This window comes from Jaculus jaculus, chromosome X (genome assembly GCF_020740685.1).
Source record: "Jaculus jaculus isolate mJacJac1 chromosome X, mJacJac1.mat.Y.cur, whole genome shotgun sequence".
NCBI lineage: Eukaryota > Metazoa > Chordata > Mammalia > Rodentia > Dipodidae > Jaculus > Jaculus jaculus.
The window spans coordinates 9,182,607-9,326,785 of record NC_059125.1 but is presented as its reverse complement, the minus strand read 5'-3'; the positions used below and the strand labels follow the sequence as shown (position 1 = coordinate 9,326,785).

Genomic DNA, 144,179 nt, shown 5'->3' with positions numbered 1-144,179 from the left:
CATCTCTGGGATAAAGCCTACTTGGTCAGGGTGAATGATCTTTTTGATATACTCTTGTATTCTGTTTGCCAATATTTTGTTGAGAATTTTTGCATCTATGTTCATGAGGGAGATTGGTCTGTAATTTTCTTTTTTTGTTCTATCTTTGCCTGGTTTTGGTATCAGGATGATGCTGGCCTCATAGAAGGAATTTGGTAGGATTCCTTCTTTTTCTATTTCCTGGAAAAGCTTAAGAAGCAATGGTGTTAGCTCTTCCTTAAAAGTCTGGTAAAATTCAGCAGTGAATCCATCCGGGCCTGGGCTTTTTTTAGTTGGGAGATTATTGATAACTGCTCGGATCTCCATGTTTGTTATAGGTCTATTTAAGTGATTAATCTCATTTTGATTTAATTTAGGTAGGTCATATAGATCAAGGAAATCATCCATTTCTTTCAGATTTTCATACTTTGTGGAGTATATGCTTTTATAGTATGTCCCTATAATTTTTTGAATTTCTCTGGAATCTGTTGTGATGTTACCTTGTTCATCTCTGATTTTATTAATTTGTGTCTCTTCTCTCTTTCTTTTGGTCAGATTTGCTAAGGGTTTATCAATCTTGTTTATCCTTTCAAAGAACCAACTCTTTGTTTCATTAATTCTTTGGATTGTTCTTTTTGTTTCTATTTCATTAATTTCTGCCCTAATCTTTATTATTTCTTCCCGTCTACTACTTTTTGGTTTGCCTTGTTCTTCTTTTTCCAAGGCTTTAAGGCGAAGCATTAGGTCATTTACTTGCGACCTTTCTAATTTCTTAATATAGGCACTTAAGGCTATAAATTTACCTCTTAGAACTGCCTTCATTGTGTCCCAGAGATTTTGGTATGTTGTGTTCTCATTATCATTTGACTCTATAAATTTTTTGATTTCCTTTTTGATTTCTTCATTGACCCACTCATCATTTAGTAGTGTATTGTTTAGTTTCCATGATTTTGTGTATGCTCTATAGCCTTTCTTGCTACTGATTTGTAGTTTAATTCCATTGTGGTCAGATAGAATGCAAGGAATTATTTCAATTTTCCTGAATTTGTTAAGATTTGCTTTGTGTCCTAATATATGGTCTATTTTAGAGAATGTTCCATGTGCTGCTGAAAAGAATGTATATTCTGCAGCCTTTGGATGAAATATCCTGTATATATCTGTTAGGTCCATTCCTTCTATGACCTCATTTAGTCCAGATGCCTCTCTGTTTATTCTTTCCCTGGATGACCTGTCAATTGATGAGAGTGGGGTGTTAAAGTCACCCACCACCACCGTGTTTGGTGTTATCTGTGACCTTAGTTCTAATAGTGTTTGTTTGACGAATTTGGGAGCCCCCATATTAGGTGCATATATGTTTAGGATTGTAATGTCCTCCTGTTGTAGTGTGCCCTTAATCAATATAAAGTGACCTTCCTTATCTTTTTTGACTAACTTCGGACTAAAGTCCACCCTGTCTGATATTAGGATAGCAACCCCTGCTTGTTTTCTAGGCCCATTTGCTTGAAACACCGTCTTCCAACCTTTCACCCTAAGATAATGTCTATCCTTTGTAGAAAGGTGAGTTTCTTGAAGACAACAAATTGTAGGATCCTGCTTTTTAACCCAGTCTGCAAATCTATGTCTTTTCGTTGGGGCATTGAGACCGTTGATATTAAGAGATATTATTGAAAGGTGTGTATTTATGTTTGCCATTTGTGTGTGTGTGTGTGTGTTACTTGTTCTACCTGTGCTCTCTTCTGTTAACTGGTATTTGAGTATGGCTGGTTTTTTCTAGGTTCCTTATATGTGTGCTTTTCCTTTTGTTCAGCATGGAGGATTCTATCAAGTATTTTCTGTAGAGCTGGTTTTGTCTTCAGATATTCCTTTAACCTGCTTTTGTCATGGAATGTCTTTATTTCTCCATCTATTTGGATGGATAACTTTGCAGGATAAAGTAACCTTGGTTGACAGTTGTTATCTTTCAGAACTTGGAATATATCACTCCAGGCCCTTCTGGCTTTAAAAGTTTGTGTTGAATAATCTGCTGTAATCCTGATGGGCTTGCTTTTGTAGGTAACTTGATTTTTCTCTCTAACTGCTTTCAATATTTTTTCTTTGGTTTGTGTGTTTGGAAGTTTGAGTATAATGTGGCGAGGAGAGTTTCTTTCTGGGTTTTGTCTGGCTGGGGTTCTAAAGGCTTCCTGTATCTGTATTGGCACCTCTTTCCCAATTTGGGGAAAATTTTCCTCTATGATTTTGTTGAAGATGCCTACTATGCCTCTGGAGTGGAATTCTTCTCCTTCTACTATGCCCTGAATTCTTATATTGGATCTTTTCATAGTGTCCCGAATATCTTGAAATTCCCACTCATACTTTTCTATAAGTTTGTCTTTCTCTTTGTTGGACTGCATTAGGTCTGCCACCTGATCTTCTAGCTTAGATATTCTGTCCTCTCCCTCATCCATCCTACTGGTGAGATTTTCTACAGAGTTTTTTATTTCATTAACTGTGTTCTTCATTGCTAGTAATTCTGACTGGTTTTTCTTTATTATTTCTATTTCTCTATTTATGTCTTGTATTGCCTTCTTTATTTCATTAAATTGGTGTCCTGCCTCTTCTTTGATTCCTTTGATTTCCTCTTTGATTTCCTCTTTGATTTCTTCTTTGATTGTTTTCATGTGTTCTTTGACCTCTTTGAACATATTTATAATTATTCTTTTGAACTCTTTCTCAGGCATTTCCTCTAACTCTTTCTCACTGGAGGACATTTCTGATGCATTAATACTTTTAGGTGGATTTATATCATCTTGCTTTTTAGTGTTTCTTGTGTTATAATGTATATATTTTTGCATCTTGGATTAAGTTAATGCTTGGATTTTCTAGCTAGCTGTGTATTCTTAGCTGTATCAATTGATTTGATGTAATATATTTTCAGGGTAGGACCTTAAGGTATTAGGTGTGGCTCTTAAGACTCTCAGAGTATCTACAAAGATGTTCTTAGGGGTTGAGTTTCCCTGCTATAGGAGTATTCAAGCAGGCTGAGTGGAATAATATACTGGTAGATTCTAAAATTTAACTAAACACTGTACCCATTCCATCAAAAACAGCCCCGAGTATGTATGCAAGAGTAGTTATTATAATGACCAGATCCTCTATCAACAAAGAGGCTTAGATTTCTGGTCTATTGAGGTATCCAAGTCAGTTTGTGACCAAGTGAGACCCTTCCCTGGTGCAATCCCAGTTACCTTGGGTGATTGTGGTCTCAGTCAAGTTGCTGCCTGGGTCGTCGGGCAGCTGTTCTGATTTCTGGAGCTGGACACTTGCTTTTCCTACGGGGCAAACTGAGTCGCTGCTGCCGCCTCTGCAGCTGTTATAGCTGCCTCCCCCGGAGCCCCCACCGCTGCTGAAGCTGCCGTTGTCGTGTCCACCGCTGCTGCTCACCCCGAAGTCGCTCCTGGGTCCGCTGTTGCTGGGGCCACTGGTACCGGTGCTGGAGCCGCTGCAGTTGCTGCCGAATTCTGCTCCTGCTTGGGTCCCGCCGTCAGCCCAAGTTGGCGTGGCCGGGTCCCGGGCCGCTGCTGTGTTCGCTGGAGCTGGGTTCAGGCGGCAGGGGAGGGGAGGGAGCCGCGGCTGCCCTGGTTGTATCGCTGTTCCACGCGTGCTTTTACCTCGCGGTCTGCTCCCCCCTCCGTTGCTCGCTGCCGCTGTCCCCTCACGTTTCCCGAGTTGCGGAGAGCGCGGTGTGAGGGGAAAATCCCGCACCTGGCTTGTCCTGCGGCTCGAGCCGAGAGTCCGGCGGTTTTCTGCCGCTCCGCGGTTGCGGCGGGTAGCCGAGCCTCCCGGAGCCGCTGTTCCCGGCTGTGCAGGCTCTGGATGCTCTATAACTCTTCCACTTCTCCGCTGCCGCCTCAACTTCCTATACACCTCACTTTTTAGTAAAAGTGTGTATTTTGCTGAGTTTTTTTTGGTCTTTCCCCCCCCAGGTTGCTTTGGCGTGGTACCTATGCCGCCATCTTAACCGGAAGAGGATCTCTCTTTACAAGTCAGATGCAATGAAGGTTTTGCCCATAGAAGGTTTTCCAGCTATGAAGAAGTATGCTCAGCAATGAGCTCTGAGGGTGATAGTGATCAACCTTGGTGTGACCTGCACTGCAGATATGATCGTGTCAAAGGTGGGGGTAAGAAGAGAGTATTTATTCTTTAATGACTTGAATACCTTTAATGAATTACACTTTGTATTTTCTTTTTTTTAATTTTCTTTTAAAAAAATTTTTTTTATTTATTTGAGAGTGACAGACACAGAGAGAAAGACAGATAGAGGGAGAGAGAGAGAATGGGCGCGCCAGGGCTTCCAGCCTCTGCAAACGAACTCCAGACCCATGCGCCCCCTTGTGCATCTGGCTAACGTGGGACCTGGGGAACCGATTCTCGAACCGGGGTCCTTAGGCTTCACAGGCAAGCGCTTAACCGCTAAGCCATCTCTCCAGCCCTGTATTTTCAATTTAGGTAAATTTTGTACAATTCTTTGTACATCTCAGTATCTTTAAGGTTTCTGAAATATTCAAGAAAAAGCTTTCTGTAATATTAAAAAAAAAGCTTTCTGCAATATTCATAGAATAAAGGAACAAGCAGAGAAAAAAAGCAAATAGGAAACATTCATCTCTTTCTTCTTCCTCACTCCTGATCTAGGATGTGACCCCCATCTTTCTGTTCCCACTCTGCTTTCCCTGTCATCATGGATCTTATCCTCTGGAACTGTGTGTCTTCCTCAGAAAGTTGATTCCAATCCTTTTATCTTTATTTATTTATTTATTTTTGAAGAAGGGTCTCACTCTAGCCAGGCTGACCTGGAACTTACTCAGGCTGTCCTCCTCCAACTCACAGCAATCCTCCTACCTCTGTCTCCCAAGTGCTGACATTAAGGTGTGCACCACTACACCTAGCATTTTGCCATTTTTTTATTTTTTAATTTTTATTAACATTTTCCATGATTATAAAATATATCCCATGGTAATTCCCTTCCTCCCCACCCCCACACTTTCTCATTTGACATTTTGCCATTTTTTAATCAGGTCATTTGGTTTTTGTTTGTTTTAGCTTTCTTTTTTCTTTTCTTTTTTTTTTTTTTCTTTTGAGTTGTAAGAGTTCTTTATATAGCCTGATAGTAACTTCTTTTTTTCTTTTTTGAGGCATGGTCTCACTCTAGCTCAGGCTGACCTGGAAATCACTGTAGTCTCAGGGTGGCCTCAAACTCATGGTAATCCTACCTCTGCCTCCCGAGTGCTGGGATTAAAGGCGTGCACCACCACACCGGGCTCCTGATAGTAACTTTTTATTAGATAAATGTTATGCAAATATTTCCTCCTATTCAATGATATGCTTTTTCATTCTGTCGATTATCTTTGGTGCACAGAAATTAAATTTTGATGGTCATCCGATAAATGTACTGGAATTTTTAAAAATAAATTTTATTTTCAGAATAAAACAATGACTGGTGGTATGGTGGTGCATTCCTTTAAATCCAGCACTCAGGAGGCAGAGGTTGAAGGATCACTGTGAGGTCTAGGTCACCCCAGGACTACAGAATGAATTACAGGTCAGACTGGGCTAGGATGAGACCCTCGCTCTAAAATCAAACAAAAAAAAAAAAAAAGGAGGAGGAGAGAAAAAAATAAAGTAGGGATGGGGAAGGAGCTCAACAAATATTCTTGCCTAGCATGGTTTGATCCCCTACATCACATAAACTGGGTATAGTGGCATACACACCTAAAATTCCATTACTCGGGAGGTGAGGGCAGTAGGATCAGATGGTTGAGGTCATTCTCAGCTACATAGTGAGTTCAAGGACAGCCTGGGATAGAGGGGACAGTGACTAGGAAAAAATAAATAGGGACTGGGGAGATGGCTCAGTAGGAACAGCATTTGCCATGCAAGCATGTGGGCCTGAGAGGTCAGGAGTTCAATCCCCATAACCAGTGCAAAAGCTAAGCATAGCCATGCATGCCTGTAACCCCAGTCCTATGGGTAGGGTGAAGACAGCAGGATTCCTGGAGCTCCATGATAAGCCAGTCTGGTAAAAAAAAAAAAAAAAAAAGGCTAATCCAGGCCCAGTGATGGGAAGACTCCATCTCAAAGAAACAACACGGAAGAGCAATAGAGAGCACCTGACATTATTTTCTGGCACTCACATGCATGAGTACAGAGTATGCAAATCTGCACACACAAGCACACAACAAGATAGATTATAAAAATATATATACGGGCTGGAGAGATGGCTTAGTGGTTAAGTGCTTGCCTGTGAAGCCTAAGGACCCCGGTTTGAAGCTCGATTCCCCAGATCCCACTTTAGCGCACGTGTCTGGAGTTCGCTTGCAGTGGCCGGAAGCCCTGGTGCGCCCATTCTCTCTCTTTCTCCCTCTATCTGTCTTTCGCGCTGTGTCTGTCACTCTCAAATAAATAAATAAAAAATGGACAAAAAATATTAAAATATATATATATATATGTACGTGTGTGTGTGTGTGTGTGTGTATATATATATGTATATATATATATATATATATATAGAGAGAGAGAGAGAGAGAGAGAGAGATGGATGGATGGATAAAAACAACCCATATGTAAGAATATTGTACCCATCCTGGAAAGAGTTAATTCTACTGTGTCAGTTTCCTGGATCTACTGTAACAAATATCACACACTGATTGGCTTAGCCAACAGATGTTTATTTTCTCATACTTCTGGAAGTTGAAAGCGAGTCTTGCTGTACTTTCTCCCTCGTATGTGGGTATCCTCTCTGACTTCACTTATGATCTAACCCTGTGCACATCTGTATCCTAACATCAGCTGTATTGGATTGTATCCCACTTTGAGGACCACAATTCACCTTAATTGATTCTTTGAAGACTCCATGTCCAGATCCAGTCAAGGTCCAAGATTCTGGATCTTTGAAAGGCAGAAGATTTACAAATGACCCAGAGGCCAAGCTACTGGTGACTTCCATTCATCCACCATGCTCAAAAGAGGCACCCTGTCTGAGAAGAGATTTTGAACCTTCTCTTGACTTATGTGGTTCTTTGTCCCTCAGGAGAAGCCTGTTCATCTAAAGGTACAGCCTCCTTTATAGCAGTGCGTGTAGAATCAAGCCCAGTACTTGAATTGCATCTTAAACACATCCTGCTTCATTGAGCAGTCCTCATTACTCATCCCCCTGGCAGCAGTGTTGTTGGTCTCATAAGGTCTGGCAGCATGATCAGCACGTCCCTCCATCCAGGGCATGTTGCCAAGAGCCAACTCCCCTTGCTTCAAACATCCCCTCCCCATGCAGGCTCCCTGTTATTACCACCTCAGCATCAATGGCTGCTCAACAGAGACACCTTCCCTTGACCACCTACCAAAGAAGCCTCGCCACTGCATATCATTGTCAATGTTATTTTCCCTTGTAGCACATTCTTACCTCTATTGGTCTACTGGGACCATGAAGAGCATTCCTTAAGGACACTTACAGTAGACAGTGATGTGTTTATTCTACTTGTGATTTGGAAAATTTTGTGTACCAAAGGCCTGACATTTATGTCACTGTGACCAATATAGTTGTTGCTACATTGTTTTTTTCAAGGTAGGGTCTCACTCTAGCCCAGGCTGAAACTCACTCTAGTCACAGACTGGCTTTGAATTCATGACGATCCTCCTACCTCTGCCTCCCAAGTGCTGGGTTTAAAGGCGTGCACCAACATGCCAAGTTTCTTGCTACTTTTTTATGAAACTTCACACAAGTGAAGAGAATGGTGACCCCAAGGCATGGTTTTCAAGTCTTTAGCCCATGATAACTTCCACCAGCACCTCTTTCTCATAGCCACTCTATTTAAATATAAGATCTCAGTAAGAAGGTAGTGTGCTATCAAACTATAATTTCAGACTCGAGAGGCAGAGGTAAGAGGATCATTGTGAGTCAAGGCCACCCTGAGTCTACATAGTGAATTCCAGGTCAACCTGGGCTAGTGTAAGATCCTGCCTTAAAAAAAAAAAAAAGTACTCAACTGAGACCAGCTAAGTCACCACCAAAAAATATAGCTGTGTTTCTCCCTCCATTGTCTACAGTGGTGTCTTCTAGCACTTTGGTATTAGGTATATTTTTTATCTGAGCTGGTTGCTTATGTCTAGATACTCTAACTTGTTTACATAAAATTGTTTATAGTACTTTGTAATAAAGCTGTTTTCTCTTAAAAAAAAACAAAAACGTAATTTCAACATACCTTCCCACTCATAAATAAAGAAAATCAGAAGCCTCCACAGTCTCTGATAGGCATTCTCAATGACCAGTAGAAACCAGAAGGAATGGCTCATATGTCACTAATGATAATTTTGCTGAGGTGGATATTTTAAATATTAGCATATATTCATCATGCAAAATGATAGGTTTCAATAGGGGATTTTTATTTACTTATATTTTGTTTTTATTTATTTATTTGAGAGAGAAAGAGAGAGAGAAAACGAGAAAGTGTGAGAGAGAGAGAGAATGGGCACACTAGGGTGTCCAGCCTCTACAAACGAACTCCAGACGCAGGTGACCCCTTGTGCATCTGGCTAGCGTGGGTCCTGGGGAATCGAACCTGGGTCCTTCGGCTTTGCAGGCAAACACCTTAACCATTAAGCCATCCCAAAATCTCCTTTAACCTCTGAGCCATCTCTCCAGCCCTAGGTTGTTGTTTTCTTTTAATTATTATTTGTTTAGTTTTGGATTTATTTATTTATTTTAGAGAGAGAGAAAAAGAGGCAGAGACAAAGAGAGAATGGGCATGCCAGGGCCTCTAGCCACTGCAAACGAACTCCAGACACATGCACCACCTTGTGCATCTGGCTTACATGGGTCCTGGGGAATCGAACCTGGATTCTTTGGCTTTGTAAGCAAGTATCTTAACCATTAAGCCATCTCTCCAACCCTGGCTTTGGTTCTTGGAAACAGGGTTTCATTATGTAGCCCAGGCTGGCCTTGAACTCATAGTGATCCTCCTGCTTCAGTCTCCCTATTATTGGGATAACAGACATGTGCAATGATATCCAGCTTAGCATTTTCTTTCCAAACTTATCAATCATAGGCTCCAATTTCCAGCCTCAATATGTTTGCAGAGTTGAACAAATAATGAGTCCAAAGGCTTGCAAGTAAACAACATAAAATTGTTCATCTGTTTTTAAATTTCAGGGCTATGCTCCTTCCTGGCTGTCAGAGTTCAGCATAAATAACAGTCACGGGGGAGGGAAGGCTACAGTGTTCTGTCAGGGTTGAAAACACAAAGAAAACAAAAAAATGCAACCTCCACTTGAAGCTGTTTTAGCCATTCTGTAGCTGGGATTAGGATATCAGACAAACAAATGAAGGACCATCTACAAGGTTTAGTAACTAACATGTATTTTATGTGCTAATACTTTCATTGCAGTGGCCCATCTCCTGATTATTTATGGAAATCTACAGGTGGGTTTTTTTCCAAACTCTACCTCAAAAGAATGCGTCCTCTGCTGGCATATGAGAATCTTCCCCCAACACATTCTGTTCTGGCTAAAAAAAAAAAGTGTCATCTCTGGAGGTTTTGCTTCTCATTAACTTTCTACCTTTTAGGGCGAAACTGCCTGGTTCATAGATAGACTATGATATTTGAGAAAAAAAGAAAGTCACCCCTTTTTGTCCCTGGTGAGGAAAAATTGTACCTCCGAGAATGTCCTCACCTGAATCTCACATTAGCAGGGAAATATCCCAAGAAGATAGCTTCCGCTTTAAACAAAGGGGGTGCTAGGGTCTTCTGTTTGGTTTTATTTTTGAAACAGGCTCTTCCTCTGTAGCCCCAGGTTGACCTGGAATTTACAGTGTAGCCCAAATTGGCCTCGACCTCACCATAATCCTGCTGCCTCAGCAGCTTGAGTTCTGGGATTACAGGTGTGGGCCACCATGCCAGGCTGATGGAGATAGTTTTGCTTAGCCCAAGGGTGGCATTTGTCTAAAATCAACAATAATGGGCTGGAGGAATGGCTTAGTGATTAAGGCGCTTTCCTGCAAAGCCAAAGGACCCAGGTTCAACTCCCCACTACTCACGTAAGGCAGATGCACAAAGGGGCCCATGCATCTGGAATTTGTTTGCAGTAGTTAGAAGCCCTGGCAAGCCCATTCTCTTTCTGTCTATCTCCTCCCTTATCTCTCTCTCTCTGCTTGCAAATAAATAAATAAAATAAAAATTTTTAAAACAAAATCAACATTAATGATCTGGAGCCACGTTGCCTAATAGAACATTCTGTGATGGTGATGACAGTGCTGTGCTGACAGTGTTATCAGTGCAAACCCACTATGATGGCCACTGCTCGTAGCTGACTATTGAACAGGTGTTAAAATCATTGGCAGCAGTGGCCTGAGTGGAGTGCCTATACCTTTCCCTCCTTGGCTTTCACTGGGACTCTCACAACCATACTGAAGTACACTGAGGCTCTGCTCCTCATAGGTCACAACTGAGAATATAGCCAAGCCCAGGGATGCTCTGTAGATTAAGATAGTGAAGTAAAAGACTTCCCTAGTGGGCATCCCACTAGCAATACTGCAGCAGCCCCCTGGGGTCCATGCCAGAGCTTTCCTCTCTCCTCTGCTGCTTCTTCAGGAATTCAGTCCCCAAATTTCCTCCTTCCTGTTAAATCCTGAAAGGAAAGATTATACTGGAGGACCATGGTGTTAAATAGGGAGTTTAGCCAGGCGTGGGACACACACCTTTAATCCCAGCAGAGGTAGGAGGATTGCTGTGAGTTTGAGGTCAGCCTGGGACTACAGAGTGAGTTGCAGGTCAGTCTTGAAGGGGGAGGGGGAAGGACGTTTAAATTTAGGCAGATGTCTTAACCACTGAGTCATCTCCTTAGCCCAAAGTTTAGGGTTTTTTGTTTGTTTGTTTGTTTTTGGAGGTAGGGCCTTGCTGTAGCCCAGGCTGGCCTGGAATTCACTATGTAGTCTCAGGGTGGCCTCAAACTGGGAATGATTCTCTTACTTCTGCCCTCTGAGTGCTGGAATTAAAGGTGCATGCCACCACGCCCAGCTAAAGTTTAGTTTTTTTTTTTAAACTATTTTTATTTATTTATTAGCAAGAGAGAAAGAGGCAGAGAGAGAATGGGCATGCCAGGGCCTCCAGCCACTGCAAACAAACTCCAGACGCACGCGCCACCTTGTGCATCTGGCTTACGTGGATCCTGGGGAATCGAACTGAGGTCCTTTGGCTTTGCAGGCAAATGCCTTAACAACTAAGCCATTTCTCCAGCCCCAAGTTTAGGTTTTTAAAGCTACCAACAGTGACATATCTGCAGCACTTTGAGAGATCCATCATTTCCCCCTCCTAGTAAGGGTGGGATGTTATTGGAGATGGCCCAGTTCTTCTAGCCAAATCCACCCAAGGAAGCCTTGTCTTGTCTTTTCCCCGCTCATTCCAGGGATACTGAGTCAGGAAGAGCTGTTTCAGTGGAAGAGACAGCCAAGTCAGCCAGTCATTGTAGCTGCGTCACTGATAGGTACAATGGAAATTTCCCCAAAGAGAGAGCTTGCTCAACTACTGCCACCCTGAAACCGGAAATCAGATGAAGTTATTTAGGGAAGGAAAAGTTGGTACACATAGAGACTTAAAGTGTCTTGTTTACATACAAAGCTGTGGTAGAGACACAGACATGTTACAGCTTTTATTTTTATTTTTATTTTTATTTATTTATTTATGAGAGAGAGAGGGAGAGAAAGAGAAAATGGCCATGCCAGGGCCCCTAGCCACTGCAAACAAATTCTAGATGCATGTACCACCTTATGCATCTAGCTTACGTGGGTCCTGCGGAATTAAACCTGGGTCCTTTGGCTTTGCAGGCAAGTTCCTTAACCATTAAGCCATCCCTTCAGCCCTACAGCTTTTAAATAATGTTTCTTAGCTGGGCTTGGTGGCTTATGCCTATAATCCCAGCACTTGAGGCAGGAGAACAAGGCCAGCCTGGGCTATATAGCTAGTAGGAGGCCAGTTGGGGCTACATGATACCCTCAAAAATATAAATAAATAAACCAGGATAAAGCATCACATTTCTTTTGTATCATTTGCTAGAACGAATAATAATATTATTAATATTCTACATCCTAATTAATTTTCCCCTCATTTCTATTATATCTTTGGTGCAAATTTAAACTGGGGAGTCTATAAGTATGCAAAAAGTAAGATTTTTGTTTGTTTGTTTTAGAGGTAGGATCTCACTCTAATTCAGGTTGACCTGGGATTCACTATGTATTCCCAGGCTGGTTTGAACTCATGATGATCCTCTGCCTCCCAAGTACTGGGGTTAAAGGCCTGTGTCACCACACCTGGAAAGACTGTGTGTGTGTGTGTGTGTGTGTGTGTGTGTGTGTGTGTGTGTGTGATGTGTGTGTGCATGATGCACATGTGGAGGTCTGAGGACAACCTTGGACATTTGTCCATTCTTCCCACTTTACTGAAAAGAGGTTGTTTTGTTTTTGGTGCTTCACTTAATGTGTGCCAGTATAGCTGGCCCATGAGCTTCAGGATTCTCTTGGCTCTGCCTCCCAAGTATGTGGGGTCAGTGGGATCACAGATGCATGCACCATTGTAATAACTAAATCTTAATTGATGTTTCATTGTAAAGCTAAACATTTTTGTGTGTTGAGTGGTCATGGTAACTTTTTGGTTTTGGTTTTTCAAGGTAGGGTCTCTTTCTAGCCCAGGTTGACCTGAAATTCGCTATGTGGTTTCAGGCTGGCCTCAAACTTAAGCGATCCTCCTACCTTGGCTTCGTGAGAGCTGGGATTAAAGGTCTGAGCCACCCTTCCCTGCTAACTTTTTTTTTGTAAGTTATTATTTTATCATTTTCCTGTTTATTTTTCTGAAACGATTGCTGTTCTCATTTTTGCATAAATTTATGTGTGCATACACAATATTTGCCAGTTATTACTTCACTTTTCAAATTGCTATATGATCATTTTCTTGCATTTTTCCAGAAACAGTCCTATAAATTTGTATTATCTCCATATATACTTTAAAATTTCAGGCTGTACATGGTGGCACACTCCTTTAATCCCAGCCCTCACAAGGCCAAGATAGGAGGATCACTGTGAGTTTGAGGCCAGCTTGAGACTACATAGTGAATTTCAGGTCAGCCTGGGCTACAGTGAGATCCTATCTCAAAAAAACAAAAAATAAAATAAAATAATAAATTTGAGGCTAGGGAGATGCCTTGGTGATTGCTTGCAAAGCAGGATTGCCCATGTTTGATTTCCCTGTATCCACATAAATCCAGACACACAAAGTACTATAGGTGTCTGGAGTTTGTTTGCAACAGCATGAAGCCCTGGTTCACCCATAATTTCTTTCTCTTTCTCTCTCTCTGTTAGCAAATACAGCATTTAATTAAATTTTTACAAAATAAAATAAAATAAAGAATTTTTCCTTGCCTGGGCTAAAGCGCTACCCTACCTCAAAAAACCAAGAAAAAAAAAACAAAAAAAAAATCTCTTTAGCACCAATAATTCCTGGTCACTGATGCTTTTGTTGTTATTTTTGTTTTTGTTTTTCTGTTAGGAAGTTGTTTTGAGGCAAGATCTTACTAAGCCTGAGCTGATTTGGAACTAACTCTGTAGCTGGACTTGACCTCACAGTTATCCTACTATTTCAGCCTCCCAAGTGCTGGGATTACTGTGAACCTCCATGCCTAGTTCTTTTTTTTTTTTTTCCCCTGGAATTCACTATGTAGTCTTAGGCTGGCCTCAAGCTCACAGTGATCCTCCTACTTCTGCATCCTGAATGCTAGGATTCAAGGCATATGCCACCATGCCTGGCCAATTTTATATATATATATATATATATATATATATATATATATATATATATATATATATATATATATATATATATATACACACACACACACACACATACACCTATAGTACTTTGTGTGTCTGGATTTATGTGGATCCAGGGAAATCAAACATGGGCAATCCTGCTTTGCAAGCAATCACCAAGCCATCTCTCTAGCCTCAAATACATACATACATACATACATATCCTTTAAAAAAATTTTAGAGAGGGTAAGACAGAGAGAGAATTGGTACAGCAGGACCTCAGCCACTGCAATAAAACTCCAGATGCTTGTGTCACCTAGTGGTCATGTGTGACCTTGAGCTTCACAGGCAAGTGCTTAACTGCTAAACCATCTCTCCAGCCCCTGAACATCTGGCTTATGTGGGTACTGAAGAATTGAACCCAGGTTGGCAGGCTTTGCAAGCAAGCACCCTTAGCTGCTGAGCCATATCCTCAGCTAACAAAGAAGTGGGTTTCCACAAGGCTGTTTTACAATGTCTTCAGTTTTGGTTAACCCTCTCCCCACCTCCCACTTTTTAAAATTTTGAGATATGATCTCACTCTGTAGTCCCAGATGGTCTTCTTAAACTTGTGATCCTCCTGCCTCATCATCCTGTGTAGCTGGGATTAAAGGTCTGCACCACCAGGCTTGGCTAATGTTGGTTTCTATGTAGAAGTTTTAAGGTGTGTAAGCAACTTCCAGAGGATCCTTATCTGTTTACCTTGTTTCATAAACTGTTCATTTCAGCAATTTTACACATAAGGGCTCTATAACTTAGTAGTAACCATGGAGATGCTGACAAATAAAGCAATTTTAATCATTCTGAAAATGTTTTCCTTCCGAATGTTCAGAGTTGAGAAAGTATAAATTTAAAAAATGTTTCCTTTGCTTTCTCCATGAACAACACATAAAAGTACCCAGCATGCCTAGACAAGCAGTAGAGATTGATTTCTCCATATGTATATTTTTAATTTTTTTGGTTTTTCGAGGTAGGGTTTCACTCTAACCCAGGCTGACCTGGAATTCACTATGTAGTTTTAGTGTGACCTCGAACTCACAATGACTCTCCTACTTCTGCCTCCCGAGTGCTGGGATAAAAGGCATGCACCACCATGCCCGGGAATTTCCCCATGTTTTTATAGTCCATAACATTATTGCAAAGCAGTATCTGAGCATATAACTACTGAGTAATTGCTCTGAGGCAAATAGATATAAAATCATGTGCAACAAAATGAAAATCAGGTGATGTTCTTTCTCTTAAAGCTCTCCAGAGCTGGAAAAATGTGTGTGGATACTAGTTACCTTCAGGTAAGCAAGAAGTAGAGAAAACCAATGTACCTTTAACATTTTTTTTTTTTTTTGGTATGTGTATGTGGAGTACGTATATGTGTGCATGTCCATATGCATGTATGTGTACCAGGCTAGAGGTCAATATTATGTGTTTTCCTCTATTGCTTCTCCATCTTATATTTAATGGAACAGGGTCTCTCAGCGAACTCACAACTCACTGATTGGGCTAGACAAGCTGGTTAACAAATCCCAGGGATATCTTGTCTCTGCATCACTAATTCTGGAATTGCAGGTACATGTCACCATCACTGGCATGTTACAGGGTTCCAGGGATCAAATTCAGGTCCTCATGCTTTCACACTAAGCCCTGTACCTACTGAGTCATCGCCTCAGCCTCCAATCTGCCTTCTAAACTTGATCCTGACTCATTCATTTTATTGTCACAAAAGAAGAATTTATTACTCCTGCTGGGCATGGTGGCACACACTTTTAATGCCAGCACTCGAGATGCAGAGGCAGGAGGATGGCTGTGAGTTCAAGGCCAGCCCAAGACTACATAGTGAATTTCAGGTTAGTCTGGATTATAGTGAGACCCTACCTCAAAAACAACAACAGGGCTGGAGAGATTAAAGGGATTAAAGGCAAGGTGCTTGCCTGCAAAGCCTAAGGACCCATGTTCTACTTTCCAGATCCCATGTAAACCAGTTGCACAAGGTGATGCAAGTGTACAAGGGAGCACAAAATGGCACACGTGTCTGGATTTCCATTGCAGTGACTGGAGGCCATGGTGTGCCAATTTCCACCCCCCCTCATAAAACAACAACAACAACAAAAGAATTTATTACTCCCATAGCACATAAATATGCAGCAAACCATTGAAGTCATTTGAAATTAGTTTTATTTTGTTGCTATTGTTGTTTACTTTTTGGTTTATTGAGGTAGGCTCTCACTCTATCTCAGGTGGACCTAGAATTCACCATGTAGACTCAGGGTGGCATTGAACTCACAGTGATCCTCTTACCTCTGCCTCCCGAATGCTGGGATTAAAGGCATGTGCCACCATGCCTGGCTCAAATTAGTTTTATCTCATATGTTTTTATTGTGTGTTGGGAAGTGTATCCTGATGTTAAAAAAATCAAATGAAACTTTTATCAACTAAATATGAAAGCGTTTAAGATTGGAAACCTGAATTTGTCTTTAAGAAAGGGTCTTGCTATATAATCTAAGCTGGCTTTCAACTTGGACCTTCTGCCTTAGCCTCCTGAGTGCTGGGATCATCTGTGTTTACAACTATGCCAGTTTTGAAACCTTACATTTTATTTGTTATTTATTTATATATTTTGGGTTTTGGAGGTAGGGTTTCACTCTAGTCCAGACTGAATCAGAGTGGCCTCGAACTCATGGTGATCCTCCTACCTCTGCCTCCCAAGTGTGAAGATTAAAGGCATGCGCTACCACACCCAGTTTTAAGAACTATCTTCTAAATTATTCAGTGCCACTCAGTAATTTCATTTTTTTTACTTAATGTGTTTTTAATGCATATTACCTATGCAAAATAGTGAGTTTCCTTGTGACTTTTTTCACATATTCATATAATGTACTTTGATCATATTCATTTCCCATAAATCTTTTTTATTTAAATTTTTATTTGTGTGCACATGTGTGTATGTGTGAGTGTATGTGTATGTTCATGTGTGTGAGTGCTGATGTATGCAAGCCATGTGTCAATCCTTGCCTTTCCTCCTCATTTGAAGCAGGAACTCTCTGTTTTCTCACTCTGCTGCTGTTGTTCTTTCCTGTGCTTGCCAGTGCTTCTGGAAAATTCTTCTATTTCTGCCTTTCATTCTCACCCTCTGCACACAGGGCTTACCAAAGCCTATCATGGAAGTTAGATTTTTAAAATTTAAATTTTTTTTTGAGAAAAAGTTTATTTTGGCTTATAGGAGAAAGGGGAAGTGCCATCATGACAGGAGAAAAGGATGGCATGAGCAGAGGGTGGGCATCCTGGTAAACATAAGGTGGACAATAGCAACAAGGGAGTATGCCAAACACTGGCAAGGGGACACTGGCTATAATAACCATAAGACTGCCCCCAACAATATACTGCCTCCAGGAGGCATTAATTCCCAAAGTTCCATCAGCTGGGAACCTGACATTCCGAACACCCAAGTTTATGGAGGACAGCTGAAACAAACCACCACATTCCGCCTCTGTCCCCCATAAACTGATAACCATCCATGATGTAAAAAGCAATGCATTCATTACAATTTTAAAAGTCTCCATATTTTTTATCAATCCTTAATGATGTTCAAACATCCCCATGATCCAAGACCTTTTAATTGAGCCATAATACAAAAAAAAAAATCCCCCCAAACTCATAATTACACAGAATAAACATTCATACTACAAAAGATAACACTGGGCATAGCAAAGAAATATTCAACCAATACAGGATTTAAACAAGGCAAACATACTCTGTAACTCCATGTCTGATCATTCTAACCAGCAACAAGTCTCTGGAGTTCCAATTCCATGCCTCCAACAAGACTACTCACAATCCTGGAAAGCTTCATCTGGGGCTGGCAGCTATCCTTGGCAGCCATCTCCTGGTCCTGGCATCTTCATTGGGTCTCCACTGCAATCCACGGTTCATCTTCATGGCTCCATCAGGTCTCCATGCAGGCATCCAGCAAACCTGCTTCACACTGCCCATGGCCATTTCCAAAACATAAGACTGTGTTGCAAAGCCAATGACCCTCTCTTTCCTGCATTTCTTATACTCCACAATACCAGGTAGAGTGCCAATTTGTTAATCCAGGGGGGTAAAAAGCAGACTTTGAAGAACAGGACACTCCTTGAGCACTCAGGCCCTTTCAAGAGTCTACATTCTTCCTGTTGCCCCAGTGCAGGTCAGCTGGTCAATCTCAAAGGTTGTAATTGCTCAAATAATTGCAGCTGAATAGACAGAAACCTCAGCCCAAAGATTTGACAAGTTCTCAGGACATGGGCATAACAATAAGCCTCTCACACAAACTGCTTGTAGCTCAGTCCAGGCAAAGCTCTTTCTCACCCTCATAAGCCAAACCTCACAGTCCATAGTTCTTACTACATTCAGGTCTTTCAACTATGTCCAAAAAACAGTCTATCAAACTATACTTATAGCACTGCAAGGCATCTCTTAGGCCAAGGTTTCAAATCCTTCTACACTCGTCTTGAAAATCAGCTCCAAAAGGCCAAAGCCACACAGTCAGGTGTCTAACAGCAACCCCACTCCTTGGTACCACTTTAGTGTTGCAGTCAGGTTCGCATTGCTGACAGAAATCACCTGACCAAGAGCAGCTTTTGGGGGGAGTGGGGGGAAGGTTTATTTTGGCTTATAGGCTTGAAGGGAAGCTCCACCATGACAGGGGAAAGTGATGGCATGAGCAGAGGGTGGACATCACCCCCTTGGCCAACATAAGGCGGACAATAGCAACAGGGGTTGTGCCAAACTCTGATAAGGGGGGGCACGAGCTATAATACCCATAAGCCCATCCCCAACAATACCATGCCTCCAGGTGGCATTAATTCCCAAATCTCTATCAGCTGGGAACCTAGTATTCAGAACATCTAAGTTTATGGGGGACACCTGAATCAAACCACCACACCATATTGTGGAAATATAATTTCTATAGCTCAGATTTTCAAAATTATACTGAGTTTTAAATTAACTTTATGATCACAAATATACTCAATCAGGGCTTCCGGTCAAGATGGCGACCGCCTAGCTGCACTACAAACAACGAGGGGAAAAAAGATAGATGCAGATCCTAAGAAGAGAGCTGCCCCAACATACCTCAGAAGGGGCCCAACTGAAACTAAGGACAACTGGCGAAATAAGCAAGGGTGATGTTTTCCTGTGAACTGGATACCAGCACAAAGGGGAAGGAGATCAATGCAGAGAAAAATCAACTCCTACCAAATCAGAGAGCCAGAGCCTCAGAGGCCCCCAACACCTCAGCACTGAAGCAGACCAAAAATGAACCCAACATGGCTCAGGGAAATCTTGCGGAAGAGGGGGCGGAAAGAATGTCAGAGTTACATGTTGGGTCATGATTTTCAGAGACATTTATCATACTAATAACTGGGGGCTAACTCCACAATGCACAACCCATTTTCAATAACAAGGAGGGTCTAATGGGAGGGGGTAGATCACAGATGAGCCTAAATAATGGTACCAAACTGCCTGTATTTACTGAAAAGAAAACTAATAAATTAAATTAAAAAAAAAGAAAAAAATATATACTCAATCAGTACTTCCTAAGTAGAACATTAAAGTTAAAATATCTTTCAACTTACTGAAAAGAGAAATATTAATTTCTCAATAGCCATATGAGGTCTTATGATTATATTTACTCAGTACATTCCTAAAAGCTTCAGCACAGCTTTGTACCTTCTTTAATTGCATGCTGAAAATAATAATGTACTCCAGACCTATAATATAAATTACCAATTTTTGTAAATTACAAATAGTTATAAATAACTTTTCTTGACTTTGTTACTCCTTTCTTTGGTGTGATTTTTTTTTAATTTTTTTTTTTTTTTTTTGGTTTTTTGAGGTAGGGTCTCGCTCTGGGTCCAGGCTGACCTGGAATTAACTCTGTAGTTTCAGGGTGGCCTTGAACTCATGGCGATCCTCCTACCTCTGCCTCCCAATTGCTGGGATTAAAGGCGTGCGCCACCACGCCCGGCCTGGTGTGATATTTTTAAGAGAACTATCTTTCTTCGGGTCTGATGCAGCTCCAGTTGATTTAGAATGCCCTGATTTCTTGGCCTGCAGTATAGGTAGTACTACCATCATTTTCTGTGAAGGCTTCATTGAAGGTGGAATTTCCTGTGAAGGCTTCATCTTGCAAGTGGAAGACTCTGTTTTTCTCATATTCTTTGCACTAGAAGCAATTATTTCCTGGAATTCACAATGGAGTCTCAGGTGCCTCAAACTCATGGTGATCCTCCCACCTCTGCCTCCAAAGTCCTGGGATTGAAGGTGTGTGCCACCACGCCCGGCTCAGATACTTTTTTGTTGTTGTTTGTAAAAAAAATTAAATTTTTTATTTTTAATTTATTTTTAATTTGTTTGTTTGTTTGTTTGTTTGTTTGAGAGCGACAGAGAGAAGGAGGGAGAAAGAGAGAGAGAGTGAGAGAGAGAATGGACGAACTCCAGATGCGTGCGCCCCCTTGTGCATCTAGCTAACATGGGTCCTGGGGAATGGAGCCTTGAACCGGGGTCCTTAGGCTTCTCAGGCAAATGCTTTACCACTAAGCCATCTCTCAGCTCTATTTTTAATTTTTTAATTAATTTATTTGAAAGAGACAAAGAGGGACTGAGAGAGAAAGGATGGGGAGAGGGAGAGAAAGGGTGCTACAAGGCCTCCAGCCGCTACAAAGGAACTCCAGACCACCACCTTGTACATTTGGCTCACAAGGGTCCTGGGGAATTGAACCTGTGTCCTTTGGCTTTGCAGGTAAGTCCCTTAACTGCTAAGTTGTCTCTCCAGCCTGGATCTTGGCTTTTAAATGTGGAGTCTGAAATGGATCAAATTTGGGTACTCAGACTTGAGTGGCACAAACCTTATCCACTGAGTCATCTCCCTAGCTGTTCTCTCTCTGCCTCTGTGAAAAGATATTAGTAAACATATATTTAATAAAGGTCTCTCTCTGTGAAAAGATATTAGTTAACATGTATTTAATAAAAAAGTTATTTCTATCCCTGTATTTTATGCTTGTTTAAAAATGGAAAAAAAAATATATGAAACTGGCAAAGCATTCATCAAAACCTTTGCGTGGTGATCCATGTCTGCCATGCCAACATTTTGGAAGTGAAAACAAGAGGATTGGGAGTTCAAAGCCTGCCTCAGCTAGTGAATTTGAAGGCAGTCTACACTACATAAGATCTTGCTTCAAAACAAATGGGAAAGTCTCATAAAAATTTTGTAGGTTAATAGTATAACCATTATGAACTTTGATTTTTCCCACAGATTAACATCTTTTTTTTTAACTTCAGGGAAAGTTAATCTCTACTGCTTAGAAATAAAAATTAACATCTTTTTTTTTAACTTCAGGGAAAGTTAATCTCTACTGCTTAGAAATAAAAATTAACTCAGACAAACTTGAGTGTCATTTTGCAAACATTATATTCTTAAAGTGGGAATTTAGGCTGGGCCAATGGCTCAGCAGTTAAAGGTGCTTGCTTACAAAGCCTGATGGCTTGGGTTCAATTCCTCAGTACCCACATAAAGCCAGATGCACAAAGTGGTGCATGCATCTGGAGTTCATTTGCAGTGGCAAGAGGCCCTGACATGTCCATCCATCCTCCCTCCCTCTCTTTCTAATAAATAAATAAATAAAATATACAAAAGAAAAAGTATATTTTAAACAAGGCTTGGTGGTGCATGCCTTTAATTCCAGCACTCGGGAGGCAGAGGTAAGAGGATCACCATGATTTTGAAACCAGCCTGAGACTACATAGTAGATTCCAGGTCAGCCTGAGCTAGAGTGAAACTCTACCTCAAAAAACAAAAACAAACAAAAAATTAAAAGTGGGAATTAGGGCTGGAGAGATGGCTTAGCGGTTAAGCGCTTGCCTGTGAAGCCTAAGGACCCCAGTTCGAGGCTCGGTTCCCCAGGTCCCACGTTAGCCAGATGCACAAGGGGGCGCATGCGTCTGGAGTTCGTTTGCAGAGGCTGGAAGCCCTGGCGCGCCCATTCTCTCTCTCTCCCTCTATCTGTCTTTCTCTCTGTGTCTGTCGCTCTCAAATAAATAAATAAAATTAAAAAAATAAATAAATAAAAAATAAAAGTGGGAAATAAAATAATTTATTTACTTATTTCAAGAAAGACTGTTTAACTATGCCTATTTCTTTTCTCCCCCACCCCACTTCTTCATCTATTTAAAACTATGGGTCAGGGCTGGAGAGATAGCTCAGCTGTTAAGCACTTGCCTGTGAAACCTAAGGACCCCGGTTCGAGGCTCGATTCCCCAGGACCCACGTTAGCCAGATGCACAAGAGGGCGCACGCATCTGGAGTTCGCTTACAGTGCACCCATTCTCTCCCTCTCCCTCTTTCTCCCTCTCTCTCTCTCCCTCCCTCCCTCCCTGCTTCTCTCTGTCTGTTGCTCCCAAATAAATAAATTTAAAAAGTTAAAAAAATAAGTACAGGTCATGTTATTGCACTAAAGACAGACCTGGGGTCATCTTCATCTACTCTTATCATCAGTGCACGTTTATTAATCTCTTTTCTCCAGGTTCTATAAAAATGTTTTACTGGCAACTTCCATACATATAGACAGTATCCATGATACCAGGATGGCCTTGAACTCATTGTGTAGGCAGGGATTACTTTGAACTTCTGATCCTCTTGCCTCCACCTCCTGAGTGCTTGGCATTATAGGTGCATGCTAACACCATATCTGGCTTATGCTATGCTGGGGGGCTTCTTGCAACTGATCTACATCCCCAGCCCCTCTGTTTTTTATTTTATTTTATTTATTTATTTATTTATTTATTTTTCTAAGTAGGGTCTCACTCTAGCTCAGGCTGACCTGGAATTCACTATGTAGTCTCAGGGTGACCTTGAACTCAAGGCGATCCTTCTACCTCTGCCTTCCAAGTGCTGGGCTTAAAGGTGTGCTCCACCATGCCTAGCTCATCCCCTCTGTGCTTTTTGACAGTGCTATATGCTCTCTCAAAACCTGTATTTTCCCACAGCCCTCCACGTGCTCCCACAATGGTTGTTTTTACTAACCACAGTTCTTTCTACCCTCCCACAAACTTCAGTGTTCTCCTAGAATTCTCCATGCTCTCCCATAATTCCATATCCCTCTGAGAATGCTGTTGTCTTTCACAATTCTGTGTCTCCAGAAATTCTCTGGGCCGTGCTTTTAGGAATGGTGTCTATTAAGATATGTAGGCATCACAGCCTAGGCCATAGTGGTAAAGTTGTGACATGATGGATTAGAAGGCTCACCATGCTACAATAAGAGGGCAAAGATGGCCTAGGTAGAATGTTAGATGCTCTCCTAGGCTGCAGTGGTATTGCCAACGTGGAGCACAAGAATTGGCTAGGTAAAGAAGGAACATGGCAGGGAGGGAAATGGAAGAGTATATGGGATGAAGATCTGTTGGCCAAGCAGAGGAGAGATCTAATCCCAAAGGGATAAGAGTGGCCACGAAGGAACACACAGGCAGCCAGTTTGAGTGGCCTGCACATGAGAGGAGCAAAATGACTGAGTTCTTGTGGTATATCTGAGGCAAACATGGCTAGTTTTTGGTCCATTGTGTGATAGATTGTACATAGAGAAATGAGAAGAGGAGGAGAGGAAGGGAGGGGTGGGGAAGATGAATTGAGTTATAGAATTGTGCAGACTTGGTAAATCCAAAATCTTCAAAATAGGCCTCAGTGAGCTGGAGACCCAGTAAAGAGTTACACTTAAGTTCAAAGGCAGCTGGCTCACAGAATGTATTCTTCAGGAGAGATCAATCTTTTAGTAAAGCCTTCATCTGATAGATAAAATCCACTCACATTATGGGGAATAATCTTTTATTCCACTAGCATAAGTATTCAGTTTAAAAAAAAAAATCTTTGGGGTGGAGAAATGCCTTAGTGTATCAGGAGCTTGCTTGTAAAGCCAAAGGACCCAGATTTCCTTCCCCAGTACCCATGTAAATCAGATGCATAAGGTGGTACATGTGTCTGGAGTTTGTTTGCAGTGACTGAAGGCCCTGGTGCACCTATTCTCTCTTTCTATCTGTCTCCCTCTCTCTCAAATAAATAAATAAAAAAATATAAACAAATATTCAGGCCTGGAGAATGGCTTAGCGGTTAAGGTGATTTCCTGTGAAACCTAAGAACTCATGTTTGAATCTCCAGGTATCACATAAGCCAGATGCACATTGACACAAGCATGCAATGTCGCACATGTGCACAAGGAGTTCATTTGCAGCAGCTGAAGGCCCTAGAATGCCCATTCTCTCTGTCTCTCTCTCTCTTTCGCTTTCTTTCTTCCTTCCTTCCTTTCTTTATCTCTCTCTCTCTCTTGCTTGCTTTCAAAAAACAAATAAGTTGCAGGGCTGGAGAGATGGCTTAGCAGTTAAGACACTTAACGGCAAAGCCAAAGGACCCAGGTTCAATTCCACAGGACCCACATAAGCCAGATGCAGACGGTGGCACATGCATCTGGAGTTCATTTACAGTAACTGGAGGCCCTGGTGTACCCATTCTATATCTACCTCTCTCTGTCTCTTTTTTATCTCTCTTCCAAATAAATAAATAAAATTTTTAGAAAAGATGCAAAGAAAAATATTTTATTCAATTTGGTGTTTAGTGATATAGTAGATTTACATTCTTGTTTATGGTTCTTATGACCAGTAATTCATGAGCTGACACCTGAGTGGAATTCCTGTAAAGAGAGAGAGAGAGAGAGAATGGACTTAATGGAGAACAGTATCTGCTGCAGTCAGCTTTGCATTGCTGGCAGAATTCACCTAACTAAGAGCAGTTTGTGAGAGAAAAAGGTTTATTTTGGCTTACAGACTAGAGGGGAAGCTCCACAATGGCAGGGAAAATGATGACATGAGAAGAGGGTGGACATCACCCCCTTACCAACATGAGATGGACAACAGGAACAGGTGAGTGTGCCAAACACTGGCAAGGGGACACTGGCTCTAATACCCATAAGCCTGTCTCCAACAATACACTGCCTCCAGGAGGTGTTAATTCTCAAATCTCCATCAACTGGGAACCTAGCATTCAGAACACCTCAGTTTATGGGGGGACACCTGAATCAAACCACAACATTCCACCCCTGGCTCCCATAAACTGTTAACCATCCATGATGTAAAATCCAATGCATTCAGTACAACTTTCAAAGTCCTCACATTTTTTTTTATCAGTCCTAATGATGTTCAAACATTCCCATATTCAGAGATCTTTGAACTGAGTCATAATACTAAAAAAATCCCCCCCCCCAAAAAACCTATAATGGCACAGAATAAACATTGACACTGCAAAAGATAGCATTGGGCATAGCAAAGAAATATTCAACCAATACAAGATTTAAAACAACCAGAGCAAAAAAAAAAAAAAAAAAAAACACAAAAAAACAAAAACAAAACAAAACAAAAAAAAAAAACAACCAGGGCAAACATCAAACTCTGTAGTTCCAAGACCAACAACTCTAGCCAGTGACAAATCTCTAAGTCTGGTACTCCTAACCAGCAACAAGTCTCTAATTCTGCCCCTCAAGCTAGGCTACTTACAGTCCTGGAAAACTTCATATAGGGCCAGCAGCTTTCCTTAGCAGCCACCTCGTGGCATCTCCACTGGGTCTCCACTGTAATCCATGGCTCATCCTCATGGTTCCATTGGGTCTCCATGCAGGCATCCAGAAAACCTGCTACATACTGCCCATGGCCATTTCCAAAACACAAGACTGCATTGCAAACTCAATAACTCTCTCTTTCCTGCATTTCTTATACTCCATAATACCAGGTAGGGTGCCAATTTGATAACGGGGGGAGGAGTAAAGCAGACTTTGAAGAACAAGACATTTCTTCAGCATTCAGGCCCCTTCAAAAGACTACATTCTTTCTGTTTCCCAATGCAGGTCAGCTGGCCCAATCTCAATGGTTATAATCTCCCAATTGCAGATGAACAGGCAGTAGTTTCAGCCTAAAGATTTCTTTCTGTGCCATAATCTTCTGCTCACACCAGTCCATTTCTACACAATGCAACCCTGCACAAATTCTCAGGACACAAGCATAACAGCAAGCCTCTCACAAAAACTATTTCTAGCCCAGTTCAGGAAAAGCTCTTTCTCACCCTCATAAGCTATAGCTGATAGTCCATATTCTTACTGCATTCAGGTCTTTTAACTCTGACCAGAATATTCTATCAAGCTGTACTTATAGCACTGCAAGGCATCTCTTAGGCCAAGGTTTCAAGTCCTTCCATATTTCTCTTGAAAGTCAGCTCCAAAAGGCCAAAGCCAGTCAGGTGTCTAGCAGCAAATAACCCTACTCCTCGGTACCAACATTACTGCTGCAGTCAGGTTCACATTGTTGGCAGAAATCATCTGACCAGGAGGAGCTTGTGGGAAAAAAGGGTTTATTTAGGCTTACAGACTCAAGGGTAAGATCCACAATGGCAGGGAAAATGACGACATGACCAGAAGGTGGACATCACCCCCTCGCCAATATCAGGTGGACAACAGGAACAGGAGAGTGTGCCAAATACTGGCAATGGGATACTGACTATAATACTCATAAGCCCACCCTCAACAATACACTGCCTCCAGGAGACATTAATTCCCAAATCTCCATCAGCTGGGAACCTAGCATTCAGAATACCTGTTTATGGGGGACACCCGAATCAAACCACCATAGCATCTTTTATTCAACATTTACAGAACATCTGCTAATGTGACAGGTACTGTGTTATGTGTTAGGAATACTAAGCTAGATAAACTGACAAAAGTTTCTACTTGGGTGTAATTTATAATTTAGCAAATAAGTTCTTCAATAAAGTAACAAATAAATTACTTTTAAAAATATTTTATTTTTATTTATTGATTTGAGAGAAGGAAAGAGGCAGAGTGAGAGAGAGGGAATGGGTATGCTAGGGCTTCCAACCACTGCAAACAAACTCCACATGCATGCACCACCTTGTGCATCTGGCTTACATGGGTACTGAGGAATCGAACTGAGGTCCTTTTGCTTTGCAGGAAAGTGCCTTAACTGCTAAGCCATCTTTCCAGCCCTAATAAATTAAGTTTTTAATTTTTACTCTTTGGTTTTTCCAGGTGAGTTCTTGCTCTAGCCCAGGTTGACCTGGAATTCACTATGCCATCTCATGCTGGCTTCAAACTCTCAGCAATCCTCCTACCTTTGTCTCCCAGGTGCTGGGACTAAAGGCATGTGCACCATACCCAACAAAATAAATAATTTTAAAATGTGAAAAAATCATTGCAGTAGTTTGGATGGATGCTCCAGAATAGATACAGGAGCTTATCAATGCTTGTAATTTAGATAACCAGCTTCTTGGCTGGAGGAGGTATCACTAGGTGGATCCTGGGTTTCAGCTATAAGATGTATAAGATGGTGGTGGTTCATTTTTCAGGAAAAAGGATATGCAGAGTGCTGGAGTTCTGTCATTCTGGAGTTCCTAGAGTGTGCTTGCTTATGGTGTGGTGGTGATTTTTCTCTATGTGGAACTGTGAAAGTGGGCTAACTTCTTCTGCCATTATGGAACTTCCCCTCCATCTGTAAACTTCAATAAATCCCTTCCTTCATAACTTGTGCCTGTTTTTGAAGTTCATCTCAGCAATGCAAAGCTGACTGCAACAATCATGAAGAAAGGGGTACAGTGAGAAACAGCTACTGGGAGTTCTTTTGTAGGATGTCAGGTTAGCATCTTTGGGAGCTTGCTAGAAATGTAGCTCTTATAGGCAGCTCTACAATACTGGGATGAACATTCAAAGCAGACACAGTTTTATGGGAGGAAGTTTACAGATTCAAGGGAAGTTCCATCAGTGGCTGAATAAGCTGGTCTCTTTCACAGATCCAAGCAGAGACAAACCATCACCAGCCAGCAAACACCAAAAAGCAGCAAGAATGGACCCTATCAGAGCTCAGTCTTATCTTCACACCTTTGGTCTGGAATCAGATCCACCCCCGAACACACTTTAGACTGGATGCTAGGACCAGCCCCCAGTGACACCTCCCCCAGCCAGGTAGCTAGAGACTCAACTTATAAGCTTAATAAAATACCTAATTCTATGAGGGACATACATTCACATTCAAACCACAACATGCTGCTCCTGATACCCATAGACTCATAATCATCTCACATTGTAATTTGTATTCAGTCCAACTTCAAAGGTTCCCATAGTCTTTACAATCTTTAAGACTATCCCTTAACTGTGAGTTCTGCAAAATCAAAACAAGTTACATACTTTGAACATATAATGGCACCAAGTAAATATTTATATCACTATAAGGCATAACAAGGAGAGACTAGACCAATACAAAATAAGTAACCATCAGGTAAACATCAAATATCTGCAGTTCAATCCCTCATCCATAACCAGTGACAACTCTCTGGATTTACAATTTCCATCCCTCCAGCTGGGCTGAGTAGGCAGGGAAAACTTCCATCCTGAACTAACAGAGCCCCATAGTAACCTTTGCATAGTCCTGGTATATCCAAAACGTCTTTGGTTCTCCATTGCAAACCACAGTCCACCTTACAATGGTCTCACTGGCCTCCATAGGGGACATCTCCCTGCTTCCCATGCCTCTATTCAGCAGAAGCTCTTGGCATTCTCAGTCTGTTTCCTGACCAACAGGTTTTTTTGTTTTTTGTTTTTTTTTTATTTTAAGTAGGGTTTCACTCTAGACCAGGCTAACCTGGAATTCACTATGTAGTCTCAGACTGGCCTTTAACTCATGGTGATCCTCCTACCTCTGCCTCCTGAGTGCAGGGATTAAAGGTGTGCACCACCATGCCCAGCATAGCAGCAGCTCTTGCAACCTTGTGCACTTCATGATGCATTTCCATGCTTCCAAAATCAATATCAGTGTGCACTGACACAGCCATTTGTTAATACAGGGAGGAAATAAATTGTGGCCTTGAAGAGCAGGTTTCTTCTTTTCAGTTATCTCCTTTCAAAACAGTTTGCATTCCTAGTCGTTTAGTCTTTCCTGGGTGGAAATAATTTCAAACATCTTTCTGTTTCAATATAAGCACCTTAATGGTAGTAATCTGCTTGACAATAGTAGCTTCCATAACCTAAAACCTGTCTCTGTGCCAGTAATTTTAAACTTCCTTGAATTTTTCCAACCTTAAATTGTACATCTTTCTGTTCTATATTTTCCACCAAGTACACCAGTTCATTATTTTCAAATTAAAGCTTGATGAAACTCTCTAGGCATAGGCAGAAAGATTCAGCCAGTCTTTAAGCCAGTAGCTCAGTTCCAAAAAAGTTCTCTGTTGTATTTCCTTCCCCTTTGAAAGGTCATAAACCAACAGAATTCTCTCTGCACTTAGAATTTTTAAACTCTTACCAGAATAGCCCATAAAATTTGGCTTACTCACTCTAAGTCTTCTTCAGTCTAAAGTAACAAATCTAATCATATTCCTTGAGCACAAAAGTTCTAAAAAACCAAAATCCCATGGTCAGATTCATCACATCAAGACCTTACTCCTAGTGCCAAATTTCTGTAGTAGACAGTTCCAATGTTTCTGGGATGAACGTCCAAAGAAGACTCAGATTTATACAAGGAAGGGATTTATTTCAAGCTTACAGATCCAGGGGAAATTCCATCAGTGATGGAAGAAGATGGCTCCTTTTCACAGATCCAAGCAGAGGCAAACCACCACCAGCCAGTAATCACCAAAAAGTAGCAAGCATAAACTGCCAGAGCTCAGACTACTCTCCATACCTTTGGAATGGAATCAGATCTGCCCACATACACACCTTTGGACTGGACCTCAGGATCCACTCCCAGTGACACCTTCTCCAGCCAGGTGGCTGGAGACCCAAGTTAAAAGCTTAATAAAACAGCTGAGACTATGGGATACATACATTCATATCACCATAGTATCCTTCCAGCCACACCCTAGGACTACTGGGTCAGATTCTACTTTATACTGTGATCCCCAGATGATCTCTTTACATATGCAGACAAAGAGGCTCTGGGAAAACTTCAGCTGTTTGTCAGGAAACATCTCTAAAGCAGTGACAATTTAGCTGAGAACTGAAAGGTGAGAAAAACCCAGCCATATGAAAGTATGGACAAACAGTGGCCCAAACAATGGAAGCCACAAAGGAAAATGAAAGGGGAAGATCATTTTGAGTATGAAAGAGATCTTAAGCCCTCAAATGTCTGATTTTTGTCAAAAAAAAAAAAAAAACTCCCAGTACCAGCATGTGGCTATCATCCACAATGAGCTTTTGATCAGAGAGACCTACAAGGTTTCCTAAAAGAAAAACAGATTTCTGTCAGAGTACTTGATGACCCACCAAAGGTTAGTGATAAGACCGTACTGCAAAAGACACCTTAGGCAGTTGACACGTAAAATGGAATGGCATAGCTGGAAGCTGGAAGAGAGTCAGTCCCCAGACAGCATGTCTAGTGCCAGAAGGTGCTACATGGGCCACTGGGGGAAAATGACCAATATCTGTCCAAGCAACTCATGGTCTAAAATACTTAGCAGAAAATAACCTGTTGTGTTGCCCACACAAGTGCAATAGTGGTGCACAGCCATGGTGGGAAACCAACTACTCTTGATTTGGCTAACTGATCCACTCAGTGGTACGGGACCCATAGCTGGAGCTGGGAAACAAGTCAGAACCATATCCAAACATAAGCCCACTCTCCAATATCAAGCTACCACCAACCATGGGCTACAAGAGGGCCTACACCTATTAAATTCTCTATAAAAAAAGGTAAGGGTTATCTCATTTGTCTGGTACTAACTTACTCTCTGTTGGAGAATCTGCTTCTCTTTTTCAGATAGATGTAGATCCCCATCATACCTCAAAAGGGCCCCGGCTGAAACTAAGAACAATTAGCAAAACAAGCAAGGGTGCTGTTTTCTTGGTGAACCGGGCACCAGCACAAGGGTGAAGGAGATCAACACAGAAGAAAAATCAACTCCTGCCAAATCAGATATCCAGAGACCAGAGTCCCCCAACACTTCATCACTGAAGCAGACCAAAAATGAACCCAACATGGCTCAGGGAAATTTTGCAGAAGAGGGGGTGGAAAGGTCAGAGCCACATGTTGGGTCATGATATGCAGAGACATTTAACCTACCCATAACTGTGAGCTAACTCCAGAATGCATGACCCATATACCTCAACAAGGAGGGGCCAGGGGGAAGAGGTAGGACTTGGATGAGCCTAACAATGGTACCAAAGTGACTGTATTCACTGAGTACAAAACTAATTAATGAAACAAATTCCTATAGTGAAGATTATCAATTTGGAGTGACTACATAAAAGACTGGCATTCAAGACCTCTATTTCTGCAAAGCAACCTTACCAAATAGATTTCTGCTTGCACCCCTTACCTATCTTGTACCCAAAACATTGCTAATTGGTCACAGAAATTTTCTTCTTCTGAGCCTGGACAAAGATATCCTATAATTTCTCAATAAGCATAAATAAATCAGAGTTGACCTTTGAGTTGGGAAGCCTATTTGCCATCCTGGGAAAAGATACTCTAAATTCTATTGAGAGGGTCTGGCTCTAACTCTATAACACATACTTATTGCATCAACTTTATGAAGAAATAGAATTTCCTAGGGCTGGAGGGATTGCTTAGCAGATAATGCATTTGCCTGCAAAGCCAAAGAACTCAGGTTGGATTTCCCCAGAACCCACATTAGCCAGATGCACAAGGTGTGCATGCATCTGGAGTTCGTCTGCAGTGTCTGGAGGCCCTGGCATGCCCATTTTCTCTCTTTCTCTCTCTCCCTTCCTTTCTCTGTCAAATAAATAAATAAATAAAATAAAAAAAGAGATAGGATTTCCTATAGGTATAAATTTCAAGAAAAACTGTGGCTCTGTATTAACAAAATTCATAAATAATCCCATAAACCTTTATCTAATGAACATTGGAAACCTTAAAATGATAGCTATCTCTTATTTTCTATGCTTAGGGTCAAATTTCTGTCCTCCCTTTAACAACTGTTCTGGATCCTATGGAAAACACATTTAATATTGACTTTTCCATTGCCCTTTCCTTGATTCCTTTCTTCACCAATTTCTCTCATCTAGTACTGTCTGCTTTAGGAAGGTAGAAGTACCTGTATAAAAAAATCAATTCAGCAATTTGTACAGGCTTTCCTTGACTCAATTTTTGTTATTATTTTTTAATATTTATTTGAGAGAGTGAGAGAGGGAAAGAGGGAGAGGGGGAGAGAGAGAGAGAGAGAGAGAGAGAGAGAGAGAGAGAGAGAGAGAAATGGGGGGGAGAATGGGCACACAAGGGCCTTTAGTCACTGCAAACAAACTCCAGATGCGTGTGCTCCCTTGTGTATATGGCTTACCTCAGTACTGGGGAATCGAACCAAGGTCTTTTGGCTTTGCAGACAAACGCCTTAACCACTAAGCCATCTCTCCAGTCCCTGTAAGTTATATTTTTTCCAGGCCAAAAAACCCCCAATTACTGACAGTTGAAACATTTCATAAATGAGGCAGTGTTCTCAGGGTAGGGTGAACTTAATCAAATGTTCTGTTGAAATTTGTCCTTTTATTCTATGTTCCTTCAAGGGGAACATTTTGATTAATTTCTGCTTTCAAGCCAGAAATGGAAAGTAGGGAGGGAATAAAAAAAGAATTAATAGGGCTGGAGGGATGGCTTAGGGTATAAGGCGCTTGCCTGCAAAGCCAAAGGACCCAGGTTAAATTCCCCAGGACCCATGTAAGCCAGATGCAAAAGGTGGCCCATGCCTCTGGAATTCGTTTGCAGCAGGTGAATACCCTGGCACGCCCATTGTCTCTATCTATCTTCCTCTCTTTCTCTCTAATAAATAAAATTAAAAAGAATTAATATGTAATGATAAAATATTTTTGTTGGCAGATGAAATGTAGACAGATATAGATAGCACATCATATGGCTGTGAAGGGAGAAACGATCTTTCTATACTTATGAGAAAGATATTCAATGAAGATCTACTGAAAATTTGTTATATGAAGTAATAGATTAAATATTATTTTTAAAAAAGTCTTCCTGGGAGTTGGAGAGATGGCTTGGCGGTTAAGGTGCATACCTGCGAAGCCTAAGGACCCAAGTTCGATCCTCCAGGTCCCACATAAGCCAGATACACATGGTGGTGCATGTGTCTAGTGTTTGTTTGAGGTGGCTGGAGGCCCTGAAGCGCCCATTCTCTCTCTGTGTCTCTCTCTCCCTCCCTCTCTGTCTCTCTCTTTTTTGTTTTTTTGGTTTTTCAAGGTAGGGTCTCACTATAGCTCAGGCTGACCTGGAATTCAGTATGTAGTCTCAGGGTGGCCTCAAACTCAGGGCGATCCTCCTACCTCTGCCTCCCGAGTGCTGGGATTAAAGGCGTGCACCACCACGCCCAGCTTCACCTCTCTCTCTTTAATAAATAAATACATAAATAAATAAATAAATAAATAAATAAATAAATAAACAAACTTTAAAAAATCTGGAAACTTGGGCTGGAGAGATGGCTTAGCGGTTAAGAGCTTGCCTGTGAAGCCTATGGACCCTGGTTCGAGGCTCGGTTCCCCAGGTCCCACGTTAGCCAGATACACAAGGGGGCGCACGCGTCTGGAGTTCGTTTGCAGAGGCTGGAGGCCCTGGCACGCCCATTCTCTCTCTCTCTGTACCTGCCTCTTCCTCTCTCTATCTGTTGCTCTCCAATAAATAAATAAAAATAAAGTGAAAAAAAATTTTAAAAAAAATCTGGAAACCAAAATAAACCTTAAAAAAAAAGGCTTCCTGGGCTAAGGAGTTAGCTTAGTCTTTTTTTTTTTTAAAAATTTTTATTTATTTGAGAGCGACAGACACAGAGAGAAAGACAGATAGAGAGAGAGAATGGGCGCGCCAGGGCTTCCAGCCTCTGCAAACGAACTCCAGATGCGTGCGCCCCCTTGTGCATCTGGCTAACGTGGGACCTGGGGAACCGAGCCTCGAACCGGGGTCCTTAGGCTTCACAGGCAAGCGCTTAACCGCTAAGCCATCTCTCCAGCCCAAGTTAGCTTAGTCTTTAATAGCGCTTGACACATAATCATGAGAGCCTCTCTGACAGGAAACCACCAAGTTCAAATTCCCAGCACCACATACAAAGCTGGATATGACCATGCACATCTGTAATTGCAGTATATGGATGGGCAGAGGCTGGAGGATCGCTGGGTTCACTGATTTCAGATTGAGAAACTCCCTTCTCAAAAAATATGCTCACATTCTTCTCTGGCGTCTACAGGCACATACATGGGGAGCACAAATTCACACACACATGTTCATATGACATACAACACTGCATACACATACTGTACACATACACATGGAAAAAATACTTCGTATTCTTGCTGAAAGGATCAAAAAAAAAAAAAAAAACCTAATGACACCTTGCTATATCTTCATTTTCTCATTCTTTGTTACATCCCAATAAAAGTTGAGCCAACTTCCAACTGTAAACTCCTTGAGGTTTTATTTGTCAGAGAAGCATGGACTTGGTAAGTGGCTAAGTGTGATTTGAAAGAATGAGAACAAGGGAATTTGAAAGCTTGTCATAACTTCTTCACATCTTTCCTCCACCCAGAGTTGTAAAATGAGGGAGCAAGCATAACAGAGCACTCAGAGCTGCAACCAGAGTTCCAGTTAAGGGGAATGAAGTCAAGACTAGACAGCAAGAGGGCCGTGGATACTGAGGAAAAGTCATTGGGAAGAGACAACAGGAAACGGAGGAGTGTGCTTAGCATTTAAGATGGCACGAGGCCAAAGAGCTAGAAGAAACACGAAGCCACAGTTCTGGTTCAGCAGATATGAAAACTCAGACCCACAATTGAAGTTCTGAAACGTGGTTAAGTAGGAGTGAAAAACTAGCTGGAAAGGATGTGTTATGTGTTCCCCTAGTGAATCGCTTATTCTTTCAGCATGTCAAATCATGGTATTCGGACGTGGAAGAAACCTGAAGAAAGTGACTTCTTGTCTTAGAAATAAGCTGAATTTCATAAAGATTGCAACATCACTTTTTCAACGACGTTTTTAGGCCAGCACAAACGTCGCCCCGCCAGACCGCAAAGAGGCAAAGAGAGGGAGGTGAGGTTCGTGGAGCGGGCAGGCGGGGCGAAGGCGGGGCCGGGGCGGGGCTTAGGCGGGAGGGGTGTGGTCAAGGCCCACGGCTTAGGCCTGCGCGGGCTGGTGGGGCGCGGCCGGGGCGGTCCGAATGGAAATAGCGGAGCTGGACGGCCGTGGGAGGCGTGGTCACTCGGGGGCGTGGCCTGGCGCCAAGGGGGCGAGGCTTCGATGGCCGCGCTCAAGTGTTGGGTCCCCAGGAAGCTAACCTGCGAGCGGGGAGCTCAGTCCCGCGAAGAGGAACCGGTCAGGTGTGTCAGGTGAGGATGGGCGGCCGTGTGGAGTGGGAGCCTCGGGGAGGACGGACAGACCCTGAGGTGGCCCTGACTCTCCCCGCGACCCTGGACCCCACCAGTCCGGGGCTCGGATCCCGACTGCTGTTTGGTCTTGGAAGTATGGCCAGCGTTCCCGCGGGCACCCGGGACCGAGAGGCCCTCCCTGGGCGGCGGCGTTCTCACCCCAGCCCGCTTGAACACTGTGGGGCTCAGCACACTGCGGCATCTCCTTCATGGGGCTTTGCACTCGACGACGGGACAGCTGCTGTCCCGAAGAACTTGTGCGGGACGGAGGACAGGTCCTCAGGAAGGCTTGTTGCCAGAAATGGTTGAAACTAAGTTAGAAAGTCCAGCCGGCTTTGAGCTCCAAGGCTACCCATCTGTGGCTGCACTTCCAGCAACCCAGGAGCAGTAAGCTGGAGCTCACCTCCGTTGGCAGCGTGTTTCTTCTTCACCCCACCCCCACTGTGCCAGGAGTTGGGCACAGGCTCACAGGCACCCCCAGGGTTTGGAGGCATTGTTACAGTCAGTGGAGAAATCTGTGCCTTCTGCACTCTGCAGTTCTCTCTCTTGTGGCCTTTTTGTTTTGTGCCCCTTTCCCACCTAGAGTAGTACCTCCAAAATACAGAATTGTTGGTGGCTGACATTCTCTGTGGCATTCATTGTTAAATCGTTCTGCCCTCAGGCTAGTGGCAACTCGTTAATATTAATGTCAATGCCTTTCCTTTCTGTGCTTTTTTTTTTTTTTTTCTGGGAAACTTTGAGAAGTCTTAGGAGTGGAAGGGCACGCCTTAGTTTGGATAAAACTTGTTCTTTCTCTGCCACTGAAACGCGCATTGCTTTCTGCTTCTTCGTTTACTGATAACCTGACTTTTATCCACGCTGCTGTTCAAACCTGGGTTGGAAGATGGAGAGACGAGGGAGAACCATTTTTTCCTGTGAGAGAAGCTGCCTACCTCTGAACTTTCGCTGCATATTCCTCAGAAGGGCCAATGTTTGCAAATCTGTTGGAAATGAAAAGCCTTATGGCCTTTTAGGATTTTCTTCCTTGATTCGGATCTTTTAAAATCAGTACCTAGGCTAGAATTCCCTGAAAGGCCAGAAGCGGCAAGGGTAGGTACCATTCTCTGTGCCCTGTTTTCTTTAAAGACAATTTGTGATCATGCTCCCAGGGAAGAAGTGGGTGAGAGGAGGAAGCTCAGCTTTCTCCATCAAGATATGGCAACATAATCTCTAATTCAGATTTCAGGGAATTGCAAAAGGCCTGCTTCCTTTTGAAATCAGGAGGCAAGAAAATGACCAATCTGATGAGAAACAAGGAATTTCTTTCAATGCGATTGTAACCTTTAGTCAGAGTACATTTTCTTTTTGCTGTTTTGCATAGATACAGTTTAATCAGGCAGAGTTCAAACTAGTTGCCTTATAATAAATGTGCAACTTATGAACTATTCCTTAAGGGCTTTCAGACCTCTTCTTTCTTTCCTGTACATTCTTAAGCTTGCAAAACAGCAGATAAGGGCTGGAGAGATGGCTTAGCGGTTAAGCGCTTGTCTGTGAAGCCTAAGGACCCCGGTTCGAGGCTCGGTTCCCCAGGTCCCACGTTAGCCAGATGCACAAGGGGGCGCTCGCGTCTGGAGTTCGTTTGCAGAGGCTGGAAGCCCTGGCGCGCCCATTCTCTCTCTCTCCCTCTACCTGTCTTTCTCTCTGTGTCTGTCGCTCTCAAATAAATAAATAAATAATTAAAAAAAAAAAAACAGCAGATAAAGGACATGTCAGGAAAACCCAAGAAAACAGTAAACATCGAAACTTTAGCTTCCCTGTGGCTCCTTGAGCCCATTGGTACATCTTTTTATAAAAAAAAGGTTTATTTTATTTTATTTATTTGAGGGTGACAGATAGAGAAAGAGGCAGAGAAAGAGAGAATGGGTGCACCAGGGCCTCCAGCCAGTGCAAACGAACTCCAGACACTTGCACCACCTTGTGCATCTGGCTAACGTAGGTCCTGGAGAATTTAGCTTCAAACCAGGGTCCTTAGGCTTCACAGGCAAGTGCTTAACTGCTAAGCCATCTCCAGCCCACCATTGGTACATCTTTATGGACAAACTTAAACACAGACATATTTTTTCATGAAATAGGTAATGTTGGTAGTAGTCTATTGGAATGTGCTGTTTGATGGTTAAACATTGTTTACTGCTTCACAAGCTTGGACATCATGGAGTTTGGTAAATAATTTATGAATAACCAATGTCAAAGAAATGATTACACTTAATTTATCAAAAGGAAATGGGCTTAGGCCTGAGCATTAAAGACGTCGAATATTATTATCGGTAGCCTAGTGTTAGCTAAGTTGTGTTTCTATTTTTATGGATTTTCCTGGGACCTTCCATTTCATTCTTGATTCATTGTCCTTTCTCAGTCTGTTGCACCCTTAATTGTTCCTTTTTGTCAGTCTTCCTCAGTATGACTGTACATCTTGGAAAGAAGAGATTTTCCTGTGAAATCTAACTTTATAACCACTTATAAATTCCAGAGCTGCGTTGCTGACCCTCTCCTAGACCTTTTCTCTTGGCAGTCCCGTTGGCATCTGAAAACCAGTTTGATTGATGGTGAGAGCACTGTGCTTCTCTTCTCTTTCCATGTTCAGGGATTCTTATTCTACCAGCATGCCAACAGCTTTAGAATCATGAGGTCCTCTACCTCTTCACTGAGTGCAAACCCTACTCTCTTTCTTTTTGAATCAAAATGGTTACCTCTTGAACACAAAGTACCTTGTTCATCTCTACCGCCCCCTCCGAGTTCAGTGGTTCGTACTTGCTCTATTGAACTATTGAAATTTCATTTCAAACTCTGTATACCCAAGCCTGACCTACTGATTTCCTGTCTAAGACCATCACTGTGTTTTCTATCTGTGCCTGTGGCAACTGCATCCTAGTTGCTTAGGCCAAGAATATTCCAGTAATTCTTAACTCCTTTCTTTTAAATGATATAGGCTCCATCTCTAAGATATATGCAAAATCCAACCACTTGTACTATGACTTCCTTAGGTCAACTCCTAGATTAACCTAAATAATCTTCCTTCTTACCTATCTCTTCTAAGATACTCTTCAAATGAGTTTTTCTTGCTCTTTAATTTTTTCCTGCTTGGCTAGAGATTGAATCCAAGCTCTCACACATGCTAGGCAAGCACTATACTACTGACTACACCCCTAGCCCTCCCAAGGCCATTTTTTGTTTGTTTGCTTGTGTAGTTTGATTTTGTAGCCAAAGCTGGCTTCGAACTCATGGAAATCCTCCTGTCTCAGTCTTCTCAGTGCTGAGACTACAGATATGTACCACCACACCTGGCTTCAAAGTGTGTGTTTTGTTTGTTTGTGGGTTTCTTTTTTCTTTTTTTCTTTTTTTTTTTTTTTTTTGGTTTTTCCAGGTAGGGTCTCACTCTGGCTCAGGCTGACCTAGAATTCACTAAGCTGTCTCAGGGTGGCCTCGAACTCTCGGCAATCCTCCTACCTCTGCCTCCTGAGTGCTGGGATTAAAGGCATGTGCCACCACGCCCGGCTGTAGTTTTTTTTTTCTTTCTTTTTTTTTTTGAGGTACGGTCTCACTTTAGCCCAAGCTGACCTGGAATTCACTCTGTAGTCTCAGGGTGGCCTTGAACTCACAGCAGTCTTCCTACCTCTGCCTCCTGAGTACTGGGATTAAAGGTGTGCACCACCATGCCCAGATAATTGTGTGTTTTGTTTTGCATGTGTGTTTGCATGTTCATATGTGCATATGGGTATATGTGGAAAGCAGACACTGACATTGAGTATGCTCCTCACTCATTCTCCACCTTATTTTTTGCATAAATATCTTCTCTTGCCTCTCTGTCTTGTTCAGTTCTTAGTTCAAATGTTACCTTCTGAATGAGGCCAAATATAACATTCCCATTCCCCTTATTTTGCTGTACATTTTAGTATTTGAATCATCTCTACATCTGGCTTATTTATTACACTAGCTGTTTATTATGTGTCCCTCCCTTCACGTGAGTAGGGTTGCCTTCTTATTTCCCTGGATCCTAAAACAGTTTTGTGGCATTTCATAAATGTCCAACTGATATCTTGAAGATAGGAAAAAAGAGGCATCGATTGAATGAAAGATGATGAACAAAATCCCTTCCTTGGCTTGTCGGGCTGTACTCTGCTCATTCCCACCCATCCTGTATCCTGCTGCCAAAGCCATTAGAAACAATCCATGCTTCCTCCTGTGCTCGTGGAATGATATCTGACAGCCTTCCTTCCAGGTTTTTTGGAAATCTGTGTTCTCCCAAATCCATTTCAGATCCTCATCTAACTCCACCTTTTACTGCATCTGCTAGGCCAATACAATGGCAGATATTAAAGCAGTCTTGGCATGATAAGAAGGAAAATAAGACATCCTTTCCTCTTGTTTCAAAAAAAAATAAAACAGGTTTACGGGACTGGAGAGATTGCTTAGTGGTTAAAGCACTAACCTTCAGAGACTAAGGACCTAGGTTCAATTCCCCAATACCCACGTAAGCCAGATGCATAAAGTGGCACATGTGTCTGGAATTCATTTGTAGTGACGGGTGTGCCCATTCTTCCTCTTTCTCTTTCTCTCTCCACCCCCAATAAAATAAATTTAAAAATAGGTTTAAGATTCTTTTTTCAATATTGTGTGTTGCTGGAGTGAGCACGGGGTTTGTTGTTTTGATTTTTCTATTGGGCACAGAAGAAAGTCTGAAGAGTAGGGAGGTCAGCAGCATTCTTGGGGACAGTTAGAAGTTCAGACTTCTAGGTCTTTATGGGCCTTTGGATAGTCACTTTGTGGAAAGTGACAGGCAGTGAGGGTGGCATGAGATTCTCTATAGCCTTTCATATCCTTAGTCCTTAAAAGCCAACCTAAAGATCCAAAAGGAGGGACTATTTCTGGGCCAGGTGTCATGGACCACCAGTCTCAGCATTGTTATGAGACAGTGTGACTGTCAAGTGTGAGGCATTTCTCAGGCATGGCCGCGTAATGCCCTCCTTAGTCATGTATTCATCCTCAGCTGGCCTCACCTCAGTGCTTTCCTGACTAGTGGGTGAGGAGTGAGGCCAAAGTGCAAACAAATTTAAGATACCCATAAGCAGGACCCTGTTCTCTGGCTGTATGTGTAGCCATTCATCTGTATAGTTCTTGTGGCCAACAGGCATGCTCTTGGGCTTGTCTTATCACAACCTTCCCTTTGAAGGTTGAACTAGCATATAAGTTCTGCTGAGTACACATTGTATCTGGTATTATTTCTTGAAAGTTGTTACCAAGTCTCACTTGCCAAGTAGACTGTAAGCAAGAAAGGAGTCTCGTTCTTCGTTTGTTCATATCTCCTGACACTGGCATAAATCAAAGTTTTGCCTATTTCAAACTCAACTGTCCTTTCTAGCCTTAGTGCCTGGTTACCCTCCTCATGTTATCATCACACCTCAAGTTTCCCCTGTCCGTCCCTGTACCCTTCTCCTTCCTGTTGAATCATGCCAAATGCATTTACCTTCAAACTTAGAGCCTCTGCCCTCTGTGTTCTCAATGCACTAAACTGTGGCTGCCATTGTATCTAGCTTTGATTTAGAGTTACCTATTTGGGCTGGGCTTGGTGATGCATGCCTGTAATCCCAGCACTTGGGAGGCAGAGTTAGGAGGATCGCCATGAGTTCAAGGCCACTCTGAGACTGCATAGTGAATTCCAGGTCAGCCTGGGCTAGAGTGAGACCCTACCCCCCAAAACCAAAAAGGAGTTGTCTATTTGGGAATGAGGAGATGGCTCAATGGGTAAGAGTTCTTGCTGTGTAAACATGAGGACCCAACTTCAGCCCAAGAACCCACATAAAAATGCTGGCCATGGTGGCATATACCTCTAGTCCTAGTTCTGGAAATATAAAAGAGGATCCTTGGAATCACTGGTAGTCAGTCTTGCCTACTTGGTGGTCAATAAGAAACCCTGTCTCTAAAAGAGGTGATACCTGAAGTTGTTCTCTGGCCTCCTTATGCATGTACACACATTCACATGCACCCACAAGCATGAAAACACACACACACACACACACACACACACACACACACACACACACACAGATACCTGCTCAATTATGGTAAGTAAAATACGCCATCTTCAGAGGGACAAATAATGCGGTTCAACTAAAACCAAGTTCCTGGAATAGGCAAATACACAGAGACAGTAGAATAGAGGGTAGGAAGGGATGAGAGTGAGGAGGAGTTATGACATAATGAATACAGAGTTTACATTGGAGATGATGAACAAGGTTGGTGAATAGATGGAGGTGATGGTGATACAAGATTATTAATATATTTAATGCTGCTAAATTTATAAAATTACAATTGGTGAAAATGATAAATATTTTACCACAAGTTTTTAAAGGGTAGAAAAACACCAGAAGTATTGGGTTTTACTTGTAGATTACAGGCTCTGGAGGATAGGAAAGGGCATGGTCTTTTCATTTTTACCCCAGGACACTACTTTCCATAAGACAGTCATTCATAACCATTTCGGTTTGGGGATGAGAGTCGATGCAAAGTAAGTAGAGTCAAGGCCAGTTTTTTTTTTTTTTTTTTCACATCACTTAGAAATTTTTTTTTCAAGGTAGGGTTTCACTCTAGCCCAGACTAACCTGGAATTCACTTTATAGTCTCATGATGGCCTCGAATTCATGTTGATCCTTCTACCTCTGTCTCCCAAGTGCTGGGATTAGAGGCGTGCACCACTACACCTGGCACAAGTTTTTGAAATTTTATTTTAGTGTCAAATCAGTTTTATCAGGAGAAATTTCAGATGCTTGCAATTATTTGATGCTATTGGTTTTGAAAATTATATCTAGTTCTGCGAAGGGAGCTCAGTTTGAGGCCAGTCTGGGATACATCTCAAAACCCTATCTCAAAAAAAAATTGATATTAAAATTGATCCAGCCAGGCGTGGTGGCACAAGCCTTTAATCCCAGCACTCAGGAGGCAGAGGTAGGAGAATCACTGTGAGTTTGAGGCCACCCTGAGACTACATGGTGAATTCCAGGTCAGCTTGGGCTAGAGCAAGACCCTACCTCAAAAACAGTGATCCTAAGTTTCTATTTTCTTAGTTTTTGCCTTCATACCATGGGTAGCATTGTGGTATTGAGTGATAGTAACTATTATAGCATTTGTATGATACCAGCTTGTTCAGAGACTTCCTTCATAGCTTCCACTATTTAAACTCACAGAGCCAACTTCTTGTACAGTGTTGTATATTTTTCCTGCTCCTCTGGTTCTAGACTCTTGCATAAGTTTAAAAGTGCACATTATAAGCCTTGAGCTTCAACACTTCAGTTCATATAATCCTTTTATTCCACCAAACTGCAGCTATACATTATGCAGTCATGCTAAACATGGCCTCCAAATAAGACTGTAATAAAGTTATTTTTTATATTTTATTTATTTATTTGAGAGAGAGAAAGTGGCTATGCCAGGGCCTCTGGCGGCTGCACATGAACTTCCGATGCCATTGTGTGCAGCTGGCTTTACGTGGGTATTGGGGAATCAAATATGGACCACCAGGTTTTTCAAGCAAGCACCTTTAACCACTGAGCCAACTCTCCAGCCCAACTATAAAGTTCTGTTATTTTTAAAAATAAGAATATATTATTCAAGGCTGGATAGATGGGTTAGTGGTTAAGGTGGTTGCCTGTGAAGACTAAGGATCCAGGATTGATTACCCAGTACCCACGTAAGCCAGTTACACGAGGTGGTGCATGCATCTGGAGTTCATTTGCAGTGGACAGAGACCCTGGTATGACCATTCATATTTTCTCTGTCTAATAAATAAAATATTAAAAAATTAAAAATATTATTCAGGGCTGGAGAGATGGCTTAGCTGTTAAGCGCTTGTCTGCAAAGCTTAAGTACCCTGGTTCGAGGCTCAATTCCCCAGGACCCACGTTAGCCAGATGTACAAGGGGGTGCATGCATCTGGAGTTCATTTTCAGTGGCTGGAGGCCCTGGCATGCCCATTCTCTCTCTCTCTGCCTCTTTCTCTGTCTGTTGCTCTCAAATAAATAAATAAAAAGAACCAAAAAAATTTAAAAGCTTATTAACTTTAAAAAGAATATTATTCAAACTCAGTGCTGGGGAGATGGCTCGGCAGTTAAAGGCACTTGAAAAGCCTGCCAGCCCAGGCTGGATTTCCCAATATCCATGTAAAGCAGTATGCACAAAGTGGAGCATGTGTCTGGAGTGCATTTTCAGGGGTAAAAGGCCCTGGCACACTCATAATCTCTCTCTCTTACTTACTCTTTCTCTCACATACACACACAAATAAATAAAAATATTTAGGGCTGAAGAGATAGATGGCTTAGTAGTTAAGGCCTGCAAAGTCTAAGGACCCAGGTTCAATTCCCCAGGTCCCATGTAAATCAGATGCACAAGGTAGCACATGTGTCTGGAGTTTGTCTGCAATGGCTGGAGGCCCTGGCATGACCATTCTATCTCCACATCTTCCTCTTTCTCTCTCTCTCTCTCAAATAAATAAATATTAAAAATATTTTAAAGTATTCCAACTGAAAATAAATGATACATGTTCAGTACAGATGTAATTCTTTTTGAATAGTTTTTATGTTTGTTTGTTTTTGTTTTTCGAGGAAGAGTCTCACTTTGGCCCAGGCTGACCTGGAATTCACTATGTAGTCTCAGGGTGGCCTCGAACTCATGGCAATTCTTTTACCTCTGCCTCCCGAGTGCTGGGATTAAAGGCGTGCGCCACCACACCCAGCTTTTGAATAGTTTTGATCCAGGTTGGCTGAATCCACAGATGCCAACACAGGGTGTTCACTGTATAAATTTGAAGTTTTCCATAATAAAAACTTGTGAAAAATAAAGTAGAATCAGATGCTAAATTGACGTGGTTATGAAACCCTGTAAGGCTTCTCAGTTAATTCAGTTAAAGAAGGTATGTGAAAACAAGGTGTTATTATCTCAAGATAGTATGAAGATAGTCTTTAAAAAGTTTCCTATCAGGGTGCTGGAGAGATAGCTTAGTGGTTAAGCACTTGCCTATGAAGCCTAAGGACCCCAGTTCGAGGCTCGACTCCCCAGGACCCACATAAGCCAGGTGCACAAGGGGGGCATGTGTCTGGAGTTCATTTTCAGTAGCTGTAGGCCCTCGCACACCCATTCTCTCTCTATCTGCCTGTTTTTCTGTCTGTCGCTCTCAAATAAATAAATAAAAATGAACAAAAAATTATTTAAAAAAGTTTCCTATCAGACTGTGCTTGAAATCTTTAGTCAAACTTTTGTGTGTCTTAAATAAGGCATATTTTGGCACACGTGCTCCCTCCAAAAAGGTATATACACAAACATGCAGGTACAACAATAAACAAGTGTGGCTTTAAGCTTGGTTTGAGAATTTCAAGCATCTTTTGGGCAATATAGACACACTTTTATTTTTTTTGTAAACATTAATAGGTCTTCATTCAATGTAAGCTGAACTGTACAAGGATTTGCATTTACTGAAGTATCTCAAGTTACTACAACAGTGACTTGGCACATATTAGGTACACCTTAAGTAACTGATTGGTAAATATAAAACATTTTGCTTAATTTATGAGCATGAGATGATTAGTTTTAAATAAAAATACAGGCAGTGGATTCCATTAAAATATTTGAAGAATAAAATTGCATATTTATCCAATTGTGGTGGCATACACCTTTAATCTCAACACTCGAGAGACTGAAGTAGGAGGATCACCATGAATTTGAGGCCAACATGGGCTACAAAAAAATATCCAGGTCAGCCTGGACAAGCATGAGACCTACCTAAAAAAATTTCTTATGTTCTGAAAATTGACAACTTTCTAAAAATCATTATTCCTTAAAATGTTATAACTGAGCTGGAGAGATAGCTCATTGGTTAAGGCGCTTGCTTGCAAAGCCTAACTACCTAGGTTCAATTCTCCAATACCTAGGTAAATCCAGATGCACAAAGAGGTGCATGCATCTGGAGTTTATTTGCAGTGGCTGGAGGCCCTGGCACACCCATTCTCTCTGTCTCTCTTTGCTTGCAAATAAATAAAAAACTTTAAATACTATAACTATTTACATTGTATTAGGAGACTGCTGTGGTGGTGCACATCTATAATCCCAGCTAGCACTAGGGAGATGGAGGCAGAACACCAGGAGTTCAAGGCCTACTTAAGTAACTTATGGTTTGAGGCCAGCCTGGTCTACTTGAAACTTTGTCTCAAAAACAAACAAACAAACAAACAACAAACGTGTATTAGGTAGTATTCTGAGCTCATATAAAATACTATGCCAGTTTATACCTTGAACATGTGGATATTCTAGTATTCGTGTGTGTGTGTGTTTGTGTGTGTTGAAGAGCAAGAGAACGAGCGAGTGAGCTCAAAACAGAGAGAGGACACCAATCCCCTGTATGTAACAAGAGATGACTGTATGTTTAATATTCAGAAAAAGTTTTTGTTCTGTGGCTCCAGGGATCACACACTTTTAGAAGAATAAAGATGAAAAAATAGTAACTGAATATGCTGCACCGAACTAACAATACAGAAATGGAAAGAAAGTTTGGCCTGGCAGCATGTACCTGTAAATTCCAGCACTTCAGAGGCTGAGATAAGAGGATCATTGAAAGTTCAAGGGCAGCCTGTGCTACATCATGAAACTCTCTCAAAAAATAAAGTGCAGGGGCTGGAGAGATGGCTTAGTGGTTAAGGCACATGCCTGTGAAGCCTAAGGGCCCCGGTTCGATTCTCCAGGTCCCATGTAAGCCAGGTGCACATGATGGCGCGTGCACCTGGAATTCATTTGCAGTGCCTAGAGGCCTGACGTGTCCATTCTCACACACTCTCTCTCTTCCTCTCTCTGTCTCTAATTAATAAATAAAAATAAAATCTTTAAAAAAAAAGAAAAGAAAAGAAAAGAAAGTGCAGGGCTGGAGAGATGACTTAGCGGTTAAGTGCTTGCCTGTGAAGCCTAACGACCCCAGTTTGAGGCTCGGTTCCCGAGGTCCCACGTTAGCCAGATGCACAAGGGGGCGCATGCATCTGGAGTTCGTTTGCAGAGGCTGGAAGCCCTGGTGCGCCCATTCTCTCTCTCTCCCTTTATCTGTCTTTCTCTCTGTGTCTGTCACTCTCAAATAAATAAATAAAAAAGGAACCAAAAAAAAATAAAAAAAAAGAAAGTGCAAAGGTATATAGACAATATTTTTATTGGTATATATTTTCATACATTAATAGTTATATATATATTGGTTTTTCAAGGTAGAGTCTCACTCTGGCCCAATCTGTCCTGGAATTCACTCTGTAGTCTCAGGGTGGCCTTGAGCTCATGGTGATCTTCCTACCTTGGTTTCCCAAGTGCTGGAATTAAAGGTGTGAGCCACCACACCCAGCCTAATTTTTTTTTTCTTTTCACTCCCTGTCTCCTGTTTAAACAGAATCTAATGTAGCCCAGGCTGGCCTTGAACTTGCTAAGCAGCTGAAGTGGACCTTGAAGTTGTATGTATGTATGTGTGCATGTATATATGTATGGATGTATGTACATATGTGTGTATGTATGTATATATGTCTATGCATACGCCAGGTGTCAACACACTTTAGAAATCACTGGTCTAAAAACTGCAGATAGATAGGCCAGGAGTTGAGGAACTGCTCTGAGGCCAGTGTGGGCATTGCCAAAGCGATGCATACAATGTGCATGTGATTGGGTGAAGGACTGGTGAGATGGTTTGCTGGGACCAGAGCCCTGGATTGTATCCCGGAGAGTAGTGACAGGAAGCAACTCTTCTTCCTGTTTACATTGGACTCAGCTTGTTGAGTGCAATTTTTCTTGACTTTCATTTGAGGGCAGCTTTCCTTCTCCCCTCTTATTGGAAGGGAGCAATATCAAAGTGTGCAGTAGAGAGGAAAGGAACATGACCACTTGAAAGCAGGATGAACTTGAAGAGAGAGGAGGACAAAATCAGTGTTTACTTCCTTGCTAGTCATGGCTGTGATTCATGGTATGGGTTTATTTTATTTTATATATATATACACACACATAGTTTTTTTGTTTTTTGTTTTTTGTTTTTTTTTTGAGGCAGGGTTTCACTCTAGTCCAGGCTGACTTGGAATTCACTATGTATTCTCAGGGTGCCCTCATGACGGTGGTCCTCCTACCTCTGCTTCCTGAGTGCTGGGACTAAAGACATGTGCCACCATGCCTGACTGGTTTTATTTTTTCATTTTGTTCTTAATTATTATTATTTTTATTAGAGGATGGAGAGATAGCTAAAGGTGCTTGTTCAACGCATGCAGGTCTTGAGTTTGTTTAGTACCTACGTAAAGCTAGGTGCACAAAGTGGTACATGTATCTGGAGTTTGTTTGCAGTGGCAAGAGGCCATGGCATACCTATATTCTGTCTTTCTCTCTCTCAACGTATTTATTTATTTGTGTGTGAGTGTGTATATGCATGCATGTGTGTATGGGCATGACAAAGTCTCTTGCCATTGCAATTGAATGCTTGTCTGGCTTTATGAAGGTGGCTGGGGAATTGAACCTAGAATGTCAGCCTTTGTAAGCAAGTATCTTTAACCACTGAGCAATCTCCCAGCCTTTTATTTTTAGATTTTTTTTTTTTGGCTTTTCGAGATAAGGGTCTCATTCTAGCTCAGGCGGACCTGGAATTCACTATGCTGTCTCAGAGTGGCCTTGAACTCATGGCATTCCTCCTACCTCTGCCTCCCGAGTGCTGGGATTAAAGATGTGCACCACCGCCCCCAGCCAGCTTTAGTAGTTTTTGAGGTAGGCTCTCACTCTAACACAGGCTGACCTGGAACTCATTATAGCACAGGTGTGCCTCAAACTCACAGTGATCCTTCTACCATAGCAGCCCAAGTGGAGTGCTGGTATTTATAGGTATGAGTTGCCAGACCTAGTGTTTCTTTCTTTTTTTTTTTTTTTTGACTAATTAAATTTTTTTTTTTCAATCTTACACTTTTCTTTGGAAGAATTCAAATCAGTAAGTGAGATGTTTCTGTAGCATCCCCTTAATTTTCTTTTTGTGTCTTTGTTCCCCAGATAGGGGCAAGCTACTGAGACTCTTCCTTTTGACAGGAGAAGGCAGAATCTGTGGAGTCACACACTCTGCTGCACACGGGTTTGTCTGCATCTTTCTCTGGTTTTTGATTTTTATAAAATATAAACATTGTTGGGCTGGGGAGATGGCTTAGCAGTTAAGGCGCTTGCCTGTGAAGCCTAAGGACCCAGGTTCGATTCCCCAGTACTCGATGCACAAGGTGGCACATGCGTCTGGAGTTTGTTTGCAGTAGCTGGAGGCCCTGGTATACCTATTTTTTCTCTCTCTCAAATTAATTAATTAAAAAAGGGAAACACTATTGCTGTTTCCCTTTTCATTTATGCCTAGCAACCACCATACTGCTTCCTGTCTGTGTAGATTTTCCCAGTCTAAGTACTACATGTGCTTGTATTTTTTTTCTCAAAACAATGCATTTTACTTTACAATAGACAACGAGCTTCCACAGTTTGTTTCACTTGGGTCATGTAGACAATATTAGATTGCTTTTTGGTGGTCATTGATGCTGACCAAAATTTTTAAAAAAATATTTTATTTTTATTTATTTGACAGAGAAAGAGGGAGAGAGAGAATGAGCATGACAGGGCCTCTAGCCACTGCAAACGAACTCCAGACACGTGCTCCCTCTTGTGCATCTGGCTAACATGGGTGTCCTGGGGAATCGAACCTGGGTCATTTGGCTTTGCAGGCAAATGCCTTAGCCCCTAAGTCATCCCTCTAGCCCTGACCAAGATTTTTAAAAAATTGTTTTATTTGAGACAAAGAGGCAGATAGAGAGAAGGAGTGCACCAGTGCTTTCAGCTGCAGCAAATGCATTCCAGATGCATGTGCCATCTTGTGCGTCTGGCTTAAGTGGGTCCTGAGGAATCGTTACCTGGGTCCTTTGGCTTTGTACTCAAGTGCCTTAACTGCTCAGACATCTCTCCAGCCCAGAGCAAAATTTTAGTTATCTTTGTTCTTGAGATAGTGTCTCATGTAGCCCAGGTTGGCCTCAAACTCCCTATGTAGCTAAGGCTGGCCTTAAACTCCTGATCTTCCTGCCACTGTCTCTCAAGTACTATGATTAGACATACAGTACTGAACTGACTTTGAGCAAGACTTTTTTTTTAAATAATTTTATTTATTTATTTGAGAGTGACAGACACAGAGAGAAAGACAGATAGAAGGAGAGAGAGAATGGGCGCGCCAGGGCTACCAGCCTCTGTAAACAAACTCCAGACGCGTGCGCCCCCTTGTGCATCTGGCTAACGTGGGACCTGGGGAACCGAGCCTCGAACCGGGGTCCTTAGGCTTCACAGGCAAGCGCTTAACCGCTAAGCCATCTGTCCAGCCCTGAGCAAGACTTTTTAAAAATGTTTGGGGTGAGGCCTGGAGAGATGGCTTAGTGGTTGAGGCATTGGCCTGTGAAGCGTAGGGACTCAGGTTTGATTCCCCAGTACCTAAGTAAGCCAGATGCATATGGTAGCACATGTGTCTGGAGTTCATTTGCAGTGGCTAGAGGCCCTGACACATCCATTCATTCTCTTTCTCTCTCTCTCTCTCTCTCTCTCTCTCTCAAATAAAGAAATAAAAATAAAACTAATTTTTGAGAAAAGCCCAACACACTGGCCTTTTAAAAATAATATTTTTCTTTTTTTAAAAAAAATTTTTCGAGGTAGGGTCTCACTCTAGCCCAAAATGACCTGGAATTCACTATGTAGTCTCAGGGTGGCCTCAAACTCATGGCGATCCTCCTACCTTTGTCTTCCAAGTCCTGGGATTAAAGTATTGCACCACCACACCTGGATAATAATATTTTTAAATATTTATTTACTTTATTTATGTGAGAAAGAGAAAGAGGAAGGGAGAGAGGGAGGGAGGGAGGGAGAGAGAGAGAGAGAATATAGGTGTGCCAGGACCTTCAGCCACTGTAAACGAACTCTAGACACGTGCCACCTTGTGCCTCTAGTTTACATGGGTCGTAGAGAATCAGACCTGGGTCCTTTGGATTTAAGGCAAACCCCTTAACTGCTAAGCCATCTCTCCAGCCCAACTGGCCCCCTTTTTTATGAAATAGAGAGAAAATTGGTGTGTCAGGGCTTCCAGCCTCCGTAATTGAATTCCAGATGTGTGCATGTGCACCTTGCGCTCTTGTGTCACCTTGTGTGTCCAGCTTATGTGGGATCTAGAGAGTTGAACCTGGGTCCTTAGGCTTCACAGGCAAGTGCCTTAACTGCTAAACCATCTCTACAGCCCCCAAATAAGATATTTAAAAAAATATTTGGGGGATGGAGAGATGGCTTAGCAGTTAAAGTGCTTGCCTGCAAAGCCTAAGGACCCAGATTCAATTCCCCAGTATCCACATAACTCAGATGCACATGATGGTGCATGCAACTGGCCAGAAGCCCTGGCACACACTTTCTCTCTCTCTCTCTCCTTCTTTCTCTCTTGCAAATAAATAAAAATAAAATATTTAAAAAATATTTTGGAGGGCTAGAGAGATGGCTCAGCAGTTAAGGCGCTTGTCTGAAAATCCTAATGACCTAGGTTCAGTTCACCAGTACCCATATAAAGCCAGATGCACAAACAGGCACATGCATGTGGAGCTCATTTGTGTGATTAGAAGCTCAGGTGCATTCATTCATTCTCTCTCTCTCTCTCTCTCTCTTTCTTGCAAATAAATGAATAAAATATGTTTAAAATATTTGGGGGGCTGGGGAGATGGCTTGGCAGTTAAAGGCATTTGCTTGCAAAGCCTAATGCCCAGGTTAAATCCTCCACTACCCACATAAAGCCACCTGCACAAACTGGTGCATGTGTCTGGAGTTCCTTTGCCATGTCAAGACACTTTACGCACTCATTCTCTCTCTGTATCCCTCTTTCTCCCCCCCCCAACAAATAAATAAAAATAGTTAAAAATATTTTTATTTATTTACGTGTATATGTTGGTTTTGTTTATGGGTATAACAAGGTCTCTTGCTGCTGCAACAGACACTTGCACCACTTTGTGTAGTCTGGCTTCACATGGGTGCTAGGGAGTTGAACCCAGGCTAGCAGGCTTTGCAAGTAAGCACTTTTAACTGCTGAGCCATCTCCTCACACCCTAGTTTTTGTTGTATGTGTAATAGGGTGTGTGTGTTCTGTAGTATGTGTGTTTGGTGTGCATATATGCATGCATCCTATGCCACATGTATGCAGAGGCCAGAGGAAACGTTAGGTATCCTCCTCTCTAGCTCTTCTGCTGATTTCCTTGAGACAGAGTCTCTCACTGAATCTTAAGATCGCTGTGTTTTGGTCAGACTGGCTGACCAGTGAGAGCCAGTAATCCTCCTGTCACACCCCACCCCGAGTACTGATGTGACAGGCATATGCAGCCATACCTGGATTTTTATGTGGATCTGGGAAATCCAACTAAGGTCTTGATGCTTGCATAGCAGGCACTCTTACCCAACTAGCCATCTCCCTAGCTCTAAGCAAGAGTTTTTATATTCATAAAACTCAGGACTCAACAGAGATTTTACATGTCGCATTGGTCCACAAGTCCAAATGTCTTCCATTTTGGCATAGAATGCCTTTGAGGTAGAAGGGAAGAGACAAAGCCATTTACTTATGCAACAAAAGCACATAATAATAGCATATTCACTCAATCTTGTTTAAATAGTAATTGTATTGGTGGCAGAAACTAATGTTTGACTTTGTGTGTTGGGTTCTTTCCCTCAAGCAATATCTCATTATAGCACGTATCAGGATTTCATTCTCTTTTATAACCTTGGTCCTTTAGAATCACAAGATTGCTTTGTACAAAGGTCTCTTTTAGATCAAGCAAGACATTGTTGGTCCTTTAGGTTCTGAGATGCTTTTTATAAATTTTTTAAAATTTGATTGATTTATTTATTTGAGAGCAACAGACACACAGAGAGAGGCAGAGAGAGAGATAGAGAGAGAGCGAGAATGGGCGCGCCAGGGCTTCCAGCCACTGCAAACAAACTCCAGACGCATGCGCCCCCTTGTACATCTGGCTAACGTGGGTCCTGGGGAATCAAGCCTCGAACCGGGGTCCTTAGGCTTCAGAGGCAAGTGCTTAACTGCCAAGCCATCTCTCCAGCCCCTGAGATGCTTTTGACAAAATAGTTTATTTATTTACTTATTTGAGAATTGTGTGAGAGAGAAAGAGGGAGGGAGAGAAAAAGAGGGAGAGAATGGGCATGCCAGGGCCTCTAGGTACTGCAAATGAACTCCATATGCATATGCCATTTTGTGTATCTGCATTTATTTGGGTACTGGGGAATCGAACTGGGTCCTTAGGTTTTGCAGGCAAGCATCTTAAACACTGAGCCATCTCTCCAGCCTTGAAATACTCTTTTTAACATGTGTATGTGTTCATGTGTTTGTGGGTATGTGTGGAGGCCAAGGAACATGGTCAACCTCCTTTGAGGCAACCTTTTTTTTTTTTTTTTTTTTTTGAGGCACAGTCTTATGGCTGACCTGGAATTCACTCAAGGACCCCAGGCTGGCCTCGAACTCATGGTGATCCTCCTACTTCAGCTTCCTGAGTGCTAGGACAGAAGGAATGCACCACCAGAGCTAACTTTTCCACCTTGTTTGAGACAGGGTTTCTCGTTGGCTTGGACCTCACCAATTATACTATAGTAGCTGGCCAGTGAGCTCCAGAAATGCTCATATCTCTGCCTCCACATTCCTGGGATTACAGCAACATGTCACCATACTTGGCTTTTTGTTTGTTTATTTGAGGTAGGGTCTTGCTGTAGCCCAGGCTGACCTGGAATTCACTATGTTATCTCAGGCTGGCCTCAAACTCACAACAATCCTCCTACATCTGCCTCCCCAGTACTGGGATTAAAGGTGTGTGCCATTATGCCTGGTGGCATTTTTTATTGTCAATTTTCATACATGTACATAATGTATTTTGATCATCATCCCCTCCTATTACCTACATTTGTCCCTCTTCCCCCATTCCCTTCTACTGAACCCCTTCTTCTTTCCAATTGATTTCTATTCTACTTTGATGTCTTTATTTTTCCCTCCTCCATCATGCATGATGGAATGTTGATGGACCCAATATTGTGCCGGTCTTGTGTAAATGACACCTGCTATGAGGTTGTGGATGCAATCGCCACTTCATATCTGTTCCCCTTCCTCTGGCTCTTATGTTCTTTGCACTTCCTCTTCTGCATGGATGAGGTAATATAGATATCTCTTTTAAAAATGTGTGTGAGGGTGTATTCATGTGCGTGCAGCTGTGTATGGAGGCCAGAGCACACTTTGGGGTGTCATCTTCAGTAACACTGTCTACCTTCTTGGAGACAGGGTCTCTCATTGGACTGGTACTTACCCACTAGACTAGACTGGCTGTCCAGTGATCTCCAGGGATGATCTCCCTGTGCTTCCTCAGTGCTGGGATTATAGGCATATGCTGCTATGCTCAACACTTTTTACATGGGTTCTGAGGATTGAACTCAGATCCTCATGATTTCCATACTGAGCCATTTTCCCAGCAATGAGATGCTCCTCTTAAAGTGTGTATCAAAAATATAAGCAGGGCTGGAGAGATGGCTTAGTGGTTAAGGTGCTTGCCTGCAAAGCTTAAGAACTCATGGGCTGGAGAGATGGCTTAGCAGTTAAGCACTTGCCTGTGAAGCCTAAGGACCCCGGTTCAAGGCTTGATTCCCCAGGACCCACGTTAGCCAGATGCACAAGGGGGCGCACGCGTCTGGAGTTCATTTGCAGTGGCTGGAGGACCTGGTGCGCCCATTCTCTCTCTCTCTCTCTTTTTTTTTTTTTTTTGATTTTTTGAGGTAGGGTCTCATTCTAGCCCAGGCTGACCTGGAATTCACTATGTAGTCTCAGGGTGGCCCCGAACTCACAGCGATCCTCCTACCTCTGCCTTCCAAGTGCTGGGATTAAAGGCGTGTGCCACCACGCCCGGCCCCATTCTCTCTCTTTATCTGCCTCTTTATTTCTCTGTCTGTCACTCTCAAATTGATAAATAAAAATAAACAAAAAAATTTTAAAAAAGCTTAAGAACTCATGTTTGAATCTCCAGGTCCCAGACGTACACTGTAAGCCAGACACACACTGATACAAATGCACAATGCCTCACATGCACACAAGGGACACACACATCTGGAGTTCATTTGCAGCGGCTGAAGGCCCTGGCATGCTCATTCTCTCTCTCTCTGCCTCTCTCACTAATAAATTAATAAAAAACCCAAAATATAAGCAAAATATGTGCATTGGGTGTATACTGGTCTAGCATACCCTGGTAATGGCAATGTTCATGAAAAGTTACCCTTAATACTCTTCTAGAACATGGTGGCAGTCATGTCACAAAAATATTTATTTATTAGAGAAAGGGCAATGACAATGGGCACATCAGGGTTTCCAGCCTCTGCAGATGAACTCCACACGTATGTGCCACTCTATACATCTGGCTTTACATGGGTACTGGGGAATTGAACCTGGGCCATTCAGCTTTACAAACAAGTGCCCTTAACTGCTGAGCCCTCTCTCCAGCCGCCCAATGTCACTGTTCTTTGTTTTTGAAATTAGGGTCAATGTCTTTATCATCAATAAATCCTCCTCAGGGATGGCTGCACACCTTTAATCCTTGCACTTGGGGGGCAGAGGTAGGGGATCACTGTGAGTTTGAAGAGAGCCTGCAGCTACAGAGTGAATTCCAGGTCAGCCTGGGCTAGAATAAGACCCTAACTTAGGGTTGGGGGGAACCGTGCTCAAGTCACTCAACTAATACTCCTCAAACACGCATCTTGTGCAAGGTACTTCCCCTAAGAGATACAGTGGAGACTGAAACACAGTCCTTTCCATCATGGGGCATAGGTGCTACTACATAGGATGGGGTTATAAACTCCATTCCTGATAAGGTGCTGAAATGATCTGTGATAAGCCCTGTGACTAACAAGAGGGTGACAGGCTAGGCCAGTGAGTGCATAGCTGGTCAGGATAAGCTCTAAGGGTAAATGGTGGGCAAGATGGAAGAACTGGCTGGAGGGTGCAGCAGGAACGCAAATGGACACAGGGCTTCGGCCTCAGGGCCAGGGCACCTTACTTTGCAGTTACATCACCATCATGCTTGCTCAAGTAGTGTCACAAACAGCTATCTGCATCTATCTGCATGCAACTCAAGCGATCACACGAGACATTTCGGCAACTGCAATGGAATGAACATGGAAGTTTTTTTTTTTTTTTTTTTTTTTTTTAAATTTCAGAACATGCTTGTTCACTTAGCTCAGGAATAGGCATGTTCAGGAAAAGTGGATGAAGTAGTATCAGAGTCCAGGTGAGGGGTTGATTGGAAGAGAAATTTTCAAAGTTAATAGTACTGGAGAACTCTGTAGCGAATACCTTGGAAAGCATTACCTTCTGAGACTTGCAACTGCAAAAGTGTGAGTCATAAAGACAGTTTCCGGATAACATTGTCCATTTGCCCATAGTGTTACACTCGAAACTGGCAGAGTCACAGATTATATTTAAGCCAAGATTTCCAAACCACCCAGGACTATTTTGGCAGGGAATATCTTGGATTTTTTTTTTAAAGCAAGCCAAAAGCAGATGTTTGGTTTTATTCAGACTGCCTGGAAGGAGCTGTAATCATTAGATTCTTCCTACAAGTAAATGTCATGCTGGATAATCAATGAGGATTTCAGGAAGCAAAATTTTCATTTCAGTTTTAAAGAACAATATACTATAAAGTCTTTTATTCAGTGGATGAAGGGAATCTTTTTTTGTGGGCCTCTAATAGTTGCCAATCCTGAGGGAAAGGCAAAACACATGAGTCAGTCCTCTGAACCCTGCCTGTCACTGAGGGACCAATGAGCTTGAAGAACAAGAATGAATAATAAACTATTAACTCTCATTTGCCCTCCTCCCACCTTAGGGTGTGAACTACCAGTCTAAATGTTGTTGCCTTAGAGGTTTCCTCATGATTGTCACTCTCTGTTGTTCATAGCTTTTCTTCTCCATCATCCTCTAGGTTTTTAGGCTCCTGTCAGGTATTTGGCATCTGATTGAAATGAACATGGTGGTGATGAATCATCTGAGGGTGATTCTTCAAGCACCTCCATACAGATCACCGTGGAGAAGGTTCCAGGTTCCGAGGTCCATGCCAGTGAGGCCCTGCAGTCTCTATACCTGCACTTACAGAACCCGGAACCGAGCCTGTGAGTACTCCTTCTTTTCCAAAGAGAGGGAAGAGGCTTCTTGGGATTATGTCAATTATGTATGTTAGACATGTGTAGATATGGTGACACTGACACTCCAATGTGGGATTATACACATGTGAGCATGGCTGTAAATGTAACAGCTATGGAGTCTTTTCTTGACCAGTTTTAGTGTGACAAAATGATATCATGCCAAAATTAGACAAAAATATGAGAAATTATGAATATTCTGCAGTCTCATATCTTTATGGTTTCTTGTTGAAAATTGTCTTTTTACTGATACCGATTCAGAAGCTGCAAACTATTTCCATGAATCTTACATTTGTAGAAGTTGCATATTAATTTTTATACACAGATCAGTGCCTTCATGCTTCAGAATATTCCATCCTGAGGTACAAATCCCAGAATTCATTCGCGCTTGCAAGTGTGTGCTCTGCTGTGAACAAAGAAGATCGGGTGAGGTAGCAAATGATCTCTCTTCCTCCCTTGTAGATGCAAGTTGCTGACCTTGTCATGAGGCTGCAGAGATAATCCATCTTGACATTGACTTTGGGGTCGTTCTGTGCTGTGGGGGATGTCCCAAGCATGTAGAGTACGTAGCAGCATCCCAGATATTTGCCCACTAGATGCCAGCTGCATGTCCAATTATAAGAACCAAAAATATCTGAAAACATTTGCCCAAGTTCTAGGGAAGACAAATTGCCCCCTGGCTAAGAACCATTGAAATGATAGGAAGTGATAACGTGTGCATTTGTGGTTATGCTTATGGAAAGATTAAGTGGCTAACTATAGCATTAGAAAGTGTTTTTCTTTTTTCCCACTATTTGAAAGAAGTTTGCAAAGAATTTTCAAATATTACCCTGCACTGAGATCTAGTAATGCTAATCTTAATCCAAGACTCTGAAACTGCTCCATAAATATGTTTTAGCTGTAAGTTTATTTACTTTCCTTCAATTCTGAGTGTATTTGTATTAAAATAAAGTGCTCTGAGTCATAATAAATTTCTGGTTGTTGGGTGTGGCTTCCTCTGAGAATGCCCACATCCCATCCAGACTGGCTGATTCTGAACTTTAGTACTTTGTGGTCTAAGGCCAAAAATGGAAAGAATTAGTCATGTTAACTAGCTACTAAAGTTTTCCTCTTTTATTTTATAACAGAAAACTGAAGGTTAAACTTCTAAAACCCAGCCTGCTTGTATTTTGAGAACATTTTTCCACTTTTATTGCAAACATTAGTGACCTGAGAAGGCAGGCTTCAAGTGGTTAATCTCCTACATGTAAAATGTCTTCTTGTCTCTACATTGGTAGGAAAAAACAGGGCTTATGTACCATTTATTTGACTTTTGGCATGTTACCCTGTCCAGACCTGTTTTCACTCAGAAGAATGTTATGATACTTGCTGCCCCACTGATCATATTTCCTCTTCCAATACCCCATACCTTCCCTGTTTGGTTGCAAAGACAACACCCATTGTTTCTCTCAGGCCAGTAGCCCGATTGAAAGCCCAGAGCACACTGCTGACCAAGAAGGACCCTAGATTGTTGAGGGTTAGATGTTGAGTTTGGGCACCTATTTTTAGTATTACAATTGCTCTTAATGCATCATCTTTATTATCATCTCAGGTTCAGTACCTGTCTCATGGTGCTCATATCTGAAGATTTTGTTTGTTTGAGACACGATCACATGTAGCTCAGACTGGCCTTGAATTCACTATGTAGCTGGCACTGAACTCTCAATCTTTCTGCTATGATTTTAAATATGATGACAGAGAGGAGGATAATATTATAAGAGAATAGTCAGAAAATTTTGCTAAGGAGGGCGACAGTTAAGCCCAAGTCTAAATGTAATGGGAGTCAGGCTTGAGCTGAACAAGGGGAAGTTACTTTTTGTGGAAAAGCAAAGACAAGAAATGAGCTTTCCATATTGTAAAAGCTGAAAGGGGGATACTCCTAACAAACTGAATGTGTATACCCCCTAAAATTCATGTTACCACAAAATGATATTGTTAGTAGGTGGCGATTAAGTAATGAGGGCTCTCAGAAGTGATCTTTTATTATTTATTTATTATTACTATTATTATTATTTTGGTTTTTCGAGGTAGGGTCTCACTCTAGCCCAAGCTGACCTGGAATTCATTATGTAATCTCATGGTGGCTTCGAACTCATGGTGATCCACCTACCTCTGCCTCCCAAGTGCTGGGATTAAAGGTGTGCGCCACCACACCCGGCAGAAGTGATCTTTTATGAAGAATAAAACGGTGGGCTTGGGAGATGGCTCAGCAGTCAAAGACACTTTCTTGAAAAGCCTGATGGCCTGGGATTGATTCCCCAGTATCCATATTAACCCAGATGTACAAAGCGGCAACGTGTGGAGTTCATCTGCAATGGCAAGAGGCCCTGGTGCATCCATTCTCGCTCTTTCTCTCTCTGTTAAGTAAATAAGTACTCTCATAGTCCTTCTACCATGTGAGAACACAGCAGGAAGACAGCCGTCTATGAACCAGGAAGCAGTTCTCACTAGACCCTGAATACAACAGTGTCTTATGTTGTACTTCCCAGACTCCAGAACCATGAAAAATATATTTCTGTTGTTTATAAGTCACCTGGTCTATGATATTCAGTTGTATAATCCCGTCTTTGATTTTTTTTTTTTTGGTAAGCCCAAACATGCTAAAACAGTTGCCGGAGATGGCAAGCATGCCATTTCAGGATCACGAGGAATCGAGCGCTGAAGAGCTGCATGACATAGTTCCAGCCCAGCTGTCTCTTCCTTGAAGTCCAATGTGGCCCCTCTATAGAAAAATCTTTGGCTCTCTACGCTACAGAAATATGTGGTTTTCTGTATAATGTTTGTCTTTCTCTGTATTTCACTTGGTGTCCCAATCTCTAAGTTTACTTTTCCAGTAAAAATTGGTGTTGGTGAAGTGTTGGTCAATGTATCTGAAAGAGGCTCTGGCATAGAATTGGAAAAACAAGAAAATGGGTCAGAGATAATTGTTTTCCTTAAAGGCCTTAAAGAAAGTCAGACATAGAGTACAGTACACTTAGGAGGAAACAATGAACCTCCTGGAACAATGTAAAACTTGTTCTATGACTAATTTTTCTAAATGGTGGCAATTGCAATTGACTCTTTACCAGGAATCCTTACAGAAAAACAACCAAAGTCAGAAATAGTTCAATGGGGGGGACCAAAGTCTAAGTATTGGAGGGACGTGAAAAGGAAAATTCAAAATAAATAATTAAAGGATAAATGGATCTACTGGATCAGTGATTAATGATGGGAAGCCCCATTTGTGGTTGTTTTGCCTCTCACCTTTAATAGAGTAATTGAAAGTAGAAGTCCAGGAAATCACAAGTGCTTGACCGCACATACATGGGGAAAATGCAAAAGCAGTTAATCATTACAGGGGCCTGATGACTTTACTTGAGGTGAATAATTATAGGATTGTTTGATGATAAGGAATAACAAAAAGTGTCTATGAATTCTGTAAAATTGTACCTTTCTTGAAGTTTGTTCTTGTATGACATGATCAGAAAATAAAAGACTGAGGCTAAGAGTGGCAGAGAGAGAGAGAGAGAGAGAGAGAGAGAGAGAGAGAGAGAGAGGGAGAGAGAGAAGAAAGAAAGAAAGAAAGAAAGAAAGAAAGAAAGAAAAAAAAGGAAAGACGGAAAAACTCAGCTTCCTTTAGCATTAGCCTGTCAGCTTGCACCAGAACTTGACTTCGAGTCATTATTTTGCCGCTCCCTTTCACACCTCTCTTCTGGGACCCTCCTTCAAGCCAGGGCTGGACCCCTGCAAACAGTGGATATAATTAATTAGTTACAGGGCTCCTGCCCATAAAGTTACATTCTAATCCTATTATAACATGATAGCTTTATGTCAGTTCATAAGCATTTTCCAATTTATGTTTCTGAAACATAATATTTTTTGTTTTCTAATATTTTTATATTTATATTTAATATTTATATTTAATATATTTATATTTTATATTTAATAATATTTTTTGTTTTCTAAGGTAAATTCTTGTGCTTCACAGGTGCTTTTTTCTTTCTTTCTTTTTTTTTTTTTTTTAACCGAGGGGAGGGATAAAGGGAGTCAAAATCATTAGATCTAGACCTCTCTAGAAATGTGAGGACTGTGTTGTATTGGTTCGCTTTCTCATTGCTATGATAAAATACCCGGCAAAAATCAATTTAAGGAAAGAAAGGAGGAAGGGTTTATTTCACCCTACAGTTAGAAGTTACAGTCCATCATGCTGGGGAAGGCGTAGTGGGAGGAGTTGGAGACAGCTGGTTGTATTCATCCCATAGTGAAGAAGCAGAGAGCAATGAATGCTAATGCTCAGTCATTTCTCTCTCTCTCTCTCTCTCTCTCTCTCTCTCTCTCTCTCTCTCTCTCTTTTTTTTGAGGTAAGGTCTCACTCTAGCCCAGGCTGACCTGGAATTCACTATGTAGTCTCTGGGTGGCCTCAAACTCACAGCGATCCTCCTACCTTTGCATCCCGAGTGCTGGGATTAAAGTTGTGCGCCACCACGCCTGGCCCTCTCTCCTTTTTATACAGTCCAGGACCCCAGTTCGTGAAATGGCATTGCCACCTCAATTAGCCTAATCAAGATAATTCCTCACCAGTATGCACAGAGGCTCGTTTCCTAAGAGATTCTAGGTCTTGTCAAGTTGACAGTAAATGTACACCTTCACATGTTATTTGTAAAAAGAGAAATAATATAGTTTCTTGATCTCGATGAAGGTGTCTCAACTTTGGTACTGTAGACATTTGGGCCAAGATAATTTCTTGTGTGGAGCTGTTATTTATGAGCGTTTCCAACCACTGTCCACTAGAGGTCAGTAGCACCTTCTCCAGTTTTGTAATCCAAAAGAGTCTGTAGACATTGCCAAATGACTTCTAGCTTTGGGCAACTACCAAAGGAAGTGAAATTGTCCTTAATAATAGTAAATAAGAAATAGGTTTCTTGTCGTTATGTAAATAGGCGAGTGACACAAAAATATGCAATGATTTTCCTGGGTTACAAAAGTAAAGCCATAGACTTGTTTTTAGTGGTAAGACAAGATATAGAGGTTCATTGTTAATTACTTCTGTCAATGTATGTTTCTCTGACTTTTCCTATTGGTCTTTATTCTATCCATCCATGGTGGATGGCTCAACAAGTCTGTCTGTGTTATCAGGAAGTGTACTGATAGTCATTGGTACAAAGACCTGGGCTTGGCTATATGGGAGTAAATTAGTACCAGCCGTGTAGTCAGTGTCTGTTTGGGACACATTGACACCCTAATAGATCATGTCCACATTGTTGTGACAGATTGTGAGCTTAAGGGACCTCGACAATATTGAAATTCTATCCAGGTCTTACATTGTGGCTGTCTACTCCTCGGAGTTGTTTATAGAAGTGAACCTGGCAGGTGTACTTAGGTGAGGTGGTTTGTTTTTTTTGGGGGGAGGTAGGGTCTCACTCTAGCGCAGGCTGACCTGAAATTCACGATGTAAGTCTCAGGGTGGCCTCGACCTCATGGCGATCCTCCTACCTCTGCCTCCCGAGTGCTGAGATCAAAGGCATGTGCCAACACACCTGGCTTGAGGTGGTAATTTTACAGGAGGCTGCACAAGGTTTTATTTCTACTAGCCAAACCAACTGAAAACTGATAATACGGGATTGCAAGTTTGCTTTAGGCAGTAGGTTGTGACCCTAAGAGGCTAATTCTCAAGGCTTTGGCCTCTGTGTGTTCACCCCAAGTGGTATTGCATCATGTGTGGTTCAATATAGTGAATGCTATTGCTGACTTAGCTATCCTGCCTCGCTCTCTCATAGCGCCTCCACTCTGGGAGAACTTGGACCTTGTTCCAGCAGGCGATCGACAGTCACCCATCAACATACGGTGGAGGGACAGTGTTTATGATCCTGCCTTAAAACCACTCACCATCTCTTACGACCCAGCCACTTGCCTCCACATCTGGAATAATGGGTACTCTTTCCTTGTGGAATTTGAAGATTCAACAGATAAATCAGGTAATGGTGGTCTTGTCAATTTAAAGGAATGCTATATTAACAAAGGACACATCAAATTGGCTCCATAGTAGTAATGACACCTTTGTTAGCAGTGACAGGAAACTTATTGGTTTTACTTTTGCAGTGTATGAAAAAGTTCCTTCTAGTTTTTATGTACATTATTTATTTATTTATTTATTTGAGAGAGACAGACACAGAGAGAAAGACAGATAGAGGGAGAGAGAGAGAATGGGCGCGCCAGGGCTTCCAGCCTCTGCAAACGATCTCCAGACGCGTGCACCCGCTTGTGCATCTGGCTAACGTGGGACCTGGGGAACCGAGCCTCGAACCGGGGTCCTTAGGCTTCACAGGCAAGTGCTTAACCGCTAAGCCATCTCTCCAGCCCTTTATGTACATTTTTTGAGTGCCTAGTCTACACTTTATTCTCTTGTCCCTGCATTTACTCACATACCAAAAAGTCATCTTGTTTCTTTTCTTTTCTTTCTTTCTTTCTTTTTTTTTTTTTTTTTGAGGTAGGGTCTCACTCTAGCCCAGCCTGACCTGGAAATCACTATGTAGTCTCTGGGTGGCCTCAAATACATGGCGATCCTCCTACCCTTGCCTCTCAAGTGCTGGGATCAAAGGTGTGTCCCACTACGCCTGGCTCCCAAAAAGTCATTCTTGTTCATACTAAGCTTCAGTTGCTGCTACACACAGGTGTGCATTGAACACTTGATGAGTTGTTGACAACCACAAAAATATTGTTGTAAATGTGTGCATATGTGTGTATGTGTGTGTGCATGTGCATATGTTAGACTTGTGGGAAATAACAGATACAAATGGCTAAAATATCTCAAAATAGCTCTAAACAGTTTTGTGTAGAATACTATGTCAACATTATCACGTGGATAAACCTGATCTATTGTTAACCCAAATTTCATATGAGAATCTGTTATGTTGAACATTACCCATACAAGGGACTGGAGAGATGGCTAAATGGTTAAAGACACTTGCTTGCAAAGCTTTCCAGCCCACATTTGACTCTATAGGACCCGTATAAAGCCAGGTGCACAAAGTAGCACATGCATCTAGAGTTTGTTTATAATGGTAAGAGGCTCTGGCATTCTCTCTTTCTCTTTTTAAATTAACTTATTTGTTTATTTATTTATTTTAAGAGATTACACTCTTTCATTCTCTCTCTCTCCTGTTTCTGTTTCCCTAGGGCCCTCCTCAATGGGGTTATGTGATTTACTATGGGACATGAAGGCCTCAGTCAGACCCAATGAGATATAATGAGGGGGCCATGCCTCAGGGTATTTCAACCCTTCTATGGCTCTTATAATTTTCCACCTTCTCTTCCACAATGTTCCCCTAGCCATGACATGAATATTGGCAGTCTGATTTAGTGTTGTTTGTAGCCTCTGGATTTCTGCTTTGATAGGTTTTGATTGATCACTGTGTCTGCCACCATCACCCTGGAGCTGGTTGTCAGGCTGGCAGTAAGAACAGTGTTCATGGTGCTGCTTCCACTGCAAGTTCTCCTGAGCCCTGGCAGATATGGAAGAGGTGGCAAGGCTCATGGTGGGCAGCCATTTATCTTCTTGTCTTATTGATAGATCTTGGCTCTCCTCTGTTTTCTCTGCCATCTATATGATGAAGCAGATTTTCTAACCAAGAGTGAGAGCAGCTTGGGTCAAAGGGGATGTGCAAAGTTTTTTGAGAGATTTTTGGTGTGCAAGCCCACTCTTCTCCAGAAAGCAGTGGGGGCTTCTCTCTGAAGTATGAGTTCCCTGCCCATGGGAATCTGACTTGGTTTCCAGTGCCAAATAAGAGTTTTCTCCCACTGAGTGGGTCTCATGTTCAATTAGAGAGTGGTTGGTTACTCACAGAGGCTGTGTGCCACTGTTGCACAAGTGTGTACTTCTTGTCTGGCTGGTTGATTTTGTAACCTGCAGGGTTCCCTGTTTATTCATGCTATTGGTGATCATTTTCTTCCAGAAGCTCCCATAGGGCTCTCCAGCACACTGAGTGCTAGTCAGAAGGGAGATAGTTTCCCTTTCCATTCTAGCATGGTACTCTGATGTCCTGTGGACCATGGCCTGTGGTTGCTTTGGCAGTAGAGTCTTACCTTTTAGCTCTTACAGGAAATCAAGTGTTTTGGCAATGACCTATATTGTTTTGGGACCTCGTGGTTCTCCCTGGCCAACAGCTCACTGTGGGGGGCAACCTAACGCTGGGCTTGGGAATTACTGGCCAGAGTCCATGGTCTAAAGAAGGCTAAGCTTTTTCCACCTTCTGTCCAGACTGCCTGCCCTCCCCTTTTATTGGTGGTTATATCTTGTAGAATGTTAGTCAGAAATAGGATTCTGTGGAACTGATTCATGTTGCCGTAACTTTTGTGTAATTTCCTCTCTACCCTCCCTACCCTCTTCCCTTCAAGACCCCCACCCCAATATTCTACCCTCTTCTAACTTGTCAGGTAACTCCTCCTCTTCTTTTATGTACATTTTATTCACTAGTATGTTATATTTTTTTAAAGTTATTTATTTATTTATTTGCAAGCAGGGGGGAGAGTTAACGGGTGCATCAGGGCCTCTTGCCACTGTAAATGAATGCCAGATACATGCACCATTTTGTACCTGGTGTTATATGGTTACTGGGGAATTGAACCTGGGCTGGCAGGATTTGTAAGCAAGTGCCTTTAACTACTGAGCCATCTTTCCACACCAGTAATATTTTAACTGCTAAATATATATAATCAATATAGAAGAGAATATGTAAAATTGAACTTTGTTATAAATTTATCTTGTATGCATATATTCAATATATTTGTACAAATTTTTCTCTATGTGCTAACTTTACATGCACTATTATATTTAATAGAAATGCTACTAATTATATTTAATTTTCCAGATTGAAATACATTTAAAATGGGGCAAAAAAGAATGTTTAAGTGTGCATTAGGTTACATCCTTAACAAGTTAAGACATTATATATTAGAGAAATGGAAAGCATCCCTTCTCAGCCTTTTGGCTAAGATGAAATGTGAGAAATGGAAAACATACATTGTGCTAGTTTTGATAAACAATATTGTCTAGTTTAAAAGAAAGAATTTAAAGCTGACCATAGTGGCATATCCCTGGTATCTCAGTATTTGAGGGATAGAGGCAAGAAGATCAAAAGTTTAAGGCAAGCCTGGACTACTTAAGGAACTCAAGAGCAGCCTGAGCTTCTTATTGAGACCATGTATGAAAACAAAACAAAAGAAACCACAAAATAATAAAGTAAAAGAATTTGAAAGCCAGGCGTGGTGGTGCATGCCTTTAATCCCAGCACTCAGGAGGCAGAGGTAGGAAGATCACCATGAATTCAAGGCTACCCTGAGACTGCATAGTGAATTCTAGGTCAGCCTGGGATACAGTGAGACCCTACCTTGAATCCCCCCCACCCGAAAAGGAAAAGAATGTGAAAGCAGTGCTTGCAGGTTTTTTGTTCGTGTATTTTTCAAGGCAAGGTCTCACTCAAGTCCAGGCTAACCAGGAACCCACTCTGTAGTCTCAGGTTGGCCTCGAACTTATGGTGATCTTCCTACCTTTGCCTTCTGAGTGGTGGGATTAAAGGTGTGAGCCACCATGCCTAGCTGAAAGCCGTTTTACATCCAACTGTTATATTGCATTGGAAACTTCTCTCTGTCTCTCTCTCTTTTTTTTTAACCTACCTGTATATAAACTAATGTAAATCATTTCATATTTTCCCTGAAAGTTTTGATGTCCATGGAAGATAGGATGTGGTTACTTCTATACAGGTTTCTTCTTTTTCTTTTTTCCCCTAGCTTTAAAAATCTTGTCCAGCATGGTGGGACATGCCTTTAATACCAGTTCTTGGGAAGCAGAGATAGGAGTCTAGCTGTGAGTTTGAGGACAGCCTGTGACTACAGAGTGAGTACCAGGTCAACCTGGGCTAAAGTGAGACCTTATTTCAAAAAGAATCTTAGGGCTGGAGAGATGGTTTAGTGGTTGAGTTGCTTGCCTGCAAAACCCAAGGACTCATGTTTGACTCTCCAGGTCCCACATAAACCACATGCAGTGACACAAGCATGCAAGGTCACATATGTGCGCAAGGGGATGTACGTGTCTGGAACCTGATTGCAGCGGCTGGAGATCCTGGTGTGCCAATTCTCTCTCTCTCTCACTCTCAAATTAAAAAAAAAAAATGCGGGCCGGGTGTGGTGGCACACGCCTTTAATCCCAGCACTCAGGAGGCAGAGGTAGGTGGACCACTGTGAGTTGAAGTCCACCCTGAGACTACAGAGTGAATTTCAGGTCAGCTTGAGCTAGAGTGAGACCCTACCTCAAAAAACCAAAAAAATAAAAATAATAATAAATAAAATTTTTAAAGGCAGTCTGTTAGGATTGCCTTAAAAATCTTATTCATTCATTCATTCATTCATTCACTTTGCAGTGTTGGGGTTCAAATTCAGAGCCTTGTGCATGCTAGGTAAGAGCACCACTATTGAGTTGCATCCTCTGTCTTTTTTTTCCCCCTGAATTTGCTAGTATATGATAATGATAATTAGTCTGAAATAATTATTTTTTTGGCTTTACCTCTTTTTTCCTCAATTTTTATTAACATTTCCATGATTATAAAAAGGAAATATTTCTTATTTGGTTCTGTTTGTTGTTGTTGTTGTTGAGGTAGGGTCTCACTCTAGCTCAGGCTGACCTGGAATTCACTATGTAGTCTCAGGGTGGCCTCCAACTCATGATGAACCTCCTACCTCTGCCTCCTGAGTGCTGGGATTAAAGGCATGTGCCACCATGCCTGGCTATCTTATTTAGAATAGTATATCTAAAGTCATGGTTCTTAAATTTTAACTCTCAGCAACATGTAGATGCATTTGTGGGGAAGGGAAGTACAACTAGTGCCTACTGATTCAAGACCAGAGCCAGTTCTCAAGATTCTACAGTACACAGAAAAACATTCATGAAGAATTATCCAGCTTCAGATATCATTGATTGCTGAACTTAAAAAACTTCTGATCAATGGGGCTGGCGAGATGTCTCAGCAGTTAAGGTGCTTGCCTTCAAATACTAACGACCCAAGGTTTGATTCCCCAATACCCATGCAGAGCTGGATGCACAAAGTGGTGCATGTGTCTAGAGTTTGCAGTGGCTAGAGGCCCTGGCATACCCGTTCTCTCCCTCTTTCTCTGCTCGCAAACAAATAAGTAAAATTTAAAAAACAGAAAAGCCTTATGGGGCTGAAAACTTGACTCAGCCATTAAGGTACTTGTCTACAAAACCTAAGGTCACTGGTTCAGTTCCTCAGTACCCACATAAAGCCAGATGCATAATATGGCACATGTGTCTGGAGTTTGTTTGTGGTGGCTAGAGCCCTTGGTGTGCCCACTTTCTCTGTCTGCCTCTTTCTCTGTCTCTCTCACAAATAAATAAATAAAATATTTATAAAACTTCTGAACAAGGAAATTATTTTTCTCTTATAAGCAGGAGAAAGCAAGTTCATGAAAGTGGTAATAAATAAAGTAAAAAGTATAGCTTAAAAACAAAAGCAGAAATATTTACTCCTGTATTTATCTGGCTCTGGAATTCTCAATGGTGACTTTGTTTTATTTGTGTTTTCTTGGTGATGCTCCGATACTTGATGCTCTCTGTGGCTCCCTGGCCTACAAACAGATTGCTCCTACTGTGGGGTTAATCTGGCTCTCTAGTTGTTTTCTCTCTAACATGCTATGTTATGATTCAGGAGGTATTGCTTACAGGCTTAGGTGTGCACACATCATTCATTCTTTGACTTATCCTCTGTTAAAATGTTTTATTTATTTATTTGCAAGGAGATGAGAGAGAGAGAGAGAGAGAGAGAGAGAGAGAGAGAGAGAGAGAGAGAGAGAGAGGGAGGGAGGGAGGGAGAGGGAGAGAGAGAGAGAGAGAGAGAACGAATAAACATGAGAATGGGCACTCCAGGGCCTCTTGCCATTGCAAACAAACTTCAGGTACATGCACATTTGGCTTTACTTTGTGGGTATTGAGGAATCAAACCTGGGACAGCAGGATTTGCAAGCAAGCTACTTTAACCACTGAACCATCTCCCCAGCCCCTGATTTGTGCTTCAGTGTATGACACAGGCCCCAAACCCTGGACATTTTACTTATATATTTCAAACTAAAAGAAATTGCTCCTTTTCCTTCCAGATTCCTGAACATCTTTCTGAATTTCTCCAAAACACCAGAGTTTGCCCCTATCTCAATCAGAAGCCCATAGTATTACTCTGTGTGTAAGAATCCCAAAAGTCTTCAAAGCAGGAGTTCAATTCCAGTGTTTTTGATGACCAGCTTGGGACTCTACCATTATCCCTACCTGAGCAAAATTAATAAACAGTCCTGATTGGGGGTGCACCTAGTCTCATATATTCACTCTGGATGCATAGCTATTCCCTCAAATTTCAATCCTATGGCAGTCATTGATAACCTTTCTTTCTTTTCCTTTGGAGACTCTGTTGATAGTATATCACTGCTACATTGAATTGAAAAATCTTAGGAAGTTGTTGAATGGTTTTCTTAAACAAGTGAGTTAAGTCCAAGCTTTCAGAATAAATAACTGTTCTTTGTGTTTTGTTTTGTTTTGTTTTGTTTTTGAGACAAAGTTGTATGTATCTCAGGCTGATCTTCAACTCTTCTACGTATTGGAGGACAATCTTGAACTTGTGATTCTCCTGCCTTCATCTCCTAAATGCTGGGGTCACAGACATGCCACCACACTTGGCTACAACAGATGTTTTTTTTAAGTTTTTAGTCCTTCTTTTTCTTTGGGACAGTAGATTGAAGAATTCTTACTCAATTTGATTGCATAGGTTATTTGAAATGGAAAGCAAATGGTCCTTCTAACAATCATAATAGCAGTTTAGGTACCTGTTTCTAAAGATAACTGACCAAAGTCATCCCTTGGTCCTGTTCCCTGGGTGAATCAATCTCTGGGAGAATCAACCACACATTTATTTATTTATTTATTTATTTATTTATTTATTTATTTATTTATATGAGAGAGAGAGAGAGAGAGAGAGAGAGAAAGAGGATGAGAATGGGTGCACCAGGGCCTTTAGCAGGAATAAACGAACTCTAGGCACATGTATGACTTTGTATATCTGGCTTTACGTGGCTACTGGGGAATTGAACCGGGTCATTAGGCTTTGCAGTCAAGTGCCTTAACTGCTGAGCCATTTCTCTAGCCCCTTACGCTGGTTTTTGTTGTTGATGCATTTTTTTGTTGTGTTTTTACAAATATGTAGGAATTTTAGAGAGATTGCTAATTTTTGCAAGAAAAATGCCTTTAACTGCTGAGCCATGTCTCTGGCTCAGATTGCTAATTTTTACTTGTTTAGAAAGGACTAAGACGTGTAGCTTCTTGTTATGCTTTAGTAATAATTTTCTATAGAATAGCATCGATCTTAATAAGTACCTAATTTTCTGTCTCCTCTTTTTCTCATTTCAGTGTCTGCCTCTTATTCTGCTTATTCTTCACTGCTATTTCTCTATGCTGTTTCAAAACAACAGTAGCATTCAAAGAGAGGAAAAAGTAAATGAGCAACTAGACATATAAAAATAAGTAAAAGAAAGCAAAGACATCCTAGACATGAAAAAGTAAGAAGCAATTCTAGAAAAAAGAATTTAATAAACTTCAATTTATGAATCTGAAAGCCAAAACAAAAATACCCCCAAGGAATGTTGCTAAAGTGTGCATTAAAAAGACCTGGAATAAAGAGAAGAGAAAAAAGGAGCCAGGGAAAGTATGTGACAAAAATGCCATTCGCACCTCTATGGGGCACACCGGAAGCAGTGCTTAGAGGGAAATTTATAGACGAAAATGCCTGTAACAGAGAAGAATTTTCTCCCATCAATAAACTTAGCATTCCAGCTTAAGAAATGAGACAGAGAAGAACAAAATAAATAAAGCAAGGACAGAGCAGAAAACACTGAAATGAAAAGATCAGTGAAGTTGACAAATGTTTAGTTAGGTGAACCAAGAAAAACCTGAAAGAAGTCTCAAAGTGCTATCACTTGGAATGTAAAGAGGGGCCACACAACTTCCCCTACAGAAATCAGAGATTTATAAGAGAAAGCATGTGAGCATTTCACTCTACTGTCCTCTTCAGGGGATGGATTGTTGTCTGGTTCCTCTGAGAAGGACTGATTTTAATGAGCTCACATAGGGGACATGAAATAGCATGGAGAGGGGCACTAAGTTATCCCTGGGCTGACATGGAGGATACCTGTCACTTAATCACCTTTCCTGAAGTTCATCTTATTGGCAAAGTCAAAAGGCTTTAAGAAGCAAATATGAGCCCCACTGTCCCTTCCTGTCCCACCCTTTTCATTTTGTACTTTTATAGGCAGTAAACCTAATAATAATGCTTTTCCTAAACATTTTCAGTTCTCCTTCTCCATTTTTTGGTTCCATATTAAGTTTTCCTTTGTTTTGAGTCAGGGTTTCAGTTTAACCCAGATTGACCTGGAATTCACTCTGTAGCCCAGGCAGGTCTCCAACTCACTGCACTCTTCTTGCCCTGGGATTAAAGGTGTGAACCACCACAGCCATCAATATTAATTTTTTAAATTAATAATTTGAACCAGGAGTGGTGGTGCACGCCTTTAATCCTAGCACTCAGGAGGCAGAGGTAGGAGGAATGCTATGAGTTCAGGACCACCCTGAGATGACATAGTGAATTCCAGGTAAGGCTGGGCTAGAGTGAGACCCTACCTCGATAAACCAAAAAAAAAAAAAATCAATATTTTGGAGCTGGGGAGATGCCTCAGTGGCTAAAGGCACTTTCCTGCAAAGACTGATGGCCTGGGTTCAGTTCCACAGCACTCACATAAAGCCAGATGCACCAAGCAGCACATTCATCTGCAGTTTGCTTGCAGTGGCAAGAGGCCCTTGTATGCCCATTCTCTCTCTCTTCCTCTTTTTCTCTCTGCTTGCAAATAAATAAATATAAATATTATAAAAATAAATTTACAGAGTTGTTCAATCATCACTACAATCCAACTGTAGAATGTTTACATCATCCCCGAGAGTCCTCATGTTAACTTATTGCTCATCCTCTTATTTGTGTGGATTCTGTGCTACTTTTCTTATATCATCATGTTTGTTTTTCTCTCTGATCTCTTAACTTTTGTTAACACAAAACACACAGATCTCATCTCAAAGGGAGAAAGAGTTTATTCTGCAAACAAATAGGAGTAACTATGGTCCGGGAACACAGATTTAGATAACCCCAAATACCATGTTCTAACATGTTAACAATTTCTTGAAGGTTTTATAGTTACAGAACGCAATATAGATCTAAAGCAAGGCACATATCAAATGCATTGATGGAAACATCAGGTAGGTGGGTTATAGCGTGGGGGGGGGGAATCTTTGCTATAGGCTTCAGATGCTGCCTGGTGACATTCTTAACCTTTGGATTGTGGAAGCCAGTGGTCTGTTAGTACATTCCAAAAGGCTTCATCTGATCACCTGATAGTCACAAGGATGTTAGGTCAGACAAAGAGGTGGGCAATAAATGGCTATTCAGGGACCTTAAAATAGCCCAAGATAATTTGACTCTGAATCTGCAACATTCCATCTTTCCATAATCACAGAAGTTCTATCAGTTGATTAGTCTTGCAGGTTATTCAAAGTAGATGTAGCAGCTTTCCAGGAACTTTAGTCCACACCTTGTACATCAAAAGGCAAAAGAATATTATAGATTGCTCACTATACACCAGACTCATTGCTAAATGTTTTATTTTTTTTACCTGATTTTTAAAAAATATTTGTATTTATTTATGACAGAGAGAGAGAGAGAGAGAGAGAGAGAGAGAGAGAGAGAGAGAGAGAGAGAGGGAGAAAATGGGCAAGCCAGGGTCTCCTGCCACTGCAAATGAGCTCCAGATACATGCACCAACTTTGTACATCTGGCTTACGTGGGTCCTGGAGAGTTGAACTGGGATCCTTTGGCTTTGCAGGCAAACAACTTACGTGCTAAGCCATCTCTCAAGCCCCTTTTACCTGACTTTTTACAAGCTTAAGCTTTTTTATCTTAGAGCATGATGCAACAGAATATCAACAACCTCAAATACATAAGTTTATGTCTATTTGTACTACTTTGGACTGTTCTCTCTCACTTTCTATCTTCTCCCACTGCCCATTCCTGGATGAGTAGGCATCCTCTGCTCCTCTACTTATCTGCCACACCCTATCCTTTCTTTTCATTTTTGTTGAAGACACCAGTGACATCCCAATTACAGAATCAGATAGCTTCTGGATTTATTTCTTTACTTCCTGGTTTCACTGTGGATGCCAAACATTGTTATCTAGCACTTATGCCCATAATAAACCTGCTACCTTAGTTTCCCTGAATTATAAAGGAAATTAGAAACCAGAAACTGGTAACAGAAAATGGACTTATTTACAATTGGGGAGAGGTCTCATTTTCTACCCACTGTGCCTGTGACCATCTTATAGTTTATACAAATCCATGAGCTAAAGATTAGAACAGGGCTGAAAAGATGACCTAGCAGTTAATAAGCTTGCCTGCAAAGCAAAGGACCCAGGTTCGATTCCCCAGTACTCATGTAAAGACAGATGCCCAAGGTGACACATGCCTAAGCAGTTTGTTTGCACTGGCTGGAGGGTCTAGCATACCCATTCTTTCTCTCTCTGACTCTCTCTCTCTCTCTATCTATCTATCTATCTACCTATCTACCTCTTTCTCTCTCAAACAAATAAATTTAAAAAAAAATAAAGCTACAACATGCAAATTTAGCCATGAGACAGGTTAACTGGTCCTTTCCTGGGTGGAATTCAGGTTGCTACTATTCTGTCATCCTTTTTTCCCCCTTTTAATTTGTGTGTATTCATTGTATATATTCCCCCTTGGATTAACAAATTGGCACTCTACCTGATATTATGGAGTATAAGAAATGCAGGAAAGGAGGGTCATTGAATTTGCAACACAGTCCAGTGTTTTGGAAACAGCTATGGACAGTATGAAGCAGGTTTGCTGAATGCCTGCATGGAGATCCTATGGAGCCATGAGGATGGACTGTGGGTTGCAGTGAAGACCCAGTGGAGATGCTTGGGCACAAAATGGCTGTTCAGAAGAGCTGCTTGCCCCGAATGAAGTTTTCCAGGACTGTGAGTAGCCTAGCTGGAGGAGAGTAATTGGAACTCCAGAGACTTGTTGCTGTTGTTATTGGAGTTGGAGCTACAGAGTTTGGTGTTTTCCCTGTTTAAGTCTTGTATTGAATATTTATTTGCTATGCCAAATGCCATCTTTTGCAGTGTCAATTTTTATTCTGTGCCATTGTGGATTTTTGGTGGTGGGAATTTTTGGTGTTATGGCTTAGTTAAAAAACTTTGGATTATGGGGATGATTGAACATCATTAGGATTCATAAAACCATGGGGACTTTTTTTTGGGGGGGGGTTTCGAGGTAGGGTCTCACTCTGGCTCAGGCTGACCTGGAATTCACTATGTAGTCTCAGGGTGGCCTCGAACTCACGGCGATCCTCCTACCTCTGCCTCCCGAGTGCTGGGATTAAAGGCGTGTGCCACCACGCCCGGCTACCATGGGGACTTTTAAAGTTGAACTGAATGCATTGCATTTTATATCATGTATGGTTATCAGTTTATGGGGCAGGAGTGGGATGTGGTAGTTTGCTTCAGGTGTCTCCCGTAAACTTAGGCGTTCTGAATGCTAGGTTCCCAGCTGATGGCAATTTAAGAATTGAATTCTCCTGGAGGCAGTGTATTGTTGGGGTGGGCTTATGGGCATTATAGCCAGTTTCTCCTTGCCAGTTTTTGGCACACTCTCCTGTACCTGTTGTCCACCTGATGTTGGCCAGGAGGTGGTGTCCACCCTCTGCTCATACCATCGTTTCCCCCTGCTATCGTGGAGCTTCCTCTTGAGTCTGTAAGCCAAAATAAACCTACCCCCACCCCCAAAGCTGCTTTTGGTCAGGTGATTTCTGCCAGCAGTGTGAACCTGACTGCAACACATGTGTACAAGGTGTCATACATGTCTGGGGTTTGATTGCAATGCCTGGAGGCCCTGGTGTGCCAACTGCTTCTCTCTCTCTCTATAAAAAGGTCAGTCTATTGGGCTTTTCTCAAGAAAAGTCCAAAACAAAAAAGCAATTTATTCCAAGTATATGTTTTGACCATATTTGCCTCATATTTTCTTCCCTGCTACTTTCTTTCTTCTCCCAGTTTCTCTTCTGCAATGACACACACACACACACACACACACACAGTTTTATGCATTTATAAAATTAGCATCCGCAAATGAGAGAAAACCTGTGATATTTATCTTTCTGAGTCTGGCTTATTTATCTTAGGTTGATCTCTAGTTACATCCATGTTTCAGCAAATGACAAAATATTATTCTTTTTTAAAATGTTTATTATTATTATTATTATTATTAAGATGTTTCATATGGACACATCCTGTGTTGATACTCTCTTTTCCCTTGTTTTTATTGATTTATTTGCAAGGAGAGAGAGAGAAGAATGGACATGCTGGGGGCCTCTTGCCACTGCAAATGAACTCCAGATATATGTGCCACATTGTTCATATGGCTTTATGTGGGTACTGGGGAGTTGAACCCAGGCTGTCAAACTTTGCAGGCAAGCTCCTTAACTGCTAAGTCATCTCTCCAGCCCAACAAAATATTATTTGTATGGCTGATTAAAACTCCATTGTGTACATATGCCACATTTTCTTTATCTTTTCCTTTGTTGATTGCACTTTAGCTATTATGAATACCATTGCAATAAATATGGATGTGCAAGTTTCCCTGCAGGATGTTGACTTAGGGCCCTTCCTATATGTACCCAGGCATGGTATATCTGGTCTATATGGCAGTTTTATTCTCAGTTTGTGAAGAATCTCCACAATGATTTAAATAGTGGCTAGACTAATTTACATTCCCATCCGCACTGTATAGGAATTCCATTTTCACCAGAATTTGTTGTGATTTGTTCTATTTTTAAAACATTTTTATTTATTTAAGAGAGAGAATGGGGAAGAGAGAGAATGAGCATGATGGAACATGTTGGGTGCTACAAATGAACTCCAGATGCATGCCACACCTTGTGTATGTAGCTTTACATGAATGAATACTGGGGAATCAAACTAGGGCTGACAGGCTTTGCAAGCAAACACCTTTAACTGATGAGCCATCTCCCTAGCCCACAAAATGTTTTAAAATATTTTTATTTATTTAAAAGACAGAGAGAATTGGTACAGTAGGGCCTCTTGACACTGCAAATGAACTCCAGATACATGTGCCACTTTGTATGTCTGGCTTCACGTGGGTACTGGGGAGTCTAATGTAGGCCTGCTGGCTTTGCAAGAAAGCACCTTTGACCACTGAACCATTTCCCCAGCCCCCAAATTATTTTATTATTTGTTTATTTATGAACACAGAGAGAAGAGAGTGGGGAGAAGCCATGAGTATGGGCATTCCAGGGCCTTTTGCTGCTGCCAATGAACTCCAGAAGCATATGCCACTTTGTGCATCTGGCTTTACATGGGTACTGGGAAATCAAACCCAGGCTAGCAGGCTTTGCAAGCAACAACTGTAACCGTTCAGCAATCTTCCCAGCCCAAAACTGTGTATATATATATATATATATATATATATATATATATATATATATATATATATATATATATATATATATTTTGGTTTTTTGAGGTAGGGTCTCGCTCTAGCCCAGGCTGACCTGGAATTCACTCTGTAGTCTCAGGGTGGCCTTGAAATCACAGAGATCCTCCTACCTCTGCCTCCCGAGTGCTGGGATTAAAGGCATGCATCAACACGCCCAGCTAGGAAAACTTTTCTAAGCCAGTGAGATACATGCAGGCCACTGCATGATATATCCAGTGTATTTTGTCCTTGGAATTGCCAGACTCAATCATTTGTGATATAAAAAGCAGCTGATGATCCAATAAACTGAAGATAAGCATGATAGATGGAAGGAATGGTTTTAGTGGCTATTTCGATTTGACCATATGCAGATGTTGGCAGGATATGATCATATGGAAGGAGTGAGGAATAGATACGGCTTAAAAAATTCAAAGGAGCCGGGCGTGGTGGCGCACACCTTTAATCCCAGCACTCGGGAGGCAGAGGTAGGAGGATCACCGAGAGTTTGAGGCCACCCTGAGACTACATAGTGAATTCCAGGTCAGCCTGAGCCAGAGTGAGACCCTACCTCGAAAAACCAAAAAAAAAAAAAAAAAAAAAAAAAAAAAAAATTCAAAGGAACAATATCAGCACTACTCAAAGCCTGAGGTAGGATAACTTTTACAACATGTTGTTATTATTATGTATTATTCCTATATTGTATTGATTTCACTACTTTCAGGAAAGTAGTCTAAATTGATGGTATTTACTACCCACCATTATAAAGTCAGTGGTACATTATGTGGATGGTTTACATTGTCAGCTCTGTCCAAAGGGAGATGGGTGATAGTTTTTGTATTTGTTATTCATTGATAATGATTGTATACATTAATTGGATACAATCTGATGTTTTCATACATGTCTACATTGTGGAATGATGATATTACACTAACACATCTGTCACATCACATAATTAACACTTGTTTTTAGTAAGAATATTTATGAGCCACTCTTATTTTTGCATGTGTATGTGTGCATGTATGATATGCTTGTGTACCTGTTTGTGTATGGGCACATGTGTGTGTGTGTATACATGTATGTATGTGTACATGTGGAGGCCAGAGGTCAACATTGTATATCTTCTCTTTAAAAAATATTTGTTTATTTATTTTCAAGGAGAGAGAGAAAGAGAGAGAGAGAGAGAGAGAAAGGCAGAGAGTATGGGCATACTAGGGCTTCTTGCCACTGCAAATGAACTCCAGATGAATGTGCTATTTTGTATATCTGGCTTACATAGGCATTGAGGAATCAAACATGGGTCATCAGGCTTTACAAGCTGTTTTGAGGCAGGGTCTCACTCTAGCCTTAGGCTGGCCCTGAACTCAGTGATCTTCCTACCTTAGTCTCCTCAGTGCTGAGATTCTATGTGTGAACCACCATGCCTTGATTGCAATAGATCTTAAAAACTTTGTCTTCCTTTCTAACTGAAGCTGCATGCTGTTTGGCGAACATCTCCCTGGTGAAAATGTTTGACTTGCAGATTTTCTCTTTCATTTCAACCAAAGGGAAAGAAACACTAGTACTTTCCAAAGTTGAAACATAAAGTCTAGGGTATAAAAAAAAAAAAAAAGAATGAGAGTGGATATGGTGGTGCATGCCTTGAAGCCCAGCAAAGACAGGAGAATTGCAAGTTTAAAGCAAGCCTTGCCTAAGATTTAAATTTTATATATATGTTTTATCTGATTAAATTCTATAAATATTAGGAGAGAAATTTGCATTTTGTTGCACATAATGGAAAACTGGACCACTTAACTATAGAATATTAAAATAAATGGGGCATGGTGACCCTAACCTGTAAACTTAAGAAAAGAAAAAAGAAAAATTAGGCCGGGTATGGTGGCACATGCTTTAATCCCAGCACTTGGGAGGTAGAGGTAGGAGATCGCTGTGAGTTTTAGGACATCCTGAGACTACCTAGTGAATTCCAGGTTGGCCTGAGCTATAATGAGACCCTACCCTGAAAACAAAAAATAAAATAAAAATCAGTGGTTAAGGATATTTGTATGTAAAGCCTACTGACCCAGGTTCAGTTTCCCAGTACCCACACAGAGCCAGATTTAGGGATTGGAACATGTGTCTGGAGTTCATCTGCAGTGGCAATTTGCATGGTGATCAGTTTGTCATTCAATCTTGATTTTATTTGGTTTTGTCCTTATTATACATGCATTAGCTGCATGGAAATCGGTTTTATAAATAGCTGTATAAACTGGACGTGGTGGTGCATGCCTTTAATCCCAGCACTTGGGAGGCAGAGGTAGGAGGATTGCTAGAGTTCAAGGCCACCTTGAGTCTACATAGTGAATTCCAGGTCAGCCTGGGCTAGAGCAAGACCCTACCTCAAAAAACAAAAGCAAAACAAATAAATAGTTGTGCAGAATAGAGTACATTCCACAGTACACCAGACAATTCCCATTATGGGTCCACCTGTTCCCCACATTCCCTGAATTGTTGGATGTGCCATTTCAGTGATCGAGGGAGGACCCCTGGAACACCACTACCGACTGAAGCAATTCCACTTTCACTGGGGGGCCATCGATGCCTGGGGCTCAGAGCACACTGTGGACAGCAAATGCTACCCAGCAGAGGTATGTTGAGAAGCCAGGAAGAGTAACAACTGTGGGAAAGTGGGCGTAGTACTGATGTTTCTAGTTCAAAGCAATTATCAGGAAGAATCAGATGATTCTTGAAATTGCTCTTTAGCTTACTCATGGACATATTTGATTCTTCCCAGCTTAAATATTATGTAAGCATTATGTACATCTTAAATAATGTGGGTGACCTAAACCTTAAGATCCTGAAATTGAAATTTTCCAAAACTCTGAGCTAGGCTCAAATTGTAAGACAGGCAGCGGTGTAGAGCTATAAGGCTGGATTAATCCAAGTGAGAAATAGTGGCAGCTCAAGTGAAGTTTGTAGCGAAAGAAATGGAAACAGCAAGATCTATCAAACAGTTCAGAAATAAAAGCACCAAAACACTAGGACTTGGAGGCCTTGAGGAGAGGAGAAGGCAAAGTTAACTATGACCTTGAAATGTCCTATTTGGGAGGGTAGGTGATAATACAGTTATGCAGGAATGATGGATGAGAAATGATGCATAAGGAAATGTAAAGAGAGCATCAGGAAATAGAATTTCTTCTTGCAACTTTTCCCTTAATTTAATTTTAAATGTGATGTTAAAAATCAAAACATTGTGACTGGGCATCCTTCCTGAGAAAAATTTGTCTTCAATTCCTGTCCAGTTTTCACAGGGAGACTCTGTTTCTCTTAATAGAAAGATCTTCTCTCCTTGAGATGCAAATGTAGTTTGGAAATTGGTCTTTTATGCCAATTAGGATGGGAACAAAGAAGTGTTGATTTCTCATGGAAATGTTACATTACTATATAATTTTTTTCTCCCCTAATAAGTCTCTGTTTTTCAAAGTAATATTAAATGTTGCCTTTGCCACCATTTCTTCCCATTATTTCTTTCTATCTCATTTCACACCAGATTGTCATATGCTTTTCTCAGTGGTTTTCTTTTGGGTGATGAAACAATATTATATATTATATATTGGATGAAGCTGTCTCTTCATTTTGGATCAAGCCTATATGGTCATATGTTAAGTCCACTTTCAATGATGTTTCAGCTGCACTTAGTGCATTGGAATGCAGTAAAGTTTGCAAGCTTTGAGGATGCAGCGCTGGAAGAAAATGGTTTGGCTGTGATAGGAGTATTTTTAAAGGTAAAAAAGAAGCCTTGCCAACCTCAACTTGAAATGGTGTGCTGTCTTCCAGAATGAAAAGATGAATATTACACTAAAGGTTATCTGCTTTAACAATATTGATATTTTGAAAAAGAATATTGGGGCCAGGCATGGTGGTGCATGCCTTTAATCCCAACACTTGGGAGGTAGAGGTGGGAGGATCGCTATGAGTTTGAGGTCACCCTGAGACTACATAGTGAATTCCAGGTCAGTCTGAGCTAGAGTGAGACCCTACCTCAAAAAAAATACTGGGATCAACAGGAGGAGGTGAAGGTAAGGGAGGAAAATAGGAAGTTGATATAATCAAAGTATGCTGTATGCATGTATGGGAATATCACAATGAAGCCTACTATTTTATAGAATTAATGTGTGACTTTTTTTTTTTTGAGGTTTTCAAGATAGGGTCTCACTCTAGCCCAGGCTGACCTGGAATTCACTATGTACTCCCAGGGTGGCCTTGAACTCACAGAGATCCTTCTATCGCTGCCTCTCGAGTGCTGGGATTAAAGGTGTATGCCACCACACCCAGCACTCTGTGACTTTCTAAAAAGAGAAAATTTTTAGTCGGGCGTGAGATCCTACCTCGAAAAACCAGAAAAAAAAAAAGAATATTTGGATCAGTACACTAGTAAAAATAAACAATGGTTAAAATCGAATGCTATTGAGAGTATATCTTTTAAAAATATTTTTATTTATTTGTAAGGAGAGAGAAAATTGCCATGTCAGGGCATCTTACCATTGCAAATGAACTGCAGATACAGGTGCCACTTTGTACATCTGGTTTTATGTAGGTACCGAGGAATTGAACCCAGGCTGTCAGGCTTTTCAAGCAAGCTTCTTTAACCACCTAGCATCTTTCTAGCCCAAGAATGTATTTCTAACAGTAAAAAAAAAAAAATGCACATTGCAACAGACTAGGCACAAGCTATGGAAGTGTAAGCTGAGTAACTGAGAAGCTATGGGAGGAAGATCAAGAGTTTGAGGCCACCGTGGGCTACATAGTGATATCCTGCAAAGACAGAAAGAGAGAGAGAGAATGTGGTTAGAGAAAGTACAGATTAATATTTATTTCAATCAATTTGAATTTAAATGTAAGAAATTGTACTTAATAGGAACAGAGGCACCTTTTCCTATAAATGTACTGGCCTTGTTATTAGACAATCCATTCATTTTGTTGTGAGTCTAATTTAATTCAGCAATGTTTATAATATTCATAATTACCAAGTTAAATCTAGTTTCACACCTGTGGTTTGTTTATATGTAACCACCAATTGGGTTATTTTAATTCTTATCTTGGTATAGTTCCTATGTTGAGCTGTCCATTGTATTAAGTATTTTGTGTTTCTTTTTTTAGCTAGGCCAACATCATAAAGAGCTACAGAAATTGGTGGATACTTTTCCATCAATTAAGCATAAGGTAATTTCTCCCCCTACATCACTTGGAGTCTGTTTTGTGCTTGAATCTCAGAGTGCAGATATTGACAAGGCCTTCTGAATCAGGAAGTGCAATTAGGTGAACTGTATCAAGGTTTTCTTTTAACACTGCAGTAGATTTGCCATGGAGGATGCTATGTTGAGACAGCCCCAGCCCTGGATCATGTTGCAGGGCAGAGTGATTGCACTGGCAGACCCGGAGCCTTCTGGGCTAGCTGCCATGCTGCTAAGGACTTGGACATTCAGGAACCCACTCTGTCCCCTCCTCTGCTTCTGATATCAGCTCCTTCTAAGTCCTTCTGAAAACACCCAGAGCAGCTTTCTATTCTCTGGCTATCTCCCACAGGAAGGAGAAAAGCTCTACAAAAACCTGATGCCTGGCCATATAGAACCCTTATCTTTTGTTGAATCTCCATGATGAATTCCTCAATGTTCAATATTCAAAAGGAGCTGCCCCCCACCAGAAATCATCACATCATTACTCTATCTTCCTTTCCACCTCCCTCTCAGGATTCTCACCTCCATCCATCCTCATCTCCCTCTTATTCTCTCCCTTCTTAGTCCAAGATTCTAGACTTTCCTTCTTTCCTTCCCTCCCTCCCTCCCTCCCTCCCTCCCTCCCTCCCTCCCTTTCTCCCTTCCTCCCTTCTTCCCTCCCTTCCATTCTTTCTCCTTATTCATTGCACTGCTTGGGATAGAACTCACTGCTTTGAGCATGCTAGGCAATCTCTCTACCACTAAGCTACATCCTTAGCCCTATACTCATTTTAAAAGAATAATTCCTGGTTTGTTTCCCTTGAAAAGAGAAGTCTTTGGTTATTAGGTAGCCACAACTTAATACCTATCAGAAACACACAGAATGATTCTACCCTAACCAGTGATGATTGTTTCAGAGGTTGCCCAGGATACCTGGAGATCCTTTGGACCATTGTTAGTTCCTGGACATCCTCTGAGAATCACTGTCCTCGGATCCCTGAGTGGTTTTCGTGACTAAGTGACTCCTTCTTTTGGACAGGATACCCTGGTGCAGTTTGGGTCATTCAACCCTTCCTGCCTGATGCCTACCTGCCCAGATTACTGGACCTACTCTGGGTCTCTGACGACCCCACCCCTCTCAGAGTCTGTCATCTGGATCATTAAGAAGCAGCCTATAGAGGTTGATCATGAGCAGGTACATTATTGGCCCAGTTTCCAGTTTATTAAATAAATATATTCTATTAAATAAAAATAAAACATTAGTTTGCTTTTCAAACAAAATGATGTCAAATATTGATATTATTATTATTATTATTATTATTATTTTGGTTTTTCAAGGTAGGGTCTCACTATGGTCTAGGCTGACCTGGAATTAACTATGTAGTCTCAGGGTGGCCTCGAACTCATGGCGACCCTCCTACCTCTGCTTCCCTAGTGCTGGGATTAAAGGTGTGCGCCACCATGGCTGGCTAAATCTTGATATTATTGTTATTATTATTTTTTGATGGGGACAGGCTAGTCTTGAGCTTCTGATACTTCTGCTTTATCCTAGGATTTATTATTCCCGTAGAAAATATTTTTTTTTTTTTGTTTTGTTTTTCAAGGTAGGGTCTCGCTGTAGCTCAGGCTGACATGGAATTTACTGTGTAGTCTCAGGGTGGCCTCGAACTCACATTCATCTTCCTACCTCTGCCTTCCAAGTGCTGGGATTAAAGCATGTGCCACCATGCCAGGCCTCTTTTTTTAAAAGACTTGTTCTACCATGCTTGGCTGTTTGCTTGTTCTTATTATTTGTTTTTAAATTTTTTGTTTATTTTTATTTATTTCTTTGAGAGCGACAGACATGGAGAGAGAAAGACAGAGACAGAGAGAGAGACAGACAGAGAGAGAAAATGGGCGCGACAGGGCCTCCAGCAACTGCAAACAAACTCCAGACGCGTGCGCCCCCTTGTGCATCTGGCTAACATGGGTCCTGGGGAATCGAGCCTTGAACTGGGGTCCTTAGGCTTCACAGGCAAGCGCTTAACCACTAAGCCATCTCTCCAGCCCTGCTTTTTCTTATGTTTAATGAATTAATTTATTTATAAGGAGAGAGAGAGAGAGAGAGAGAGAGAGAGAGAGAGAGAGAGAGAGAACTCCAAACACATGAGCCACATGTTACATCTGGCTTTACATTGGTACTTAGGAATTGAACATGGGCAGGCAGGTTTTGCAAGCAAGCACTTTTAATCACTGAGCCATCTACCCAGCGCTGCTGCTATGCTTCTTATTTAAAAATTCATATGATACCAGGCATGGTGGCTCATGCCTTTAATCTCAGCACTCAGGAAGCAGAGGTAGGAGGATCACCGTGAGTTCGAAGCCATCCTGAGACTACCTAGTGAGTTCCAGGTCAGCCTGGGCTAGTGTGAAACTGTACCTCGAAAAACAAACAAACAAAAAAATTCATATGACACTAAGAAATAAACCAGAGGGCCAGTGGCACATGTAAGGTATTTTCAAGTAATGCTTCAACATAGACAAGTAGTAAAAAAGAGTTACCTATAATTTATATTCCTTGTTACCTATAATTTTACTACTAAGTATTATTATTTGGGTAAATCCTTTGGATTTGGTAAATTTTTTTTTTTTTAATTTGAGAGAGAGAACAAGAGTGAGGAGAGAGAGAGAGAGAGTGAGAGAGAGAGAGAGAGAGAGGGAATGAATGGGCATAATAGGGACTGTTGCCACTGCAAACAAACTCCAGACACATGTGCCACTTTGTGCATCTGGCTTTACCTGGGTACTGGGTAATCAAGCCTGGGACATCAGGTTTTGCAAGCAAGTGACTTAATAATTGACCCATCTCTCCAGCCCTATTTTTTTTGTCTCTGTCTGTCTGTCTATCTATCTATCTATCACCTATCTATCAATCTATCTATCTAAAATCTTGTGACAAAAGGGAATCATTTTATGCTAGTCTTTTCACTTCATGGATGTGCAGAGAATTTTGTGGATAATAAACATTATCTTCAATACCATTTTATTTTAATTAATTAATTATTTAATTTTTTTTTTTTCTGAGGTAGAGTCTTGCTCTAACCCACACTGACATGTAATTCACTATGTAGTCTCAGGGTGGCCTCAAACTCATGGAGATGCTCCTACCTCTGTCTCCCAAGTGCTGAGACTAAAGGCAATCTTCACCACACCCAGCTCATTTTATTTTTTTAAAAATATTTTATTTGAGTGAGAGTGAGAGCAAGAATATGGGCATATCAGGGCCTCCTACTACTGCAAAAGAACTCTACACACATGCACCACTTTGTGCATCTGGCTTTTTGTGGGTACTGGAGAATCAGCCAGGAACCTTCAGGCTTTGTAAGCAAGTGCTTTTAAAGGCTGAGCCATATCCCCAGCCCCATTCAATACTATTTTAATGGGTTATCTAGCCTACTTTGTGCATACCATTCACTTCTTATTTGTATTTGGGCTCTTCGTAATCTTTTACAACTAGTTAAATCAAAATAGATATTAACTTCTTGGACAGCTTCCTAATTAATGGGCAGATGTGTAATTTGCAAGCACAACCCCTGTCACACAGAGCCTTGCCTTTTTGATTCTACTTATCCTGAAGTCTTTGTTCCAAGCAAATTTTCACATTTGCCTACTGTGCCCACCCCACCCCAACCCCGGTTTTCCACTCTGTAATATAGACATCCAGGTTGACTGACAGAAATATCATGAACAGATGTTTTGACTGGCTTGAAATAAAATGTTTCATAACATGGTTGCTAAGAAAGCAAGGCTATTGCCACATTAGAAAACTAGCTTGATATTTTGGCTTGCTCCTTGTTACAGTTCACCTTCTTGTTGCTGGGACAGAACACCCAAGCAAAAGCATCTTATAGGAGGAAAGAAGGGGCTTATTTCAGGCTCAGTTTCAAGGGGAAGCTTCATCATGGTGGAGAAACCTGGCTCACTTCATCATACATAAACAGTAGCTGGAGAACATCAAGCAGCAGCTGGCACACAGTAGGCTAGACTCCTCAACCCCAAGGTCCATCCCCAGTAATACACCCCCCTACAGCAAGGCTCCACCTTACAAAAGACTCCACCAGCTGAGGACCAAGTAATATGCTTCATCAAAATTACCTGAGGCTGGGCTGAAGAGATGGATTAGTGGTTAAGGAGCTTGCCTGTGAAGCCTAATGACTGAGGTTCACTTCACCAGTACCCACATAAGCCAGATGCACAAGGTGGTGCATATGTCTGGAGTTCGTTTGCAGTGGCTGGAGGCCCTCGAGTGCTCATTCACTCCCCTCATTCCTTCTCTCTGTCTCTTTCTCTCTCTCTCATTCTCAAATAAAAAAAAAAAGTACCTGAGACAGACTGGAGAGATGGCTTAGCGGTTAAGACACTTGCCTGCAGCTGGGCGTGGTGGCGCACGCCTTTATTCCCAGCACTTGGGAGGCAGAGGTAGGAGGATCGCCGTGAGTTTGAGGCCACCCTGAGACACCATAGTGAATTCCAGGTCAGCCTGGGCTAGAGTGAGACCCTACTTCGAAAAACCAAAAAAAAAAAAAAAAAAAAAAAAGACACTTGCCTGCAAAGCTAAGGACCTGGGTTTGATTCTCCAGTACCCATGTAAAGCCAGATGCACAAGGTGATGCATGCATCTGGAGTTTCTTTGCAGTGGCCAGAGACCCTGGCACACCCATTCTCTCTCTCTCTCTTCTTTCATAAATAAATAAATAAATTTAAAATACCTGGCTATGAGGGATATTTATATTCAAATCACCATACCACTTTACTACTGCACTGTGCCATGCAATATAATTGCCATGAGCCACACCTGGTAATTTATATCTAAACAGGCATAAATGTAAATTAAATTGCAAATTAATTTTCTTAGTGACATTGGCCATATTACAAGAGCTCAGTAGATATTTATAGCTTGTGGGTACCATTATGGATCACACAGAAGACACTTGCATCATTGGAGCATACCAGCATGAGTCAGCTCACAGCTGGTTAAGACATCTACATGCATTGCTTTGGCCACAATGTCCTGGTTCAGTAAGAAACCAATTATATCTTTGTTTTTTGGTTTGTTAAGGTTGGGTCGCAGTCTAGTCCAGGCTGACCTGGAATTCACTATGTAGTTTTCAGGATCGCCTTGAACTCATGGTGATCCTCCTACCTCTGCCTCCGCTTCCCAAGTGCTGGGATTAAAGGAGTGTGCCACCATGCCCAGCCCAATTATACATTTAAAAAATTATTTATATATTTGAGCAAGAATGACAGGAGGCAGATGGAGAGGGGGAGGGAAGGAGGGAGAGAGGATGGCAGCGTATCCTGCTCCTGCAAATGAATTCTATTTGCATGTACCACTTTGTGTGACTGGCTTTCTGTAAATACTGGGGAATTGAACCCAGACTGTCAGGCTTTGCAAGAAAGCACTTTTAACTGCTCAGTCATCTCTCCAGGCCAATTATACATTTTTAAAATATTTTAAAATTGTTTACTTATTTTATTTATTTGACAGAGAGAAAGAGCGAGGTAGGTAGGGAGGGAGGGAGACAGGGAGAGAGAGAATGGATATGCCAGGGCCTTCAGCCACTGCAAACGAACTCCAGAAGCATGGTGCCACCTTGTACATCTGGCTTATGTGGGTTCTGGGGAATCAAACCTGGGTCCTTTGGCTTTGCAGGCAAACTGCTTAACTGCTAAGCCATCTCTCAAGCCCAATTATACATTTTTTAAGGTAATAGTTTAGTTAATTTTTTTTGGTATATGTATGAAATGTGTATATGTGTTCATTTGCGTGAATATGTAGAGGTCAGAGGACAACTTCAGGTGTCAGTTCTTGCCTTCCATCTTGTCTGAGGAGAGGATCTCTCATTGTTCATTCCTGATTTTGCCAGACCAGATAGCCCATAAAAACATAAAAACACTCAAGAAAGAAATTGAGGAGGACTTGAGAAGATGGAAAATCATTGCCAGCTATACCACTGACAGAAGTCTAATATCTAGAATCTACAAAGAACTCCAAAAACTAAACAATAAAAAAATCAAACAACTCACTCCACAAGTGGGGCAGAGAACTGAATAGGGAGTTCTCAGAAGAATTACAAATGGCTAACACACACTTAAGAAAATGTTCAACATCCCTAACCATTAAGGATATGCAAGTTACAATAACCACGAGATTCCACCTTACCTCAGTAAGGATGGCAATCATTAAAAAAATCTAACAATGACAAATGTTGGTGAGGATGTGGCGAAAGAGGGACCCTCATACACTGCTGGTGGGAGTGTAAACTTGTACAACCACTATGGAAATAAATCTGGAGATTCCTGAAAAGGATGAACATAGAGCTGCCAACAGACCCAGTTATTCCCTTACTGGGCATTTATCCTAAATGGTCCATGCATCAGTACAGAGTACATCAACCATGTTTATAGCAGCTCAATTCATTATAGCTAAGAATTGGAATCAACTCAGATGCCCATCATTGGATGAATGAATAACAAATTTGTAGTACATTTACACAATGAAATTCTACTCAGTAGTAAGAAAAAACAATATAATGAAATTTGTAGAAAAATGGACAGACTTGGAACAGATCATACTCAACGAACTCACACAATCACAGAAAGACAAAGCCACATGGTGTTACCTATCTGTGGCTCCTAACCTGGACCTGCTTGAGTTGCTATCATACCTGATAGGCAACTCAAGGCCCAGACAATAGGGATGGAAAGATTTTGTGGGGGAGGGGAAAGGGAGGAAACAAACACTAAATTAAATCCAAAATGAGCTGATACCATGGAAACTTTTATACTTGGAGATAGCCTAACAAATAAACCCTAATAGGAGTAAGGGGGGAGTACCAGAAAAGTGGGGCTCTGGTACGGGTGGGACGAAGCCTAAGCTTAAAATAATTTTTTTCTGTCTCTGACCTGTAATTCCCAATATCAGAGATTGGTTGCTACCCACATTGAGCTGTTGATCAGAGAGACATATACGTTCCCCCAATCAAGACAGCTTTTTGTCAAAGCACTCGACTACTTGCCTGAGGCAATAGCTAAGACCCGATTGCTGAAGACACCATATGTTGCTGACACAGAGCATGGAGAGACCTGGCTGGAATTTAGAAGAAAGCCAGTCCCCAAAAAGCCTGTCTAGTGCTGGACAGAGCTACATGAGACACTGGGGGAAAGTGGCCAACAACAGTCTGAGCAACCAGAGGTCTAAGTTACCCAGAAGCAAACACCCTGATGTGATGTAAATACCAGTGCAATAGTGGCACACAGCCTCAGTGAGTAAGCATTAGCTTTCCAATTGGCTAAGAGATCCGTTTAGTGTAAAGGAACCCATATCTGGAATTGGGAACCAGATCAGAATCCTATGGAGACAAAGATTATGTTCTCCAGTGTCAAACTCTCACTAGTTTTTGGCTAAAAGAGGGGCTACATACATCAAATCCCCCCTAAATTAATAATGCTTATCCCATTTAAGCTATTCTGACTTCACTCTCCATTAAAGGATCCGCTCTTCTTTTTTAGAAGGTAGCAAGATTAGAGGAGATAAACTACCCCTCACACTTCAGCCAAGCCACAGCTGTCTTCACAGAGGAATTTGGGAGATGAGCAAGAGTACTGCTTCCATGCTGTTCCTGATAATCAGCGCCAGGGTGTAGGGTACAGACCCCGAGCATACGCAACACCTACCAGAGCAGAGGCTTCTAAGAGCTCATCACTGAAGTATATTTAAAACTCACCCACCATGGCTGAGGGAATTTTGTGGAAGAGGGGTCAGAAAGATTGTAAGAGCCACAGGTTGAGACATCATTCCCAGAGGCATTTCCCCCCCAAAACAATAACTGACTACTGCTTACACAATGCATAAAGTACAACCCCATGGGGAATACCTGTAACCCTACTGAGGAGCGTCCCCAACAGATTGGGGGCAGGGGCATGGGAAAAGAGGGTGCCAACACATGATGTATCCATATAAAACATCTTGTTAATAATAGTAAACATAAAAAGGAAATGAATAAATATTTGTCTAATATACACACACACACACACACACACACACATATGCTGTTGTTGTGTATAGATACACATGTATACACACACACACGCCAGGTCTTTCCTTTCCTTTATTATCTGCCTGGCTATTTTGCTTATTTAAATATGAGTATCCATCCAGGCATGGAGGTGCATGCCTTTAATACTTCAGTATTCAGGAAGCAGAGGTAGGAAGATCGAGGCCACTCTGAGATTACATAGTGAATTCCAGGTCAGTCTGGGCTAGAGTGAGAACCTACCTCAAAAAAATGTGTTTCCTAAGAATCAAAGAGATGAAATAGGTAATCTTTGGTAAATGGCTAATATGGGGGGTCTTTGCCTCCACTCTTCTGTTGCTAAGTGCCTAGGCTCAACTCACCAGTTCCTTCTGCTCTCCTCCCCATGCAACCATGGCACCAGCATGGCATGTGACTCCTTGTCAAAGGTGAGACATCTCACTGAGAAGTAAGGTCTCTTTCTGAATCCAGTTTGAGGCAAAATGTTTTGGCATTATAAAAATGAAAGTCATAACAGTCAATTCTTCCTGTGCTGGTTTTCTACTGAAATTATGTTTCTGGTTTCTGTTTCTAGTTGGAGCAATTTCGGACCCTGCTTTTTACTTCTGAGGGGGAGAAAGAGAAAAGAATGGTGGACAACTTCCGTCCACTTCAGCCATTGATGAATCGCACTGTCCGCTCTTCCTTCCGCCATGATTATGTGCTCAACATACAAGCAAAACCCAAGCCAGCAGCCAGCCAAGTGACTCCCTAAGACGTCATGTCTAGGCAGCATTGTGCTTTAATACATACTAGTTTTTAAAATAATGTTAGACTATTTTAAACCACCTCATTTAATATCATCAGACATACATTTCTTTTTATGTTTCATTTTTGTCATTTCATAGTTCCTATCCATATAAGACAAGACAAGGAGACAAAACGACAGAAAATAACTAATGACTGAATAACATCAGGTTACTTTAGGTTACCATTTTTGTGAAAGGATTAAGGCAGAGAAAACTTTGTTACTATGCCTGTTGTAACTGGCCTGCTTGGGAAATTTAGCAGTTAAATTTCTCTAATCTGTTTCTCAAAAGGTCAGATACACAGTTTAGTTTCTGCTTTGTAAAGTGGAAATCTAGTGTGAGTGACTCCATCTTGGGTTTTGTGTTGGTCTGATGGGGCCTAATACATGAATTTAATTCAAAACAATGAGTTCTGTGATTTTTATTTAACAATTTCCCTCTTGTGGTCAGACTCTCCCATCCTTACCATGTTAGTGTTAGTCAGTTACTCTCATTTGGAGCTGCCAGTTTCACGCTATCATTGATAGGTTAGGTGTGCAGTTATGGGTTGAGGAGTACTTCATCTGCTTTTGAAGAGAACTGTTTGGTAAAACATTTGTTCTGTGACTAATAATAGTATGTATCATAGGAAATACCAGCAGGAGATACAATGTTTCTCTTTTAGCTACCTATTGGTAATTGTAATGTGCTTTTATATCTGACATTTTTAAAAATACGTTTTTTGTGGGCTGGAGAGATGGCTTAGCAGTTAAGTGCTTGTCTGTGAAACCTAAGCACCCTGGTTCAAGGCTCGATTCTCCAGGACCCACGTTAGCCAGATGCACAAGGGGGCGCATGCGTCTGGAGTTCCTTTGCAGTGGCTGGAAGCCCTGGCGTGCCCGTTCTCTCTCTCTCTCTCTCTCTCTCTTGCTGTCGCTCTTAAATAAATAAAAATAAACAAAAAATATATTTTTTGTTTATTTTTATTTATTTATTTGAATGTGACAGACACAGAGAGAAAGAGGCAGATAGAGAGGGAATGGGTGCACCAGGTCCTCCAGCCACTGCAAATGAACTCCAGATGCATGGGTCACCTTGTGTATCTGGCTTATGTGGGTCCTGGGGTATCACACCTCAAACCAGGATCCTTAGACTGGCTACACTCAGCTGGCTACCTTCTAATGTTTGTCCATGAATGATTCTATAGAGTGATAAGTAGGGATTATAATCAACATATTTAACAACTTCTAAAGGTATAGGCACTAACCACAAAAAATATAGATCTTTCAGAAAACTTCTGTGGGGCTCAGGCTGGTAGCTCCTAACTGAATATTAGCCATGGTTTAGATATACTTTCTTTCTTAACACAAGTGTGTAATCTTTCATTTAAGATTCTTAATGAGTACGTTTGCCCTAATCTTTAGTTGGCATCACTAGCATATAATATGCCTATTTATTATCAATGTGTGACATAGAAATATTTTTGTAAACATAAAAAAAGTAATTTTACTATAGCTTGATGCCTTTGAATTTTAGAAGTTCAAGTATTGAAAGGCTTGGGAATATATAGGAAAAGCATATGCAGAATATTTAAATTGTTTTATTAATTGAAGAGCACGAGAGAGTATATATAGACATGTAAGAACATCTTGCTGCTGCAAATGAACTTTGGAAGCTCACACCACCTTGTGCATCTTGCTTTATGTGGGTACTAGGGAATTCAACCCATACCAGCAGGCTTTGTAAGCAAGCAACCTTAAATGATGAACCATCTCCCTAGCCCTTACATTTTTTTTTTAACATTTAAAAAGTTTTTATTTATTTATGAGAGAGAGGGGGGAGAGGGAGAGAATGGGCATGTCAGGGCCTCTAGCTATTGCAAATGAACTCCAGATGCATGTGCCACCATGTGCATCTGGCTTATGTGGATTCTGGGGAATCAAACCTGGGTTCTTAGGCTTCACAGGCAAGCACCTTAACCCAATAAGCCATTTCTACAGACCATAATTTTTGTTTGTTTTTCTGAGGTAGGGTCTTACTCTACGCAAGGCTGTCCTCGAACTCACAGTGATCCTCCTACTTCTGCCTCCTAAGTGCTGGGATTAAAGGTGTGCGCTGCCACGCCTGGCTCTGGCTCATTTTTATAAACTTTTTATTGACAACATCCATACATATCATGATTATTATCCCCTCTCACCATCCTCCCTTTTCTCCCTCCTGAATCTCTCCTCCACTGAATTCCTCCTCCTTTCCAACTAGTGTCTCTTCTATTTTGATATCATCATTTGTTCTTCTTATTGTGCATGTCTTTTGTAAATAGCATCAACCCATGTGAGGTTATGAATACCATACCACAGCCACTTTGTGTCTGGAGGACAGTATTGCAAAGAATTGCTTCACTCACATTGGCTCTGACATTTTTACACTACCTCATCTGCAGTGGTCCCTCAGTTTTGGAGGGTCTGATAGAGATGTTTCATTTAGTAATGAACAACCTACTGTCATTTCTTTCCAGCATTTTGGTGAGTTTTGAGTCTCCTCAGTGGTCACTGCCATCTGAAAAGAGAAGCTTCTTAATCAAAAGTGAGAGTGACATTAACATATGGGCATAAACATAAGTATTTAGAGGACAGTTTGGTGGGCATAATATATCCATTTACACGGACAAAAGTAGTAATTATAGGGCTTATGTCCTCCCCAGCCATTGTCTTTTGATTTGCTTTTTAGTATTAGCCATAATATCCCTCCTGTGGAGCCTGCCTCCAGTCCAATTAGAGAGCATTTGGTTTCCTCCATAATAGACATGGCACCATTGCATCAAGAGATATATTTGGTCTGCCTAGTCCATATTTTAATGAAAATACCTAACATGCCTAGAACATAGAACTCTTTATTGGCACATTTACAAAAATCTGTTTTGATAGACTGGTAATGTAACAGTCTATCATTTATAGTATTAGTGTACATTATGTTTACACTGATAGATGATAATATTTCCACAGTGATTGAGTTCTCTTAGCTTCTCTTTAAAATTCCCTGCTTTATTTATTCATTAGTCAAGGTTCTTTGCAAGCCATGTAACTGACTTAAACCTCCATATTTATAGAATAGTTGAGGAGACCTCTAATTATACATGTTCTGAGAAATTCATATCACTGTTGCTCTTGCTTGTTAGAATGTTTCCAGCTGCCTGTAAGCTTTGTATCCAGACTCAATGCTGCATCAAAAACTAGAAGATTTTACTAATATGCAGTCATCTAGTTTTCAAGGTAAGATTGGAGTAATATACCTAACACTATGGAACTATACACATAGAGATGATTAAAATGGAAGGAGGGTTACATCAGTTGGTTACTTCTGCTCATCAACAAAAGCAATCAACCAAGTGGAAATGCAAGCTACAAAATGGGAGAAATGATTTGCAAGTCATATATAAAGATTTAATGTGCATAATACATAAAGAACTTCTTGAAGGGGTTCAATGGAAAAGGGATGCGGGAGGGGCAAATGAGAAGATAATAGGAGGGCTTTATGATCAATACATATTGTTCACAATTTATAATGCATATATACATATATATGAAAATTTTACATACAAAGTTTTAAAAACATTTTTATTTATTTGAGTGACAGAGAGGAGAGAGAGAGAGAGAATGAATGAATATGGGTATGCTACTGCAAACTCAGGATGCATGCACTACTTTGTGCACCTTGCTTTATGTGGGTACTGAGGAACTGAATGCAGGCTGTCAGCTTTGCAAGCAAGTGCCTTTAACCAGTGAGCCATTTCTCCAGCCTGATAAAAACCTTTTAAAAACAGGCCTGGAGAGATGGCTTAGCAGTTCAGACACTTGCCTGTGAAGCCTAAGGACTCAGGTTCAATCCCCCAGTACCCATGTAAAGCCAGATGCATAAGGTGGCACATGCATCTGGAGTTCATTTAAAGTGGCTAGAGGCCCTGACATGGCCATTCTATCTGCCTCTTTTTCTCCCTCCCCAGCCTCAAAAAATAAATAAAAATATTTTAAACGTTTTTTAAAAGTAAAGTAATACCTTCTGTAACTCAACAGCAAAAATATATGTAATGTAATTTCAAAATGAGCAAAGGACTTGAACAGACATTTCTCCAAAGCATGCACACAATGGGGCAATACACACATGACAAGATGCTCAACACCACTGATTGTTTGGGATATACAAGTCAAAGCCAGAGTTGCAAGGATGTGGAGAAGTTGGATCCCCTGTGTCCTATTGGCAGGAATTCAGCATGGTATAGCCACCAAAATCAGTACTACCATAAGACTCAAAATATCACCTCTGGGTAGATGCCCTAAAGAGTTCAAAGCAGCATCTCAAAGAGATCTTTGCATGCCCATGCTCACAGTAGCATTGTTTGTAATAGCCAAGAGGGAGAAGCAACCTAAATGTCTATTGACAGATTGGAAACAGACAGAAGGAAACAAAGTACAGTGGAAGATTTTGCAGTCTTCAATGTTTTGTCCACATGCACAATGTGGATGAAACTTGAAAAAATGCTAATTGAAACAAACAAGTTACCAAAGGTCACATACTATATGATTACACTCCTATGAAATGTCCAAAGCCACCAAAGTCACAGAAACAGAACATAGAAACGTGGGTGTCAAGGACTGGGAGGGGAAAGGGGAATTCATAATCAGTGGTATGGCAGTTAATCTTGACTGTCAACTTGATTGGATTCAGAGTGGCATAGGAGTTTAGAAAGCACACCTCTTCATATATCTTGGGGGAAGTTTCCTGAGATGATTAGCTCATGAGGGCTCTGATGTAATCAAGAGTTTAGTTCACTGATGGACTCAAAATTTGAATAACTATTGGGAGGTAATGGAACTGTGGATGGTGGGGCCTAGTTGCAGAAAGTAGGCCATTGGGGTTATATCCTTGGGGATCTATATTGCCCTAGCCAGTTATATTACTGCCCCTCTGCTTGCTGGCTGCTATGACGTGAACAGTTCTCCTCCACTGTGTTCTTCTACCATGATGTACTACCTAGACAGGTCCAGAATCATGGAACAAGCTTACCACAGGATGAAACCATCTTCCCAGTGTTTTGGGGTTACAGGCATGCTCTGCTATACCAGGTGAATTCTGGGGAACAAAACCATACTTAGGTGGCAAGCACTGTATCCCCTGATCCATTTCCCCAGCCCTAAAATGGCTTTTAATCTTCTACCTATAAACTGAGTGAAGTGAATCTCACAATTTCCCCCGGTCTGAAAACAACAATTTCATGAATCGGGAAGAGAAAACATGAAGAGTAAAACTAGGCAGAGAACATTAGTAGTATTTCCCAAAGAGCTATGGTATAAAGAAGTTATGACAGCACTCTGTCAGGACAATAGACTGAGTCAGAACAGCTAAAATGTCTGGATCAAAAGTAACCTGCGAAGCCGGGCGTGGTGGTGCACGCCTTTAATCCCAGCACTTGGGAGGCAGAGGTAGGAGGATCGCTGTGCGTTCGAGGCCACCCTGAGACTCCATAGTGAATTCCAGGTCAGCCTGGGCTACAGTGAGACCCTACCTCGAAAAACAACAACAACAACAACAACAAAAAACCAAAAAAAGTAACCTGCAAGAAGCTGCAACTAGTGAAACAGTGGATCTGTTTAACAGCTGTTAGGAAAAGCCTATCATTTCCACATTCTCATTTGGGCAATGAGCAATTTACAAACAAAAAAAAAAATGAATTCATTGCTTTCTAGTTAATGGTTGGGATTTTGTGTTAACATCTTACATTTTTGGTTAATACAACTGCTTTCACTTTATCTGAAATGCTGGGTTATACTTATGAGATGCATGCCAACTTGTGCAACCTGTTAATTTGTAATAATACTATAATTCCTTCATTAGGTATCATAGCATGTAAATACATGCTTGAAGTGCACAATTTGGAAACGTTGTCCTCCTCAAATAACTGGATTTAAGATATTTCAGCTGGGGCTGGAGATATGGCTTAGCGGTTAAGCGCTTGCCTGTGAAGCCTACTGACCACAGTTCGAAGCTCGATTCCCCAGGACCCATGTTAGCCAGATGCATAAGGGGGCGCACACTTCTGGAGTTCGTTTGCAGTGGCTGGAGGCCCATTCTGTCTCTATCGCTCAAATAAATAAATAAAAATGAACAACAACAATTTTTTTTTTTAAAAAAAGGATATTTCAGCTGAGCAGTGGTCTGTATTTCACACCATGGAGAACCACAAAGGTTAAGTCAAGGCTAGTACCTTTAGGGAAAACTAAATTTAGACCCAACATGCAGACCTTTCAAATGCAATGACAACATGTAGAACCAAGATAGGGAAAAATGGATCAGTGGCTCAAAACTTGGCTGAGAAGGGGTTAGAGAAGAACTGCTGAAAGGAATAATCATGTAGGATAAGTGACTTTGAAAATTCACTCCTTAATTCTTTTTTTTTTTTCTTAATTCTTTTTTTACTTACGTACTCTTAAACTATGTTGTTTTACATTTTATTGTCAGGCCTATGTTAATTGACTTGTTTCAAAACTTTCATTTTATTTATTTTATTTAGTGTGTGTGTGTGTGTGTGTGTGTGCGCGCGCGCGCGCGTGCGCATGTGTGTGGGTATGTATGTGTGTGTTTGCATGCACACATGTGGAGGTCAGAGAACAGCTTTGAGGTGTGTGTGTTCTACCTTGAGACAGTTTCTCTCACCTCTGTGAATTAACTGCTAACCTACAACTGAATGCTGACAAGCTTCAGATTCCACTAACAATGCCTCCTTTTGTCATAGGCATGTGCATTGGGATCCAGGTTTTTGTGGGTACTCTGGAATTGAACCTGGTCAGAAGGTTTTGCAAGCAAAATCCTTTAAGCGCTTAGCCATCTCTCCAGTCCCTGTAACTGACTTTTAACAAGACTAACCATTCACTTTTACAGGCAGTAAATTTCAAGGGGTTAAATTGCAAGTTGCAAGAAAAGTTGGGTTGGCAAGAAGGATTTATATAATTCTAGCCTAATAAGATCCAAACCTTAAGAAATATGATCTGTATTTTTGTTTTTCACTTTTAAGATATCTACTCATTTATTTATAGGTATGTATTAATACAGTCTATGAGGAGTTCCTACTGAAAAACATATGAGGTTTAGCATCAGGTACATGGTTACAGTTTAGATTCGGCAAGCCCACTAAAAAGTGTCATGCATAGAAGGCTTTCTATGTAGATGGTGGTACTCTTGGGAGCTGCTTGGATCATGAAAGTCCTGATGGTATCCATGGCTTACCGTTGATGACCTCATAGCTAAATGGGCTCTTAGGAGCTTGAGCCTAGTGGGAGGAAGAAGGTCACTAAGAAAGCTATTTAGAAGAGTATATAAAGACTGCTTAACCTCTTTGTGTTTTCTCTTTGCTTAGTGGCTGCCTCTCTGTTTTGGTAAGTGATGATACTCTGAACCCTCTGAAGACATTGGCCATGCATGACACTTATTTCTCCCTTAGTTGATTCCAGGTATTTTGTTAGAACCACGAATAGGTATTACTGATACAATCATGTTACATATTTAACAACACATGCTGTGCCTAATATTTATTGAATGGTTACAAGTACATGGACTGGTGCAAATAACCACATGATTCCTATGTGACTAAGTTCTCATAAATGTGGAAACAAGTTTGAGAAAGTCACACGTCCAAAGTCACATAGCTATTAAAGAATAGACAGGGGGCTAAGGAGATGGTTCAGCACTTAAAGGTGTGCTTGATTGCAAGCCTGCTACTCCGAGATCAGTCCATTCCAGCACTCACGTAAAGCCAGACACAAAGTGGTCCACTTGTCTGTGATCCCAATGCACCTACAGCAATGGGAGGTGGAGCCAAGAAAACCCTAAGCTTGCAAGCCAGACAGACTACTGCACATGCAGCAGTAAAAACAACAAAAGAGACTCCGTCTGGAAAAGAAGATGGGGAGGACAAATACTTCATATATACCCCCCCCACAGTATTAATAATAATGATGATGATGACAAAAAGAATGTAGATACGTTTGTAAATGAGATTGTGGCAATCTAAAGTTTTTCACTGAAATGATTTTGGGACGTAAGGAATACAAATATCTCACATCTTCACTAAAGCTCTTCATCTGTCCTTATTCTCTCAGAAAAGAATGGACAATAAATAAATGATAAAGTCGGGCATGGTGGCACACACTTTTAATCCCAGTACCCAGGAGGAAGAGGTAGGAGGATTGCCAGGAGTTCAAGGCCACCCTGAGATGTCATAGTGAATTCTAGGTCAGCCTGAGCTAGAGTGAGACCCTACCTCAGAAAACCAAAAAATAGATAAATAAATAAATAAAAATAAAATAATAAAATAAGAATAAAAATAGATAGATAAATAAATAATGGACTCATTAATTATGATGACCACTGAAGACAAATGAGTTTACATATACGCTTTAATTATAAATGTAATACTCAGTAGAAAATCAGTAATTAATTTCTCTATAATTTTATGCAAAGAAGAATCTAATTTACATTGGTGGAAAGGAATATAAGTACACTACATATAGTAAAATATAATGAAAATAATCAAAATAATTATAAAAAATTAGAATTAAGATTAGACAATAATAGTACATTAAGCTATTATATTAACTTTTAAAACAACAAGCTTCATGGTACTTAAAATTCAGAAATAGATAATTGTGAAAGAAGTCTATAGTTAATGTCATTTTCTATATTACCTAAAGGCTTTCAGAACAGCAAAACTAATCATAAAACATAAATAATAGTATGAATAGCATAAAATAATTTACCATGGAAAAGGAAGGGGAGGACTGCTTAAGTGCTGTTTTCCAGACAAATTGTCCTTGACATTCAGGACCTCACAGTGGCTGATACTACCTACACAAGACTTGCTTAATAGGAAGGAATAATGATGACATTGAAATAGAAGTTAAACTAATTGGAAAGAAGGAATTAAGTAGAAAGGGGACTTGGGAGGGCATGTAAGTTTGATTCAGGTGTCCCCCATAAACTCATGTGTTCTGAATGCTAGGACCTCAGCTGGTGGCAAATTAGGAATTGTATCGTCCAGGAGGCAATGTATTGTTGTGGGCGGGCTTATGTGTGTTTTATCCAGCTTCCTCTTGCTAGTGTTTGTTACACTCTCCTGTTGATGTTGTCCACCTGATGTTGGCCAGGAGGTAATGTCCACCGTCTGCTCATGCCATTATCATCAAGGAGCTTCCCCTCGAGGCTATAAGCCAAAATAAACCCCTTCTTCCCTCAAGCTGCTCTTGGTCCGGTGTTTTCTACCAGCAAGTGAAGTTGACTGCAAGAGATGTGGAAAGGGGGGATGGTGTGAGGGGATTGTGATTATGCTATGTTGTCTATATCTATTGAAATTATCAACAAAAGTTAAAAAACATTAAAAAATTACAGAATTTAAATTCTAAAAAAAAAAAGCTGGGCATTATGACACGTGGATGTAATTCCAGCACTGGAGAGGCAGAGACAAGGAGACCCCTGGGGACTACTGGCCAGGTAGTCTAACTGAAGCAGTGATCTCTGCATCCAGTGAGAGAGCCTGACTCAAAAATAGGGTGGAGAGCTTGCTTAGTGGCTCAGGCACTTTTCTGCAGAGCCAAAGGACCCAGGTTTGATTCCCTAGTGACCCCATAAAGCCAGATGCACAAGGTGGCACAAGTGTCTGGAGTTCATTTGCAGTGGCTAGTGGTCCTGGTGTGCCCAGTCCCTCTTTCTCTGTTTGCCCCCTACAAATAAATTAAAAAAAAAAACTTTAATAAAAAATTAAGGTGGAGAGTGATGATGAAAGGCAGCTGACATCAATCCGTGACTTCCACATGAGCGATTGGCCACACACACATGTGAAAAACACATGTACACACCCAATAGATATATAGATCTAAAATGAAATAGATAAATAAAACTGCTCTGGAGGATCCAGTTATAAGCATTTTATTTCAGGCACTGAGATCAGGAAGATAGTACTATTCATGGATATTTCTTGGAAGATAATACCTTGAGCTCATGGGTAAAAAGCTTTCTAAACAAGACTCCAGAAGGACAGGAAACAGTCCTCAGCATCAACCGGTGGCACAACATGAAAATACAAGTTTCTGCATAGCAGAGGAAATTGTCTTCAGGGTGAACAGACATCATAAAGATTGGGAGAAAAGCTCTGAAAACTATTCCTCTAACAGGACTTGATGTCTGGAATAAATACAGAACTGCAGTAATTAAACCCCAAAACAAAATTGCCTACTGATATGAAAGCTAATGGAATGAACAGACATTTCTCTCAAGAAAAACACAAAGAGCCAAAGTGTAATATTGAGGATGGGCATGAGTCATTAGACACCAGGGAAATTACAATTAGAAGTACTGAGATTTCATCTTGCTCCAGGAAGAACAGCTGTCATGAAGAATGACAATTGATGCTGATAGAATGTGGGGACAGAGGAACTCTTCGGCACTGTTGGTGGGAGTAAACTGACACAACCACAGTGGCCATCAATATGGTGGTTTCTCAAAAGCCAAAACTTAAATCTATCATACGATCCAGCCTGTGCACTTCCTGTGCATCCACCCATAGGCTTCTACCCGGTGACAGGTGCTGGCAAGTCCATGTTCACTGCTGCTCTGTCTAGTCACAATGGTTGGGAACATGAATCAACCTGGATACCCATCTGATCATGAATGGATTATGACACTGTTTTGGACATGCACATAAAGGAGTTTTCCTCAGCAGGAAAGAAAAATGCAGTTATGAAATATGCAAGAAAGCAGAGAACAATGTAGGATTAGCCAGGGAACCCATACCCAGAAAGGAAAATTTTCTCTCAAAAACATGGATTCTACCCTTTTGGGCCTGTATGTATGCAAATAAAGGGATGTGAGAGGGAGCATTTGCTATGCTTCAAGACAAAAGACCAGGAAATATGGGTGATGAGAAGACAGAGAGAGGACAAAAGAAAGCATGATCTGGAAGTGGAAAGAGGAGGCTATGGGGATGAGAGGGAGGAACGTGAGACAGAAGGAAGACAAGAAACAAAACTGGCTTGCAAACTTCACGACAAAACTTAATTCTTCTTCTAATTTGTATCTTTTTAAAGAACTCCTTTATTTATTTATTGTGGGGGGGGGGGGAGAGAATGGGCATGCCAGGGCCTCCAGCCACTATAAATAAACTCCATATACACATGTGTCACTTTGTGCATCTACTTTATATGGGCACTTAGGAATCGAACCTGGGTCTTTAGATTTTGTAGTGTCCCAACATCTAGACACTATGCCACTAGAATATGTCATTTCTTTGTTTTATTTATTTATTTAAGAGGGTGAGAGAGAAAGAGGGAGAGAGTGAGGGAATGAATAGGTGTGCCAGGGCCTCCAGCTACTGAAAAGGAACTCCAGATGCATGCACCACCTTGTGCATATGGCTTGCGTGGGTCTTGGGGGGAATCGAACCGAGGTCCTTTGCGGGCAAACGCTTTAACTGCTAAGCCATCTCTCCAGCCTGAGTATGCCTGAGTATGCTATTTCTACAAACCCGCAGGATGTTCAGTGGGGAACAGCAGCTTCTACAGCATTTGAATCGTCAGCCCCTATCCCTTCCCATTTTCCCTGGTGTCCCAGGAAGCCCGCTGGACAGCTGGTGCAGCCTGGCAAGGAGCAGGCTCTGTGTGTGGAGCTCCATCCCCAGCCACAAGGTGGTGCTCAAGGGTCAGGAAAGCAGGTGGGCGGGCAGAGCGCGGCCTCGCTGGCAGGGGGCGCCATGCGCATCCGGGTGCTGTGAGCTGCCAGCCCGCCTTCCTTTCCCAGTGTCTGGCCTGGACTGGAAGGCTGAGGCAGCAGCAGAAGCCGGCCTGGCCCTCGCTCGGTCTCCTTCTCCAGCCGCTCCAGGCCTTTGCGCTGAGCCGGACTTAGACTGTGGCCCACCAGGCGCCATGCCCACCATGGCTGTGGCCCTGCTCAGCAGAGAGAGCGAACCAACCACGCTTCTCAAGTGAAGCCCGGTGAGTAGGGCTTTATATAGAGCTGTGCAGACATGACTCCCAGCTTGTCACACTCCCCTCCTCCAGCCACCTCACAGACATGCCCCTACACAGGGCATGCCTGAACACCAGGGACCCTGATGACTGTTAGTACTAATGGTCAGGAAATCCAGGGTGACTGGGGGCCATTTCGGCATAGAGACCAAGCTTAGTGGACACACCCACACACAGAGCCCAGATCATTCCCTGGAGCCCTGAAGTGTACACAGGATCCTCCAGGCCTCAGGCTTCACACAGGATGCCACAATGTTACTGTCCACTTGACTCATGAGCCCACTAGTTTCTGGAATAACCACTGATGACGACTTTTTTCTATTTATTTGAGCGAGCGCGAGAGAGGTTGGGAGAGAGAGGAGGGGCGCGGCAGGGCCTCTAGCCACTGCAAACCAACTCCAGACACATGCGCCATCTTGTGCATCTGGCTTGCCTGTGTCCGAGGAAATTGAGCTGAAGTCCTTTGGCTTGGCCGGCAAGGGCCTTAACTGCTAAGCCATCTCACTAGCCCCCTTCCTGATGACTACTTTTTAATTGGTATTGTTTTCGTTATTGGTGATTCAGGAAGGGACTCCAGATGCATCAAAAATCACATGAGTGCATTAGCAAAACCTTATTCTTTCATACACCACCTTCTCCAACTCACAGCTAAACAAATCAGTCCCACCCTTTCAGAGAGCTATGTCACCAATAGTTCAATAATACCAATAAACTACAACTGTGTACATATGTGTGTACAGATACGTGCATGATCATGTGTGTGCAAGTGTACATTTGTGCATAAACGTGTGGTGGGAAGATGAAAACTTCCAGTGTCATTCTTGGCGGGGGGGAGGCAATTCTCTTACCACTTAGACAGGGTCTCTCACTGGTAAGGAGCTCACCAATAAGGCTAAGCTAACTTGCCAGTGAACCCCAAGGATCACCCCATCCCCATATGTTTTAAGATCAGATTAAGCCTCAGAACTGAAGGCCTAAATATTACAATTCCAGTCTCACTAAAAATTTACTGGCCTTGTGTGTCCCTGAGAAGTCTTATACATTTCAACACATTTTACATAGCAGGGGCCTGTAGACTGTAGTGAATAATTGACAGAAATGTGTGTAGCTCAAGGGCATTTATAGACTGGGGGAGTCACAAAAAGCTGTCAGTATATGGAGTAGGACAGTATAGACTGTGTGGTTATGTGAGCAGCAAGCAGAGAATGTATGAGTAGGGAACTATAGACTCTCACACAGAGTGACCATTGATAAATATATCCTACTGGGGTTATAGTCTGTGGAGAGGAATGAATAGCAGTGAAATTAGAAATAATACACTGTAAAGTAAGGGCTGTGGAGACCTGCAGTGGATATAGGACTGCTCGGTACACTGTGTGGTGGGGTAATTAACTGTGAATGTAGGAATAGCATGTTGTAGTGTGCGGTGTGATGACCAGCATTAAGTGTGGGAGAAGATTTGCTGCAGGATGTGGGTAGAAATGATAAGCAGGAAGTGCGGGAAAAGGGTGTATTAGTCTATGGGGTTGGATGGCCAGCAGGGAATGTAGGAAGAGGTGCTGTATTCTGTGGGGGGCCTTGACCAGCAATGGATTTAGGAGAACTGTGTTGTAGTACAGGAGTGGGGCCATCATCAGTGAGTGTTAGAACGGGATCTCTGCAGAATGTGGGTAAATATTACAACCAGGAAGGTGGAAGGAACAGCGAGTGGGGAAGGAGGTTTCTGTATCCTGTAGTGTGGGGTAATGAGCACTGAATGTAGGAGAGAGGACTTATGCACAAGCTTTAGACTGTTTGGTGTGCTCAACATCAGGAAATGTACAAGCAGGATGCTGTAGGCTGTGAGGGTCAATGAAAAACCTTGAATCTGCGAGAGGAAACTGTAGACTTCAAGGGGAAATGCAAACCTGAGTGGGGTGAAAGGGCACAGCTGACTGTGGGATAAAGTGATCAGCAGTGAATGTCTGAGGAGGATACTGTAAACTGTGGGGATAATGAAGGGTAGAGCATGTGGGAGAAGAACACTGTCAATCGCGGGATGGAGTGCAGGCAGCAAGTGTAAGGGGAGGGAACTGTAGACTGTGGGTGGGGTAAGGCTGTGAATGTGGGAGGAGGGTGTGTAACCTGTCAGGAGAAATGACCACTGGTGAATGCTGGTGGAAGCCCTGCAGTGCAAGGGGAGTGATGAACTGTACTGAATGTAGAAAGAGGGCACTGCAGATGGTCTGGTGTGGTGATTAGCAGTGAATCTTCTACAGTATATGTGGGGTGACCAGCAGTGAATATAGGAGGAAATCCATGTAGACTGTGGGGAATCATGAGAAGCCATAGGCATGAGAAGAGGAGAGTGTAGACTGTGGGATGGGGTCAATAGTGAATGTACTAAGAGGGTTCTGTTGTCAGCACAGTGGGTTGATCAGCATTGAATTTAAGAGGGTGTGATAGAAAGATAACCATGTAGACAATCAGAAATAATGAAAAGTAGTGAATGTCTGCTGGTGTGAACGTCAATGACCATACCAAGAGGGAACTGTACAATGTTAGGAGTAATGACAGGCATTGAGTGTAGGAGGGGGAACCACTAGACTGTGGGTTTGTGTACATGACAGAGGATATAGTAGGCCCCTGTATACTGCTATGTAAAGTGTGAACATAAGAGGACCCATATTCCCCAACAAGAAGGGTTCCTGTGGAGGAGGAGGACAGGATTAGGCTAACAATGGTACCAACTTGCCTGTATACACTGAGTAGAAAACCAAAATAAATAAATAAATAAATAAATAAATAAAGTATTTTTAAGAATGAAAAAAAAAGAAAAAAGAAGAAAGGAAGGGAGGAGGGTACTTAATAGGTTGGTATTGTATATCTGTAAGTAGAATGATTGAGATGGGGAGGGGATATGATGGAGAATGGAATTTCAAAGGGGAAAGGGGGGGGGAGGGAGGTTATTACCATAGGGTTGTGTGATAACTGTCAAAAGGGAACAGGACTCTACTCAGAGGGAATACAGTTCCATTCTACTACATTGAATGCTACTCACCTCACTCCACTGATGACATGGTCTTCCTTCCAAATCAGTTATTCCTTTCTCTCCACAGTGTTTTAGGTCCTCATCCTACATTCACTGTGATGCCCCCTCACAATCTAGCTTATCTCCTCCCACACCCACTACTTTTTATAACTCCCCAATGGCAACAGTGTCGGCCTCCTATACTAATAGACTGTGATCCATAGGTCTCTGCTCCAAAATTTACTACTGGTCCCCACACATATTTTGCAGCACCCTGGTAACACATTAATTGATTTCCATTATTGAACAGAGAGTACAATGCCCTCTCATGGCATTCACTGCTTGTCACTAAATCCCACTTTCCACAGTACCCTCCCCACATTCACTGCTTTTCATTACCATGTATATTTTGCAGTACTTCCTCATATATTCCCAGCTGGTCCCGTTGCCCATTAGGTTACAGCGGTGTCCTTGCACATTCAATAGTCATGATTACTACCTACATTCTACAGTTTCACCCTCTGTGAATCACTGCTTTCATTCACTCCCCATAGTTTACCACCCCTCATTGGGCATTCAGTGATTATCACCCCACACAACATTAATAGCACTCATCTTTCAGATGCATTGTTTCACATTATTCCTCTAAGCATAAAGCACTTCCTTATACATTATCTGCTATTCAACCTATCAAAAGGTGGAACAAGCTGTTTTTACATTAACTCCTTTAACACCCATCACCTACGGGGCTTTGCTCCTACATTTATAATTGGATACCACACAGCAATTGTGACATCTCATAACTTGTCTTTACTTCTTCAAATTTACAGCACCTTCCTTTTGCATTCATTCCAGGACATAACACCCCAGAGTACAGCACATGCCTCCCACACACTCTTGCATATTTCTCCCACATTCTACAGTTATAATAGACTCTTCTATTATAACTGTGGGTTGCCACCATCTATGGAATCCTCCACTCACAATCACTGCTTTTAATTAATCAACAGTCTACTGCACCACCAAATTGCACTTATTAAATTAACACCACACTAGAATGTCAATCTCTCTGACCATACATTCACTGATGTTCCCCGTACAACAATGTCTATACTTTCCTACTCCACCACTCACTGCTTTTCTTCTCTTCCCACAGTATACAGTGCATCCTCCTCTATTCCCACCTCTCAGCTCACCTAAGAGTGTGCAGTTCCTTCAATTACAAACTCCTTTTTAATAACTTCTAAGAGGAGTGACGAAAAGCAATGAGTGTAGGAGTTGAGCCTCATTGACTGTGGAAAGAAATTAACCTGGTGAAGGTGAGAGGGGAGTTGGTAGACAGTTGGATGAAATGTCCAGCATAGAATATGTCAAGAGGGCCAAGAGACTGGAGGTCGTAATGAAAAGCACTGAGGGACCAGTAGATGGGGGGAGTAATGACAAGCAGTGAGTGTGGAAGGGAGTGGCTGAATTCTGTGGTGTGTAGTAACTAACGCTGAATGTAGGATAAAGGACTTATGCACAACCTATAGACTGGTGTGTTCAACATCAGGAAATGTACAAGGATGATGCTGTAGATTGTGAGGGGCAATTAAAAGCATTGAATTTTGGAGGATTAAACTAGATTTTGTAGAGAAATGAAAATAAGAGTGTGGTGAAAGGGCATTGCAAACTGTGGGGTGAGGTGACCAGCAGTGAATGTTTGAGGAAGATTCTGTAAACTGTGGGGAGTAATGAAAGGTACAGCATGTGGGAGAAGGACACTGCAATAGTGTGATGGAGTGCATAGCATTAAATATAAGGAGAGAGATCTGTAGACTGTGGGGTGAGGCGAGCAGCAGAGGAGGACTCTGTAAACTGTGAGCAGTAATGAAAGGTAGAGCATATGGGAAAAGAAGTCTGCCAATAATAGAATGGAGTGCCAGACCTTGAATATAACCAGAGGGAATGATAGACTGTCAGGTTAGGTGAGCAATAACAAAGGACCCTGTAAACTGTGGGTTATAATGAAAGAAAGAGCATGTGGGAAAAGAACACTGCTAATAGTGGGATGGACTACCTGGCATTAAATGTAAGAGGTGGGAAATTTGTGGAGGAGTGGGCAGAAAATGTCATAGCCACAGGTTGGGTCATGATACACAGAGACATTGCCTTCTATCCATAACTGATGGCTAGCTCCACAATGCATGAGCCATATTCCCTAACAAGAAGGGTTCCTGTGGAGGAGGAGGACAGGAGGAGGCTAACAATGGTACCAACTTGCCTGTATACACTGAGTAGAAAACTAAAATAAATAAATAAATAAATAAATAAATAAATAAATAAAGTATTTTTAAGAATGAAAAAAAAGAAAAAAGAAGAAAGGAAGGGAGGAGGGTACTTAATAGGTTGGTATTGTATATCTGTAAGTAGAATGATTGAGATGGGGAGGGGATATGATGGAGAATGGAATTTCAAAGGGGAAAGTCAGGGGGGGAGGGAGGTTATTACCATGGGATATTTTTTATAATCATGGAAAATGTTAATAAAAATTGAGAAAAAAAAGAGAAAGAAAAAAAAAAAAGAGGTGGGAACTGCAGACCATGGGGTGAAGTGAGCAGCAGGAGAGGGCCCTGTAAACTGTGGGGAGTAATGAAAAGCAGAGAATGTGGGAGAATACTGCCTAGAGTAGGATGGAGTGCCAGGTGAAAGGTGGGAACTGCAGACTCTCTAGTATGGTGTGGCTGTATATGTCAGGAGGGTGCTGTTACCTCTCAGAGGAAGTGACCACTAATGAATGTCATGGGAAGGCCCTGCAGTCTAAGGGGAGTAATGAAGTTAGTGAATGTAGAAAGACAGCACTGTAGACTGTCTGGAGTGGTCCCTAGCAGTGAAGACAGAGGAGTCTTATACACTACATGTGGGATGACCCGCAGTGAATATAAGAGGAAGGCCATGTAGACTGCAGGAAACCATGGGAATCCATGGGTGTGAGAGGAGGAGAGTGTAGACCATGTGGTTGGGTCAAAAATGAATGTATTTACAGGGTGCTGTAGTTGGTAGAGTGGGTTGCTTAGCATTGAATTTAGGAGTGTGTTGTAGAAAGACAGCCATGTAGACAATCAGAAATAATGAAAAGGAGTGAAAGTCTGAGGAAGGTGATACACATTGTGTGGTGGTGTGATCATCAGTGAATATACCAGGAGGGAGCTGTACAATGTGAGGAGTAATGAAAAGGAGTGAGTGTGGGAGAAGGACCCACTAGACTGTGGGTTTGTGTATCTGACAGAGGATGGAGCAGGGCCCTGCATACTGTAATATAAAGTGTAGACATAAGAGAAGGGTGCTGTAAACTGGGTTTGTGTGATAACTGTCAATTAAGGAAGAAGACCCTGTACTCAAAGGGAGTACAGCACCCTCCCACTATATTGACTGCTAGTCATCCTACTCCATAGAGGATATTGTCCTCCACCCCAAACACTGCTATTCATTTCTCCTCACAGGCTTGTAGGTCCTCATCCTACATTCACTGCTGCTTGCCTCTACCCTCAGTTAATACCACATTCCGCCCACATTCAATGATTTTCATTAGTCACCGCTGACTGCAGGACCTTCCTCCTATCTTCATCATGCACCCCTGACACATGTTGCAGCACCCTCCTTCTTCACTCACGACCTTTCATTGCTTAGCACAGAAGGCATCATCCTTTTTCCTCATTTCCCCATCTGCAGCACCTCATCCTACACTTACTACTGGAAACCCAAGCTCAGAGTTGACAGGGTCCTCTTCTCCCACTTGCTTCTATTGCAGGGCTCTTGTGCCATCCTCTCTCTCTCCTGGAGCCCACAGACCTGGGAGCCTTCCTCTCTCTCTGGACCCCTGCAGTCTTCCTGCCTTTCCCTCTCTCAAGGCGCTCTAAAACTGTGTGCCTTTTTCTCTCTCTCTCTCTGGAACCCCGGCAGACCAAGGGCCTTCCCCTTGAGATAACACCATCTCTCCATGTGGGCATTTCTGCAGAAAACACAGAGTTCATTTTATAGGAGGGCTGGGGAGGATAAGGTTAAAACAAACACAGGGCTGAGGGAGAAGCCCTTGCTTTCTGCAGCTGCTGCTGCTGTTATACTTGATCATTCTATGGTATGCTCAGATACCCTTGGGGTATGACACAGAACAGGTCATTTCCATAACCATTCAAGAATGGCATAGCTCTCTAGGTTCATCTCTATTTTGGGGTGTGTGCCTGTGTGTGTGTGTGTGTGTGTGTGCGTGTGCGCACACACGTGCACCAGGTAACAACACTGGGTGTCCTCCAAAAACATACTTCCAATTAATTTCCCTGAGACAGACTCTCACTGAAGCTGGAGCTCCACATGCTTTCAGTTAAGCATGATGACTAAGTAGCTCCAGTGATCCTGTGTGCACCCCACTCAATGCTGGGAGTACAGCAAGTGTAATCATGTACAGATTTGTTGAAGGGTCCTGGGGATCCAACTCAGTGCCTCACACTTGTGCAGCAAGCATTCTTGCCTGCTGAGATATCTTGTCAGTCCCTGGAAGGATTCTCTTTTATATTGATATTGTACACATGTATGTGCATACAACACGACACCACCCATTTTACAGGGGCAATGGGGCTTGAACTAGTGTCTTCAGGCTTACAAGGCAATTTACCTTCTTCATTCAATGTTTCCATTACTTGCCACAGTTAGAGTACCCTCAGACATTCACTATGGTTAGTACATCACACACATTGTACAAGCCCCTTCCAAACTCACTGCTTTTCATTACTCCAGTGCATATATAGGACAGTCAGGTTATTGATCTGTGATCTCTGTCTTTGTAATGAAGGCATTTAAGGCTATGAACTTCCCATTATGAGTGCCTTCACTGAGTCCCGTAATTTTTGGTAGGTTGTGTTTTCATTATCATTCAAATCTAGGAATTTTACAATTTCTTTTTTGATTTCTTCCATGACCCATTCATTGTTTAAAAGTGTGTTGTTTAGTCTTCAGGGGTTGGTGGCCTTCTTGATGCATCTCTTGTTAATTTATAGCTTTAAAGCATTGTGATCTGACATGATGCAGGAAGTTACTTCAATTTTCTTGACTTTATGAAGGCATGCTTTGTGGCCTAATGTCAGGCACTTCCAGGCACAGGCTGGAGCCTTCAGGAGAGGGGCCTAAATTTCCAGGCATGGCTATGGACCCCCAGGCTGCAGGAGGCCACTCCCTTTCCAAGTCCAGCACACCTGAACTTAAGCTCTGCCCATAGCCCTGTAACCTTTGGCCAGTTGCCTAGGAAACACCTTAAATTATCAACCTTCACACAGTCCTGAGACCCTAGATCACCTGAATCCCCTGCCATTGCCTACTGCTGGAATGAATGTCCCCATATGCTAATTAGGCATCAGAAATGAACTTGGTACATCCAATCGCCTTAGGACCCTCCCTCACCCTCAGATGCTTATGAACCCATTTCACTGACAATAAACTGAGAGAGCTGTTCAACTTGGAGTATTTCTCGCATCACTTGCTCACCCAACCCTGGTTGCTTGGATGCTTTCAGGGGGAACTGAGGCCAGCCCCTGGAGCAAGAATCCAAGAACCCACAGCCATAATATATGGTCAATTTTGGAGAAGGTTCTGTTCTGTGGACTGCTGGAAGAATGTGTATTCTGTAGAATTGGAGTGGAAAGTTCAAAGAACCAACTCTTTGATGTGTCGGGTTTGCTTTTTGTTTCAGTCTTTGTTTCATTACTTTGTGTCCTAATCTTTATTATTTCTTGGCATTTATTGTGCTTAGTCTTGGCATCTTGCTGTTTCTCTAGTACCTTAATTTACCTCAGTAGATTGTTTATTTGTGATCTTTCAGGATTTTAAATGTGCACAGTTATATCTGTAAACATTTTCCTTAAGACTGACCTGATTATATTTCAGTGTGTGGCAAATTATGTTATCAATTTCATTAACTCCTAGAATTTTAATTTTTTGAATGATTTCTTCAATACACTCAAAAGTGTATTGCTCAAATCTCCAAGTGTTTGTGTAATTGTTGAAGTTTGTCCTGCTGTTAATTTCTAGTATGATTCCACTCTTCTCTGAGAATACATGTAGTTATCTCAGTTTTAAATAATTTATGGCTTTCCTTGTGGCTTATGTTGTTAATGTTGGAAAAGCTTCCATTTTCCAAAGAGAAAAAGATGTATTCTCTCTTTCTGGATAGAATGTTCTCTAGATACCTCTTAAGTGCAGCTGGTCTATGAAATAATTTCAATCTGTAGTATATCTTTGCTGATTTTTAGTTTGGAGGACTTGTCCAAATAGGTGAGTGTTATGTTAATCTCACATCATTATTCTGTTTACACCTGTGTGACCTTGTATGCTTTTCAGGAAATGTTTTATGAGATTGAGGTTCAATATTTTGTGTATAAATATATGTAATATTTATATCCTGTTGAAATGTTCCATTTATTAATAAGTAGTGTCTTTCTTTTTCTCTCTTGATTATCTTTGGTTTGAAATCTACTGTATTGGATATAAGGAGAGCCATGCCCATATTTTTTCTGTATTTGTTTGATTGGTAGGCTACTTTCCATCCATTGATACATTGAGTTTGTGGATATCTTTGCTACCTATGTGAATTTCTTAAAGCTAAGAAGTAGTTGAAATTTTATTTTTAATTAGTCTACATGTTGTTGTTATGATTTGAGGCCATTTACATTTAAAGTTACATTTAAGTGAGAGATTTTCCTATGAATTTTTTCAGTGAAAATGTAGTTTTCCCCATTATTGGTATTTTTTTTCTTAAAGACTTTTTATTGACAGCACACATAAGTATAGACAATAAACTATAATTCCTTCTCCATCCCAATTTTTCCCCACTCAAATCCACTCTCTATCAAATCCCCTCCACCTTCCAGTTAGTCTCTCTTTTGGCAATTTTTGTTTGTTTTAAAACATGTTTTTAATGGTTAATCTGTATACTTTTATAGTAATTATATTACTTATTTAAGCATGTTAATTATTTAAGGACAGTGGAAAGAAGAAATAAGTCATTGTGTCAATCTTTGGAATTTAAGTTAGAGCATTATTTTTTTTTCCTTTTTTTTTTTTCCAAGTAGGGTCTGACTCTAGCTCAGGCTGACCTGGAATTCACTACATAGTCTCAGGTGGCCTCAAATTCACATCAGTCCTCTTACTTCTGCCTCCCAAGGGCTGGGACTAAAGGCTTATGCCACCACGCCTGGCTTATTTTTTTCCTTTTATGTCCTCTGGGTGAGGGCAATTGTCTGTGCAGGAGAGGCTAAAATCTTGCAGCAGAAGACATCATGTCATGAAGGCCAGTGTAAGCAATAAGGACTCTGTATAAAATCTTTCCGCCCCTCTTCTAAGAATTTCCTGAGCCATGTTGGGTTCATTTTAGGTCTATTTCAGTGACAAGGTCATGTGTCTCTGGTTATCTGATTTGGTAAAAGTTGAGTGTTCTCTGTGTCCATCTCCTTCACCCTTTTGCTGGTAGCAGGTTCACCGAGAAAACAGCTCTTGCTCATTTCCCCACTAACTCTATGGTTTCAGCAGGGGCCCTGGTGAGGTGCAATAGGCCAATTCTCTCCTCAGGTTCTGTGTCCATCTGAAAAACAGAAGCAAATTCTCCAATGGAGAGTGGTCAGTGCAAGATAGATGAATACCCATTGTTATTTTAGAGAGAATTTAATAGGTGTAGGCCCTTTTATAGCCCACTATTGGTGGGAGCTTGATATTGGAGAACCGGCTTGTTTTTGGATATTCCAGGTATGGGTTCCATTCCACTGAGTGGATCAGTTAGCCAAATCAAGAGTAGTTGGCTACCCACCATAGCTGTGTGCCACTATTGCACTTGTGTGAGCATCACATCAGGTTGAGTGCTGCTGAGTAGTTTAGACCATGAGTTGCTTAGACAGATGTTGGTCATATTCCCCCAGTTTGCTCATGTAACACCTTCTGGCACTAGACAAGATAACTGTCTGGGGATTAAATGTCTTCCAGTTTCCAGCCAGATAACTCCATGTTGTTTCCCAACAGCATATGGCATCTTTAGCAGTAGGGTCTTACCATTAACCTTTGGTTGGTTATCAAGTACTCTGACAGAATTCCGTCTTCTTTTGGAAAACCTTGTAGGTCTCTCTGCTCAATAGCTCATTGTAGATGTTACCCACATGCTGGTACTGGGAGTTACAGGTCAGTGCCAAGGGAAAAGAAGGAAGAAAAATATAGGGATCATAAAAGAGAGACAGGAGAAGATTGAGGATAGTCTTTATCATAGCCTTTCCAGGTCCCTGTGATTCATGTACTCTCTCTAAGCACCTGATGAAGGCTTGACTTATTAGTATGTCTTTCAGGATGTAGGATTTTATGGTACCATTTCCATTTGCATCCAATTTTTTTCCTTGCCCCTTACCTTCCCCTCCCATCCCACCATCCCTATTGTTCAATCCTCGAGATGTTTATTAGGTATGTCAGCATATTGGGAAGATTCAGGTTAGGAGCCACAGGTGAGTGAGACCATGCAATGATTATCTTTCTGTGATTGAGTGAGTTTGCTAGGAACGATCTGTTCCAAATTTTACCATTTTTCCTCAAATTTCATTGTGTCATTTTTCCTTACTGCTGTGTAGAATTCCATCTGTTGAGGTTTAGAATTTGCCAGTAAATTATTCCACCCAGCCCACTAGAATACTTACTTAGCAAGCAAACTCAACACCTAGGATTACTTCTGTGGCTTGATTGGGGGACAAGAGCTATGCCTCCTACCATGAACTCATATCCTGAGGGGATATAGAGATGGACTACCATGTCTAGGAACACTTCAGAAAAGTAGAAAACACAAACATTAAATTAATTCAAGATGCAAAAGTCGCTACAATATAATACAAGAAACTCAAAGAATCAAGACAATATAGTTCCACCAAAAACTATCAATCCATCAGAAATGATCACCAATGAGACTGTTTTAGATGAAATACCTGACAACAAACATGAAGAGAATGAAATCAGGGAATCTCTCTTATTCACAATTGCCTCAAAAAAAAAAAAAAAGTACCTTGGAATAAACTTAGCTAAGAAAGTGAAGGATCTCTACAATGAGAACTTTAAAACACTCAAGCAAGAAATTGCAGAAGACACAGGAAATGGTAAGACATCCCATGTTGTTGGATTGGAAGAATCAATGTCAATCTTACCAAAAGCATTCTACATATTTAATGCAATCCCCATCAAAATTCCATTGGCATTCTTCACAGGAATAGAAAAAAATATCCTAAATTTCATTTGGAAGCACAAAAATCCCCAAATAGCCAAAACGATTTTGAGCAACAAAAATAAGGCTGGTGGTATCACCATACCTGATTTTAAGCTATCTTACAAAGCCACAGTAACAAAACAGCATGGTATTGGCACAAATACAGACATGTAGATCAATGGAACCGAATAGAGGACCCAAATGTTAATCCAGGGAGCTACAGCCATCTGATTTTTGACAAAAATGCCAAAAATATTCATTAGAGAAAAGACAGCCTCTTCAACAAGTGGGGCTGGGAAAACTGGATATCTATATGTAAAAAGATGAAAATAGATCCTTGTCTTTCTCCATGCACAAAAATCAAATCCAAGTGTAGCAGGGACCTTAATATCAGACCTGAAACTCTGAAATTGCTAGAAGAAAAGGTAGGGGAAACCCTTCAGCATATTGGCATAGGTAATGACTTTTGGAATATAACCCCAATTGCTCAGAAAATAAGACCACTTATCAACTACTGGGATCTCATGAAATTACGAAGCTTTCGTACAGCAAAGGTCACCATGAATAGAGCAAATAGACAACCTACAGAATGGGAGAAAAATCTTTGCCAGCTGCACATCTGACAGAGGATTACTACCCAGAATATACAAAGAACTCAAAAAAACAGAACAATAAGAAATGAAACAACCCAATCAAAAATGGGCTGTGGAACTAAATAGAGAATTCTCACTAGAGGAAACACAGATGGCATATAAACATCTAAAAAAAGTGTTCTACATCCTTAGCCATCAGGGAAATGCAAATTAGAACTACCTTGAGATTCTATCTCTCTCCTGTCAGAATGGCTACCATCAAGAAAACAAGTGACAATAAATGTTGGTGAGGATGTGGTAAAAGGGGAACCCTTCTGCACTGTTGGTGGGAATGTAATCTGATAGAGCCATCGTGGAAATCAGAATTCAGTCAGCTAAAAACAGATTTGCCATATGATCCAGCTATAACACTCCTAGGCATATATCCTAATGACTCTTCTCACTACCTTAGAGATACCTGCACAACCATGTCTACTGCTGCTCTATTCACAATAGCTAGGAAATGGAACCAGCCTAGATGTCTATCCACAGATGAATGGATAATAAAGATGTGGTATATCTACACAATGGAGTTCTATTCAGTGGTAAAGAAAAATGACATTATGAAGTTTTCAGGGAAATGGACAGATCTGGAAAGGGTTATACTAAGTGATGTAATCCAGACCCAGAAAGCCAAACATTGCATGTTCTCTTGTATATGTGGATCCTAGCTACGAATGTATAGACTTGTATGTGATCTGGAACCAAAAATCAATAGCAGAGGCCCATAGGCTAGAAAATGTCTTTAAGAGAGGGAGGAGAAGGAAAGTCTTGAAGAGATGGTATTGTCTATATGTAAGTAGAAGAACATATTACAGGGAGGGGAAAGACCTAAGTGATATCAGGGGAAATGATTGTATAAAAGAAAGGTGTGGGGGGAGGGTCAATCAAAATTCAAGATACTCTGAATAAGGAATATGAAAATGTCCTTTCTTGAAAAATGGCATATCCAGAAGCCATAGATGTTAGTAGAAAATTTTCAGTGCTGGGGATGTGATAGCTTCCAGTCAGTTGTTGGCCAGGGAGGTCCCTGTTGCCTCCAAAACATTATAGGTTATTGTCAAGGCCCCTGGCTCCCCATGAGAAAGAGATGGTAAGACCCTATTGCTGAATAATTCACATGCCTGAGTGGCAAAGTCACTGAGAAATCAAGTTGGTGCTGAGCAGAAAACCTCCCTGTAGCCCAGCCAACTGAAAGGTGGAAAAAAGCTGCACTGTATGTAACCTTATAGGAGACAGAAGTCATCAGTGGTGAAAATTGTGGCCACTGGAAACTTCAAGTTTGGCCAGACAGGCCAAATGACTGAACGAGTGCAATAGTGACATGTCTTCTCTGGGAAACCGCCTGCTCTCTAATTGGACTGAGGGCCCACTCTATGGGAGGGAATACATGCCTGGTACTGAAAACCAAATCAAAAGCCTATGACAGGGGAGGTCAGGAGCCTTAGCAATATAAAGTCTGCTCTTGTCTGGATAAATGCATGTATTATTCTCACCAAATTGCCCTGAAAGCACTACACTTAATGTTCATACTCATATATTAATGCTACTCTCACTCTGGTTAGAGAAGCTTCTCTTTTCATATGGTGTTTACTTCTGGGATGTACCCAAAAGGCAACATAGTGCTGAGAAGAAGTGACAGAGGAGTGTACAGCACTGAAACATTTCACACCCTCCAGGGCTCAGGGTCCATTGTGGAAGAGGTGGTGGAAAAACTGTAAGAGCCAAAGGAAGGGTACCACTCCTTACATACAACTGTCTAGACAGAATTTGGTCTCTATATTGAAGACCTTGCAGTGTCTAGCAATACCCTCACAAGACCCTCATAATAGGAGAAATAGATGATGACATCAAATTAAAAGAGAGACTAATGGAGAGAGGTGGGGGGGGATCTCATAGAGAGCAGAGTTATGAAGGGGAAAGTGGGGTAAGGGAGGGGAATACCATGGGTTGTTGTCTGTAAGTATTAAAGTTGTCTATTAAACATATATATAATAAAATTAAAGTAAAACCAGCATACTTTTTTTTTCGAGGTAAGATCTTGCTCTAGCCCAGGCTGACCTGGAATTCACTATGTAGTCTCAGGCTGGCCTCAAAATCCCTGAGATACTCCTATCTTAGCCTGCTGAGTGCTGGTATTAAAAGGCATGTTACCATGACAAACCAAGAGAGGGAGTGAAAGAATGGGTACACCAAGGCCTCCAGGTGCTGTAAACAAACTCCAGCCACATGCACCACTTTGTGCACCTAGCTTTATGTAGGTACTGTGGAATCAAACTTAGGTTGTTAGCCTTTACAGGCAAGAGCCTTAACTACTGAGCAATCTCTCCAGTCCCAACCCACTATACTTTTAAACATATGTGTTATTCAGTTTTCTATCATTATAGCAAAATAACTGAAATGAGAAAGTGCAAATATTGATTCTGGCTCCAGGTTTTAAGGCTCCAGTTCAAGGATTGAGCTGTGGATTTCCAGCCGACATGTTGGCACTATGGGAAGCACATGTCAAGGTAAAATGCTCACCTTGTGGTCATGAATCAAAAGAAAAAGGGCTCCTATTATTGCATTCAAAGACAGCTTCCTAAGGCCCTCCTAATGGACCCTTCTTCATAAATATCATATGTCCTTCCTAGAATACCACTGTAGGAACACATGGACTTTTGCAAGAAAATATTCAAACCACAACAATGGATATTTATAAATATTCTAAAGTGGTGACTACATAAGCTCACTGTAGAGATAACAATAGCAAAAAAGCCAAATATATAACAGAATGTACAATAATCAAAGATTATAGAAATGTGCATGCATTTTTTTAATATTAGGAAAGAGACATCTGGGGTTTCAGCTCAATAGTGCTGCCCTAGCATGTGCAAGGCCCTCAGTTTTATGGCCAACAGCACATATACATACAAACACATGCAACTGGGAAAGAAAAAACAAAAGCACAAATATCTGTAAAATGGTGATTTGTTTTTCCTTTCCCAACTTTGTACATTATCTAAAAATTCAAATAAATAACTAGTAAACTACTTCATAAATTTAGATATAAAGTTTGGTGTTTTATATGCTTTTCAAAACTGAAGCCTTACAAGACATGGTGGCACATGCTTTTAATCCCAGCACTTGAGAGGTAGAGGAAGGAAGATCACTGTGAGATCCAGGCCTGCCTGGGACTACAGAGTGAGCTCCAGGTCAGCCTGGGCTAGTGAGACTCTACCTGGAAAAACTAAAAAAAAAAAAGGGCTGGCAATATTGCAGAGTGGTTATTGCTTAAAGCACTTGACAGCAAAACCAAAGGACCCAGGTTCGATTCCCTAGTATCCACTTAAAGCCAGATGTACAAAGTGATGCTTGGTACATGTGTCTGGAGTACGTTTGCAGTGGCTAGAGGCGCTGGCATGCCCATTCTCTCTCTCTCTCTACTCCCTCTCATACTCTCTCACATAGATAAATAAATGAATGAAATAAAATTAAATAATACAATAAATAATTAAATACTGAAGTTAAAAAAATCATTGATCCAGATATAAACTACAAAATTCACTTACTGATTCCTTCCTATGTGCAAAACACTTTTGCCCATAAAGATAAAAAAGATGAATAAGCTAGGAATGCCGCATAACATTTAATGACCTTAAAAATCGGTTATAAAGTAACAGAAACTAGTTTGAAGGAAAAGATATCATTCCACTTGAAGATGGCACAATACTAATGATGCTCTACCAAATGTTTAACAAAAACTCAGGAATATTTGGTTGTGTTTAAATTATTTTTAAAATATGGTATTGGATCCACCTCTAGGTCCCAGAAAAATTCTTAAAAATATGTACAATAACTCTCCTATAATCTTTATCTTGAAAATTTATTTATTTCTAAGGAGACAGAGAGAGAGGCAGAGACAGAGACAGAGAGACAGACGAGAGATAATGGGTGTGCCAGGTATCTAGCTACCACAAATGAACTCTAGATGCATGCTCCACTTTGTATATCTGGCTTTTTTGGTGTATAGGGGACTCGAACTCAGCTTGCTAGGCTTTATAGACAAGAGCTTCAACTGCTGAGCCATCTTTCCAGCCCATTAAAGCGATTCTTATTAGTAAATTACCATGCTTGGAACACAGAATACTAAGCAAAAGGCAGACATTCTACTCTTCAAAGACAGGAGACTTAATTCTTTTCTCAGCTCTTAAATTACATGTAGTTCATTACTGTTATTATCAAGACCTACTGTCTTGTATCTGAATTATATTTGTTATTAATTCATTATATACTTAATTACTATGCATTTAACAAAAGAAAATGCATACATCTGCCTCCAAAACCCACTTTCTTCTTCAGGTTTGTATCGTCAGCAACTTCTGCCTATCTAGAACATATAAATTTAGTAATGGTTCCTTAATTGAATGACAGGTCAGCACTGAAACTCAACCCATCAAATTTACACTAGACATTCTGGTAAAAATAGTGTAGTCAATTGAATGAAATTTATGTAAAATATTCAGATATGACTATAAAGTTTTTAATTAGATCTTTATGATATGATCTAAAATTAAATTAGTGTGGTAGAGAAATGGCTTGGTGGTTAAGGCACTTGCCTATGTAGCCAAAGGATCCAGATTCAATTCCCCAGTAGCCATGTAAGCCAGATGCAGAAGGTGGTGCATGAATCTGGAGTTCATTTGCAGTGGCTGGAGGCCCTGGAATGCCCATTCTCACTGTTTCTATCTGCCTCTTCCTCTCCTCCATCTCTCTCTCAAATGCACAAAATGTTTAGGGCTGGAGAAATGGCTTAGTGTTTAAGGTGCTTTCCTGTAAAGCCTAAGCACTTAGGTTTATCGCCCCAGAACCCATGTAAATCAGATGCACAAGGTGGCATATGTGTCTGGAGATTGTTTGCAATGGCTAGCAGCCCTGGTGCATCCATTCGCTCTTCCTCTCTCTCATCCTTAATCTTCTATCTTTTTCTTGCAGTTACCTTTTATAAGGATGTCCATAGGACTTTGGATAAAAGTGGCATTAAATATATTTTTTCTTACTAATCTCAAACCGGCTTTCAATAATCACTTCTATATAAATTATTTTCTTCATATTTTATCAAGCTATTTTATCATAATTGTATGATAAATTTTTACCAAAGGCATTAAACATACCTTGGAGTAATCATAAGCCTTTATTCATTTGTTCTGTTAACTTTAATAATAAAACAGATTTTCTTTTATATTAAAGTAGATTAGATCATTCTATTATAGTTAACATACCTTGAATTGTTTTTCCATTGAATTCTCTTGTGTGTAGTATTGGGTATATGCATGTATATATCCAGATGCACATGTCCTGCGTGTACATGTGCAGAAGCCAGAAGAAGATATTATGTGTCCTCCTCTGTTTCCCTTTCACTTCATTTCCCTGAGACAGAGACTCTCCCCAAACCTGGAGCTCACCAGTTTATGGTTAGAGTGGCTGATCAGGGCAACTCAGTTATTCTTTGGTGTCCATGCCCTTCAGCATTCTAGTTATAGGCATGCACAGTTATGCCTAGATTTTACATAAGTGCTAGGGCCTGAACTGGGGTCCTTATGATTAAACTGAAGCCCCATTCTTTGTACTTTCCATAGAGAATATAACTATAAAATTCTCCTTTAGAGTATTTGTCAGATTGGGTTAAGTTTATGAGAGTCTTCATTAAAATATACGGAAAATATTTTCTTATTCACATTTTCTTGAAAAATTTGTATGTGACTAGTATAACATTTTTTTGAGGTAGGGTCTCACTCTATCCCAGGCTGACCTGGAATTAACTATGTAGTCTCAGGGTAGCCTAGAACTCATGGCAATCCTCCTATCTTTGCCTCCTAAGTGCTGGGATTAAAAGGGTGCACCACTATGCCTGGCTAACATTTTCTATCATATGGAAAGATTCCTCACTTCAGAACCATAGGGCATTCAAATAAATTTCAGGAAGCGTTATTATTAACAGACACAATTGTTTAATAATTTATTAATATGTGGTCATTTATGAGTTAAGATGAGGTTTTCAGTTTTGTTTCTTTCACCTCATTTCAAATCTAATGAATGCAACCACCTAAACATTTTTCTATACCTTTAGAATGCTGTGATTTCTTCTTTATAATTCTGGTGTGAACAAGCGTCCCATCCAGTTTTTTCATATCATTCTACTTACATGTTTATATTATACTTAAATTGTTGAAGGTGAAAAGTCTGTGCATTATATTGTATCTTTTTAAACATTATTACATGTGGCTTTGTTCTAGGGAAGCATTTTGATTTTTATTTCAGCATGTTCTTGTATTTCTTTTTCTGACATTAACATGTCGAATTCTTGTGATGAGTATTCAGTTCCCAAAGAATCCCTTTTGCATTTAATGTGGAAACTTTCATTCATCTGCTAGTTAACTGTGAATCTTTTTTTTTTTAAAATTTTTATTTATTTATTTGAGAGTGACAGAGAGAGAAAGAGGCAGATAGAGGGAGAGAGAGAGAATGGGCGCGCCAGGGCCTCCAGCCACTGCAAACGAACTCCAGACGCGTGCACCCCCTTGTGCATCTGGCTAACATGGGTCCTGGGGAATTGAGCCTCGAACCGGTGTCCTTAGGCTTCACAGGCAAGCGCTTAACTGCTACGCCATCTCTCCAGCCCTGTGAATCGTTTTTTGGAGGGTGTGTATGTGGTGTGTGGTGTATGCATGCTGGTGGGCAGATGAACATGTGTGTGGAACATAGGGAAGGATATTGTCCCACTCCATTACTCTGCTTCATTTCCATGAGTCAAGAATCTCACTGAGCTCACTGTTTTTCAGGTACACCTGCTGACTAGGCAGTCCTGTAAATCCTCTTGTCTCTGTCTCCCTCAGTACTGGGGTTATAGGTGGATGCAGCCATGTTTGGCTGTTGGCTGGGTAGTAGATATTGAAATCAGGTCCTCATGCTGGCACTACAGGTGCTATTACCTGCTGATCTAGACCTATTTAATCTTAAAATCCTATTTATTTCACTTTAATTTAACTTAAACAGTTACCCGGGAAACTTTCAAGTATTGAATATATTACTACTTCATATATTGTTGATCATCTTATCCCTTGCTTTAAAAAATATTTTTATTTATTTATTTGAAAGAAATGGAGAGAGGGCTGGAGAGATGGCTTAGTGGTTAAGCAGTTGCCTGTGAAGCCTAAGGACCCTGGTTCAAGGCTCGGTTCCCCAGGATCCACGTTAGCCAGATGCACAAGGGGGTGCACGCGTCTAGAGTTCGTTTGCAGTGGCTGGAAGCCCTGTTGTGCCCACTCTCCTCTCTCTCTCTTTCTCTGTCTGTCGCTCTCAAATAAATAAATAAATAAATAAATAAATAAACAAAAAAATCTTGAAAAAAAAAAGAAAGAGATGGAGAGAAAGAAAAAATTACCAGTGCAAATGAACTCCAGATACATGTGCCACTGGCTTTACATTTGGTACTGGGGAATAGAACCCCACTCATCCTACTTTATAAGCAAGGGTTTAGAAGCAAGCACCTTTAACTGATGAGCCATCACTCCTGTGCCACTTAATTTTTTTTTTTTACCTTCAATTTTCCCTTTATTTTTTCTGTTCTTCTGTTTGTATCTCCTTTTTTGTTAATCTTATTTTTTTAAATATATGATTTTAATTACTCTACCTTTTCACAGTAACTATTTGAAACCATGTACACAAATTCTGTGATACAAATTAAATCAAATTACCTGTTTTTATATACACTGTATGTTTTCTGAACCAAGCTAAGTGATCTTCCTGTGAAGAGTTCAGCAGTTAGGTTGCTTAAAAATTCCTAGGTTGAGGATTGGAGAGATGGCATAATAGTTAAGGTCTGCACCTGTGAAGCCCAAGGACCCAGTTTCAATTCTCCAGGTCCTACATAAGTCAGATGCACAAAGTGGCACATGTGTCTGGAGATCATTTGCAGTGGCTAGGGGCCCTGGAGCACCTATTCTCTCTCTCTAATTTCTTTCTCTCTGTCTCAAATAAAAATAAATAAAAATAAACATTTAAAAAAGCTAGGTTGAAAATGCAGTCAAAGGAGAGTGCGCCATTTTGGGTGTCAGCCTTCTTGGGCATGTGCCCTTCTTGTATCCCGGATGTTCTCACTTCCCAGCCAACGTCATTTCCTGTGGTCACATTCTAGAAGTTCCGGGACATACTGGAGGCCTGCAGCCGTCATAATGGCAGAGTGTCCTGTAACAAGCTGTCTCAGGTTGGAATGGTTTGATAAGCCAGTTTTTGTTCCCCCAATTGGAAAAGACAATCTTGTCAGACATAGATTGCCTTGACAGTTGATTTTTCCTTTCAGCAGTGAGACTACCTACCGATGCCATTCCTAGGGGATTGTTTGTGGACAACGAGGCCGCCATCTTGACATAGAACTCTTTCTTGGACAGGTGAGGTTTTCTTTGCTAGCCGTATTTTTAGATTTTTTTACTCTGGACTACTGTCCTTTATATCTCAATTAACAAACAAGTAATTTTGTTTTTTTAATTTGGGCTGCAGAATTTGCTAATGAGTGCAAACCTTGCTGATACGTGTATATGCTCAATGTTTGGGTTCTTTCTGCAATGCCAATCAAGCAAAAGTAAAGGGAGGTAGACTTGCAAAATTTCAAATAGTATTTTGTCAATCCAAAATTTTATATTTATGAGTTAGGGCTGTAACTCTGTTTATAGTGCCTATATAGTTGGGGTGTATCCTCAGCAATGCATTGTTTAAAAAATGTATATTTAAAAAACCAAATGGCCTGGGGATTTAACTCACTGTTACAGTGTTTGACCAGAATGCTATAGTCCTGGCTTCTATTTTTAGCACCTTTCTGGAAAAAAATGGAAGTAGTGTAAAATTTGAATAGCCTTTTTTGGTCATTTTTTTTTTTTCCTTTTTCTTTTTTGAGAAAGCCTCTCACTGTAGCCCAGTCTGACTTGGAACTCTGTAGTGCAAACTGGTCGCCAACTCTTGTAGATCTTCCTACCTTAGCCTCCTTCCTGAGTGCTGAGTAAAAGCATGTGCCAACATGCCCAACCTTGACTATTTTGTTAATGGATTTTTAATAATTTAGTTATGTACTAGAGTTGTATGTTAGTGAGATTGTTGACAAAGCGTTTGCTCAGAATGTTCAAGGCCCAGATTTCCATTCATACCATTCACAAATTAGAGAAAATTGTGGAAAATGCTAATAACTATTTTCTCAATCCAAATGTATATGGGCTGTGTATGGATGTAGCTCAGTATGTGAATGCTTGCTGAGCATACATAAGGCCCTGGTTTGAGCTCTAACACTGTAAAAGTGTTGCTGTGAAATAAATCTGTAATTTCTTTAAAATTTTTTTTATTGGTGTCTTCCATAATAATAGACAAAGCCATGGTAATTTCTTCTCCCTCTTCATTCCCCTTCATAACTCCACTCACCATCATACCCCTCCCCCTCTCAATCAGTCTCTCTTTTATTTATTTTAAAAATATTTTTCATTTTTATTTATTTATTTGAAAGAGAGAAAGAGACAGAAATCAGAACCTCCAGCTACTGCAAACGAACTCCAGACACATGTGCCCCTGTGTGCATCTGGATTACGTGGGTCCTGGGGAGTTGAACCTTGGTCCTTTGGTTTTGCAGGCAAATGCCTTAATGGCTAACCCATTTCTCCTGCCCCTCTCTTTTATTTTGATGTCTTTAATTTACAATAGTAAGAAAGCCAAGCAAATGCTAAGAATATGCAAGAAACAGCAAAAAATCATTTTTATTTTGCTCCTTATAGTACATTTTAAAAGATTTTAATATATATTCATTAAATTTTTGCATATATATAAGCAAAACATCCAAAGTGGTTTTAATATAATTATCTCATGCTCCTGTTGAATTGGATGAAAATTAGTAGATCAAACTTAGTAGAAATTAATTGACATTTTTGGTACCTATTGCAAAATATTTTCTATTTACCACATTTGTGCTTTGGAAAATATGCTCTACTGGTGAAATTAAATAAGTAGTGTATATTAGAACTCATTCTGCTACAAGCAATAAGCTGTAATTGAAGCAAACATGAGGTTAGGCATATGTATTTATGTAAACTTTATGTATGATAATTTGGGTATTCACATGGTTATGGAGTGATACATCATTTAAAAATATGTTAATAAAGACATAACATTACAAGTATTAATTAACAATTAGTATAAAAGTCATTAATAGTGAAAATTATATAAATAAACACATTTTATTTTTTTAGAATTTGGGGGAAATATAATTTGATATTTTGGAAATTTAACTGATAATTTTCAGCATTATTTTACATATGCCTAACATTTTACAGAATCATTGAATTTCATAATTAACAACGTTTTAAAGTGTTGGATGCAAAAAGTTATGGACTATAATTCTTCCTAATACATAGGTTTTTTTCAATGCCTAATATATCTTTAATGATTGCATAAGGTATTTCCCACATATATTGTTAAAAGAAAGAACATTATATATTTCTGTTTTTCAGGAATATTTTGGGATTACTTATAATAGTGAATATTTGTTAAATTTGACATTGCTAATCACAGTTACTTCTCTGAAAGATTGTGCACTTGGAAATACTGCACAGTGTTCATGCTATTTGTAGGTAATAAATGAAAATATAAGTCACGGGACTGCAGTTTATTAATGATTAATTGGCATGCCTTTTTATTATAGTACAGTGTAAGTAGTATATTATACTTAAAGCTAGAATTAGGAAATAGTAGTAAAAGAAAGAAATAAGGAAAAAATGCAATAGGTTATACTTTTTAAAGTATTTTTATTTATTTATTTATTTGAGAGTGACAGACACAGAGAGAAAGACAGATAGAAGGAGAGAGAGAGAGTGGGTGCGCCAGGGCTTCTAGCCTCTGCAAATGAACTCCAGACACATGCGCCCCCTTGTGCATCTGGCTAACGTGGGACCTGGGGAACTGAGCCTCAAACCGGGGTCCTTAGGCTTCACGGGCAAGCGCTTAACCGCTAAGCCATCTCTCCAGCCCTCAATAGGTTATACTTTTGTTGACAAAGAATTACATTCTGAATGATTTGTGAGGAATTGAGCTTAAATTGGTAAAAATTATTCAACAAGCTTATGAGAAAAATGGTCACATTACATATATTTTTTCTTTTTTAAATTTTTTGGTTTTCAAGGTAGGGTCTCACTTTAGCCCAGGCTGACCTGGAATTCACTATGTAGTATCAGGGTGGCCTTGAACTCATGGTGATCCTCCTACCTCTGCCTCCTGAGTGCTGGGATTAAAGGCGCGCGCCACCATGCCCAGCTATACTTATTTTTTCAATAGAATCAAATATTAAATCTAAAGTACAGTCTTTTGACTACCAATGACACTTTCGTCATAAGAAAAATGATAACAGGGTTAAAATTTTTACAGTTGGGAAACATTCAACATTTGGAAAGAAAAAATAACCTTAAAAAATTCTCATGCTCTTACTTATGATGCAGACAGAATGCTTAGTGAGAACTACAGCATGCAGGACCCAGTGTTTAGGGAACTGTATGGATTCCAGCACTCTCACTAGGTGCAGTTACTAACATACAATGTTTATTCATTTCCTGTAGCTGGCTTTTAGATAGTTTGTCTACATGAACATCAAATCTGCATGAAGATGAATTCATTTCTTCCTGCTCAGTCATTATTCATGTTTATCTACTCCCTGCTTTATGGTCCTGGCTATGAACTTCTTAGAATACTGAATAGAAGTGCTAATAGTAGGTATTTTTGTTTCCATCCTACTTTTAGGAAGAATTATTCAATATTGCAGCAATAATTATAAGACTTGCTATAGTTTTCTGATTTTTGTAATTCAAGCAAATGGTACTTTTTTTTAAATTCATTTTTATTTATTTATTTGAGGTGGGGGGGAGAGAGAATGGACATGCCATGGCTTCCAGCCACTGCAAACAAACTCCAGACGCATGCACCCCCTTGTGCATCTGGTTAACATGGGTCCTGGGGAATCGAGCCTTGAACCGGGGTCGTTAGGCTTCATAGGCAAGTGCTTAACCACTAAGCCATCTCTCCAGCCCCAAATGGCACTTTTTCAAAATGGTTCTCTGCCTTAATAGTTCCATTATTTATGTGATTTCTTTTCTTTGAAAATAGATTTCAGTATATAATAAGTAAAAATTATTTCTTAGATTAAATGCATTCATGAGTTATTAAACTGAAGGTGTCTTTAAATTTCAGTTGTTCAAATGTGACTTTTCTCCTTTTATCAGGATGTATAGTGACAATTAATTGGCTTCCTTTAATAGTCTGATCAGTTTATTCTACCTGTCATGAACATCTCAGCAATTTATGGAGGGTTTTATTTTATTTTATTTTATTTTTTGCTTTTTTAGTTTGACTGATGTGCTTTTTTGATTATTGGCATTATTTTAATCTGAATTTATGGAAAACTTTGCACCACTTGGAAATACATGGTAGAAACTGTAGGAAGATTTTTCTTTTTACTCTGGACTCTTATTTATTAACACATAGAGTATGCTTAAGACTTCTTATTTATTTGTGTTTTCTGATATTTTATTAGATAAGATTCCATAACTTCAAACATTGTTGAAGCATGCTTACCAGTGGAATTTATTGTGTATGACTTTTGTATTTGTTTCCTGATCAGCTTTGCCAGGTTTTCTAATTTTTTAAGTGTTTCCTTCATGAAAACTAAAAATAACTCCTCTTTTTTTCCTTGTTAATCTTCACATTGAAATGTCCCCATAAGTTTTAATAAACAATCAGCTTTATTGCTTTAGCTGATTGTTCTTGGCATTTAAATTTACTCCTACCTAGACAGGTGTGGTGGCACACACCTTTAATGCCAGCACTCGGGAGGCAGAAGTAGGAGGATTGCTGTGAGTTCGAGGCCACCCTGAGAATACAGAGTGAATTCCAGGTCAGCTTGGGCTACAGTGAGACCCTACCCCTAAATTTCAGCAGTGACTTTATAAATTTATATAATTTTTCTTGGCATGCAAATATTAAGATTAATTATGTTGTATTAGAAACTAGTAAGGTTTGTGTTTCTCTTTCCCTTCCTCGTGCCCTCTCCCGTGTGTTCTCCCCCCACCCTATCTGCTGTTCTGCTTTCATATTACATGTGTCTGTGAGTTTCCCCTCTCCCATTTCTCATCACTTCTTGTTCCTCTTTGGTGTTTGCCTATCTGGATTCATAGTCTATATCACTGTCACATCCCCTTGCTTAATTCTTTACTCACATTAAATACTAGGGTCCACATGTGTGAGAGAGAGAATGTGATTTTTGTCTCTTTAGACCTTGGTTACTTTATTCTCAATTATTTTCTGGGTATCTTTTTTTAATGCTAAAATGTTTCTTTCAACTCATATTTTTGTGGATCACAAATATTTTCACAAGTTTATACAGATATAGTTGTTTCAAAATATACTATAAATTTCAAAAGTTTAATATTGACTTTAGTAAATCTATGTAGGTAAGAAAAGATTACCACAAAGATGACAATGGACATATTTGTTTCCCAACCAAATTTCCATACAGACCTTCAGTTATTCCCCTTTGATACTGTCAAATCACTTTTCCACTTGTCAAGTTATGCTATTCTTGGTGTGCAAGAATACACACATTTGTGTTTTTTTTTTCATTCATATTCAGGACAGGGATGGTTGCTAAAATTCTTTGTGTATCTTAAGATATCTAGAAACTCCTAAGGTTTTGTATTTGAATGATACAAGTTATAGATCCTTCTAAGAGTGGGTGAGTCTTACGAGGTCTTTGCTAGCAGTTGGGAAGGTGAAGTGTGGGCTTTTGGGGGCTGGTGTGTATTGGTATTTGAGTATTCCTGTAATTTGTTTGAATGCAACCAATCATAGTTATTTCTGTTTCTTGTTTCTCATGAATTAAAGAAAATATTTGCCAAACCTGATGCTAATCTTTTTCTTTCTTTCACATTAATATTTTGCATGTAGTTTTTCTTTTTTCTTTTTTTTATTTAAGAGAGAGAGAGACAGACAGAGAGAGAGAGAGAGAGAGAGAGAGAGAGAGAGAGGGAGGGAGGGAGGGAGGGAGGGAGGGAGGGAGGGAGGGAGAGAGGGAATGCATGCCAGGTTTTTAGCCACTGCAAATGAACTCCAGATGCATGTGCCACCTTGTGCGCATACACCACCTGTGTGCATATGTAACATTGTGCATATAGCTTGCATTGTATCTGGCAATCAAACCTGACTCCTTAGGCTTTGCAGGCATGTGCCTTAACTGCTAAGCCATCTATCTCTCCATCCCCTGTATGTTTTTGATTGGACTCAGAAATTTGTGTGTTATATAGTATAATACAATTGGAAGTAATGATTGATTTTATTTTATTTATTTTATTTTATTTTTTTGGTTTTTTGAGGTAGGGTCTCACTCTGGTCCAGGCTGACCTGGAATTAACTCTGTAGTCTCAGGGTGGCCTTGAACTCACGGCGATCCTCCTACCTCTGTCTCCCGAGTGCTAGGATTAAAGGCGTGCGCCACCACGCCCGGCAGAATGATTTTATTTTTAATGGAACTTTCTTTTGTTATAGGGAGACATTAGTGCAGGTAAAGCTCATAAGAATATAGTTAGTGGTAGAGAAATTTTTAGCTGACTCCCAGATTTTATGAGTAGTTTTGTATTTTAAGTTCATATTGAAAATGAAACAATAGCTCTAAGGATGACAAAACCATTCCTGGGTTGCTTCTGAGCTCCTCTCTCCCTGTCAGTGATCCCACACTGATGAGAGTGCTGGAAATCTCGATTAGGTGCATGTAAGACAATACTATTTCCTCAACATTTTAGATTCCCAGTGAACTCCTCTCTATTAGTAAAAGGTTTGCAGAGGCAATGGGACTAGTAAATGTTGGTTTTACCACATGGAATTCTTTTTTTTTATTATTATTGTTATCTACTACTACTACTATTACTAGACATAGTGCTATTAAATGAGCCAAATAATGAGTTTCATTGTTACATTCACATATATCATGATGTACTTCAAACATGTACATCCCCTTACTACCCTCTCTTATACTTCCCACTATAAGGCCCCTAAAGTTTTTCTCTTCTGTAATTGTCACTACTGTATTTTCATATCATATTTTCCTTTTTTATTGACTTCCATAAGTACAGGCAATAAACCATGATAATTCCCTCCCACTATCCCCATTTTACCCCTCCCAAATACACTCTCCATTGAATCCCTTCTTCCTTCCAATTAGTCTCTCTTCTACTATGAAGTCATTACTTTTACCCCTTCCTATTATGGAGGTCTTATGTAGGTAAGTGTCACACGCTCTGGGGTCATGGATATTGTTTTGGTTATTTTTGCATTGCTGGACAAACATCAGACAAGAAGCAATTTATGGGAGGAAAGGATTTATTTCAAGCTTACAGAATCCAGAGGAAACACCATACATGGTAGAGGAAAATGGCTTATTTTCATGGATTCATAGCAGAGAGAGAACACCTAACAGCCAGCACACACAAACACTCAGATTGCTCTTAACACACTTAAGTCCTACCCACCCCTAGTGACACCTCCTTCAGCAGGCTACTGGGTATTTAAGTTGTAAGCTTAATAAAAATACCTTAGGCTATAGTGAATAAGCATTCACATTCAGACCACCACAAATTTCAAGACCATTTTGTGTCTGGAAGACAATATTGTAAGCAGTCCTGCCCTTCCTTTGGCTCTTACATTTTTTCTATCATGTCTTCCACACTGGAACCTTAGCAAAGGAAGGTGTGATGCTGTTGAAAAAATTTGAGTTTGAGTCAGAGAGAAAGCAAAACACCACTCAAGGATGACTGAAGAACTCAAGAATTTATTATGTAGCACCAGTGGGCTGAAGGGAAGTTTGTGTTCCAAAATTCCTTCAGCAATCTGAGGGTAACTCTCTGTTTGTATAGACACTTTTCAGAACTAAGAATACATGTACAAAGTTCACAATAATCAAGCTTGTAGAAATGAGGGAACACGTTATAATCAGGACACAACTGTACAGGGAGGAAGCCTTGGGATCATGTTACCTTTAGGGTATACTTGCATAAAATAAAGCTGTGCCTCTTGCAGCTTCCTCCCTAATCATCCTCACAGTGGGTCCCCAGCAGGAGGTGGGGAAGAGCAGCTGAGGTGGTAGCAACTTTCTCACCATCCTCAGTTCGCAGCATTGGAAGGTACAAACAGGAAAGGGTTCAGAGTCAGGTGTCCAGCTCAAAAGTGTCTACTTAATTTTTTTTTAAAAAAATTTTCATCACATTTCCCCCCCCCCTTTTTTTCTTGTTGAGGTAGAATGTTGATCCATACCTGGTGACACGGAATTTAATATGTTTTCTCAGGCTGGTCTTGAGCTCACAATGATCCTCCTACCTCTGCCTCCCAATTTCTGGGATTAAAGGTGTGTGCCACCATGCCTGACACATTCCCCCCCTCCTTTTTTTAACGATGGAATGAACCTGGAGCTTTATTACCAATAGAGCAGAATTCTTTCTCCCGCCCTGCTCCCCACCCCCAGTCACACTGGTATGGATGCTTTTAACAGTGCACATGAATAAAAACTTAGATGCTGGTTTGTTGATGTCACCTGTGTGTGAGAGCTGTCAGAAGAGGAGAGTGGGTAGCTGGTTGTTACCATGCTTCAGTACACAATAGCCTTTAAGGGGGGACTCAAGATCTTCTGCAGGCTGGGTGTATGGCAGTCACATTTGGACTGCAGCACTTTGGAGGTGGAGGCAGGAGGATAAGATCAATTCATCCTCAGCTACACTGTTCCAGGCTAGCCTGAGATATATGAGAGCATTGTTTTTTTCCCCTTTCCCTTTTTCATTTCCACTTTCTTTCCTTCCTTTTTTTTTTTTTTAATTAGAGAGAGAGAGAATGGGCATGCCAGAGTCTGTAGCCACTGCAAACAAATTCCAGAAGCATGTGCCATCTTGTGCATCTGGCTTATAGCGGACCTGGAGAATCAAACCTATATACTTAGGCTTTGTAGGCAAGTGCTCCAGCCCTGGCTTCTTTTTTGTTTTGTTAGGGGTAGGGTCTCACTCTGTCGCTGACTTGGCTTGAAGTCATGGTGATCTTCCTATCTCAGCCTCGCAAGTGCTGGGATTAGACATGTGTATCACCATACCTGGCCCTGTTAGTTAGTTGTTTTTTTTTTGTTTTTTTTTTTTAAGGTAGGGTGTTACCCTACAAGGCCAGGAGGAGCTGGCCTCTTTACTCTGTAGCCCAGGCACATTCCCCCTTTTGATGCCATTTTAATTCTTAGAGGCATCAGTTTCTGGATCATCTGCCCTAAGAGCTGGTACACTTTCATTTTAAGTTTGAGGGCCTTCATGTGGGAGGAGACAAGCATTCTGTGCCAATTTATATACACAGGGTGAATAGGAGGGCCAAATTAATCATGAAGAGTGGGCCTGGCCAGGGCAAATGCCATGACACCCAGTTCCATTCATTGTTCCAGGAATTCTATGAATCTCTGAGACTCTTTTCTTTTAGCAATCTGCTCTTACAGTTGTCTAATCATGCTTCTGACTACTCCTGATTGGATTAAACAAAAGCAAGATTCTTCTTGTAGATGCAAACAAAGTTACCCATTTTCAGCAGTAAGAAGGTCTAACCTTCTTTTTTTTTTTTTTGGTTGCTGTTTTTTGAGGCAGAGTCTTATTTTATCCAAGCTGACCTAGAGCTCACTCTGTAGTCTCAGGCTGGCCTCAAACTCACAGAAAGCCTCTACCTGAGCCTCCTCAGTGCTGGAATTAAAGGCATTTTCCACCACACCTGGTTAACCCTCTTACTTTTGAGAACAACAGCATTGAGAGAATTACGCTGACTCTGAAGGACCAGAAATGACTCAGACACTTGCTTGAGGTCCTCTTTCAAATTTCAGGAAAATTCCCCGATTTTACTTTCAGAGGAGATAAGACTTCTAGCCCCTAGACTCATGCTTGAAGCTGTTCTCAATCTCATCAGGAGTGGAATCAGTACCAGGGCACATTTATCTTGGATTAGCTCATAGGCATGTATAGATGGGTGGTTGATCTTCAGGCAGTACATTTATTCAGGAGCTCAAGAGAGCTAGGCCACTGTCCAGTCTGATTGCAGGCATGAATAGGAGGTCCCCAGGGAGTCCGTAGACAAATACAGTGGCCAGGTAAATGAACACACCAGGGACCCTTTGATCTCTGCAGCTCATGTGGGAGGAGCAGTTGGTGACTGAATACAAGAGGTTTGGGATAAGGAGCCCATCTGGGATTTGTGGTGTGTTCCAGGCCCTCACATGAAGTTACAGGTGTGGGTGGTTGGTTTAAAGTTATCTGTGACTGGGCTCATGTAATTAGAGGAGGCCCCCGGGGGAGCTGAATTTGGGGTCTGAGGTACTTAGAGGAGTGACAGGAACTCAATGGATGATAGAATCTACGCACATCCAGCAGTTTGCAGCCAGTATTAGGTTCCTGGTGGCAAGGAAGTGGTGGGTGTCGTTAAAAACATATTCCTCTGCCTGGACAATAAGAAGTTCCTAGGTCCTGGTAAGAAGAGCATGAGCAAGTATTGGATAAAGCATCTGAGCAGACCATTGAATGTAAGAAGGGGGCTCCTGGAGTCTGTATAAGCCTCCCAGCAAATGTCCTGGTAGCAGACTAGGTAGTTAGGGTCTCACCCAGTGACATAGACTTTCCCAAATGCCTTGCAATAACTAGGGTGTCATTTGATGCATAAGGCATACAGCCCACTGCAGTGGAGATCAAATTAACAGTGACATGGCGGGTGCAGTGGGCTTCCCATTGCTCTAAAATTGAGGCCTCAGTAAGGCACAGGTCATGACAAGAAACAGATAATTCCCCCAAGGGTGCTTTCTACAGTTACGTCGAATAAGGCCAAGGCCATTTTTTTTTTCCTTCTGTGCCAGTCTTATAGGGCTGTTACCGTCAGACTGATAGAGAACGCCAGCAGTAATCGTATTTCCAGAGCTATCTGGGAGAGATGGCATCATGACCATGATCTGAAAAGGTCCCTTTTCTAATTCCTCAGGCTTCTGCCATGTGCAAACCAGTAAGTGTCCAGGTCTGCAACTGATACAGGGCTGTAGACTCCTCAATCTTCCACCACGTGTAGACTAGTCACCCACCAGAGTGACTAGAGCAGGGATGTCATCCTTTCTGGCTGGAGCTTGATTTTTGAGGGGACAATCTGGGTCTCTGGAAATTCAACAACTACCACAATTGGCTGAGCTGCTGGATTCTTGACCCTGTTGTGGTAGATCCAAGGGGTGATAGCTATAACTTTAATAGCAGTTGGGGTGGCCAGAACCACTAGGTGAGATCCTCTCTGTATTTTTTGAAAAGGCACTTCTTCTTTTAAGTCTTATACAAGACCATATCTCCTGGTTAGTGGGGATGAATCCAATTCCCGAAGGGTCTAGGTTTTCTCTCTAGAGTCTCCCCCAAAATGTATTGGAGGACTTTGCTTAGTCTCTCAAGGTGGTATTACATTCCTACATTTCCTACTTGTCAAGGTTCCCCCTCAGTTGACCTGTGATGGGAGGAAGCCTGCCAAACAGAAGGTAACCTGATGGCTTTTGGGTGCAGTGGCCCAGAACAGGGCTAGAGGTAACATGTCTATCCAGGGGGACTGAGTTTCTTGGAAAAGCTTAGCTAGGGTGGTCTTGGGGGTTCAATTCATGTGATAACCTTGCCCTAAAACTCTGGGACCAATAGACTATGTGTAGTTTCCACTTAAATCTTTAATATTTGAGCCAGACCTTGGACAATTTCTGCGTCAAATGCAGAATGCATCTATATGACCCGATAGAGAGGGGAAGCCCACATCTGGGAATGACCTCCTTCAGGAGTGATCACACTACCTCTTGCTACTTCTTGTTGTGTATACAGGAAGTTTCAACACAAATAAAATAATTGATGATAATCACCAAAAGATATCAACAGCTCCTGTAGGATGTGAACTCAGTGAAATCCATCTCAACATCTTTAAAGGGAGGTGTGTGTACTATTTGTACTCCAGGACTGAGTTTGAGTGTCTGGCTATCATTGTTCTGAGGGCAGATGATGCTTTTAGCACTTACTTGAGCATATTGAGTGGGAAGCCTGGGGACCAAGTACAGTTTGCCCAACAAGTCTCCTAGGGTTGTTTTCCCTAGATGAGTCACTTTTGTGGTACTGTGTCACCAAATGAGATGAGCAGGCTCATTTTTGGATCTGGTTCTGACTTGTTTCCCAGCTCCAGCTATGGGTTCCATTCCACTGAGTGGATCAGTTAGCCAAATCAAGAGCAGCTGGTTTCCCACCATGGCTGTGTGCCACTATTGCACTTGTGTGAGCATCACGACAGGTTATTTGCTGCTAAGAAGGTTAGAACATGAGTTGCTTGGGCAGATATTGGTCATGTTACCCCAGTCACCCATGTAGCACCTTCTGACACTAGACATGCTAACTGTCTGGAGACTGACTCTCTTCCAGCTTCCAGCCATGTCACTCCCTGTTACGTGCCAAAAGCATCTTGTGTCTTAAGCAGTATTGTTTTACAACTAACCTTCGGTAGGTCATCAAGTATGCTGACAGAAATCTGTCATTCTTTTAGGAAACCTCTTATGTTTCTCTGATTAAAAGCCCCTTTGTCAAAGATCAGGTAGCTGTACTTGGAGGAATTTATACCTGGATCTTCTATTGATCTATGTGTCTGGGTTTGTGACAGTACCAAACTGTTTTTATTGCTATGGATTTATAGTATGTCTAAAAATAATGTATGGTGATGACACTAGAGGTATTCCTTTTGCTGAGGATATTTTTGGTTATCTGAGGCCACTTTTTATTACATATGAATTTTGAGAATATTTTTTTCTACTTCTTAGAAAAATGTTGGTGGAATTTTGATTGAAATTGCATTGAATCTGTATATCACTGTTGGTAGGATGGCTATATATTTTTTTACAATATTAATTCTGATCTATGGGCTTGAATGATCTTTCCATCTCATACCTTCTTCTATTTCTTCAGAGATTTTATGGCTTCATTGTATACTTCTTTCACTTTTTTGTTAGCGATGTTCTGAGATACTTATTTAGTTTCTTGGTGGCTATTTTAAATTCAACTACTTCACTAAGTTCCTTCTCTGTTCCTCATTGGTTTATACAAAGGCTACTGATTTTCTGTGTTGGTTTTATATACAGCCACTTTGATTACAGAATTTATCACTTGTAGGAGTTTTTTGTTGGAGTCTTTCTATCCCTTATGAAAAGAATCATGTCATCTGCAAAATAGGGCTAGTTTCATTTCTTCCTTTCCAAGTTGCATCCCTTTTATTTCTTTCTCTTACCTTCTTTTATTTTGGGTTAGGGTCTTACTCTAGCCTAGGCTGTCCTTGAATTCACTATGTAGTCTCATGCTGGCCTTGAGCTCTCAGGGATCTTCCTACCTCTGCCTCCCAGTGCTGGGATGAAAGGTGTGCAGCACCACACCCAGCTTCAAGTACTATGTTGAAAAGCAATGGTGAGAATCCAAGCACTGGGAAATTAAAGGTAGGGGGATCATTGTGAGTTCAAGACTAGCCTGGGCTACAGTGACACCCTACCTCTAAAAAAGTCAAAAATGGGTGGGGGCTGGAAAGATGGTTTAGAGGTTAAGATGCTTGCCTGCAAATCCTAAATACCCAGGTTCAGTCCCAATTATTCATGTAAAGCACATTGGTGCATGCATCTGGAATTTGTTTGCAGTGGCTAGAGGTCCTGGTTCGTCCATTCTCTCTCTGTCTCTCTTCTATCTCTCTCTCTGCTTGCAAATAAGTAAATACATTTATTTAAAAAATTAAAAACAGATCAATTTAGGGCTGGGGTGGTTGCTTATGCCCTCACTTGCAATGTCTGCCTGTCCTGGGTTTGATTTTCCAGTACCCATGTAAAACCATATGCAAGAGGCCTAAATATGCCCATACATACTTTCTCTCTCACAAATAAATAAATAAAAATTTAAAACTGGGCTGGAGAGATGGCTTAGCAGTTAAGGAGTTTGTGAAGCCAAAGGATCTCAGTTTGTTTCCCCAGGGCCCATGTAAGCCAGATACACAAGGGACACATGTGTCTGGAGTTTGTTTGCAGTGGCTAGAGGCCCTGGCATGCCCATTCTTTCTCTCTCTGTCTCTCTTCTCGGTCTCTCTCCCTTTCTCTGCTTGCAAATCAATAAAATCAAATAAAATTAAAAAAATTAAAAACAAAGAAAAGGAATGGTGAGAGTGGGCATTCCTGTCCTGTTCTAGACCTTAACTGGGAAATCTTCGTCTTTCCTTGTTTAGAATGATATGGTCCTTGGGTCAGTTATATAGCCCTTATTATGTTAAGATCTGTACCCTCCATCCCTAGTCTCTCCAGTGTTTTCATTGTGAAGGGTTGTTGTATTTTATTGAAGGCTGTCAGTGCATCAATTGAAATGATCATGTGATTTCCGTCCATAAGCCTGTTTGTGTAATATAACTGGGATGAAATTTATTGGATTGAGGTGAATGATACTTTTGCTGTGTTCTTGAATTTGGTTTGCAAGAATTTTATCTCAAATTTTATGGTCCAAGTTCATTAGGGATATCAGTCTATAATTTTCTTTTCTATTTGTTTCTCTTTGTAGTTTAGGTATTAGTGTAATGCTGGCTTCATAGGAAAAACCAGTGAGCATTCCTTCTTTTTTTTTTTTTTTTTTTTTTTTTTGGTTTTTCAAGGTAGGGTCTCACTCTAGCTCAGGCTGTCCTTGAATTCACTATGTAGTCTCAGAGTGGCCTCTATCTCACAGTGATCATCTTACCTCAGCCTCCCAAGTACTGGGATTAAAGTCATGTACCACCAGGACCGGCCATTCCTTCCTTTTTGTTTTTTAGCTTGTGAAGGAAAGTGTTTATTTCGGCTTATAGTTTTGAGGCAAAGTATGGCAGAATAGGAGACTGGGACACATATCTTGTCACAACAGCAGACAGTGAGCGAGTTCTGAACACCCAGTGAACAGCATAATAAACCTCAAGATCCACCCTCAGCATCACACCTCCTCCTGCAAGGGCCCACTTCCCAAAGGCTCTACCCGCTGGCGACCTAGTAGCAGGCTTAATCACAAACCACTTGAGGCTGTGAGGGACACTTTCACACCACCACAGCAGCATATCATTATAATCAAGTATAATAAATAGTTTCCTGATCAACCTAACTTGAAGCTGGGTAAGACCTTGTTATAAGTCAATGAATAATAACTCCCAAAGCTATGTTTTAATTAATCTGTTGGAACCTGGAATTTGTTTGCAATGCTTTTCCTGAAATTGGGCTTTTTCTCCAGTCTATAATTGTAAAATATATATATATATATATATATATATATATATATATATATATATATATATATTTTTATATTTTGGCAGTAGTAGTCATTGTACCCAGACCTTCACACATGCTAGGCAAGTGCTCTATCATTCCTACCTTTTTAATTGTATGGAATAACTTGAGAAATAATGGTTTAACTTCTTAAATGAAGGTTTGGTAGAATTGAGAAATGAAACTTCTGGGTTTTGATTTTGTCTTGTTGTTGGGAGGCTTTTAATTACATTTTCAATACCATTTGATGTTACAACTTTATTCAGGTAATTAATCTCTTTGTGTTTCGTTTTTGTAGGTGGTATTACTCAAGGAATTGATCCAATCCTTCCAGATTTTCCAGTTTTGTGTAATATAGATTTTTGAAATATGTCTTGATAATATTACCAATTTCATTGCTATCTGTTATAACATGTCTATTTTCTTTACTGATCTTGTTGATTTGAATTTTTTTATATATTTCTTTTGGTCAGTTTGGCCAGAGGTCTACCAATCTTGTTTATTTGTTCAATAAACCAACTTGTTTAATTTCAAATTCATTGATTTATGCTCTGGTCTTAATTAATTCATCTGTCTACCACTTTTGTGTTTGGATTGTTCTTATTTTTCCAGTGCCTTCAGGTGGATGGTTAAGTCATTAGCTTGAGCTCTCTCTGTCTTTGTAATGTGGGGATTTAGTGCTATAAACTTCCCTCTGAGGAGTGCCCTCATGATATTACAAAAGTTTTGGTATCTTGTGTTTTCATTAATATCAGTTCTAGAAATTTACAGATTTTTAAAAATTTATTTAATGACCCATTCAGTGTTTAATAGTGAGTTATTTAGTCTCCAGGACTTGGTGTATTTTTTGTTGTTTTTCTTGTTGTTGATTTCTAATTTTATTGTATTGTGGTCAGATATAATACAGGGAGTTATGACAATTTTTATGAATTTGTGTAGACATGCTTTATGCCTTAATATATGATCTATTTTAGAGAAGACTCCCTGAGCTGCTAAGAAGAATGTGAATTCTTTGGAGAAATGGTCGAATATTTTGTAGATGTCTGTGAAGTTTAATTGATATATGGTGGTGTTTAGCTTTGATATTTCTCTGTTAATTTTCTTCTTGGATTGTTTTTTGCTGAGAGGAGGGTATTAAAGTTCCTTTTATTATTATTATTATTATTATTAGTTTTTCAAGGTAGGGTTTCACTCTAGCCCAGACTGATCTGGAATTCACTATGTAGTCTCAGGGTGGCCTTGAACTCATGGCAGTCCTCCTAGCTGTGATTATAGGAGTGTGTCACCACGCCTGGCTTAAAGTCTCCTATTATTGTACTGGGATGTCTTTCTGATTTAATTTCTAATAATTTTGCTTTATAAAATTTGGTGTACCTATGTTTGGTGCACATACATTTCTGATATAATATCATCTTTTTGGTTTTCTTCCTTGGTGTGTAAGAAGTAGCCTTCTTTATCTGTTTTTATTACTTTTAGTTTAGTTTAAAGTCTATTTCATCAGATATTAGTATGTATACACCTGCTTGTTTCTCTTTTCCATTGACTTGGAAAATCATTTTCCACACTTTCACCCTAATGGGATGCCTGTCTTTGAAGGTAAGCGGGTTTCTTGTAGACAGCAAATGGAAGGATCTATTATTCTGATCCTGTTAACCTGTGTATTTTGGTTGGTGAGTTGAGTCCATTAATGTTCAGAATCATGACTGTGAGGTTCAAGGTAATCCCTGTCACAGTGGAGGTTTTGTGTCTGGTGTTTTCTTAAGCTTTTATGGTTTCATGTCTGTTCTATATTTGTTTTTTTTTCCCCTCTTGTGGTCTCTAGAGTATGTATGTTCATCTTGTCTGTGTGGAATATTACCTGAAGCAATCTCTGTAAGATTGGTTTCATTTTTACATATTCATGAAGCTGGCTTTTATCATGGATATTTTTCCTTTCACCATGTATAATGAGGGACAATTTTTCTTGGTATCTTAGTTTGGACTGGCAGACATGGTCATTTAAAATTTTAAGTTCTCCATCCCAAGCCCTTGGCTTTTAAAGTTTCTATTGAAAAATCAATAAGCTGGATGTGCTGGTGCATGCCTTTAATCCCAGCACTTGGGAGACAGAGGTAGGAGGATTGGCATGAGTTTGAGGCCACCCTGAGACTACATAGTGAATTCTAGGTCAGCCTGGGCTAGAGTGAGAGCCTACCTCAAAAAGAAAAAAAATAATCAGAGTAAATTCTGATGGGCTTACCTTTTTATGTAACAAGCTATTTAATTTTTGCAGCTTTTAGTACACTGTCGCTTTGTTTTCAGTGTTAATTTTTTTTTTTTTGTTTTTTTGAGGTAGGGTCTCTCTCTAGCCCAGGCTGACTTGGAACTCACCCTGCATTCTCAGAATGGCCTTGAACTCATATCGATCCTCCTACCTCTGCCTCCCAAGTGCTGTGATTAAATGTATGCACCACCATGCCTGGCTTACACGTTTAACTATTATGTGACATGGAGATTTTCTTCTCTGATCCTGTCTGTTTTGTGTTCTACTATCCTCCTCTAACTAAATGTGTTTCTCTTTTGTGATATTTGGAAAACTTTCTTCCAATAGTTTTGTTGATGATAGTCTTTATGCATTTGGCCTGTATTTCTTTACTTTTTATACGCCAATGTTTGGATATTTGTGGTTTTAAAATTTTTTTCTTATTTATTTACTTATTAGAGACAGAGACAGAGAGATAGAGAGTGAGAATGGATGTGCTGGGAAACTCCAGACACATGTGCCACCATGTTCATCTGGCTTATGTGGGACTTGGAGAATTGAACCTGTGTCCTTACGCTTTGTAGGCAAGCACCTTAATGACTAAGTAATCTCTACAGCCCTGGGTATTTGTTTTTTATGTGCCCACATTACCATCATATTTTGTTTGCACATTCTTGAACTTGTCATTAGTTTTGTTTTCCCCATCCATTTCCTCTATATTGTTCTCAAGTTCTGATATTCTTTCCTCTGCATGCTCTATTCTGTTGGGGAGCCTTTCCATGGAGCCCATTATGAGAGATATTACATTTTTTCCATCATGGTTTTCTTCATTATCTGTACCTCTTTATTGATTTCCACTCTCATTGCCTAATTTGGCCTTCTTGTTGCTTATTCCACCAACAATTGAGTTCATTTTTTGTTGATTCTCCTCCATTTCATTTTACATCTAGTAAGTTGTTTTTGATTCTCTTCAATTATGTCGAGATTTCTATTGATAACTTTTTTGTTGGTTCTCCTCCATCTCATTCAACCATCGATTGAATTCTTCTCATTGACTTGCTTACATTTCTTTCATCCATGCTTTGAGCTCTTTCTGTTGGCTTTCTTCATTCATCCATGCTTTAAATTCTATTTTTTGTTCTTTTTAAAGAGTCCTTTCCATTTTATCCAGTTATTTGTTCATGGCCTCATTAAGTTAGTTTAATATGTTTAGGAATCTATGTCTGAATTTTCCTCTGTGATTTTGTTGGAGGTTTCCCTCAGGGCACTAGTCATTCTTGTTGGGGATATTTTGGATTATTGCCTTGTGTTGTTTTGGATTTGGGTTTGCTCATCTTGAGATAGTCTCCTTGTTTTGCTGATAGTACAGCAATCGTATCTCTTTTGTTACCTGTGTTGTGTGTCCTGGACAGCTTTGTCAAGGTAAGAATGGGAGGGTATCTATCTTCCTGATTGGATTAGGTGCGTTTGAGTGTGAGCAGAGTCCTCCTTGTGTTTATAGTCTCCAGGTATGTCTGGGTATGCCACTGGAAGGTCTCTTGTTCTGTTTCAGAGCAGTGCTGTATTTCCTCAATGCTATTCACTGCCTGGAATTCTTGAGTTATATCAGCACCCAGATTTGTGTGTCTAGCTGCTGGGCAGGTCAGGAGTTCTGGTATTTCCAGGTTGCAGGATGAAAGTTCCTTGCTAGTGTGGAAGCATATAGCTCATAGCATTACTGGACCAGGTACCAGCAGGGGGAATTCAAGTGTACTTGGCCCAGTTTTACACACGCCCTTCCTGGCCTTTGGTGTATCCTCAGTCCCTGTATCCTGTGTGCCACCCTGCTGGAGCTGCTGGACAGGAGGGAGCAAAGTTTTGTGCTGTGGATAAGACATTATACACTTCTGTGGCAGTTGCCTGCTCTCAGCAATTGCTGGACCAGATACACGTGTGCAGAGGAAGCTTGTCTGGGCTTTAATGCCCAGCGTTACCCCCTGCCTAGCCTTTGGTATGTGAGTGGCCCCAGGAGTGCTGGTACCACCAGTAAGGGTATAACCTGTGGGATGTCAGGAATTCTATTCTAATGTGGTAGTTACCTGCTCACATCAATTATGGTACCAGATATACATGGAGGTGGGATGGGTGAAAGCTCACCTGGACTCCAATGCCCAGTTTCTCCCTCTTTGGTGTGTAATCAGCCCTGGGATCCTGTGGGCTGCCCTATTGTCAAAGCCTGATGGGGGCCAAAAGTGTGTTCCATGCTGTGGGTCAGGAATCATGTTCTCGTGTGGCAGTTCTCTGCTCATAGCACTTTCAGAAACAGGTATGCAGGTATGCAAGGGTGGGGATGGGTGAGAGGAAGCCCACCTGGGCTTGGATGCCTAGCAGTACTCACAGCCTGGTGTGTAGGGGTGGGATCTGCCAGGAATTCCTCCTGTGGGCTGTAGCAGAGGCTGAACTTGTGGGTGAGATCCTTTTAGGGGACTCTCCTGGAGGTTGGAGCTTGGTTGCTCTCCACATGCTCACTTCTCTTTTCTTTTCTTTTCTTTTCTTTTCCTGTTCCTTTAACTTTCCTTTCCTTTCCTTTCCTTTCCTTTCCTTTCCTTTCCTTTCCTTTCCTTTCCTTTCCTTTCCTTTCCTTTCCTTTCCTTTCCTTTCCTTTCCTTTCCTTTCCTTTCCTTTCCTTTCCTTTCCTTTCCTTTCCTTTCCTTTCCTTTCCTTTCCTTTCCTTTCCTTTCCTTTCCTTTCCTTTCCTTTCCTTTCCTTTCCTTTCCTTTCCTTTCCTTTCCTTTCCTTTCCTTTCCTTTCCTTTCCTTTCCTTTCCTTTCCTTTCCTTTCCTTTCCTTTCCTTTCCTTTCCTTTCCTTTCCTTTCCTTTCCTTTCCTTTCCTTTCCTTTCCTTTCCTTTCCTTTCCTTTCCTTTCCTTTCCTTTCCTTTCCTTTCCTTTCCTTTCCTTTCCTTTCCTTTCCTTTCCTTTCCTTTCCTTTCCTTTCCTCCCCCTCCCCCCTCCCCCTCCCCCTCCCCCCTCCCCTCCCCTCCCCTCCCCTCCCCTCCCTTCCTTTCCCTTCCCTTCCCCTCCTCTCCTTTCCTTAGGGAAATGATTCCTTACATATCTTTCCTTTTTGGTAGAAGGGGGGGAGGGGGCATGGGTGTGGGACCTGTTCTGTCACCTGAACCAGAAACCAGAAACAATATTGTTTAGTTTAGAAATAGCCTTTTAGATTAATTTTTGAAAAATTATTTTATTATATACAAAGCTTTTGAT

The 144,179-nt window shown here is 41.0% G+C and overlaps 1 protein-coding gene across 1 annotated transcript; it reads left to right on the top strand.

Moving 5' to 3' along the window:
- Positions 1–35,163: 35,163 nt before the first annotated feature.
- Ca5b (carbonic anhydrase 5B) lies at positions 35,164–90,738 on the top strand. Its single transcript, XM_004671468.3, has 8 exons — positions 35,164–35,277; positions 56,385–56,571; positions 62,397–62,594; positions 78,786–78,904; positions 79,946–80,041; positions 81,417–81,479; positions 82,512–82,667; positions 90,122–90,738. Exons 2-8 carry the CDS (start codon positions 56,424–56,426, stop codon positions 90,299–90,301), a joined length of 960 nt encoding a protein of 319 aa, XP_004671525.1. The 5' UTR covers positions 35,164–35,277; positions 56,385–56,423; the 3' UTR covers positions 90,302–90,738.
- Positions 90,739–144,179: the final 53,441 nt, after the last annotated feature.

Excerpts from the sequence above, each read along its gene's own strand:
- Ca5b (XM_004671468.3), top strand. The coding sequence starts at position 56,424 with ATGAACATGGTGGTGATGAATCATCTGAGGGTGATTCTTCAAGCACCT. Across the intron at positions 80,042-81,416 it reads TGATAGGAGTATTTTTAAAG|CTAGGCCAACATCATAAAGA; the intron begins GTAAAAAAGAAG and ends TTCTTTTTTTAG. Across the intron at positions 82,668-90,121 it reads TAGAGGTTGATCATGAGCAG|TTGGAGCAATTTCGGACCCT; the intron begins GTACATTATTGG and ends TTCTGTTTCTAG.